Source organism: Cibotium barometz, chromosome 20 (genome assembly GCF_041138505.1).
Source record: "Cibotium barometz isolate CiBa-2024 chromosome 20, ASM4113850v1, whole genome shotgun sequence".
Classification (NCBI taxonomy): domain Eukaryota; kingdom Viridiplantae; phylum Streptophyta; class Polypodiopsida; order Cyatheales; family Cibotiaceae; genus Cibotium; species Cibotium barometz.
The window spans coordinates 36,021,571-36,144,342 of record NC_141065.1 but is presented as its reverse complement, the minus strand read 5'-3'; the positions used below and the strand labels follow the sequence as shown (position 1 = coordinate 36,144,342).

Genomic DNA, 122,772 nt, shown 5'->3' with positions numbered 1-122,772 from the left:
ATATGGGTAGATGCGAGTGGATGAGATGTGATGAGGATAAATGAGGAAAGATGTGATGAGATGTGAATATGGGTAGATGCGAGTGGATGAGATGTGATGAGGATAAATGAGGAAAGATGTGATGAGATGGAAAATGATGTGATTAGAAGAGAATGGGAATACTTATGAATTGGATGTGTATTAAGTAATGTGGATTGATGTGGAACAATGTGGAAAGACGAGAGTTCGTTATAGAAACTGTATTTATGACTTGTTTTTAAATTACTGGTTTATGTCAATAATGTTGGGGAATTTTTTTGACTGTCTTGTGAATGAGGTCGTGGAGTCCTAACTCTTAAAGTTGCAACAGCTGACGGAGAGTCAACAGAGGACGTCTCGCGTAGCAAGGTCAGCCGAGGTCTTGACCAGCCTCTCGGTTCGATTTAAATGGTGAGCTTCCAATACGGTGGATGAGGGACCAAGGAAGCGGCCTATGAGTGAAGCGCTAGGAGACCTGCGAAGGATCCTAGAGGGTGCTAACCATACGGTGCTCGGGCTCTGGGTCACCGAAGATACCCACACGTGCATCGGGGAAGATATTGGAACAAGGAGTAAGAGTTGTTTTTTGAATTCGAGCATGGATCTGGTTGATTGACCTTCCTAGTCCTCAACGGATGAGTCCATGGATCTTTTATATGGATCTGTTGGTTGATCTTGCTGATCTTCAACGGAGATTCCATTTTGATTTTTATAAGTGAATATATTGCCGGGTACTATGAGCTAGGAACTATCGAAAAGGCCCCTAAGTGGACAGGTGGTGAGCGTTCTAGTTGCCAATGATGCCATAGGTACACCGATGAAGGAATATTCGATTAGAAATTAGGATTCAACCGGATATTTTGGAGGATTATGATCAGTGACACTATGGTTTCATTAAATGATTGTTTTAAAGATAGCTGAATCTGTGAAAAAGGCAGTTTCATATTGGGTGTGTGTAAGTGGTGTGACTAGTTTTAAGTTTGCATGAATATCCAGCTAGGGGCCTAGAAACTCTTTTGGGGGAGGATTATGATCAGTGACACTATGGTTTCATTAAATGATTGTTTTAAAGACAGCTGAATCTGTGAAAAAGGCAATTTCATATTGGGTGTGTAAGTGGTGTGACTAGTTTTAAGTTTGCATGAATATCCGGCTAGGGGGCCTAGGAACTCTTTTCCTTGGTACCCGGGGCAAAACCTAACCAAATTCCTAATTGGATCCCATTACTACAGTGGTTGGGCGATTGGCTAACCCATGGGACTGGATGGGGTTAGGCTGGACTGATGGATCCCTAAAATGAGACTCAATTCTGTTATGGTACGATAGATGAAGTAAATCCCGGATAAAAATTGTTCTATGGAAAAGAATCAATGGCTGTGCCTCTCAATGAGGAAAAAAGCGTTGGTCTCTATGATCTAAGTGCAAGTATCTTCCTTGATTTGACCGAGTGTCTTTACAAGTTCAGTCGGATCAGTTTGGTTAGTAATGACCTTGACTACGTAAGAGTAAAAATATCCTGGAGGAATCGCCCGTGCTTTCCGGGTGAGGGAAGTTTTTCCCGTTTCGGTTTTGGAAGTACCAAGGGATTAGTCTCTTGTCTGGATATCCGTGGACAAGTCCCCGAGTGAGGGACCCTGCCCCGCGCAAGAAGTGCTACTTCCACTGCTAGCACCCCAGAATTCGTTACGCGGAGGGGATAGGGATCTTCCAATTGGTATCAGAGTGAATTGGCTAAAGTGGATTAATCGAGAATCCAAAAATGTCAAAAATTTATGAAGTAACAATAAAAAGTTAGAAATGTGTGATGAAATTCATACAAATTGATATTCAGACTGAAATTCATAAATTAGTAATTGGGTCTTCATATGGAAGTACCGCAATTACATGGAATCCCTGACTTGCTTGAGGCCTAGACATGATCTTATTTACCTTATAATTCCAAGGACCGTGACTACCCATATATACCAAGGGTATAACTGCAGCTTTTTATTGGCAGTATATACGAATAAATCTAAGACCTTGAAATTATAAGCGAAAATGCTATCCAGATGATGAATTCGAATGTGGTTGATATGATTTTAAAACTCTGGTTGAGAACTGATGAGTTGATTTGGATTCTGATTGAAAAATGATGATTCTTGAATTTTGGTTGAAAAGCGATAAGCTGAGCAAAACCACAATGAGGATGAATGGGATAAGTCCTTGTGATGATGTTCGTAACTGGAATGACGATAATGACTTCAACAAATCACTATGAGATTAGTAGATTGTGCTGATAGATTGCTACTGTTAACACTTGACCCAGTGGATCAAGTTAAGGGTGACAAATTAAAAATCTGTATAATTGAAATTCCCATGGAGGACTGTTCAGATGGAAATTTCGGTCTAATGGACCATTATTGTGTTAAAGATATGAATGATATGATCTGAATGAATTGTTATCTGATGATGAGTTCTATATAAGGGATCTTTATACCAGGATTCTGTTGGGTTGACCAGACTATAAGGAATCCCAGAATCAGTTGGATCTTAAGGGAAAGAGTTATCCTCTAGTTTGCAAGATGAGGACATCTCGCGTTTTTTAAGTGGGGTAGGATGTAAGATTCCTCCCTCCAGCTTTTGAGGTGTACAGGTGTAAGAACCTTCCCTTCTGATCTTATAATTATTCCCCTCTCTAAAATAAAAGAAAGATCCTGCTTTACCCTGTTTTGGCCTGGAGAGAGAAAATGTCTAGAGGGAGGTAATCCAAAATTGAGATATTTTTTGATATAAAAATCCTCCTAGTGTCTAAAATGGTTTCCCTTGAAACAGAAATCCAAAAAGAACTTTCCAATGTGCAATTGGAATTAATTGAAAAAAGGTATAAAAATCCTCCTAGTGTCTAAAATGGTTTCCCTTGAAACAGAAATTCAAAAAGAACTTTCCAATGTGCAATTGGAATTAATTGAAAAAAGATATAAAAATCCTCCTAGTGTCTAAAATGGTTTTCCTTGAAACAGAAATTCAAAAAGAACTTTCCAATGTGCAATTGGAATTAATTGATTTGGATTCTGATTGAAAAATGATGATTCTTGAATTTTGGTTGAAAAGCGATAAGCTGAGCAAAACCACAATGAGGATGAATGGGACAAGTCCTTGTGATGATGTTCGTAACTGGAATGACGATAATGACTTCAACAAATCACTATGAGATTAGTAGATTGTGCTGACAGATTGCTACTGTTAACACTTGACCCAGTGGATCAAGTTAAGGGTGACAAATTAAAAATCTGTATAATTGAAATTCCCATGGAGGACTGTTCAGATGAAAATTTCGGTCTAATGGACCATTATTGTGTTAAAGATATGAATGATATGATCTGAATGAATTGTTATCTGATGATGAGTTCTATATAAGGGATCTTTATACCAGGATTCTGTTGGGTTGACCAGACTATAAGGAATCCCAGAATCAGTTGGATCTTAAGGGAAAGAGTTGTCCTCTAGTTTGCAAGATGAGGACATCTCGCGTTTTTTAAGTGGGGTAGGATGTAAGATTCCTCCCTCCAGCTTTTGAGGTGTACAGGTGTAAGAACCTTCCCTTCTGATCTTATATTATTCCCCTCTCTAAAATAAAAGAAAGATCCTGCTTTACCCTGTTTTGGCCTGGAGAGAGAAAATGTCTAGAGGGAGGTAATCCAAAATTGAGATATTTTTTGATATAAAAATCCTCCTAGTGTCTAAAATGGTTTCCCTTGAAACAGAAATTCAAAAAGAACTTTCCAATGTGCAATTGGAATTAATTGAAAAAAGGTATAAAAATCCTCCTAGTGTCTAAAATGGTTTCCCTTGAAACAGAAATTCAAAAAGAACTTTCCAATGTGCAATTGGAATTAATTGAAAAAAGATATAAAAATTCTCCTAGTGTCTAAAATGGTTTTCCTTGAAACAGAAATTCAAAAAGAACTTTCCAATGTGCAATTGGAATTAATTGATTTGGATTCTGATTGAAAAATGATGATTCTTGAATTTTGGTTGAAAAGCGATAAGCTGAGCAAAACCACAATGAGGATGAATGGGACAAGTCCTTGTGATGATGTTCGTAACTGGAATGACGATAATGACTTCAACAAATCACTATGAGATTAGTAGATTGTGCTGACAGATTGCTACTGTTAACACTTGACCCAGTGGATCAAGTTAAGGGTGACAAATTAAAAATCTGTATAATTGAAATTCCCATGGAGGACTGTTCAGATGGAAATTTCGGTCTAATGGACCATTATTGTGTTAAAGATATGAATGATATGATCTGAATGAATTGTTATCTGATGATGAGTTCTATATAAGGGATCTTTATACTAGGATCCTGTTGGGTTGACCAGACTATAAGGAATCCCAGAATCAGTTGGATCTTAAGGGAAAGAGTTGTCCTCTAGTTTGCAAGATGAGGACATCTCGCGTTTTTTAAGTGGGGTAGGATGTAAGATTCCTCCCTCCAACTTTTGAGGTGTACAGGTGTAAGAACCTTCCCTTCTGATCTTATAATTATTCCCCTCTCTAAAATAAAAGAAAGATCCTGCTTTACCCTGTTTTGGCCTGGAGAGAGAAAATGTCTAGAGGGAGGTAATCCAAAATTGAGATATTTTTTGATATAAAAATCCTCCTAGTGTCTAAAATGGTTTCCCTTGAAACAGAAATTTAAAAAGAACTTTCCAATGTGCAATTGGAATTGATTGAAAAAAGGTATAAAAATCCTCCTAGTGTCTAAAATGGTTTCCCTTGAAACAGAAATTCAAAAAGAACTTTCCAATATGCAATTGGAATTAATTGAAAAAAGATATAAAAATCCTCCTAGTGTCTAAAATGGTTTTCCTTGAAACAGAAATTCAAAAAGAACTTTCCAATGTGCAATTGGAATTAATTGATTTGGATTCTGATTGAAAAATGATGATTCTTGAATTTTGGTTGAAAAGCGATAGGCTGAGCAAAACCACAATGAGGATGAATGGGACAAGTCCTTGTGATGATGTTCGTAACTGGAATGACGATAATGACTTCAACAAATCACTATGAGATTAGTAGATTGTGCTGATAGATTGCTATTGTTAACACTTGACCCAGTGGATCAAGTTAAGGGTGACAAATTAAAAATCTGTATAATTGAAATTCCCATGGAGGACTGTTCAGATGGAAATTTCGGTCTAATGGACCATTATTGTGTTAAAGATATGAATGATATGATCTGAATGAATTGTTATCTGATGATGAGTTCTATATAAGGGATCTTTATACCAGGATTCTGTTGGGTTGACCAGACTATAAGGAATCCCAGAATCAGTTGGATCTTAAGGGAAAGAGTTGTCCTCTAGTTTGCAAGATGAGGACATCTCGCGTTTTTTAAGTGGGGTAGGATGTAAGATTCCTCCCTCCAGCTTTTGAGGTGTACAGGTGTAAGAACCTTCCCTTCTGATCTTATAATTATTCCCCTCTCTAAAATAAAAGAAAGATCCTGCTTTACCCTGTTTTGGCCTGGAGAGAGAAAATGTCTAGAGGGAGGTAATCCAAAATTGAGATATTTTTTGATATAAAAATCCTCCTAGTGTCTAAAATTGTTTCCCTTGAAACAGAAATTCAAAAAGAACTTTCCAATGTGCAATTGGAATTAATTGAAAAAAGGTATAAAGAACCTTAGTCTAAGGGTCTAGGTTTTGAGAAGTTTTTAAATTATGGTCCAATTAAGGTTCCTATGGGCCAATAGGATCAATCCAAGTGTGGGGAGGAGATAAATCCAATTTATAAAAGAAAAATACCCGAAAATGAGTAAATGCCCACATAAGATGAAGAGTTGACTGAGCACAAGGTTTATTAGTAAAAACTATGAATATTACTAAAAAAATGAGATATTTTGGGTATAATGATACATTTTTGACACCTTGGTAAGAAGAAGGTGGCTCTTTAAGGAGGCACCTATTTCACATGTGTGGAGGAGTTTTAAACTCAAAAATAATAAGATATTTTTATCTCTCCTCTCTCTTGGATCAAACCAAATCAAAAGGGAGCCAAACTAGGTAGAAATTCCTACATATTGGAATTATTGGATATTTTATTTAAATTCAAAGATGAATTTTAGATAAATTTATTTTATCTATGAGAAATATTTAAATGGTAAAAGAGGAATTCCTATGACATTTGGAATTCAATCATTTAGATGGGAAAACAGAAATTCCTAGCATATTGAAATTATTGGATATTTTATTTAAATTCAAAGATAAATTTTAGATAAATTTATTTTATCTATGAGAAATATTTAAATGGTAAAAGAGGAATTCCTATGACATTTGGAATTCAATCATTTAGATGGAAAAAGAGAAATTCCTAGCATATTGAAATTATTGCATATTTTATTTAAATTCGAAGATGAATTTTAGATAAATTTATTTTATCTATGAGAAATATTTAAATGGTAAAAGAGGAATTCCTATGACATTTGGAATTCAATCATTTAGATGGGAAAAGAGAAATTCCTAGCATATTGGAATAATGGATATTTTATTTTAGATAAATTTATTTTATCTATGAGAAATATTTAAATGATAAAAGAGAAATTCCTATGACATTTGGAATTCAATCATTTAGATGGGAAAAGAGAAATTCCTAGCATATTGAAATAATGGATATTTTATTTTAGATGAATTATTTTATGAGAAATATTTGATGATAAAAGAGGAATTCCCATGACATTGGAATGCAAATAATCAAATGCAAAAAGAGGAATTCCCATGATATTTGAAGTCCAAGAAATTAAATGGGAAAAGAAGAGAAATTTTTTGTATAATTCAATTTATGATTATTTATCAAAAGTGTAAATATGGGTAGAATTGATTTTTGTAAATCCCATGAATTCTTCTACTCCAAAAGAGGAATACTGAATATAATTCAATTGAGAAAGAATATGGAAATAGTCGTCGAGAAAAAGAACCTTTATCTAGGCCAAGTAATTGGCAGAAATTTAGAAAAAGTCCCATTATCGGTATCAAGGTAGTAAAAACTACTAAATGGGAAGAGAATGTGAAATGGATGTGATAAGATGTAAATGGGATTTGATAAGATGTAATTGGGATGTGATAAGATGTAAATGGGATGTGATAGGATGTGAATGGATATGATAAGATGTAAATGGGATGCGATAGGATGTGAATGGATGTGATAAGATGTAAATGGGATGTGATAAGATGTGATGTAATGAAAATGGATGAGGATGTGAATGATGAGATGAGAATGAGATGAGAGGATATGTGAAAGGGTGAGATGGGAAGTACATGGATGTGGATGTGGATGTATATGTGAAAGAATGGATGTGCATGTGTATGTGAAAGAATGGATGTAGATGTGTATGTGAAAGAATGTGATGGGATGTAAATGAATGTGGATGTGTATGTGAAAGAATGGATGTGGATGTGAAAGAATGGATGTGGATGTGTTTGTGAAAGAATGGATGTGGATGTATATGTGAAAGAATGGATGTGGATGTGAATGAGATGTGATGTGATGTAAGGGGATGTGGATGTGAATGTCATGTAGATGTGGTGTGATGTAAAGAGATGTGATGTGATGTTAAATGTATGTGGATGTGAAGTGATAAATGTGAATGTATGGATAGATGTAGTCGTACATGTGAATGATTGGATGGATGTGGATGAATGAGATATGTGTATGAATGAGATATGATGTGGATGTGACGTGGATGGGATGAATGAAATATGATGTGGATAGATGTGATGTGATGTAATGTGGATAGAATGTATGTGATGGGATGGTAATGAGAATGAATGTGATGTGATGGATGTGATGTAAATGAATGTAATGGATGTGAATGGATGAATGGGATGTGATGTGAATAGATGTGATGAGATGTGATGTGAATCAGATAGATGTGAATGAATGGATGAGATGTAATGTGATGTGAATGGATGGATGGGATGTGATGTGAATAGATGTGATGAGATGTGATGTGAATAGATGTGATGAGATGTGATGTGAATCAGATAGATGTGAATGAATGGATGAGATGTAATGTGATGTGAATCGGGATGTGAATGAATGAGAGATGACATGTGAATCAGATAGATGTGAATGAATGGATGAGATGTAATGCTATGTGAATCGGGATGTGAAGGAATGAGATGTGATGTCGTGTGAATCGAGATGTAAATGAATGATATGGGATGTGAATGGATGATATGTGATGTGAATGAATGTGATGTGATGTGAAACAGGATAGATGTGAATGAATGAGATGTGATGTGAATGGATGAGGTGTGATAAGATGTGAATATGGGTAGATGTGAATATGGGTAGATGCGAGTGGATGAGATGTGATGAGGATAAATGAGGAAAGATGTGATGAGATGGAAAGATGCGATGAGGATAAATGAGGAAAGATGTGATGAGATGGAAAATGATGTGATTGGAAGAGAATGGGAATACTTATGAATTGGATGTGGATTGATGTGGAACAATGTGGAAAGACGAGAGTTCGTTATAGAAACTGTATTTATGACCTGTTTTTAAATGACTGTTTTATGTCAATAATGTTGGGGAAGCATTTTGACCGTCTTGTGAATGAGGTCGTGGAGACCTAATTGTTAAAGTTGCAACAACTGACGGAGAGTCAACGGAGGACGTCTTGCATAGCAAGGTCTCGGCTGAGGTCTTGACCAGCCTCCAGTACGGTGGATGAGAGTCCAAGGAAGCGGCCTATGAGTGAAGCGCTCGATTTAAATGGTGAGCTTCCAGTACGGTGGATGAGAGACCAAGGAAGCGGCCTATGAGGAGTGAAGCGCTAGGTGACCTTCGAAGGATCCTAGAGGGTGCTAACCATACGGTGCTTGAACAACCTCATGGTTATTTCCTGCGTCCTTAACTACTATCTGAACATTTCCCCCATGACATCCCAAGGAGTTGATTAGCTCCTCTACTTTACCCAATGCCTCTTTTGATTGCTAAGTTGGTTTCATGTGGTGAAGGCGTAGTCGATGTGAAGCTTGAGCAAGCGATTAAATATTCACATAGATGCATGCAAGGTGCAAAAGTGCACGTTGTCAAGTGGAAAAGAAATTATTGGATTCCATCTTTTGTCCTTTGTTGCACGATTTGGCTCTTCAAGCATGGGGCATTGCAAGATGCCTCCATCCCATTCTCTATCTTTGACTTGGTTGTGCTAATCCTTGAAATCTTCGCTCATATCCTCGTCCTTAACCTCGGCAGCTTGTGCCCGTTTCTTCCCTTTCTGGTTACCCTTTTTTTTGTAGCCCCTTATGTAGAATGGGAAAGGATATAGAGAGTTTTCCCCTTGCTTGCACCCCAACATACACTTAATAGTTTTTAAGTCCCCACCCAAGTGCCAATCCACATCAAATGTCCCTATACCCTGAACATCAAGCTTCTCACCTGCAATTTGAGCCTTAATGACCTCACTGATGAAAGGAATCCTACTAAACATCCATGCAAGAACTTCATGGGTCTCTTTGGGCACTTCAAATGCACCCAACCACCATATCTCTTTCTCTAATTGAACACTGAAAGATGGTGCTCTCAATTGGACATCTAGCCTTGTGACCTTAGCATTGTGCATGGAATCATTCATCAGTGTTATGCTGAGTCGCTCTAACCGATGGCCCTTTGCTATTTGACATTCGTCAAGCTTTAGTATAAAAGTGACTTTGCTCCCAAGTACTATAAAACAACATAATGTAGACATAAGAAAAACTCATTTATTAACAGTTTCATGATGGTAAATTAAACAAGAAAAAGCATAAACTTAGTTATCAACAATTTCATGGTGGTAAAGTAAACAAGCAAAAGCATAAACTAATGTACTTACCCCCTTGAGGTAATTTGTAGAAGGAAATCATTGCTTGTTGTAGCTTTTTCAAATCAACAAATATATTGTTGAACCTTGTGTATGCAAAACCTTTGTCCTCAATCACTCACCATGGGAGATTTTTTTCCCGCATGCTTGTTTCTTTTGACCCCCTTTCTTCTTCAGACTAGGAATTACCATTATGTCTTCTACATATTGGTATGAGCCTAATTTCACTATAATATCGGCATCACTAACCTTCTTTGAAAATCTTACCACTTGAGGAGCTGGAAATAGATTTTCAATAATTCCATTCTTCCGCAGGGCATCCCTAAGGAGTTGATGTATGGCTTCATAGCCCCTTGTGGTAATACCAGCTTCATCATAAGCACTCTGAATATCAATATCTGATACAAAGTTAGAAAATGTTTTCAATACCTCATTAGTGACTGCCTCTCGAATCAACTTTGATTTTGGTGCACGAATAATAGATAGCACATCTTCTTTGTTAAGTAAACTACCAGTAATGTTATGCGATCCTCATTGGAGGTACTACCACATGCAGCAAGTAGAAAATTTCTAAAACAGAAAAACAACAAATGGACAAATTAAGTCGAGATGGCATTTTGGCTATTTGCAGTAGTGAAACCAAAGTGAAAGTTTTTATGAAATAACATACCTGGTTGCCATTACTCTTCTCTTACGGGCGCCGCCTTTAGGTGCAAGTGTCTCTATTGAGGAGAGGCCCCTTTTACGCTCTCTTGGGCCAAGAGGGGTACTCTTCAAATTAGATATGCTATCTTTCAGCTTAGAAATCTCTACATCCTTTTTTGATATCAATTCCTTGAGCTCCCCTACCAACTGATCTAAATCTTGAGATTTATGCTGAAAAATGATATATGGTGGAGTTCAAAGCATGAAAGTGCTTGCAAAGCTCTTGTAACTTGCCGTTTTCTTGTGTCGATAATCTTTTGCAGTAACCCAATAAACCATGCTCCCCTCTTTCCATAAATTAGTGATGAGACTTAGTGAAGATAAGAGAAGAGGACTGAATAGAGATGATTAGGAGAGAAATGGAGAGAAAAATGAGTGTTTTGGAGAGAAATTAGCCCCAAAGTGTAGGACAGGGAGAGAGAGATACCAAGCTTTCCATGGATGCTACAGTAGTGAAGAAGAGTAGTGCAGAAAATTAGGGGGGAAACTAGGTGGATAATTTCAAAGTGGTGAAAAAGAGAAGATTTTGGGGAAAAGTAGAGGGAAAGTGAGATTTTGGGGAAAAGTGGAGGGAAAGTGAGATTTTGGGTAAATGAGAAGGTAAATGAGGCAAAAAATAGGATTTTTTGTATGTATATAGGTTGGGGGCAAGTTTGAGGCTTAAAACAAGGAAAAGGGAAAAAAAGAAGTCATATTTTGGGTCAACCTTACCCATGGGATTGCTGATGTGGAAAGTAGAGAAGTTATGAGGATTTCGGGAAAAAAGTGGAGGGAAAGTGAGATTTTGGGGAAAAGTGAAAGGAAAGTGAGATTTTGGGGAAATAATGAGGGAAAATGAGGCTAAAAATGGGTTTTATGTATATATATAGGTTAGGGGCAAGTTTAAGGCTCATAAAAAGAAAAAAATGAAAAAAAAGTCTTTTTTGGGTCCACCTTACCCACGAGATTGCTGAGGTGGAAAGAAGAGGAGTTATGAGGCCTTGCCCACTACTTTCAAAAAGGTAGAGAGAGAAAGTGAAGAGGAGTAGGGGTCCCCCTACTTTTAGAGGTGGAAAGTCTATGAAGGGCCCCAAAATCTAGGCCTATTCATTGCACTTGTCTCCTTAAGCATCCACATTTTTAGCTTTAATCCCTTAAGATTAGAAATCCTTACAAGGCCCTCCAATAGTCCAAAAAAACTCCTAATGCCTGCTTACCCTCAATTCACGTGTAGTAGGATTATAGCATCTATATCCCTTTTCCTCAAGGGAATACCCAATAAACACACATTTTTTTTACCTTTGGATCCAGCTTAGTACGCAACTCATCTGGCACATGCACATATGCAATATATCCAAAAACTTTAAAGTGAGATAAATTAGGTTTCTTGTCAATAAACTTCTCCTCTGGCATTACATCATGTATGGCTGTAGTACAAGTCTTGTTCATGATATCATAATATAAACTACTGTAGACACAGCCTCAATCCAATAGCTATGCGACATATTCTTCTCTACCATCAATGCTCGTGCTATCTCTGCAATGTGCCTCTTTTTCCACTCAACAACTCCATTTTTCTCCAGAGTGTATCTACATGTAAATTGTCTCTAAATGCCATTCTTTCACAAGAATTTAGAGAACTCATTGGAGAAGTATTCTCCCCCTCTAAGCACTTCACATGCTTTCCTGTCTGTTTTTCAGCCATCACTCTAAAATTTTGAAAAGGAGTGAACACTTCACTCTTCTCCTTCATGAAATACACCCATACTTTCCTCGTGTGGTCATCAATGAATGTTACATATGCAGCCACCCATAGACATAGTCTTCGTAGTAGGACCCCATACATCTGAATGCACAACATCTAGTACATTTCTGCTCACATTTCTGTCATGTGGAAAGACATGCTTTGTTTTCTTTCCAAATTGACATGCTTAACATACTTTTTGCATACCTTCAACCTTAAACTTAGAAAGCCCTGTCACAATTTCTTTAGTTTGCATAGACTTCATTCTTTGCACATTTACATGCCCAATTCTCTTATGCCAAATGTCTATATCTGCAACAACTTCTGAACCGTTTACAAACATTGCAGCACTCACTTCATGCATATTTACATTCAATGTAAACATTTTTCCCACTCTATTGCCTTTTGCAACCAACCTGCACTTATCTTTAAAGTCTTCTACATAATAGCCATCAAGGTTAAACTGGACCTGCAAACCCTGCTCAATCATTTGGCCAATTAAAACTAGATTCTGTGTAATGTTCGGAACATGAAGTACATCTGCAAGGTACTTCACCTTACCATCCTCTAGACAATGGCACATCTCCAACATGTGTAATCGGATAAGCAGTGTCATCCCCTATTTCAACAAAACCTGGTCTTTCAAGACTCTTCATTTCCTTGAACCACTCACCATGACTTGTCATGTGGTTTGAAGCACCTGAATCAACATACCATACATCATCCTTACATGCTGCTACATCATTTCCAGACATAGCATTAACTACATGTTGCATAACAAACAACCTCTCATTATCCTCATTATTTCTGCTAGAGGATGCATAGTTATTTTGCTACACTTTTCCATTTCGCATGTCTGTTTCTTATAGTAATCTACATTGCACATGTCTAGGCTTACCATAGTAAAAACAGTCTCGTGTATCATTATGCTGCCTTTGCCAATTACGACGACCTCATTGACTCCCCTTGCCTCTAAACTAGCCTCTTCCACCTGTGTATTGTTGTTGCCAATCCTGGAACTGTTGTTGTACTGACTATAATTCTGATTACCTGTTCAGCCCCCCACCTTGGCCACGTCCATGACCTCTACCTCGTCCTCTACCTGCACTTGTGTAGAAGGCCTGCTGCACTTGTGTAGAAGGCCTGCTGCTCTGAACTCTTTTTGTTTTGTGAAGACTGTTGATCTTCACCCAAATTCTTCTCTTCAATGATCAGCATGACACCAAATCTGTGAAGTTGGGAATGTTCTCCCAAGTCTGAATAGACATCTTGAACACCTTATATTGTGGCCCGAGACCATGTAGACACAATTCCACCTTATCATCATCATTAACACAAACACCAATTGATGCAAGGGATTCCACAATGCTCTTGATCTTTAAGGCATAATCATTCACAAACATATTTTTCTTCTCCACAGTATGAAGCTCATTCTTCAACTGAATCTTTCGTGCCTTGGTGTTAGTTTCATACAGCTTCACTAAGGTGTCCCAAGCCTCCTTAGGTGACTTGGCATTCTGTATATGCCCAATCATAGTGTCCTATATGCTGATAGAAAGACAATACATGACTTTCCTTGCTCCTTGATTCCAATCCTTGAATTCCAAGAGACAATATAGTTTCCCTATAGCTCTGCTCCCGCGAAGAAAGCTTCTCAATTGGAGTTTGTTTGCCGGTGCCTCCCGAAGAGCTCCCAACAAGGGTGTAGTAGCCAACACAAAGGGGGAAGAGTAGATGAAGCTCTTACTCTCGTACCGCTTCTTATGCTTCTCTTACTTACCACTCAGTCCTTAGCATGAACTAGGCTATAATATTTCTTTTAGATGCAAAAATGGTGGGAATTACTCTTTTGGAATAACATAAAAACAAACTTTCTTTTTCACAAAATTCTGGTAAATTTTACCATAACCTCCTTTGTATGGCTGACCATTTCTCATTTTTATCTTTCTACAATTAACTTAATTAACCCAATTTAGAATTATAAGACTCTAATCTATACAATTTTCTAAATTCAAGAGAGTAAATAATAAGAAGAGTTTAATTAATCACTTAGTTAATCTTTTTAGGATTAAGAAAGGTTGGAATGTAAAGAAGAGAAGGGGGTGGCCTTTTCATCAAAGGCATAGCATTTGAATTTAATTCAATCATCTGCAATTCATAAAATTCAAGAAAACCATAGATTTTTCATTAAAATTTATAAACAAAGTAAGAAAATTAGCTTACATGGAGCTTGTAAGCTCTCCTTTGGCTTGAGGGATTGAGGGTTCTACTATTGTTTGAAGCAATAGTGGCCACCAATTCACTTTGGAGAGGATTAGGCCAAAAACAATTGAATTATTAAAAAAGTCAATATAGATGGCTCAGGACATGAGTAGAGTAACAGTGCAAAAACACCATTAAGATTTTACAAAGGGGGAGGCTTCTATTTATAGGAAAAAGTGAGCCTCTAACCAAGCAAACTGATTCTAGGATTTTCCAGATCAGTTTGTCAATTTTTAACCATTTTTGGGTCAGTTCAGCTTACTTTTTGAATCTAGTTTTGAAATAGGAGAGGAGAGAGATGAAAATATCTCATTTTATTGATGATTAAGAATTGGGGGTAATGATGAGAAAAAGGTGCCTACTTCATGAGGGGAGATCCCCACACTGTGTCAAAATTCAGTTTTTTTAATTTTCTTTGGTCCTTAGTCCACTCTTCATCTTATGTGAGCATTTACTCATTTTTGGGGGGTTTTTCTTTTATTCTTCAATTTATCTCATCCCTACACTTGGATTGATCCTATTGGCCCATAGGAACCTTAATTGGACCATAATCTAAATTTTTTAAAAAAATCTGGACCCTTAGGCTAAGGTCCTTTATACCTATTTTCAATTAATTCCAATTGCACATTGAAAAGTTCTTTTTGAATTTTTGTTTCAAGGAAAACCATTTTAGACACTAGGAGGATTTTTATATCCAAAAATATCTTAATTTTAAATTACCTCTCTCTAGATATTTTCTCTCTCTAGGCCAAAATAGGATCTTTCTTTTATTTCAAAGAGGGGAATAGTTATAAGATCAGAAGGGGAGATTCTTACACCTGCACACCTCAAAAGCTAGAGGGAGGAATCTTACATTCTATCCCACTTAAAAAACGCGAGATGTCCTCATCTCGCAAACTAGAGGACAACTCTTTCCCTTAAGATCCAATTGATTCTGGGGTTCCTTATAGTCTGGTCAACCCAACAGAATCCTGGGATAAAGATCCCTTATATAGAACTCATCATCAGATATAACAATTCATTCAGATCATATCATTCATATCCTTAACACAATAATGGTCCATTAGACCGAAATTTCCATCTGAACAGTCCTCCATGGGAATTTCAATTATACAGATTTTTAATTTGTCATCCCTTAACTTGATCCACTAGGTCAAGTGTTAACAGTAGCAATCTGTCAACACAATATACTAATCTCATAGTGATTTTCTGAAGTCATTATCATCATTCCAGTTACGAACATCATCACACAGGAACTCGTCCCATTCATCCTCATTATGGTTTTACTCAGCTTATCGCTTTTCAACCAAAATTCAAGAATCATCATTTTTCACACATCTCATTCATTCACATCACATCTCATCACATCTATTCACATCACATCTCATCATATCCCATCCATCCACATCCCATATCATTCATTGACATCCCGATTTCCATGACATCACATCTCATCCATTCATTCACATCTATCTGATTCACATGTCATCACATCTCATTCATTCACATCACATCTCATCACATCTATTCACATCATATCTCATCACATCCCATCCATCCACATCCCATATCATTCATTTACATCCCGATTCATATGACATCACATAAAGGTAAACAGAAAGTGGTTGAGCCCCTTGATATGCCTGATATTTTTATAGGGTATTCCCTTGTTGATGGAGAGTCTAGTGGCTCGGAGATGAGCTGTGAGACCCCTCTGCCCCCCCTCCACCATTCTGGCGTAAGACAGTCCTTTAAGAAAACAGGGTTTCTATGCAAGTTTTCAGTTTGATTTTCTTTTGAATACAAGGAGTTTTTCTTGAATTAGTATCCTCAAAACTTCTTGATTGAAATCCTGAATTTCATACCAGAATTCCTCGAATTTTATAACCTTGATCCACAGATCAATTCGAAGGGTCTCAAACTTAGTTTCAGATTTGGCGGGAGTTTTGAGTGTATTTTTCTAAACTAGTCACTCCTTCTTTCCTCGAAACTGACGAAAGAGTTTGGTCTTGGTCATAATCTGATTTAAGGTTCGAGTCGGATAAGATTTTTCCTGAACTATCTTTCTCGAAAAGGTTTGATAATTCAGTTACTATTTTACTAAATTTCTTTCTTTGAATATTCACTTAACTGATTTTTAAATTAGTTACAAATTTCAATGAGGAATAAATTAATCATTTATCTGAATATTTCGATCTCGATAGATTTTCTGAAGTTTCTTTTTACAATTCATGTGAATATAAAACGATAGAAATTTCTCTCTTAGAGTATTCAATTATTCATTTGTCAAATACTCATAGAATTTTAAACATAAAATTTAAGAGAATTCTAATTTTGATATAAAAATTCTTTATGCATCTATTTATGCATAAAAATCAACTTCAATGGGAATAACACTTTTATATTTAAAAAATACTTTTATGCATCTATTTATGCATAAAATCAAATTTAATAAGAATAACACTTTTAAAATAAAAAGAATTTCTTTATGCATCTATTTATGCATAAAAATCAATTTTTATAAGAAGAACGCTTTTATAATAAAAAAATTCCTTTATGCATCTTTCTATGCATAAAAATCAAATTTAATAAGAATAACACTTTTGTAATTAAAAAAAATTCATTATGGATCTTTCTATGCATAGAAATCAAATTTAGTAAGAATAATACTTTTGTAATAAAAAAATTTCCTTTCTGCATCTTTCTATGCATAGAAATCAAATTTAATAAGAAAAACACTTTTGTAATAAAAAAAATTCCATTATGCATCTTTCTATGCATAGAAATCAAATTTAGTAAGAATAACACTTTTGTAATAAAAAAATTTTTCATTATGCATCTTTCTATGCATAGAAATCAAATTTAATAAGAATAACACTTTTGTAATTTTAAAAAAATTCTTTATGCATCTTTTTATGCATATAAATCAATTTTAATAATTAATATCAGTGATATCCATGCATATTCGTAGGTGAATATGTATATGGAGTAATTAGAATATTTCTTTTAGATGCAAAAATGGTGGGAATTACTCTTTTGGAATAACATAAAAACAAATCTTCTTTTTCACAAAATTCTGGAAAATTTTACCATAACCTCCTTTGTATGGCTGACCATTTCTCATTTTTATCTTTCTACAACTAACTAAATTAATCCAATTTAGAATTATAGAACTCTAATCTATATAATTTTCTAAATTCAAGAGAGTAACAATAAGAAGAGTTTAATTAATCACTTAGTTAATAGGATTAAGAAATGTTGGAATGTAAAGAAGAGAAGGGGTTGGCCTTTTCATCAAAGGCATAGCATTTGAATTTAATTCAATCATCTGCAATTCATAAAATTCAAGAAAACCATAGATTTTTTATTAAAATTTATAAACAAAGTAAGAAAATTAGCTTACATGGAGCTTGTAAGCTCTCCTTTGGCTTGAGGGATTGAGGGTTCTACTATTGTTTGAAGCAATAGTGGCCACCAATTCACTTTGGAGAGAATTAGGCCAAAAATAATTGAATTATTAAAAAATTCAATGTAGATGGCTCAGGACATAAGTAGAGTAACATTGCATAAACACCATTAAGCTTTTACAAAGGGAAAGGCTTCTATTTATAGGAAAAAGTGAGCCTCTAACCAAGCAAACTGATTCTAGAATTTTTTAGATCAGTTTGGTCAATTTTTGACCATTTTTTGGTCAGTTCAGCTTACTTTTTGGATCTAGTTTTGAAATAGGAGAGAGGAGAGATAAATTTTTTTTTTCATTTTATTGATTAAGAATTGGGGATAATGATGAGAAAAAGGTGCCTACTCCATGAGGAGAGATCCTCACACTGAGGTGTCAAATTTTAATTTTTTAATTCTTTTCTTTGGTCCTTAGTCCACTCTTCATCTTATGTGAGCATTTACTCATTTTTGGGGGGTTTTCTTTTATTCTTCAATTTATCTCCTCGGCTACACTTGGATTGATCCTATTGGTCCATAGGAACCTTAACTGGACCATAATCCAAAAATTTCTGAAAATCTGGACCCTTAGGCTAAAATTGCACATTGGAAAGTTTTTTTTGAATTTTTGTTTCAGGGGAAACCATTTTAGACACTAGGAGGATTTTTATATCCAAAAATATCTCAATTTTAAATTATCTCTCTCTAGACATTTTCTCCCTCCAGGCCAAAACAGGGTAAAACATGATCTTTCTTTTATTTCAGAGAGGAGAATAGTTATAAGATCAGAAGGGGAGGTTCTTACACCTGCACACCTCAAAAGCTGGAGGGAGGAATTCTTACAATGTGGGTCACTCATTATTTTACTCTTAAAAGTAAATATCTTTACATAATTCCAGATAAATGTCTAGAACAACTTTATAAATCTTTTTTAAAAAATTGATGTGGGTGATGATCCTTAAAATTAGCCACACATACCTTCTTGAATTTTTCATAAGCAATGCCACATTGTTAATGGTAATAATGTGTCCTAGTTGTTAGCTCTTGCACTTAAAGAAATCACATTTACTCTCTTTAGAAATAGGACTTCTTTTTTGAGAATATCGAACACAATTCACATGCTGCCATTCCAAGCTTCATAAGGATAATTTTCCTACAAGGGCTTGGTGGCACACATATGTTTAGCACATAAGTGGTACACATAATTACCTCCAACCAAAGAATGTGAGGTAAATCTCGGCCTTTGACCATGCAATGTGCCATCTCCATGAGAGATCTGTTCTTTCTCTCAGCCATACCATTTTGCTGAGGTGTGTATAAGGTAGTGTGCATTGATGTTTCAACCATATATACATGAAACTCTTTTGATATATACTCCCCTCCTCGATCTATAAGAAGGATGCCAACTTTACATGTGCAGATACATTTTTAGCTATAGAAACAAAGTATCTAAAGCATGTAAAAACCTCTGATTTTACTTTTAATGGATACACCCAGGTGTACAACAAACTACCAAAATTCAAGTGACCAAAGCGGGCATGCCATAGCTCCATGTCAGTCATAGCATGTGTCATAGTAACTGAATAAGCATTATGTGACAATCTCTCATATGTGTCTAACCCATAAAGCCCATGGCTTAGAGTACCACCTTTCATCGACAAATCTGACCATTAGACATGTCCTGGCAATGATGACAGAGACTGACAACAAGTTCTTTTTGATGCCTAGCATAAACAAAACTTCTGAGAGAGTGATTATCCCAATATTTGTAGCAATGAGAATAACCTTACCAACTCCTTTTACAAGTTTTTTGTGCATGTGACTATTCCTCCTTGAGAAGCAGTCTTAAGTGAGGAAAATAAATCGTGTTGAGAAATAATATGCTTGCTACCACCACTATCAAAGTACAAGACATCTTAATCTATCATTGACATGCATAGTCATGGACAGAAGGATCATAACTGCAGTGCACATGAATGCCCAATCATCATGTGTATAGTTAGCTACCTCTTTCTTTTCAGCACCTAGTGTTGATGTATCATCCATAGCCATGTCTGAATCTTTCTTCTTCTCCTTCTCCTTTTTCTGCATTCATTGATGTAATGGCCTAGCTTTCGACAGTAGTTGCATTTGCCTTTCTTCTTTGGCTTATCACCCCTCTTCTTGCCATCCTTTCCAGAAGACTCGAGTGAGTCTACCAGGCTCTGGCTTATAGTTGCCTTGAGAAAAGATTTTTCCTTTATATTTTTGACTAGCAGAGCAAATGCCTGACCTCCCACACATATACTAGACGATTTTACCTAGATTTATCTTCTTGTAAGAGCACTGTAATCAATTCATCAAAAGTAAGGGCATTGTGGTTACCCTTCATCATGATCCGCAAAGTGTAGATGCAAACTCTAGTATTAATCGTCGGTAGAGCTGTTAAGAAAATTAGATACCAAAGAAATGTCCAGATAGGTCTCATCAATATATGTTGTTCCTTGAGATCTTTAATCCTTGTGAGGAACTCATCCACTAAATTTTCTCTCATTCATATAATCGGACTCTAACTGCTTGCGCAAGTAGACCACTCATGCCCCCTTATACACTTGGAAAAGCACATCCCAAGCATGTTTCGTAATTTTACATGAGCGAATATGAGAATTAATGGTCATTTTCACTAAAAGTGCCACTTATGCATGTGCTTGTGCATCCCTGCCATCCCACCTGGTGGCTTGTTTTGCTATGGGAGATGCAGATGCCACAGTTACATCAGAACTTGTATCACCATCCAAAGTACCTATACTATGTTGTGCTGGCGACATGACATGCCTCTGTTAATAACAACATTCCAAAGCATTCCAAAGCCCTTTAGCGACCAATACATTTTGCATCACATAGGACCACAATGGATAGTTGATCCCGTCAAGCTTATCCTCTGTAAAAGCATCCAAAATACATTACTGCCTACAAATAACTAATCTCTAATACAAAATGCAAATATCCATTCTACTTATAGGTACTATCAATGTCCATGAATGCCAATAGATCACTGATGACGATGGATTCATACAGTGTATGAAAAATTACAGAATATAGAGTGTGAAAATGATACATAGCAAGAATGCAAAAATCAATGATAATGTTAACGATGTTGAAGTTGTTGAAGAGGAGCTCGTAGATGTGATGTCAAAGATGATGTCACTTTTTGCACACCAAATGATGTTGATATTGTGTAAAAAACCCAAAATCAAACAAAAACGGTTCGAACTAACACTCCCCTCGAATGCCTACGAAAACCTTACACCTCAAAACGCTCCGAAATGCGTAAAAACTCGGTTTAGAATAGCTAACAACACACTTTATGGTATACCTTCTCCACTTAAGAGCATAGCTCAATCTAAGACAATCAAAAGAGCAACTCGAGATGAAGATGATAAGGAGGTAAGAGCCACAAGAACCTACTCTGATACCAATACAACACACAAATACAAGCAGCAAGGAGAAAGAGATGAAAGCACAACACTCAAAGTAGATTGATGGGAATAAGTGAAATACAAGTAAAGTGACATGATAAGGTCACTTACACCTTCATAAAAGTGCATACACATACTCAAAGAAAAAAACCTCCTAAAGAGAGAAAATGTCTCGACTCATTATTAGCCTATGTCCACACACCACTACCACATAAATGCTACAATTAGTACCGCATCCCAATTGAAGATTATTTGGTGTAGCCCCAATCTAGTGCCCATTGAAGATTATTTGGTGTAGCCCCAATCTAGTGCCCATTGTAGTGTTGCTTATGTTGACCTTGTCTTCATCTTGTAGACATGCAGTATAACTATGACTATTATAATTTGATGTTGAATTACCTTCAAGGAGTCTTACCTTTTAGTTGTTTTTCAATGGATTTTCCTTTTTTTTAGTACCATTGAATCTCTATGCGAAATCTCCGTTGATGAAATGAGATATAACTGCTAGCTTTGAAGAATGATTTTAGTTATGGGTCAATGACTTATTTAAAGAAAACACTGAACATTTTTTTTGCTTATATCTGTCATTGATATACTGAGCTTCAAAGCAAAAGAAAAATTGTCAAAGTTATCCAACATTCCATTTGCTGGATACAAAGAGCCATCACCATACCACCTTCGATAAATGAGTTCAAACTTTAGTGTACTTTTTCCTAGCTACAATCTAGAGATCTCAAAATTTTTACATACAAAAGTACTACAAAAATATTATTAAAAACTAAGCCAATGCCCATCAATTAGCCAATTCATGTTGTAGGTAAAAAAGAAATTGATAGGGCCAGTGATCATCTACACCCACCAAACACCATTTTGGACAAGGCATGGCAACAAACTAGACTTAACACTTTCCAATATTATCTCGTGTATAGGCGTTGTGCCCATCAATCAAATCTGAGAGCGTAGATGTGCAAATGTTGGAGTTTTGTGCATAACCAACACCAAATTTGCTTGCAAAGCTTCCCTTCAAAATGCAGAAGTACTCGTGCATATCAAGTTTCCTACCTTTCAAAACCTCACTCCACATTTCAAGATTTGATGATTGTGAATATAATAAAGTTGTGTGCACTTGAAAGGGAGTTTCCAATGGCGACATCAAGCAACAGCACCTTAGGTAGGTTGAAAGAATTTGTAAGATCCACTTTGATAGAAGCCAAACTGAAGAAAAGGGATAAATGCAATGTCATAAAGATTAGACATATTGGTAATATTTCCAAAAATAAGGTGGTGGCTAGAAAACCTCCCTAGAAGTCCACAGGATATAAACGTGTAGAGTTACTACATTGTGTAATAAACTTGGGTCAGTCCTTGGGGGGGGGGGGGTCGGTGGTGACACGGCCCCCTGTCAGCAGAGGGTCACACACACACACACACACACACACACACACACAGCCATAACCCATGTGAACCAGCTTGCCCACACAGGATTGTCACCACTACCAAAACACGTGTGAACCAACTTGCCGCATTAACATTGAGAAGATCCTCTTGTGATCTACATTTGACAGCTGAAGGGATACTGCAACCCCTACATGAACCCATCTCAAGACGGTGAGGGTATTTTCTTGCAACAGGGCTCAGTAAAGCCTCCCTCTACAATCTCTTGCACCACAGTGGCATGGACAGCCTTTCCCAGGTAATAATTTATACCGATAGTCATATGCCAACTCTTCTCCAACGTCAATCTGGGAAAAAAAAAGCCAGTTTCTTGCTTAAACTTTAAAGCAGGCAATCACAGTTCTGAAAGTGAAGCAGCAGACAAACATTGTCAAAATGCAAGAAAGGTGATGCCAAATGTGGGTCCCATACCTAATCCAAGCATAAGAACCATCTTTCTAGAATGCAGGTTTTAACAGACGAGACTGCAATGAAGAATTAAACCAAACCCGCACATAATCAGACACCTAAACTACTGCATTGAGGCTCAGCACACCAGCAGCGATGAGATGCTTTCCTACTTGATAGTCTACATGTAAGGCCTACCACTAGTCATGTAAACAGTCAAAGCATTCTTAACCTATTCGCTCGGCATGGATGACATTTACGTCATGGGCATTAAAAACAGGCAGACAGCATTAGATCTCGGACGAACAGCATCAGGTGTCATTATACAAGGAGCCCCACACTCCCTTGCATAAATCATCCCCTTCCTAAAGAGTTCATCGAGCATCTTAGTGAGCATGTGTGCCTAAAAGCCTTTGGGTTTTCTAGATCATACAATTCAGCCTTCAAGCACCCCATGCTTCATCCCCTAGGCAGCATAGAAGATCCTCCCAACTTAAGCCAGCATACGTGCATATCCTCAGCAGAACTGGACTTGCATACATGGCTTCATAGAGTCTTCTACAGTGCTATTGTGTCAGCATATAGTTCAACCAGCGTACGGTCTTCCACGTCCTTGCATTTGCAGTCCGCTATCATCATTCACATCATTGTACAAGTTTTTCAAAGTAATACAAGCAAATACTCCTGCTTGAGAGGAGGGGGGGGGGGGGGGTGGGGGGCTTAAGTGGGTAATTGGGACCAAATCTAGTGTCGACTCTTATCTTCTCTCTTAAGTAAAGTGGATTGTATAAACTCACAGGTTTAAAGAAGGCTTTGTTGCATGTCACAACGGTCAACCTATTGCATGCTATGTTAGTATCAGAGCTTCAAGTGTGACCCAACTTAGCTACCCAAAAGTGAGAGCACCCCATGTCACAAGTAGGGAAGGGGACACCTGGAACGATAATACAGACCAACACTTCAAATACCAGACCAACACTTCAAATACCAGACAGCATGATAACACAGTGGAAGAACCATATAAAATACAAATACACCGCCCTGAGCCGGAATGGCCGGCCCCTCGTAGAAACTTCTTTATTCAGATAGAAGCTTTTACAATAAACCAAGGTGTGGGTGCATACAGCACCGGATTTTCCACAAAGCATCATCACAAATCTCTTGCCCAGATCTCAGTCTAGAGCCAAGATACAAACATAGCTCCAAAAAGCCATCCAATAAACTGTCTCAAAACAGTCCCATAATCAGCTCATAATCAGCTGTCCATAAAACAGCCCATAAATTGTACAAACATAGCTCCAAAAAGCCATCCGATAAACTCTCTCAAAACAGTCCCATAATCAGCTCATAATCAGCTGTCCATAAAACAGCCCGATACGGAGCCCAAAACAGCCCTGAATTCCATGCCAAATCAGCCCCAAAACTGAGCAATAAATCAGCCCCAAAGGAGCCTCAAATCATCCCCAAAAACAGTCCATACGTCAGCCCATAAACAAGTCGACCAGCCCCATCAAGCTCTGGGAGAAGGCGGCCAACCATGTGGCTGCTCTGGAAGCGGTCAACCAGCTCTAAGGCAGCACTGGAAGAAATCGACCACCTCTATAGGAGGCAAGGAACAAGTCAGCCAGTCCTGTAGGGGGTAAGGAGCAAGTCGGCCAGCCCTGTAGGAGGTAGGGAGCAAGTCAGCCAGCAAAGGAGAGAGAGAAAGCTCCAAAGAGATGCGCCTGCCTCAAAACTACCCCAAAGCCTTCTTTTATAAAGCCAAGTTGCTATATTTGCAGCACTTTTCCCTTTTTGCCCAAAATTGCTAAGCTTGCCCAAAAATATCAACTTTATGCTTTCCTTGGCTTGTACTCCAAGTTTTAGGCCAAAAATATCAACTTCTATAGTTTTCCTGGCTTGATACCCAAGTTTCATCTAGGCGCCTCCTTTTGTCCAGCTATCCATGCCCAAAATAATAATATGTCCAACCCGTCATTAATGATATGTGACTTATAAATATTATAAGTCACTTTGATGAATTAATCCCATGCTGCTCATGCTGTATGGCCATCTTTCAAGCCAAACCATGCCAGTAAAATGTTGTAGCTTTCTTCTGTGGAAAATCCGCGGTCACACCTTGGTTCCATTCAGAGTGTGAAACACTGGTCAAGACTGGTTAAGGGACCAAATGATGACACCCCATGGATGGTAAAATTGCGGTCAGGAAAAACCACATAGACCTACACAATGTCATGAGAGACTTCTTCAAAAAGCTTCAAAGAAGACATGGAAGGAGAGATCAACAAAGAAGATACCACCAAAGAAACACTTCCGCACTTCAGTGATGACTTCGTCCACGCAATTTTGGAGTAAAACAAATTGCTCAAGCTCCCAATTGAGGCTCAAGAAGAAGTAGCAAAAAAAGCCGAAGACAAAGCAAAAAAAGCCAAAGAGGAAGTGAAAAAAGCCAAGGAAACAATCAAAGAAAATGAAAAGCCTAAAGAACTTTCAGAGCATTCCTCATCATGGAACAACAAAGACAAAGAAGAAGCCAAAGTTCAAATGAGCTAAAGAACGAAGGGCCAAAGAAGCCTGACGTGATGATGAACGAAGGGCCGAGGATGCCCAACACAGGGGTGATGAAGGCCAACGACGGGCAGACTAAGCACCCCGAGAACACCAGCAAAGGCTTGAACGAGACGTTATGCAGCTCCAGCATCAGTAGTTAATAGCAACTATGCAAGCAAATATGTTGTCGATTCTCCCTACAATGGCACAACAAGGGCTAAGTTCCTCCACTGCCCCAACCACTGTCATCATTCGAGCTCAACCAAATTTTAGTTAAGTATGATAGTAAGTGTGATTGTGTCACAGTTTTGCAATTTATTCATCAATTTGTGGCATACTTTCCTTTGGCTAAGCTTTCAGATCCTCAAGAGAGCCCACCTCGGAGCACCTCACCTATCTGGCGAAGCAATTACATGGTGGCAACATTGGTCCAATCTACATGTACACCCGAGCATAGGGACTACTCGGTATATATGGGACACCTTTGTGTCCAATCTCAAAAAAAGGTTCCTTCCTCCCCAATACATGACCAACCTTGAGGATGAGTTTTACACTCTCTCCCAAAATGGATCTTGTTGAAAACAATACACCAATCTTTTTTTCCTTTTTTCTGTTTTTTTTCCGAGAAAAGATCCTTTCATTAGTTATATAAAAACGCCCGTAGGGCTACAAAAGATCCTCTCTGCTCATAAGAAAACCAGAGCAGAGAACAAAGCAAGGCAGCCAGGGAGACTCTCCCTAGGTGCTGAAAAATACAAGAATCAGTACAAAGAACTAAGAGGCTATATCATACAATAGGAGGAGGGAAAAGCCAAACAGGTGGCCTGTAGTGCCAACGGGGGGACCCCACGTGTAGGGTATAGAAGGGGCCGCTGCGCCAAGTGGTGTGAAAGGCTTGGCGCCGCAAGATCGCCTCATCCGAGTCGCCCCGGGCGGATGCGGTCGTACTGTCCTCGCAGGGTGTGGATGAGCTCCTGCCAGATCCCTCGAACAGTCTCTGCTGGTGGCTCCAGTCTCCCCTCAAAGGCCCTGAAACACTGGGCCCTCCAGGTGAACCATATGGTGAGGTTGCTGAGGAGCTCCCATCGTAGATCCCTCTCCTGTGTCCAGCCGGCGGACGAGAAGTCCGGTGAAGGAACAAGGCGAGGCTGGCCCCTAATGAATCTGATGGCCTGGCTGTCTTGCTCCGTCTCATAGCCCATAGCAGGCCCTGACGAAGTCGACCAAGCAGCGGCACCCCACGTATACATCCCCTCTGGAGCGAGGGGGACTAGAATGCGCAGCATCCGCAGCCAAATCTGCTGCGCCTGAGGGCAGTCCCATAGGCAATGTCTCTGTGTCTCCATAGGGTGGCCGCATCGGACGCAGGCCGCCGGAAGACCGCTGTAGACAAGCCAGGTGCCAACTGCAGAACCCCTGTGGGCGACCAGCCACTGGAAAGTCGAGATCCTGCGTGCCTGTCGACTAGCCCAGAGCCTGGTCCAAAAGTCCTCCAGGAACTCCGGCGAGAGTCCCTGAAGCCGCCAGTGCCCCGATGCAGCTGGAGAGACCATCCTCCTCGCCGTCAAAATATGTCGCCCCAACCGAACAGTATACTGGAAAAAGGTGATCTCTGTGGCCTCAAGGGATGCATAAGGATCATGCCACTCGTGCTCGCCAGGGTCCCACTGGAGCCGGGCCAAGGGGCGCGCTGCATATGCCCATATACACCAATCAGAGTCCACATCTACAGGGTCTGGGTCAATATGCCACTTCCGAGAAGCGGCGGCCACCACCCGTATCCTCTGAAAGATGCACACTGCAACCAAAGGCGACTCCACCTCCACTCTCTGAAGTCTGCCCTCATCCTCGATCTCATAGTAGAGGCATCTGCCATCCTCAGTGCAAGCTCTGACAGCAATCAGGATCTCCAACTGAGTAAAGGCTCCCATCCACCGTGGGGCCACGGGCTCGAGAGGCGTGAACCACTCCGCTGTGAGTACCTCTTGAATGTCATCCCTCATAATCAACCCCCCTCTGAAGTGACCCAGCCTCTCCACCTGGATCTCCTCTTGGAGACTGCAGAAGGCCTGCCAGTCTCCAAAACTGCGTGCTGGGCCTGCCGCCAGTGGTCCCCAGGCTAGACGGGACCGAGAACCGAGCATATGACCCTGCTCTGTGCGAACCGCTGGGCTCCAGATGAGCGGCTGTCTGGCCCGCTCCTCATCACAAGAAGGAGGTCTCTGAGAGAGCCCCGGTCTCAGCAGCTCCCAAGCTCTCAGGATGCTCAAGGCAAATCTGTCCTCCCATCCTCTACTAAGGCCTGTCCTCCTCATCTCTGTGAAGATCCATCGTATCTCTGGTGCCCAAGTGCCCCCTGCTGGGGGAGCTCGAGCCTGCAGCCACTGCAAAAGAAACTCTTTCCAAGGCTCAGCGCCTGGAAGCAGCCCCCGAACAATAAGCTTCCCCAATAAGGCTCTACTCTGATCGACTGGATCTATAATGCCCAAGCCTCCCTGGGCCAACAGAAGTGTGATAACTGCCCAAGCAACCTTTGCCCTGGCTGGCTGACCATCCCGCCCAGACCAAAGAAAGTTCCTGATCAGCCTCTGTACCTGGCTGATACAAGAGCTCGAGAAGATCCAGCAAGACGTAATGTACCACATGGTCGCTAAAAGCACCTGATTTGCCACCACCACCCTCCCAGCCAAGGATAGCCGAGCTGTACTCCAATACAAAAGCTTCCTCCGAATGCTCAGAAGAAGCGGGGCAATCTACTGCTCAGGTGACAAATCTAGTCCAATCTGGCATCCCAAATATCGCACTGCTGTGCCAGGAGGAATCCATCTAAAACCCGGGTCTGGGCTCCATGCCGGAGTGGGAGCGCTACTGATCCAAAAGGCCACTGTCTTGCGCCAATTGATCAATGCTCCCGAAGCTGCACTAAAAACCTGGAGCGACTGCTCTGCCCGCTGAAGATTGGCCTCCTGGCCAAGCAAAAATAAACCCGTGTCATCAGCAAACTCAGCATCGAGCACGTCCTCCCCCCTGACTGGGAGCTGGAGTCCTCTCAAACCAACCTCCTCTGCCGTTAGATACATGCTCATAGCCTCCGCAAAGAAGAGAAAAAGAAACGGGGCGAGAGGACACCCCTAACGGACTGATCTGGTCAACTCAAAACTCGGCCCCCTTCCTCCTGCAATCAGCACCTGGCTATGAGTTGTGGAATATAGAGCCGCCACCCCTCGAATCCAACCTGGCTCAAAGCCCAGGCGAAGCATAGTGCCCTCTAAGAAACCCCAATCGACTCTATCGTATGCCTTCTCAAAATCGAGAAGCATCACGACCAAGTCCTCACCAAGAAATCTAGCTCGGGCCGTCGCCTCCCAGAAGGTGAAAATGTTGTCAAGGATACTACGCTCCTTGACGAATCCTGTCTGGGTAGCATGAATCAACTCCCCCAGGAAGGGCTGGATCCTCAAACTCAAGGCCTTTGCCAAGACCTTGTAGACAGTATTGAGGATCGTAATAGGCCTCCAATGCCGAATATCATCTGATACTCCCTCCCCCTTGGGGATAAGAAAGATCAAGCCCTCTATAAAGCTCTGTGGCATCACCCCAGTGTCCAAAACATACTGAAAGCCCCTGCGGAGGCCTGGCCCCAAAAGGTCCCAATAGCGCATAAAAAAGGCAGGCGTCAATCCGTCCTCCCCTGGGCAACTATGGCGCGGAAGGACCCTCAAGGCCTCACCTCTGCACATGGGCCCACACAGTCTGTCTGCAAGCATCCCGAGCCTCAATGGCTGGCTCCGCTGAGAGCAGGTCTCTATAGAACCCAGTGGCTATGGCTATGATCTCCTCTGGCTCAGTAGCTACCGAGCCGTCCGGCCTCCCAAGCTGGTGGACTCCTGCTCGAGCATGGCGGGGCCCAGTAATCTCAAAAAACTCCCCAGTCACTCTATCACCAAGCTGCGTCCACTGAGAGGCTTGGCGACGATAGTAAAACTCATGTCTCTGCTCCTCTGCCTCTCTAACCTCCTGGCGTGCCTGGCTCAGCTGGGACGCCACCCACTCACATGTAGGCTGCTGCTCCTGAAGGCGCTGAAGCGAAGCAAGGCTACGTCTCAGCCGACGCTCCCTCTTGCGGGCCTCTCCCAGCCGTGTCAAGGCTGCAACGTGCAAAAAAGAGCTGAGCTCGATGAGTCCCTGGGCACACTGGCCTGCTGCATCCTGGTCAGAGCTTTGACTATCATGCCATATCCTCTCAATGTCCTCAACGAGACTAGGATCTGTAAGTACCCTCTCTGGGATCCTCAACTGCAAGCTAGTCTCCCGTGTCCTCTCCTCAAGAGTCAAAATAACTGGCGCATGGTCTGAAAAAGAGGTGCCAGCGAGAATGCCAACGGAGCCCCCTCACTCCCTTAACCTGTCGCCCACATAAAAGCGATCAATCTGTGATAGATTAGTCCCTCCCTGCCGGCGATCCGACCGAGAGAAACTAAGACTGTCCTAAGAGCGGGAGAAGACCTCATGCTGCCATGCATCAGTGATCCTCAGTGTCATGCAAAATCGCTCCCAAGCTGCAAGCTCCGTACCGTGCACTGTAACATGACTGCCTCCCACCCTATCGGCCGGGTCCTCAAGCATGTTGAAGTCTCCCCCGACACACCAATGTGCGGCCTCTGGCAATGCATCCGTAACCTGGGTCCAGAACTCTGCTCTGGCACTAGCATGGTTGGGCGCATAGACATTGAGCACGCCAAAGAGCTCATCATGCGTCCTCAGAATGACATACTGTGCTCTACCAGGCACACTGATCCCGCGATCCACAATGGCCTGCCGCCGCCATACATCCGCAATGACCATACATACTCCTCCCTGCCCACCCAAAGGGCCAAATCCTGCAGACCAAAAGGTGTCCCATCTACCAGGCATCACCGAACCATATCTCCGGATCCTGCTCTCACCCAAATGGTGCTCCTGCATCAACAGAATATCAATACTGCCCCCAACCAGGCATCTCTGAAGCTCCTGCCTCAAGCAACCACGACAACGTATATAATGTGCGCTGCCAAGGCCCTGTACATTCCATGAGATGATCCTCATGGATGACCTGCTGAGGTGGATGCTGTCTCAGCCGTACGGCGCGCCTTCGCAAGCGGCTTGGATGGAGAATAGTCCCCATCCGAGCGTCTACGAATCTGTCCACCCGGTGTACTGCAAGAATCTCGGATCATGCGCCAGTGGTGGCTGTGTCCCATGGCGACTGCCTCCCGCTCAGACAAAGCACCCTCGTGTATACATACATATCCAGGGTCGCGTGCTAAGTCTGCCACAATGCAAACGACCAAATGTCGAATCCCTGAGGCATCCACACTCCCGGGATCAATGAAAAAATGAGCCAACTCCCATAGTCGGCCTATCACATCTCTCACCTCCAGATCGCTCACATGGTGAGAAAACTCAACTGCCTGAGTCTTCAAAGTGCTAAGAGCGAGCTCCAGGGTCCACTCCCAGTCGCAAGGGCCACAGAGAGGGAATGAGAAGGCCACCGCTGAATCAAGTGCCTCCTCCCCGCGGGCCGGAGGTATCACTACATGAACTCGGATGGGTGCTGGCTCATGGGGGCCCTCTGCTCCAAAAAGCCGTGTGAAGGAGTAATCAAAAGCCTCCGAGCGCTGTCTAGTGTCGAGACGACTCAGCCGACTGCGGATAGAGGATATCCGTGAAGCCCGAATCGGCATGGTAAGTCTCCTCTGCGGTGCTTAGAGCCCTCCGGACTGCAGGTGAACGCCAGGGGACTGCCAGGGCCTCCCGAGGAGCTGAGGCGAGCGGGGGGGGGGGGAGGAGGGGGGGGAGAGGGGGGTGGGGAAGGAGCCGCTGCCGAAACCGGAACGGGGACGGGAGGAGGCGAAGGAGGAAGCGAGGCGGGAGGGGGGGGAGGGGGCGAAGGAGGGGGTGCTGGCATCTCCTGGTCCTCAATCGCGGCGCTGGGGTCTCCTCTTGGAGGGGAGCAAAGCTGTTCCTCACGGGAACCCAGTGATGCTGAGTCTGTGGCTGCTGCTGCATCGGTCTCTGGGCGTGCTGCTGGGGCTATCTCCCTCGGCGGCGCCCCTGTCCAGGCTGCCACTCCGAGGTCTCTGTGGGCTGAGGGCGGGGGTTGGGATAATGCGGCAAAGAATAAAAATCTCCTAGAGGGGGGGGGGCGGGAGCAACACGAAAGGAGAGGCGCGGGGAGAGAGAGGGCTGACGAGGGGAGGGGGGCGCGATGGCGAGCTGAAGGGGGGCGGGCGCTTCAGCGCGAGAGAGGGCGAGAAGGCGAGATGAAGGGGGGGGCGCGATGGCGAGATGAAGGGGGGGCGCATAAGCGATGGCAGGCAGGGGGGGGGAGGGCGCGAGGGAGAGAAGGCGAGGGGCGAGCAGGCAGCGCGAGCAGGGGTGAAGGCGGGAGCTTCAGCGAGTGACCGGGGAGAGAAGGACATCGACCGGAAGAAAGGACTTTTATTAAGTATAAGGGAAACAAATCCTCATCCCAAAATATAACAATACACCAATCTATCCATGTGACAATGGGGATAAGGGCATATGGTCCAAAGGTCACCTTAACCTTAGTAGACTATGGTTTAGAGTATCTAATAGAATCTTATGAGCATATGCTAGGCGCCTAGAGCAAGTGGAAGGAGATCTCTCTTGCACACCAATCTAGGATTTTGGGTCCTCCCTTAAAGATATTATTAGGGTTTTGCTTAGGGATTAATCACACCCTAATCCATTGTACTCCAGCCTATATAAGAGGCTCTCATCTAATGCAAGGGTACACAACCTCCATTATCCCATCTCTTGTGTCATTATGCTGCCCATTTAGTTATGATGTGATTAGCATTAATCTTCATCTTATCTAGTTTGTCTTATGCAATTATCATGGTTATAATCATGGTCTCTCTCCATCCAACCTAATTCCAACATGGTATCAAGAGCTAGGTTATCATCCTAATCTTATATTAGCTATTTCTAATCACCTTCTTCCAAAGTAGGATTAGTCTTCTCTAATTTAGCTATGGAAACCTTCTTGTGGAAATCACTTCCACGTCCTCTCGCTAGTGGAGGGTAGAATCTACTCCACAGTCTCAACCAAAGACCCCATTGCCTCTCCAGGCTTCTTCCCAACTCAAAGGCGAAGAGGCGGATGCCTTCAATGGCTACAATGGAGCTCGCAACCGCTAGAAACCTGCAGTGAAACCGGCAGCAACAATTTTGGGGAAAAAGAGAAATTCAACTCTCACAGGCTGGCATTGCGTAAATTCAGTCACCCCTGAGGGTTTTCAACCGCTGCGAAGCGAGTGGTGGTCTCAGAATTTCAAAATATCAACTGTAGAACACGGGCCGGCTCTGTGCACCTTCGAAAAGCTTCTTCACTTAAGCAGAGATTAATCTCTGTTTATTATGGCTAATCCAGAGTTTTTTTTGGCTGAAACTCTTTTTAATGCATTGCTAATGCCTGTGGTTTAACCCCTTGGTCTCATGGTTGGTGGAAGCACGTCAATTTTATCCACCAATATTCTGCATACTGGATGTCCCAAAACAGTGAATTTTTTCACTAAATTACTATCATTGAAGGATTACTCTTTGATTAACCTTGTTAATCATGCCCTCATCACATGAATCTTTAGTCAGAGGGGACGGAGGGGACGGACCCTTGGAACGGGGGGACGCCATCCCGGGAACACTGGGGGACGGGGACGGATGGGGACGGACGGACATCCCCAACTGGGCGTCCCTCACAAGGGACAGCGTTCCGGGGACGGATCTAGGAGGGGACGGTTGTAAGGGACGGCTGCATGGGAACACCGTAGGTTACTGTTTGGGCAATGGTCACATTTTTTACCTTTTTTTTGGCCGTTTGAAAGGGGCTTTTCATGGGCCTTTAGCCTTGGCCCATAGGCCTTGAGCCTTTGAGGCTTTGGGCCTTGGCCTCTCTCTTGCCTCCCTCCCTATAAGAAGACACACACTCCCTCTCACACTTCAAGCATTAGCTTCACACACACACACTCTCTCTCTCCCTCAAGTGGCAAGCCTCAAGGGCCAAGGTCTCAAGTTTCAAGCTCTCACACAAGCAAGCTCTAGCCTCTCAAGACACTCTCTCTCCCTCACACACACTCTCTCAAGCTTCACACACACACACACACACACCCTCACACTCAACTTCTCAAGTTCTCCCTCAACTTTCAAGGCTCAAGCCTCACTCACGCTCTCTCTCTCTCTCTCAAGCTATCAAGTGACAAGGAGGCATCCATCATCCATGGCATCCTCCTCATGGTAGTGGCTCTTCAAGTTCCAACTACCCGTAGAAGGACGACGGGATGGACATGGTGGGATGAGGTCAATCACACCCCATCCCCTCATGGAGGTGGTGCACACTGCACAGCCATGGACATGCAAGCTTTGCCCGTATAGGCAAGTGGGTGATACTGACAAACTAATTTTTAAGTGCCGTCCCCGTTCCCGTCCCTTGTGACTATGCATGAATCCTCCAATGTAAAACATTTGAAGCCAAAGAAGAAAAGGAAGAAGTCAAAAACAACAAAACCCACAGCTAAAAAGCCATGGTACTATCATCTTCCAAAAAGTCAGGGTTTTTCATAGTTTTTGTCTTCCAACATGCATCTCTATGGTGATGGGGGTCTTTAGTTTCTAGCTTTGCATCTCAAATCAGTGTAAGGATTTAGACACTGCCCTTTGGTTTCTAGTGCCAAGAGGTAAGACCTACCCAACATAATGGCTAGTACATCTAAAGTAGATAAGTTTGAAGGATACAGCTTTCATACATGGCAGACAAAGATTAAGTTCACTCTCATGAGAAAAGGGCTATGGGGTGTAGTAAATGGGAAGGAAAAAATGCCAAACACCAGGGATGAGAAAGCTTTATGGATTGGCAAGGATGAGAAGGCTTTGGCCATCATAGCCTTGGAAGTTGGGACTAAGTGATACTTCTATCCATACATAGATGGAATGGACTCATCCAATGAGGTTTGAAACACCTTAGACTCTCTTTTTGGAGCTCAATCAAAGAACTCTAAAATCAACCTCCTAATTAAAATTTTTGATCTAAAATTGAATTCAAGAGAGTCACTCCCGACTCATTTGAACTACATGAAAAGTATTCTCACACAGCTGGCTGGGATCAAGAAGACTATCGAAGAAGATGTAATCATAGCCATCCTCTTGAAAAGTTTACCTCAATAGGAGTATGGTAACATAGTTACCACTCTCACTAACTTGCCATTACCAAAGCTTATGGATGTGAAAGCATCCCTCTTAGACGAAGATGCAAAAGTTAAGCAGAGGCAAGGTAATACAGATGGTGCCTTTTTCAACAAAGGCAGCTACAATAAGTCCAGCAAAGGATTCTCCAAAGGATCAAATCCAAAGAAAGACTTCCCCAAGAAGTCATGCAACTTTTGTGGAAAGCCAGGGCATGAAGAAAAAGACTTTCTTTAGAAACAAGGCTCAAAAAGCTCTACTTACATGAACAATTGACAGCTCATGCGAAGACGAAAAGGACGACAATGAAGGAGCCTCAGTAGAGGCTAACTACATTCGACGGTGATTGGGCCTTTTAGACCATCTAGGGCCTGCCTACCGGTAGTCACCTCTCTATCCTAAGCGAAATGTAAACATAACTAGAATCCTAGCATCTGTCATTAACTTCTAGCATTGTAAACCACCATGAGTAAGACCTACAGGCACTTGGATGGTCATCATAACCAAAGTTGTAAACAGTAACTAGATCTAGCATTGTCATCTTAGTAGCCATGGATATTTTGGATGTTAAACAATACACCAATCTATCCATGTGACAATGGGGATAAGGGCATATGGTCCAAAGGTCACCTTAACCTTAGTAGACTATGGTTTAGAGTATCTAATAGAATCTTATGAGCATATGCTAGGCGCCTAGAGCAAGTGGAAGGAGATCTCTCTTGCACACCAATCTAGGATTTGGGGTCCTCCCTTAAAGATATTATTAGGGTTTTGCTTAGGGATTAATCACACCCTAATCCATTGTACTCCAACCTATATAAGAGGCTCTCATCTAATGCAAGGGTACACAACCTCCATTATCCCATCTCTTGTGTCATTATGCTGTTAATGATGTGATTAGCATTAATATTCATCTTATCTAGTTTGTTTTATGCAATTATCATGGTTATAATCATGGTGTCTCTCCATCCACCCTAATTCCAACAGGTCTCTAGTACTGACATACTCTAACAAAGTTATCATGTCAGCAAAACAGTTGGGGATATCCGCGGAGGACAAGTTGAAACACTTCATTAGGGAATTGCATATGAACATTAGGTTCACCATGCGTAACTTTGAGACAGTCGTATGACAAGGATCTTACTCTGGCTCTCAGAATCAAGAGATGATGCTGAAGGGAGGTAAGCCCAAGCAGATCTAGCCTAGCTCCAAACACCACAGGGGTCATCCACCATCGAGTAGTCATCATCCGAGACGGAGAAGGGAGCTTAGAATAGCAAGGATACAAAGAAAGATTCCAAGCGCACCTCAAGAGGCAAGAAATATAAGGAACGACACCTGAGGAAAAGGCCAAGGGGGGCATTACCAGTGGATATCCAACCAGACGAGCAAACACGGTACAAGAAGGAGAATCGATATTTCTTTTGCCACACCGTGGGGCATGGTAAGAAAGATTGTACCAAGTGGCAGGTTGCACAAGCCTCCAAGACAAAGGCCTCCACAGTAGCCACAGCTACAGCTTCATCCACACCTCCACTATCGGCCACTAATGCCGTACAACTCTAAACTCAATGCCAACTGTAGTATTTGAGGATAAGCAAGAGGGTGAGGTTGAGGGGAAAAAGAAAGTCCTTATCCATACTTATGGCACAGTGAAGGGGCAACGATTTATTGTCCTCTTCGATATGGGCAGCTTTGAGGATGTCATTTCTCCTCAATTGGCTGACAAGATGAGTTGTACACTTTTACCCCATCATCAGGACGTAGATAGGTTCACATGTGGTCTTCAAAGTTCACACTCATATTTCCCATAAGGCTCAGCGGTTTGAATCCAAGGTTCAAAAGGCCACATTTCAGCGCGACTTCATTGTCTCACCTCTTTTGGGGTGTGATATGATTCTCGCATTCGGTGGTTTAGGGAGTACGCACCCATTCCTGATTGGAGGCAGGACACTTTTACAATTGTTGATGATGTTCTTGAGTCTATCCTGATTCGTGGGGATAGGAGCAGTCACAGAATCCCACTCATCTTCCATATCCAAGCCCAAAGAGCCATCAAAAAAGGGGTCGAATGTAGCTTTGATATGTTTGTACCACAAGTTTGTTGTTCAACCAACAACTCCTTTGAAGCAAAGGATGGAATCTCTCCTCGCATAGTATCTGGATATTATGTTAAAGGATGATCTCCCGCCCTAGCTCCCACCCAGTCGTCCTGAGGATCATCGCATTGAGTTGCTCTCCGCAACCAGTAAATTCTCCGCATTGGCGGGCGAACTCCAGCCTTCATTCTCGCCCTTTGCTGCATCTATTTATACAAAAAAAGAAAGACAAGTCCACATGATTATACGTGGACTACAGGGCACTCAATAAGCTCACAGTTAAAAATAGGTTCCCAATGTTCAAGATTGAGTATATACTTAAGCGACTTAATGGTGCTAAGTCCTTTTCAAAGATAGATCTCAAACGTGGCTATCACCAGGTTCGGATCTTTACGGCTGACATTCCAAAAACAGCCTTTACAATTGAACGAGGCCACTACGAGTTTGTGGTGATGCCATTTGGACTCACGAATGCACCTGTGATGTTCAACAAGATGATGTCTCGGGTCTTTGTGGAGCTCATAGGAAAGTGTGTGTTCATCTTTTTAGATAATATACTCATCTTTTTCGTCACTATAGAGCAGCATGAGTGTGGTATTGAAAAGGCCTTGCAATTATTGGCGGGACAAGGACCTCTTTATCAATGCAAAGAAGAGTGATTTTGGAGTAGTGGAAATCCACTATCTCGGATATGTCATCATTGCAAACGGGATTAGCCTTGACCTTAAATAGGTACGGGCAATTCTCAAATACGAATCCCCAGGAGATCCGCTCTTTTGTAGGTCTTTGCTATCAAGCAAGCAATCCCCACATGGACAAATTTTCCGACCTTGCAGCACCTCTTACAGACTTACTCAAGGGCATGAAGACATGTCGTCAAAAGGTGTCTGTTATGGGCAAAGCCTCGAGGCATTCCATGCAACGAAGAACATTGCCTCCGAGTCTCCAGTTCTCAAGTTGGCTTCATGGAATGATCCTTTTGAGGTAATTATTGATGTTAGTAATTTAGCCATAGGAGCGGTCCTCCAGCAAAAAGAGCGCTCAGTGACTTTTTATAGCTGGAAATTGAATGACACACAAAAGAACTATTCAATATATGACAAAGAGTCATTGGGGGTGATGGAGGCTCTTAAGCATTTCCTTTATGGGAGGGAATTCACAGTTAAGACAGATCATCAGGCACTTAAATGGATGCAAATCATGCTTAGTGCCCAATGGAGTGACAATCAAGGCAATTGGAGTCATATTTTTCGGCAATTTGGAGGTATGATTAAATAGATCCCTCGCAAAAATACCCCCGGTACAATTTGTAGGAGTCCACTATGCTCGAGATACAGGGAAAGGGTTTAGACAATATGAAGGCACAATACGAGGATTCTTTGAAATTCAGGACTATATAGATTGGCCCTTCAATCAGAACTGAGTCACCATACCATCCAAGATGGCTGCTTGTTCTACGAGAATCGGCTATGCATAATAAGGGAAAGGCGACAAGCACTTCTTCACAATGCCCATGACCCTCTTGTCAAAGGCCATCATCGTATCAACACTACATTGGTGAAGTTGAAGCGTTTATTTTATTGGCCAAAGATTGTTACTTAGGCTGAGAGAAGAAACACAGAGCTTCCGCTCACTGACAGCCTCCCTCCCAGCTTCCTCTCAGACTTCTCGCATCGGCTGTAGGATAGTTTTTGTGGAAGATTACCCTATTCCTTTGGCTGCTTTCCCATACTCCCTTTGGGATTGCCCGAAGGCACAGCAGGTTTGGTGGAGGATCCTCCGTTTGCTCACTTCCAAACACAGCATTCTCTGCTTCATTACGTGGGGCACATTTTCTTGGGCACAGAGGTGGGCGCAGCTCTACTCTACAAAGAGGATCGCACAAGTCTCGCCCTTCGTCCCTGTCTCCTCCATCCTAATGCCCCAGTGGACCACAAAGACGTGTGTGAGCCAGAGATGGAAGCCTATCAACATCATCGCCGTCTGGCACATTTCGGCACGTGCAATGCAACAAGGCCGTTGATAGATCTGTCACCCGTCGGCGAAGTCTATTTGCTTCAATTTCAGGGACATCGTCCACACCCTTCATCAGCAATGGGAGCGACTCACATTGCCCATGAAGGATGAGTGGTGTTTTGGGGGTGGGTGGGGTGTGGTGTGGTGTGGTGCGGTGGGGGACACGTTTGGCAATATAGGCCCCCTGTGTGGCTGTTTCCTCCCCCTCCCCAATGTAGCCTCCGTCCAAGAGCGGCCAGCCAGAGAGGAAGCTCCCCCCTCCTTGTGTTCTTTGTTTTTCAGACCTCTTCATGAGGGTCCATTGTACCTTGTTTTCTCTCTTGAGGATTGTAGTCTACATTACACTCCTTGTGTTCTCTTATGAGGGTCCATTGTACCTTGTTTCTTCTCTTGAGGATTGTAATCTACATTGCACAGGCCTTTTTTAAGCCTAATAATGGATCAGAAAAAAGGAGTATCCTTCCTGATCACCCCATGCTTCTGTATAGTCTGTCGACCTTAGTGCTCAGTTTTTACATGAATGTAGGAATCGGGATAAACCACCATGCTAAGTTTCTATCATTTCAACATATGCATAGCTACCTATACACATTTGTGTCAATATTAGAGAGCACATTAATGACATCACTTACATCCCGAGTCGCATATAGACCAATGTGGGCAAGTTGACAATCCATGCTCTCCACTAACACTTGATAATTCACCAGATTTGGAGAGCAGCTGAAAAAAGGGAAAAAATGCATGAACACAGTTCAAACTAACAATTCGGGTGCATGATCTACCTCCAGATCTTTGCCATGGCCATTACTTTCTGTGCATAAGCCACTAAGAGTGCCATTACCTGTGGTTGATAAATCTAGCGACATTGCCAAACTTTGTTGCATCGATAACAAATGGTTTGGGCCTTCCCCGACGTCCGATGTCAATATGGGCATCGATGTCATACAAATAGCTGCATCCTTCCTTGTCATACCTTGTTTTAAACAAACCCATCATTAGAATTTTTCACGATAGTACACAATCATCTGAAAAGGAATTTTACCTAGAAAAGGGAGTTTTTCAGTCTTATAGTTGTTCCATGATTCATTGAGTAGCTCTAAAGTTTCACGCTCTTTGACAAAGCTAGAACCTATGTCATGGAGGCCATAAAGAAGCCAAGGGTACTCCTGTCTTCAGATTTTATCATCAATTTTGTCTATATAGAAGCAACTGGCAAGCCTCTCTTCGTCCTCTTATGCCTCACTGGCATGGAGGAGTAGGACATTTTAGAATTTATCTATGTTGTTTTCATGAGAATGAAGGGGGAGATTCATGCTTCCATTTCCTTCTCTGAAGAAAGATAAGCACACTCTTTCCTTTGAATCCCAATTGAAATTTGAATATTATCAATCAATCAATTGTGTGAACATGATCTACCCTATTTACAGCTGCATCAGAGCAAACTGTGTGAAACTACCATCCACTAGTGCTGAAATTTGAAGCCCATTTTGGGCTTTGAGGCTTCAAATAACCCTCGAAAATTTACCAAAGGTTGCAACTGTTAGCTCACAATGGAGCTGAACTCTGAAGAACACAAGGGTGTAGAGCTAGCTTAAAGGGGAGAGAGATGAAGTCTTTTGCAAGTACAAATGAGCACCCTAAACAATGGATGTGGTTGCTTATATATTAGCTAACCCTAAGGTGCCCGTTCACACCTAGATGGCCATGGGGAAAAACCTGGTGGGAAAAAAGTGCCCATTGCATCAATACATGGCCTCACTATGGTACTACCATAAATATCTAGCAAACCTCCCTATATTACAAATGTGAGGTTTACAAAGATTGCAGATTAGTCTCTGAAAGGGATGAGGCCCAAAGCTTTGTGGAAGGCCTCAAAACTTTTCACATCATAACGCTTTAGTGAAAAGATCTGCCACTTGTGTACTGCAATAGACCACATTGATCTCACTTGCACGGAGTCTCCCTCTGACATGCGCTTGGTCTTGGTATGAAAGACAGGATTCTTTGCTACTGCCATTGCACTCTGACTATAAATGAGAATTGGAGTAGGGGTGTCTGTTGAGACAAAGATCCTCCATCAATCTTCTCAACCATACACATTCAACTGTCACAGTGAATGTTGCTTTGTATTCTACTTCACGAGACGAGATTGCCACAGTCGGTTGCTTCTTGCTTAGCCAGGAGATGCATGAGTGTCCAAGGAAGAAGCAATTTCCAGATATGGATTGTCGTATATCATACTCACCTACCCAGTCTGAATCAAAGAAGGCCTGCAATTGTAAATCACCCCCCTTGGCATTGAACAATCCAAGGTCTTGAGTGCCTTGTAAGTATCTAAAGACTGCCAATGCTTCGTGCCTGGGTAATGCATAAACTTTGAAAGCTATGAGACACCAAACCGAATGTTTGGTCATCAGTTGCACAAATATATAAGGCATTCAACAGCTTGATCATAAATGGTTATGTCGAATGGTTCTCCGCCATCTTGCAGACTGCGCTTTGCAGATTGGTTTGCAACTTTCCATATTGAACCTTTTGAGCAGTGCATTGGCATACTTAGACTGCTTAATGACTATACCATCATCTTGTTGTATAAACTGCATACCCAAGTGGTAGTGCAAAAGGGCAAGATCTGGCGTCTCAAAATTTGAGGCGAGGTCAACTTTGAAAGCTGTAATCAAATCCTCATTGGTTCCTGTCAACAGCATGTCATCAACATAGAGAATGATGACGAGCAAATCTTGCTTGTCCTTTTTGACATATAGAGTACTTTTGTAGGACTATTTTGCCTTGTCCAGTCAAATAGGCATTAATCTTCTGGTACCAAGCCCTGGAGGTTGATTTCAAACCATATAAAGATTTCTTAAGCTTGCATACCTTTTGTACTTGACCTGGTTGGTTGACTCACATAAACTCCCCTCTGCTGTTATTTTGATGCCAATTGGTGTACTTTCCATCCATGGTGGGTTGCCAAAGCAGTAACAAATCTGATAGTGGTCATACGAGAACTGGGGCAAAAGCTTTTTTCTTTTTTGGGGGGAAAAGATCCTTCTATTAGTTACTAAAAAAACAGCCACGAAGGGCTATCAACAACCACGAAGGGCTATATATAAACTTGCCTGATGTACAAGGCGGGAATCAAGTAATCAAAGGAGGGGAAAGAGACGCTTCTCCTCCGGCCAGCCGCTCTATGAGGAGAAAGCAATCTCATACAGGGGGAGGGGGGAGGAACAACCACACCAGTGGTCTGTAATGCCAAGTAGGGTCACCACCTCTATCAGTGAGAAACGTGCTAGGCCGCCAAAGCCTCAAGAAAGCTTCCCGCCGCTTCCACATGCGGTCGGATCACCCTGTGCAACTTCTCCCACTGGACGCAGAGGGTATGTATGATATCGAGCCAAATGCTCCTAATAGACTCTGTTGGCGGAGTGTGGTTGCCCTCAATGGCTTCGTTGCATCGAGCCCGCCATATATGCCAAGCTGCAATGTTGCTGTAAATCTCCCATCTCTAGCATGAACCTGGTCGCCAGTGATCTGTAGGTGGGGCAGTGACTCATACCGCTGAAATGCAGTGGTGAGAGACCTGAAAAGCTAACCCCCCACCATACTCCTCGTAAGCCCTGCCTCTATGGCCCAAGAGACGGTGCCCCATGTGATGATCCAGGTCGAGGCCCTGTCCATAGTGAAGATGTGGGGAATCTGCCGCGAAACCTGATGTACCTTCAGACAATCCCAAAGACAATGTCGCTGAGACTCCTGGGGGTAGCCACACCTCGGGCAAGCAGCTAGCCGACCTCCAAGTGCCGACCGCCAAGCTCCTGTGTGCCAACAGCCAAAGAAAGAGGGTGATCTTTCTAGGCCGAAAACTGTCCCAGAGCCTCTTCCCTTCCAAAAATCTGAGAGGAAATGTTGTGAGAGGCCCTGTGCGACCCAGTGAGCTGATGCACTCGGGGTGCCATCACCCTCTGGCATCTGGATCCTCTGGCCTAGCCGCGCTGTATATGAAAGAAAGGGGCATCAAGAGTCTCCTCCCGATCAACGGCGGGTCATGCCAAGTCCACTCCCCTGGGTCCCACTAAACGCGCGTGAGAGGTCGGCACTCCCATATCCATAGTCACCAGAATCTCTCCCTGGCCACCTTGGCCGGTGGTAGGTCTATGTGCCACTCTCGTGCCTGAAATCCAATCACCCTCACTGTGTAAGGTGAGGCCCACTGAAATCCTCTAAAAGGAGCTCGGATCTCTCTAACCTGCCATGTGATCCAGTAGAAAAGGTGAGCAGACCACTACCCTCATCCGCTCCATGGACAGCCACAAGAATATCATGCCTAGTAAACACGCCGAGCCATACTAGGGGAATCGGGTCTAGGATAGTAGTCAGCCACTCCTACGGAATAGCTAAGTCGATGTCAATGCTGAGCATGTCTCTACCCCGGATCCTTGTCAGGTCTCTCTCCTACACCTCCTGGGGTAACTATCTGTGTGCAATCCAGTCTCCAAGGGACCTGGCAGCTCTTGTGCTCAACGCTCCCCATGATACATGAGACCGGGCCCCCAACATGTGGCCACTGCGTAAACAAATCAAGGGGTTCCAGACCAAAGGCTGCCGAAGCCGCTCCTCTGAGGCTATCGGAGCAATCTATCTAAGGGCCGGCTTGAGGTGATCCCAAGCTCGAAGTAAATTGGCTGCAAATCTGTCCTCTAAAGCTAGGCTAAAACTGCGGGCCCGCATCTCTGTGAAGATCCATTTGGTACTCTAAGGCCAAGGGCCCCCTAGACTCGGGGTGCGGGCTGAAATCCGAGCCAAGAGGAATTCCTTCCAAGGCTCACCACTGGGAAGGAGTCCTCTAACAATCAGCTTGCCCAGTAGAGCACAACTCTGAATAGCAAGGTCGATGATGCCAAGCTCCCCTCTGCCACCACCACTCTACCTACTAAGGAGAGCCTCGCGGAACTCCAATATAAAAGCTTCTTCCGAATACTCAGAAGAAGAGGGGCGAGCTGTTGCTCAGGAGTGATATCAATGCCCACTTGCATCCAAGATAACGAACAGGAGTGCCCCACGAGATCCACTAGAAAGCCTCAACTAGGCGCCAAGTCGGGCGGGTGCAGGGCCTACCCAAAAAACCACAACTTGTGCCAGTTGATCTGTGCTCCAAATGCGCGACAAAAGATCTCGATCACCTCCGCGAATCTCTGGAGATTCCCCACATCCCCCGAGAGGTAAGCTATTGTGTCATTTGCAAACACTGAATCAAGCAGCTCCTCCCGAGTGCAAAGGGGGAGACACAATCCGTGAAGCCCGGTCCCCTGGGCTAAGAGAAAACAACTCATGGCCTCGGCGACAAATAGGAAGAGGTAAGGTGCCAGGGGACAGCCCTGCCGTACCGAGCGAGAAAGGGGGGATCTGTCGCCATGGGCTCCCTGAATGAGAGCCTCGTTGTGCGAGGCTGAGTAAAGTCCTGACGCCCCACGATGCCACTCCACAGGGAATCCCATCCCGCTCATTGTGCCCTCAAGAAAGCTCCAACCACCCTATCATAGGCTTTCTAAAAGTCTAAGAGAAGCACTATGAGGTCCTACTGCCGCATCCTGGCCGAAGCGCTCGCCTCCCAGAAAGCGAAGATGTGTAGTAGAATGCTCCGACTCTGAACAAATCCTGTCTGAGTGTCATGAATCAAGTCGGGGAGGAACGGCTGAAGTCGCCTGCTGATGGCCTTGGCCAAGATCTTATAGACGGTCCTCCCTAGAAGAGTGATGGGTCTCCACTGTCAGATCTCCAATCTGTCACCATCCTCCTTGGGAATCAAGTGTATCAAGCCCTCTCATCCTGGCCGACGCACTCGCCTCCCAGAAAGTGAAGATGTTGTGTAGAATTCCGACCTTGAACAAATCCTGTCTGAGTGCCATGAATCAAGTCGGGGAGGAACGGCTTAAGTCGCCTGCTGATGGCCTTGGCCAAGATCTTATAGGCGGTCCCTAGAAGAGTGATGGGTCTCCACTGTCGGATCTCCAATCTGTCACCATCCTCCTTGGGAATCAAGTGTATCAAGCCCTCTGAGAGCCTCCCTGGCGACATGGCACCTATGAGCATAATCTCATTGAAGGTAACTCGAAGGTCGCCTTCCATGAGGTCCCAATGACGAAGAAAGAAAGAGACTGGAAGCCCGTCCGCCCCCAGGCATTTGCCCCTAGGAAGTGTCGTCAATGCCTCTGCCAGCTCCTCAGCAATAAATGGAGTCAATAAGAAGGACCGAAGAGGGGGGAACCACCTCTCTCATGTGCCCCCAAACTCTCTCGCGCGCGTCCATCACCTGTGAGGATAATGGGGCACATGAGAGAGGTGGTTCCCCCCTCTTCGGTCCATCACCTGTGGGGATAATGGGGCACCAGTGAGAAGAAACCGGAAGAAATCCGTGGCGATGACTCTCACATGGGGGGGATCAGAAACAATAGCTCCATCCTGGCCACGCAACCAGCAAATGCGGTCTCTCCTCCTGTGGGGGCTGGCTATCTCGAAGAAATCCCCTGTGACTCTATCGTTGGCCTAGGTCCAGAAGGAAGCTCTGGCATGATACTTGAACTCCACCCTCCTCTCCTCTATGGATCTAATCTCCGTGCGGGTGGCAGCTATCTGACTCTCAATCTACAGGCTATCTGGGGAACTCTCTTGAAACTGCTGTAAAGAAGCCATACCCCTCCTCAGACTCCTCTCCTGCTCCCGAAATCCCTCCAATCTGCTCTGGGCTGCCTCCTATAAGAAACTACTAATCTCCTCCAGGCCCACATCCACTATGCACGCAGCAGAGCCTAAAATAAAGTCCAGTCCCGGCCATATCTGCTCTATCCTGCTGCAAATCTCAGGGTCCTGAATGAGGCTGTCCGGAATCCTAGAGCTCACATGCTTGTCCTGTCTCCAGGGGTCCTCCAAGGACAGAATAACTGGGGCATGATTTGAAAAAGTGGTGCCTGCCAAGATACCGATCGCGCCCCCACGGCCACAAGCCCACTCATCAACATAAAACCTGTCTAGTCTGGAGAGGTTGGGGCCGGTGCTCCTCCTATCCGATCGCAAGAAGCTAAGGCTCCCATGGCTGCGCCCAAACATGCCAAGGGTCCTGTCCCTTAAGTGCCAGTATCATCTCCTCCCAGGCAGAGTACTCTACTCCTACGACTATGGCCGTGCCTCCCCCAAGTCTGACCTCTGCTGCCTCTATCTTGTTAAAATCTCCACCCATGCACCAAAAGTCTGCCTGGGGAAGGGCCTGCCAGACTGTGCTCCAAAAGAGGGCTCTACCTAAGCGACGTTTGGGACACACAGGCTTTTCCAAGTCAGGACCAATACAACAAATGAGTACAATATCAAACAAAATATGCCGATGACGAGGTCGGTGGTGGAGTCGACGTCAAGGCACAAGATCTCTGATGCCTGAGCTCACCACTAGGAAGACCCATGAGTCTTACACTGGGCTAGTACCACTGTCCAAAGTCTGAATAAAATCCTGAACCTCACAGATATCCAAGAGACCTTCAATACCCAATCTAGAAAGAGAATCTTGAAAAGTAGGGCTAACACCAAGGTAGTGGTTATGTAGCCCTGAAAAGCAATTCCCCTATGCTGAAATTTTCGGAGAGGCTGCTGCTCAAGAACAAGTGGCAATGGCGGCAGCTCGGTTGGCGGAGAATGGATTTTCTGGGCGGCGGATTTTTTTTGGGCGGTGGCGGCAGAGGTGGCGGTTTCAGCCGACGGAGGTGTCTCTGGGGCAGGTGCGGTGGCGGTGGCTACTCAGCCGGCGGCGGAGGCTCCGAGGCGGCGGCGCTGCTAAGGTGGCACTTAGCAAAAATGGAGGAGCAGGAGGAGGTGGAGCTTTCTTGCTCTCCCAAGGTGAATTCTTCCACGATGGCCCTCCACAAGTGATGACGATGATGACGAAGCTTTCTTGCTCTCACAAGGTGAATTCTTCCACAATGGCCCTCCACAAGTGATGATGATGATCTCTTCAAGAGGGTACAAGCTTCCTATATAATTGGGGGGGGGGGGGTGCGTTCCCTTGTTTTTCGCCATGCCTAGCTTTTGCTTTGCCTTTTTGCTTTTCTCTTGTAAATATTTTAATAATAGTCAAAAATAGCCAAAGTTCTTGATTTGTGCTTTTGTAGCTTCAGGGCCTTGCTTTTTGGCCTTGGAGCTGCTTTTTGAAAAAGTGGCTTTTAGCTTTTTGATCCAGTTCAATGTCCTCATTCCAATGGTGCCCTCGGCTCTCGGTCAACAGAGTTTGACTTTTTGCTTTTTTCTTGCTTTTTGACCAAAACTGGTGCTTTTTCCAGCTTTAGGAACCCTATTCCCATGTGTCCATCAACCTATCCATGTGTCCGGGCATGAGTTCCATCATGTGAAAAGAGCTCGGAGGGCCAAATAGTTACATTCCCTCCCTCTTATATCACAGTTGTCCTCGACTGTGGGATACAAATATTCCATATGTTTTTGGTACTAACCCCATCTGGTGCTCTTGTGCATCTGGTCTTTCCTAATAAATGTGGTGCCTTCTGCTCATCTAGTAGCATCTTTATGCCTTTTCCTTGACCGCTGTCCTTGTTCTTGATGGTTCATCTTTTGATATTGTACCCCGAACCTGCCCCCTACACTGTCTAGAGGAGATGGAAGTCCCATCTAACATGGACCCACTCTTTTTGGTCTCTACATTGATGAGATCTCGAGCTTCATTGACCGATTAGGCAAGGCTGGTCCCACACTGGCAGGCATTTTGATCCCCCTACTACTTTATGGAGATGACATCGTCGTCCTTTTAGATTCACCCGAGGGGCTTCAGAGAGTTGGATACCTTACAGGACTTCTGCACTCAACAAGACCTCTCTGTTAACCTTGGTAAAACCAAGATAATGGTCTTCAATACCTCCCGCCCCTTCACATCCAGATTGAGCTTCACATACGGAGGGGATCCTGTGGAGATTGTCTCATCCTATGTCTGCCTTGGTGTCACTTTCAGTGGCCCACGCTTCACCATGCTTTCCGCAGCACATGCCAGAGTGACACAGGGATATGCAACCTTGAGCTTACTTGAGCAACAGTGCTTCCAGGCACATTTCCACGAGCTCTGGACGGAGGGTTGGCTTTTGACACCCTCAAACCAGCCTTGATGTATGGGGCAGCCTTCTGGGGGCCAAATTTATAAGATGAGGATTGGCAACAAGTTGAGAGGCCCCAGGTCATGATGTTCTCCCATATGCTCTGAAGCAAACCATCAATCCCACACCAAATTATCCAAGCAGAGTTTGTTGCAGCCCCGATGGTGGTGGATGCACTCTTCCAGACGGTCACATACCTCCATCGCATTAGTCACACGGATCCCTGTAGGTACCAGAGGCTTCCCTTGAAGTCCTCGAGATAGCTAGCACTCGAGGGCCGCCCTGGAGTATGCTATGCCTTAGTTTGCACTTGGTTCTCAGTATATGGACTCCGCATGGACCGCCTCCCACCCCTTCAGTACAGTTTGGACTCCCATTTTCTCCAGCTCTCTCATGAGCACACCAATCGGCTTATCCAATTAGATCTTCTCAGCCTCTACACCCATTGCACATGGATTACACCTTTGGAGCTCCCAACGAAGATGCACTTCTACAGAGATCACTTCCTCACGCTCACTAAGGATGGATTCATCCAACAGCGGCGCTTCCTTAGTGTTCACACGTCCCATGCCATGCGGATTGCGATTGGCCAATTACGGGTTTCATCCCACCACCTCAAAGTGAAGACACAGAGTTGAGCGTGTCTTCAAAGCCGTGGAGCTCATACGGAGACCCAACGAGGAGAGGATCTGCCGAATATGCCACACAGAGGTTGAGACAAAGGAGCATTACATATGTTATGGCCCAATATACTATGAGATCCGTGGGAGGTTTCACTATCTCATTCATGAGGGATTTGGTCCACTCTCCAAGATCACCGACTTCCCGGACCAACGTTGCCTAGGGCTCTTCCTGCTTGAGCTCCGTAGACACAGGGACACTTTCTTGGGAGAGCTTCGGCCCCAGCCACCCCGACCCCTCCCTTGCCAGTCAACCATCACTATCTTCTTCCGGACCTAGGAGGTGGAGGACACCGATCCTGTGGACCCACCTCGAGCTGTTCCAGACCCACCTCACCCAAGAGGAGTTACCTCGCACCAGGCCTCCGCATTTCAGTGTGCCAGATGCCCCTAGACCCCTAGACGTTGGCCACAATCCCCTCATCAGCTCCAGATCCAGGATATGCTCCACTGCCATAATCAAGCTACCTTTCCACGTGGCGTAGCTGAGAGAGACCTCTTGGCCATACTCATTAGCTCCATTCTTGATATTTTGCAGAGTGGTATACCATCTATTGGGGACTGATGCTCCTCTCATGTTCCATGTTCCTGGTATTCCATGATGATATTCCATGGACAGTTTTGTATCACCCCACTGAGATTGTTTTGTTTCTATTTTACTTTCCGTTCCATGATGAGATATGCAATGGAAATTATTGCATCACTTTGGTCTCATAGGTCCATTGGGTCTTTAGTAGACACTTATATCTTTCTTTCTTTCTCTCCGCGGCACATTCTGTACGGCCAGCCCTGCACCCACCTGCTGTAGAGCTGTACGACAGCAGGTGTACAGTCACCTGTATGGCCAGCTCTGCTGCCTTCTACCGTCGACAAGAACCTGAACAGCACATGCAAACTGGTGTACAGCCTGTACCTACTGCTGTACGGCCAGTTTTCCCATGTCCCAGCTGCTAGCGATTCCATTGGTGGACGTATTGAAGAAGAACCTGCTGCTGCTGCTGCTGTGTGGACAGCCACCCCTCATGCTTGAAGAGTGCCCAGGAAGACCTTGTCATGGACTTATTGTAGAACCTGCTGCTGCTGCTGCTGTGGACAGCCACCCCTCATGCTTGAAGAGTGCCCAGGAAGACCTTGTCTTGGACTTGGGCAATGGTCTCTCCTTGCATAGTGGCTTGGGGGCAGAGGGCTCTTTCCTCTTGTTTAGTGGCTTGGGCTTGGAGCATCTATTTTATTGGGTTTTCATATTGTTCTTGGAAATCTGGTGCTTGGCAGCACCCTCGCTCTTGTATCTCCAATTTCTCTACTAGAATAAAGTTATTCCAGAAGGGGGAAAGAGGGGGGAGGTGGCGTTCCGGCCCTAGTGTGGTGTACTGTCTAATTTGTGTTAAGTGGAGGGTTAATTGTTGTCCTAAAATTAGTCTTTTTTATGGTTAATTAATCATGACTTTGGGCTCTCAAATCCGCACATTACAGACACATCCCCACCCTCCCTTTGCCAAAAGACCCCCTCCATCCCTTTCCTTTCCTCTTCTAAAACCTTTGGCTCGAGCTAGAAGAGGAAAAAAAGTACCACAATTTACAAATGGCCCAGTTGCCTACATGGTTAGCTTTGTCTCCCACCACACAAGAAACATAATTTTAGGTGCTGGGATGTACCTCTCGCCTCTTTTGTTTGCCTCGCAATCATCAAGAACTTCACCAATGTATTCACAAACAAATGTTCCACGAGCAATGCGCTGAGCAGCCCTCACTGCCCATCCCTGGAATCAGCATGCAAAAAACTGTTTGTTGGCATTCCCCCAAAAAAAAAAAAAAAATTGCTCATTTATAACCTCAATCTCAAAAAGCATATTGATTTGCAGCCAATGGGCGTGTAGCCCAGCAGTGAGGGTTTGTGACCCAGGGAGGAGAGGTCCCAAGTTCAAATCCCCACAGGCACCCATTAGTATTGTGGCCAGATTTGAACCACAAGTTCTTACACCTTCAGGCAGAAAGAGGCAGAAAGACCAAGCTGAATCCAGGCAAGTACAGACCTTGCAACTGCCAAATTATCTACTCATCGGAGAAAAAAAATAACAACATTGATTTGCAGAGATGGATAAAGGAGCTCGTGTAACCTTGTGCCTAGTCTTGTAAACTTCCAATTTCACTTGCACACCCTTCTGTAAGACTCGGTTTTGGCAATCCTCATTACAACTGCATATAGAATTGCATTCATAGACCAGATAGCCTTCCTGTATCAGAATACACTAACTTCTTTAGTCATTGGATTACAATCCGACGGCATTGTTCTGGAGATCAAGAGTAGACCAAACATCGTTACCGTGGATCAGAAAACCTTCCACTCACCTCCAAAATAATGCAGCCTTGACTATCATAAGGGAACCTCCCAGCCATGGGTCGTCCATAAATGTCCTGTGCATCGGTATTGTCATTGTCGAACAGATAAACATGCTCGCACTTTGCAGGCAAACAGTGATGTCCTTGGCAGCTACATCCCAAGCGCGAGCTCTGCATAGGTTAAGAGCATTCTTAATCAGTTGTCAATCTTGGTTAATGCAGAGATAATACTGTATTATAGTATTTGCATACCTCCGTGTCGAGGCCCAAGGAAGGATCCAGTGTCCTTTTTGTAACATAATAAAAATGTGCCCAAGGCATGAGTGACTCCGAATGGCTGCTCGGATTATCAACACACACGGGACAATTGCATGCCCCCATGGCATCTCTATCTACCACACATGGAATAGGTACCCTCTCCCGCCCAAAGCTTAGATCCTCACAAAGTACAGTTTTATTGCCATGATTTTCTCCTACACCTGAGAATGCAGTGAGCACTACATGGCTTTCATCCAATACAATGTCTTTGCTTTCAAGAATAGCTTTGTAATCTAATAAAGCTTGGTTAAACTGTGGTAGTAGAGGGAAACAACTGATATTTGAGGAGGTTTCAACTTTAGGTTTTGTATCAGTTGAGGAGAAGGAAACCTCCTTGCAGCTATTGGGACAAACATATCCCTCATGATAAAACTGCAGCCTTACGTTTGCCTCACTGCAAAGTTTGGCTGCTTTCAGAGCCAAGCGATCGGGCAACACTACGTACTTTTTCAGCAGAACACTATAGAGCTTATTTTTGCAACAGGCAGACCTTGCAACAGCAAGAATGTCATTGCTACTTGGGCAGCCTTCAAGCTTTGGGCCACTGTAGCCTTCTATCTCTGCAATGGTTGGGTCTTCAGGCCCCACATTCTGCTGGGTGGTGGCAGTGTGCACTTCAGCTTTGACCTGTCCACCTGGAGCTCTACGCACATCGAGTTTCTGAAGCTTTTTCTTTTCCTTCTCAGCCCCTATGATTGAATTCAGCTCCTCAAGCGGCCCTGTTATTAATGTATCTTCCTTGACATTCTTCAATCGCATAGCTTGCACAGGCTTGTGTTCAGCTTGATGATGCCGTCCCAAGTCCGGAAGAAGGCGAAATTTAAGGCCACAAATTTTGCACTTGTACTTAAGCTCATCTGTAGTGTCAAAAGATTTTCTTAAGTTTTCTACAAGAGAGGTGTGCCCATGGTCTCCATGAGCAATCTCTCTATGTTGTTGAAGCGCAGTATACGTAGCAAACCTTTGATCACAATTGGAGCACTTGCCTGCTTCAACAATTTCCAATCCTGATGGTTGCCATTGATCAGAAGCAGACCCCAAAGCTGCACAAGGATCTGTCACAGGCCAGAAGGCACATAGCTGATCAGGATGAGAGCAAATCACATGCTGCCAGAGGTCTTCAAAATTCATAAACTGTCCACTGCAGATGATACAGAGCGCCAGAAGTGAAGACTTGGTTTGAGATGAGATGCCAGGATGGTGTGCGTTTCGGTGCCTATACAGCCCTTTCTTATTTGTAAAGGAAAGATTACAATACTGGCAAGTGTACCCTCTGAAATACTGCTGTGCTTCTTTCTTGTGGCAACCTCGCCAATGCTGACCTAAAACAATCAGCTCAACAAATTCTTGGGCACAAAGTTTGCATCTGAACCTTGGAATGTGTCCGGTAGATGTTGAACTGACCTGTTTTAACAACTCCACATTGGAGAGGTGTTCTATGGACTTTTCTCCTCCTGGAATTGTCATAGAGCAACTAACATGGTCTACAGGGCTGGCAAAGAACGGGACCAGAGACTTCTGCACATCCACGACATCTTCCTGCTCGAAGTACTTTTTCAAGTTCTCCATTTCTGCAGTTATTAAATCATACAATGACTCTGATGCTTTTAGATTTCCAGCAACTTCCGAAAGAACCCAGTCAATAATTCTCTGCCAGGCTTTTGGACGCTGGCTGTTTCGAGCTCCATCATCTGCCAAGCGGGCCCTCATATACTCATGAACCAGGTCTTTCAATCGTGATATATTCCTTTCATCTTCACCATTTGGAGTTTTTGCAGAAGCATCCTTTGAATAAGATTTTTGCTGACCTTTTGCCCCGTACCCAAGTGAGCCAGGCAGGTGTTTCTCGCAGTGTGAGCATCCCGGTTTTGCACGGTGTGAACACTGGCTGCCGCTCCCTCGACACCAGCCGATGCACCGAGTCCAGTTAGCAGTTCGAGCTGCCATCCTGGATGCGGATTTCGAGGCCTCCTGTACCTTTAAATCATTTGAACTAGGCTGACCTGTGCGAGTCTGTTCAAGTTTCCTCTTGTTGCGGTTGGAAACACCATGTCGCTCAGGTGTACCTAGGTTGGACTCTGATACAGAATTTCCAAGAGCCATCCTTTTGCCAGGGTCTGTAGAGTCTTGCAGCATATGTTTCAAACAAAACACTGAACCATCCCTTGCTTTGTGAGTGCACCTTCTGCCATACTTTGTCATTCCACCACAGATCATTGCATTTGAATCGTCCCCCCCTGCATTCGGCATCGCGTGTTTACCTTTCTTTTGTTCCTCAATACGACCTGCTGGGTCATGCTTGCAACAGTACAAAGCTCCATCACTGGTATACTTGTTGCACTGCCTGCCCTTTTTATCAGAGAAAGCCGAGCAACGAGCCGATTTGGTTTGTGTCTTGTTTTCAACCTGTGCAACAGCAGCTCCACTATTTGACTTCAAACCTAAGTTTCGAGGGTTATCGACCACTGCTGACAAGGATAAAACATAGGTGTTTCTCCCGATTCCAAGTTGTTGCGTTGAAGTGCCTTCCCATGGTTCGGGTGAGTTGGACATTAATTCTTGTTCCTCTGATTTCAATCGCTTGCAACCTTGTTCAGAGTCTAGATTACCTGCATCAATTGACCTGGCATGCCCATCACTCCCCTCAGGAGTACAATCTGTTGCGTCAAAGGTTCTCCGATGGCCAGTAACACTAACAGAAGAATACCGTGGCTTTGATTGATTGGGATTGTCGCGATGGGCATCCTCCTTCCATGTTTTCCACTCCGAATCCAAGTTTGTTTGCTCCAACTCATCCCAAAGCTTGCCTACTTCATCCCAACATACTGCATTTTTCAACTCCTATTGTCAACAAAACAACCATGCATCACATAACACTTTGAGTATGTCACGGATTTTTCTCAATTTATTATGCAAAAAAAAGACCCTTTAGAGTTCTTACCTTCACAAGCTTCTCCATAGATCCTGCTGTCTCTACAGTCTCACATTGGTGTTTCCATTCATCAATGCAGCTAAGCATCCTAGCCTCTTTCAGAAAGGTTGATAAAATCATCTGGAAGAAAAACTCCAGACAGTCAAGTTCTCATTCGTCAAGTGAAACAAGAGAAGGGTTCTCAAAAGGCTTGCCTTTGTTTTTAAAGAAACATAATTGAATGACATTTAACAATCTACTTCACTGTTGATAATTTTATATTAATAATCATAACAATGACTTGAATAAGAAGACATGTCAATAAATTATTTATTTATTTATTAGCTAACATAAACTCATCCATGAAAAATTAATTACAATCTTATAACGTGAGAGAAATTGTTAACACGTAGATTAATCAATAAAATACAGAGTCTTTACTTGAAATTTTTTATATGAATCTTTCATTTTATTTGTGCACGTGCGTGCGTGTGCGCGTGAGAGTGCGTGCGTAAGAGAGAGAGTTACATTAAACGCCTCCTAAAGACCCAATGGGTCTGAGACGTTTAGAGAGATGTATTAAATGTCTACGAAAGACCCATAAGGTCTATGAGACTGAAATGAGTACATATGATCCATGAATAACTAGCATGAAAAATGAACATCTACGAAATAAAACGTGCCCACGTAGTATACAAAAAAGAGAGTCAAAGCTCACCTTGAGAGAGAGAAAGAAAGAAAGAAAGAAAGAAAGATATATTAACGTCTACGAGAGGCCAAAGTCGGCCTATGAGACAAAAAATAATACAACTGTGTTCTTCTGGTGATCGGAAGAAAAGAAAAAGAAAGAAAAGAAAAAGTGTGCATGTGTAAGAGAGAGTATATTAACATCTACAAAAGACCCAAAGGGTCTATGAGACCATAAGTGATACAATGATACCATGGATATACTGAGCCATGAAAAAATAAAGAAAAAACAACTATCACTATGTATACAGATGTGTTGTCAGCATGTGACCCTGTACGGGAGAAACTAGCCATGATCAACTATAATGATGCCCTCCTCAGCTGCTGATGGCTGAGAAAGAAAGTTATATTTACGTCTTACAAAGGCCAAATGGGCCTATGAGACAAAAGATGATTACAAGTATCCATGGAATATCATCATCATGGAAAACTGAAACTGGAAACATAGTAACTGAAGCTGAGAGAGAGAAAAATGATATGAAATGATGTATTAACGTCTCTAAGAGGCCATAATGGCCTATGAGACCAAAACTGAGAGTACATCTGAAGTTGGTGTCTCATCAAAGAGAACAACCAAATGAAATTGAAAAGTACAATAAACTATCTTACAGTTATAAGAATTGTAAGTAAGACTCCTAGATGATACTAAGTATAAAATATTGTAAAATGTATATCAAGTAGATCCATATATGCTGATCACTTGAAGTGCTTCCCTCTCCTGAGATCAAATATCTCCACCATGGGGCTATCTAGAATGGAGAGGTCGTAGAAGCGAGGTAGGCACCTCCAATGCCGAGCAATAATGGCTCTGATCTGGCGATGGTGAGGATGCCATGGTCGGGATCCTGGTGGGCGTGGCTGACGAGCGGCACGACATAAGACGACTGCTCTATCAATGGTGACTCCCTGGGAGCGTGGCTGGTGTCCTGATGGCCCAATGGAGGAGGTATCAGGAGGTGTGTGGGCTGGGCTGCTGGCACTGGTGCTAAAGAAATTTATTACGATCCTCTGTCTAGGTACATCATGGCTCGGTCTCCTGTCTGCCAAGAGAGTCTCTCTGTGTCTGCTGAGCAGCTCAAGTAGGAACAATCCCACGCATCTCTGATCCTCAAACTCCATGACCCTGCGTATCATAATAGATTGTACATCGGCAAATGTAGTGCTCCTCTGTCTCTACCTCCTAGTAGCATAGCTAACAAATGCGGTTATCTGAGATCTGATGCACATATCGCCCTGTCTCAATCCGCAGCTGGTATGATGAGGTCCAGACCTGTCCAATGGCACAACGCATCCCATGTGATAGGTGTACATCCATGTATGCCGGGCGGGTGATAAAACCATCTAGTGAGAGGTGGTTACAAAATGGCTCTTGTAATGAGCCATTTTCGTGCCTAAGGGCTCAAGGGGACTAGTCCATGTCCTCTCTATGTCCACTCTGACGATATCCATCCTAATCACGTGGTTCTGCTCTAAGCGAGTGAGATCCAAAAATGGGCAATCCAAGCTGTACTGAAAGGGTGGGAGTGTCTCTATCCACAAACCATGTAGGTCAAACCATGATCTCATCTGAACATACCAGCAATGAGTATCTTCATCCTCTGCCAACTGTATGGATGAGGTCAATGCCAATCGTGAGTACCTCTGCTGAGGGAGCTCCCATAGCCGCTGTAAAAAGGTAACTGTTTGGAATAGGGCCTCGATCACTACTGGTGCGGCACCCAACTTAGCCCGAACAATCTCATGTGGTACCGATGATTTGCTCCGAATCATGCGGGCAATCATCATAATCAATGGTCTCTCCATATGCCTCCATCCCTCATCCGTCCCTCTCTAAGATCTATGATGTATGCTGGGCTCCCAAATTGGAGCTCCGTATAGGAGGGTCGGTGTGACAAGTGTATCAAATAGCCACAATTTGGTGCGCGGCTCCTGAAACTGTATGTGTGCACACTGCCTCTCAAGTACCCCCAAGGCTACATGCCCTCGAGCTAATCTAGCTACTGCTGCCTCCTTCAAGGAGAAACGCGATCCTGTGAAAGTAACTCCCAAATAGACATATGACCTAACGTACTCAACCGCCTCCCCTTGGAAAGTGAATTGATACTCTGATCTCGTTACCCATGCCTGTGTGGTGTTTGTTAAACACCATAACCTTGGTTTTCCCAAGGTTCACTGTCAAATCTCTATCTGCACAGAATGCCTGTAATGCATCCAAATGTCTCTGTAATCCCTCTGGAGAGTCTGAGATTAGAACAATATCATCTGCATATAACAAGATGGGTATCAACACCCCTGCCAGGCATGCCCCTGGGCCTCCCAATCTGTCTACATAATCGGATACCACATCCATGTACAGCCCAAAGAGGGTGGGTGATAGCAGGCATTCCTGCTTCACCCCTATCGTGCTGATCACCATATCGGATAGTCCACCTGGAGCTCGGACTCTGCCTATCACAAACTCATACAAAGCATGTATCCCCCACTGGATATCCTCAGGTACCTCAATGTCTTGCAATCTGTGCATAAGCCTGGCACCTGATACGGTATCGAAGGCTTTGCGTAAGTCCACAAAGCAACAATATATCCTTCTCTTCTGTGCCTTGCCCTCTTCAATAAGTGCCCGAAGTGTAAGTATGTGATCCAAGGTAGTAAATCCTCTCCTGAAGTCGGCTTGTCCCTGTCCTCGGTGACCATGCCTCTTTGCCCAACGGCTCAGCTCTGACTCCAATATAGAGCCATAGTTTGGCCAAGTAATGACCAATCATGATCATCCTGTAGTCGCCTGGTACCATGAGGTCCCCACTCTTAAAGAGTGGTACAATGGTATGCTCTGTCCAGCTTGCCAGGAAACCCTCACAAATGGCACGATTAAACACATGTACAATCAGCGGAGCCACAGAGAGAGAGAGAGAGAGAGAGAGAGAGAGAGAGAGAGTCTTTATGTGCTTTTTCTATAAGCCAAAGGTAAAAATAAAAATTGCTTAGACCTACCTTCAATAAACTACGTCAAATGCGTACGTACATAAGCATACATGCATACAAGTTGCTCAAGGCCATGTTAAAGTCACAAAATACTACTCCCCTGTCGTCTTCACTAACAACAAAAGCAAGCATATGTTTGAATAGACAGTTCAAAAAACACAATTCAGATAGACACGAATGTCCTTTCACTTAGACCTACATTTTATAAATTAGAAAACTACATCAAATACATACATGCATACATACTACACACATTTAAATATACATACATATAAATTGCTCAAGGACATGTTAGAGTCTTACAAAATGCTATTTTCCTGTTGTCTTGACTAACCAACAAAAGCAAGCATGCATTTGAATAGATAGTTTGAAAAACACAATTCAGATAGACATGAATGTCCCTTGACTTCCAAACTGAAATCCTCACATAAAGCATGCTTACACTTTTAAGTTTCATCAACATGGCTCCGAGTTCTTGGTAAGTGCCAGCTTTTGCCGCATCCTTTGCAAAGTCCTTCCAAAAGCTTACATCCCGGGCACAGTCCACCACAGCCTACGCAAACAGATAAATCAGCTATTCATAAGGTTTGGCATTCAAAATTTCTGGCGTCATGCAATGACCAAAGGAAGAGAGCTTGAAAAAAATCATTAAAAAATAATTAAGCTTTGAACCTGTACTGGAAGCCGGTCACTAATATCCAGCATTGCTGTCGTAATTTTTCGTAGCATGTACCGTCTTGCTGCATTTAAATCAGCAACCAAATTCCGTCCACTTTCATGCGAGCCCAAAGCCAATGGCTCAGGGTTTTCAGAAATGGGGCAAACCAGCTGCCAATCAGTCCACACAAAAGACCGACTATTCGGGAAAAACACCACAATGTACGACTTTCTTCCATATGTTGGCATAGCTTTTGCAGTTTGGGCAGGGCAGTCTTCCAGGCTGCATTGTATACCTGCCTGCCACCTCCCCCGCCACTGCAATCACAAAATTATCAAAAAAGCATCAGCGCGAGGACACAAGCAAGTAAGGAATGGCTAGCCAGCCTAGGAGGCCAGATGGCGTAGAGATGGCACAGATAGATGTGGCATAATGCCACAGTGGCTACATGCTTGACTTGGCCATATGGTCCACACATGGAGTTAGTAGACTTTATCCTTGGACACCTGTTGTGAGATTGTGGGCCCAAATGGGCACCCAGATGGTTCCGGATGGGCCCATACATTGTGGCCAGCAGACCAAAGTCCTGTGTAATTGGCATAATTGGCTGGTAGCTAACATTCTAGCCCATCCACTTACCAAAAAGAGAGCATAAACCAGCCATACGCAATCTTGTGATGTAGGAGCATCTAACACTAACAAAACAGGCGAACCAAGCCACATTAAAAACACACTTGTTTAGCCTAGCCACCTTGGCCACAATAAACAATCCATAAATACCTTTAAAATATTCTTAATTTTCCAGTCCACATGTTTTGCTAAGCCCTCACCTTACTCCTCTCTGATCAACCTCCCGACATACTCTCCGCCTTCTTTCTCCTTCAGCTTTCGTGTGTAATGTGACACACCTTCCCCAAGCAGCGTTCTATAAATAGGGCAGCTTTCTGGCGTTTGGACGTCAGGTGTGAGTTCTTGAAGATTCCCTAGCATTTTTTCCCCAAAAAAAAGATCCATCCATTAGTTGAAAATCAAGGAACCATGCAACGGACCCGCCATAAATGCCCTGCAGTAATGTTGTTGATGATCTCCCATCTCTGACAGGCACCTAGAGAGACGAGGTCTTTGAAGACAGGTCGGAGACAGGAATTGCATTTATCCTACAATAAGACAGTTGCAGAGCCTGCCCTCTCGCTGCCTCCTCGTAGAAGAGGGCAGGGCCACCCTCTTATCACCCAGGCTGCTGCTACCCAAGTGAATGTGTAGAGCGACTGCAGAATCCTCTGCCAAACCTGTTGTGTTTTGGGACAGTCCCAAAGGCAGTGCCGCTGCGACTCCAGAGGGTCGTTTTGCAACACACACACTGTGCCAGCACAGCCATCCTCTAATGGCCAACCAAGTGCCGACAGTGAGGCTGCGGTGGGCTAACTGCCAAAGGAAGAGTGTTAAGCCCAACGGAGCGTGCAGTGACATATTAAACCACGTGTACAAGAGATAGAGATAGAGATGAGAAGGGCGAGAGAGAGAGAGAGAGAGAGATGGAAAATAGGAGTTTCACACAGTACACCACGCTGAGCGGGGAACATGCCCCACTCCCTCTTTTTAGGAATTTATTTCAGGAACAATCCACGGGCTTTATCAAGCCAAGATCAATACAACAAATGAATACAATATCAAACAAAAGTGCCGATGTCAAGATGGGGCCGAGTCGGTGTCGAGGCACAAGATAGCTGATGCCAAGCTCACCACGAGGATGACCCACAAGAGACTTAAATCCAATGTTTGAATCAGACTGATGTTCCCAAGTATCCACAAAGCTCTCTACACTTCAGTCCGGACAAAGGCAATTCCAAGAGGCTTCACACCAATATGATAAATAAGTGTCTCCACAAAGTAATCCCCTTCTTCTTAGGGGTTCAAAGAAACTGGCAGCGGTGGTACTCTTAAATGGTGTTGGCACTGGTGGCTGGCACTGACACCAGTGTCTTCAGAAGGCAACAAACAGTATACAAAGGCTGTTTACTGGGCAGAGGTAGAACAACGGCGCTCAGGATGGAGGTGATGCTCAAACAATGGCAGAAAAGCGGTGGTCAGAGCACTGGCAGTAATGCAGGCAGAAGCAACGCAGGCGGCTGTTTGCTGACTGGGCAGCAAGCAGCATCTGATGGCACCGGCGCACAGGTGATGCACAGGGCTAATACGAGCACTCCAGGCTATGCACAGAGCAGAGACAGGTGAGGTGGCGCAGATGATCGCTGCAGTGCAGATGGCGGCGCAAGCCGCTGGCTGAGATGGGTGATGTGTGGAGAGAAGAAGTTGATGATGAATTCTCACAAGATCTCTTTCAAGAATCACCACGAGTATTTTTCCATGCCTCCCCTATAGGATAGAAGCTCCTTATATACTTGATGGGGGACCATGCTTTTGCCACACTTTGCTTTTGCTTTTCTTTTAAATATTATTTTAATAATAGTCAAAGTTCTTAATTGTGCTTTTACAATCTTTGGGGCCTTACTTTTTGGCCCTGGAGCAGCTTTTTGAAAAAGCGGCTCTTTTAGCTTTTTGATCCAATTCGATGTCCTCTTTCCACGAGTGCCCTCCGCCTTTTGGTCAAAAAATTTTGACTTTTGCTTTTTCCTGCTTTTTGACCAAGACGGGTGCTTTTTCCAATGCCAGCATTACGAACCCTGTTTTCATGTGTCCATTATCCTACCCATGTGTCCGGTCATGAGTTCTTTCATGTGAAAAGAGCTTGGAGGACCAAATAGTTACATTCCCTCCCTCTTACATCACAGTTGTCCTCAACTGTGGCATGCATATGATCATGGTACTAGCCCCATCGAGTGGTCTTGTGCATCTGGTCTTTCCTCATATATGTGGTGCCTTCTGCTCCTCTGGCAACATCTTTATGCCTTTCTCTGACCGATGTACTTGTTCATGATGGTACATGTTCTTCATAGCCTGTCATATTTGTTAGATATAATAAATGGAAACTCACCTTCTGCAAAAACTAGACATAAGCTAGTCAACAAACAAGTATGCATCATTCGCGCGTGCACGGTATTCCAGGTAGTCTGGAGCCCAGTGGACTATCACGTGCCGTAAATCCAAGCATTGTCCACACATCAAAAACAGCACACAAAGTCAAAGAAATTCAATATGCAATGCACAAGTAATGATCCTCCTGTTCATGGATTGTCCTATCTGGTTTCATCAAAACTGTCTTGAGCCATCGGGTCACTAGGACCGCCCGAGAGCTAGTGACCGCCCGAGAGTTCATCAATAGTCACCTGGGCCATCTGGTCACATTGACCGCCCGACTATGAAATCCAATACATTTATCTGGGCCATCTGGTCGCAATGACCACCCGACTGCGAAATCCAATACAGTCATCTGGGCCATCTGGTCGCAATGACCACCCAACTACGAAATCCAATACAATCGTATGGGCCATCTGGTCGCAATGACCGCCCGACTGCGAATGTCCAATATATATGGGATCGTTGTCGTCCAATGGGTCTTTTGGCATCGTTGCCTCCCATATACAAATCTTGCTCCTTCGGGTTTTGGGCATCGTTGCTACCCAAACTAGAGCATATCCAATCAAGACCATTACATAAGCAAGATAATGATCGATTCCAGTTCAATAAAAATATATACAATGAAGAGGGCTAGAGATACAATCCCTCCCTCTTACGTTTCAAGCTTGTACTTCAAATACATATGGACCAACTGCTTCTTCATAAGCTCGAAGAATATCTGGGTTGTCCTTGAAGTACTCTTCTGGCATCCAGTTCGCATCCATAGACAAATAGTTCTTAAACTTCAAGAGGAATTTCCTGACCACTGTGCTTCCTCTTTTTCTCACGGAACGGAACACAATCTGTTCCAGCTGTAGGATTTCTTATTGCTCTTCCACTTCTGGTGAATCCTCCAATACAGGCTCCTCTGGGGGTAGTCCTGTATATGGCTTCAATAAACTGACATGGAAGGTATTATGTATCCTCCAATGATCTGGAAGGTCCAAACGATAACATACATCGTTGATCTTCTTGGTAACCTAAAAAGGTCCATAATATCTAGAAGCAAGCTTGGGTTCCTTGAGCTCCTTAACTTTTGACTTTCTTAAGTCTTGCTTTTTCAAATCGCAATAACACCCAATCCCCTTCTTCAAAAGTGACCTTCCTTTTGTGCTTATCTGCAGCTTTCTTTTGCTTGGCTTGAGATGTCTCAATAGCCTTCCGAACTTGTGCAAAGGCCACATGGAAGATCTCTTCCTTGGTCTTCAAAATAGGTAACAACAATGGTTTGCCATGAAATTGGGCCAAATAGCTAGCCCATCTTATATGCTTTTCTGATATCTTAGGTTAAGACATAAAATACCTAAGACTTTTGATCTGTCTTGATAACAAATTCAACACCCATAAGATAGTGCTTCCAAATCTTTAAAACGTGAATGATAGCCATCAATTCTTTCTCGTAGGTAGGTGCGGTCTTTCCGGCTCCTTGAAGTCTTCGACTCTCATAGACCACAGCATGGCCCTCTTGGTTCAAGACTGCTCCAATGCAATCTCCTAAAGAATCACACTCTACCATGAATAGTTTTGATAAATCAGGAATAATCAATACCGGTCCTTGCTAGCATAACACTTCAATGCTTCAAAGGATTCTTTTTCAGCTTTGGCCCACCGAAATCCCACGGCTTTCTTTGTCAAATCATGTAGTGGACTTGTTACCACAGCAAACCACTTGATGAACTTCTTGTAATAAGAGCATAAGCCAAGGAAACTTCGAACTACATGCACACTAGTCAACTCTGGCCATTCCACGATAGCCTCGACTTTATCTGGGTCCATCTTGACCCCTTCCTTATACACTATATGGCCCAAGTAGTGAATCTCTAACAAAAAGAACTCACTCTTCTTGCCATTCACATACAACTTGTGCTTCCACAATTCCTAAAATACCATATCCAAGTTCTTTCGAGGCTCTTCTTCGTTCTTTGAATGCACAATAATGTCATCAAAGAAAGTAGCTGCTGTGCAAACTTTCTATGTGCTCAAAATATTCTTTCCATCATTCAGTTGAAGGTAGCCGAGACATTGGTAAGACCAAAAGGAATCACCAAATACTCATAGAGTCCAAAGGTAGTCTTGAATGCGGTTTTGTGAATGTCCTCTAGAACAATCCTGACTTGATGGTAACCACTCTTCAAGTCGATCTTGCTAAAGATAGTGGCTCCGTCCAATCTATCCAGGATATCATCAATCCTAGAAATAGGAAACCTGTTCTTTACAATGATCTTGTTAAGAGTCCTGTAACCAATACACATACGCCAAGAATCATCCTTTTTCTGAACCAATAAGACAAGGGAGCCAAAAGGTGATGAGCTAGGTCGAATCAAACCCTTTTCCAAAAGCTCGGTCACTTGCTTCATAATCTCCTCTTGTTAAGCCTGACTCACTCGATAAGGAGGTCTGTTAGGAGGTGAGCTTCCTGGCATGATGTCAATCTTATGATCTTCCGGTCTCTTTGGAGGTAGCTCTCCTAGAAGAGTATATGCAAAACAATCTTCATACTTCTTTAGGAAATCTTTCCTTTCATGATCAAGAGTTGAGAGTGACTCATCACTCTCAAATTCCTTAGGATCTCTTACAAGTCCGAGGAAATAGATTGCTTTATTTCTTTAGGAACTTGTACATGACTAATGAGTGGAATAGAATTCCCCTCAACTCCTACATCAAAAGTCACATTCTTGCCTTTAAAAGGAAACCTAATCTTATTTCCAACCCGTCGGGTCTATCTTCTTATGCCAAGGTATACCCAAAATCACATCACGATGTCCAACTTTGCCAACAACAAAGTTCTCATGATCCACATAGTCTCCAATATGTAAGTGAAGCTTTCCCAAAATAGGAGTCACCTCGGCTAACATTCCTTCAAAAGCAGCACTTGCTATAATAGGAGTTCTGAACCTATCCAAAGGGAGGTTCATGGCTTCAACCACTCGTGGATGGATGTAGTGGTGGGTAGCACCACTATCGAAGTGAATAAGTACTGGTTGGTTTGCCACTTTGCCCCAAGCTTTGAAAAGTTGCCTCTTCTCGGGTGGTGTGTCATCTTGATGTTGGAGCTCTTTAGGTAATGCATTACTTTGGGGCAGTTTGGCTTCTTGATTTGGTTTATCAGGACATTTTGCAGCCATGTGTCCTTTCTTTCCACATAAGAAACATTTACCTTCTTTAACATACTCCTCGAGTTGCTTGCGGATAGCTTCTTTTGGTACAATGGGGGTTTATCCTCAATTCTTGTTCTTCTTTTCTTGAGACTCATTCCTTGCTTGATATCCTCCTTTGAACTTCTTTTTTTGGGACGAATCTCAATTCTCATTCTTTGATTTGCCCACCATCCCAAGCCACCTTTGTTCCCGTCTTACTTGCCTTCACGAATCTAAATGCTTTTCTTGACATGCAGTATGGCTTGTGGGTGAGATTGATCATCTCCACCACGAAGCGCATACGCTTCTACCAGTCCTCATCTGGCGTTCTTGTAATTTTAAACTCTTTTGCCTTACCTTCCAGAGGGCCTAACTCTTTTATTAGGTCTTTTTCATCCGCTAGCTTGACCTCGCCTTCCCCTTCAACTGGTAGTTTGAAGACTTCGGCCACATAGAGGGGATTGAACACCCCCTTCTCACTCGATGGGAGTGTGATGGTGTTTGATTTGTGCACCTGCTCTAGTTGCTCCGCGGCTTTGTAGTTCTGCTGAAGTTCCTTCCAAGGCAGCTCAGCAAACTCCTTCAAACCCATCCTCTCCAACCATTGAGTATACTTATCCACCTCCTTGTACACAGTGGAGGATAGGGGCTTGAATTCCAGCACCATGTTTTTTGCTTCACGTATGCTAGGGTAAGCAACAGAAGGCAGGGAAAAGAGCAGAGTTTAGCAGAGAGAGGGTTAAGTGCGAAGGATAGCAGAGAATTTTCGAAAGGTGATTTGGAAACTAAGCCTTTGATGGAGAGGCATTCGGTCGTTGTCGTGAGGTGCACCTTTCCCAAGGGTGGCCTTAACTGATCCATATTTTCATGATTGCCCTAGATCCTCCTCGCTATCCGACCATAAGTGCCTATTGCACTATTTACAAGGTCATTAATGGCCGGGCCGAGAATAGGCGATGGTGATGTGACAAGTTTCCCTTCACATCTTTGCACCTTTTTTTGGGGCAGCAACCTCAACTTTCCCGCTTGCACCATGCTGTTGCTACCACCTGGCTCCTCGGTATCTGTACATACTATTATCATGTTTACGTATGAAAGTCTATTTTTGGGCTATTTCCTTTACCACTTTTAATTTCTTCGAAATCTTGTCCTGCTTCCTGCTCCTGGATAGACTCAGATTTTGGTTCCTAAAATATCTCCAGATCGGGGTCCTGATTTCCTTCTGGACACCCTTTTCCTTCATTTGGCATCTTTCCATAATAGTGCTTCAGCCTGTACCCATTTACCAACTTCTAGAGTTTTTCACCATCTAGACTCACTAGTTCAAAAGTTCCCGTCCCCAGTTTCCAGTCCCGTCCATCTCATTTTCAATTTTCCTAGGTGGGCTCCCATTCTTGATGAGAACAGCAAGACAACATCTTCTTCGTCAAAGATCTTAAACTTTGCGTTCCTTTCCACTTGCAGCTTCCTTCTCTTTTATACAATTTTTGCTGTCCAAGCGCTATGCAGTCTCCTTTCATCTAGCTTAAAGAGTTGCTCGATCTTGTGCACCTTTGATCTTCCGAAGAGAGCCTTTCTGCTGCTGCTATCTTGAGACTCTATGTAAGGAACTCCATGGGCACTACTGCTTCTAGTCCATACACCATGCTGAAGGGTGTAAGTCCTGTTGCATTCTTATAAGCTATTCAGACCATAATGCTGAGTGCATCTGTGTCCCAGTGAGGTCTCAGTCGTTCCTGTTCTCATTTATTGTCTTGATCAGGATTCCCTTCAGGATCTTATTGGTGGACTATTGGCTTATGGCGGCGAGTAGTAGACTGTTGACTTCTTGTGTATTATCATGTGCTTTTCTATAAGCTTCCTGATCACTTCATTGATGAAGTGGCTCCCTTGGTCGTTGAATATCTCTATTGGTCAGCATCCGAATCCTATCATTATAGTTTCATAAAGAAACTTCGCTACAGATGACGCCTTGTAGTCTCTAAGGGCCTTGGCCTCCACCCATTTTGTAGAGTAATCTGCGGCCATCCAAAATCACATCACAATGTCCAACTTTGCCAACAACAAAGTTCTCATGATCCACATAGTCTCCAATCTGTAAGTGAAGCTTTCCCAAAATAGGAGTCACCTCGGCTGACACTCCTTCAAAAGCGACACCTGCTGTAATAGGAGTTCTGAACCTATCCAGAGGGAGGTTCATGGCTTCAACCACTCGTGGATGGAGTGGTAGGTAGCACCACTATCGAAGTGAATAAGTACTGGTTGGTTTGCCACTTTGCCCCAAGCTTTGAAAAGTTGCCTCTTCTCTGGTAGTGTCTCATCTTGATGTTGGAGCTCTTTAGGTAATGCATTACTTTGGAGCGGTTTGGCTTCTTGATTTGGTTTATCAGGACATTTTGCAGCCATGTGTCCTTTCTTTCCACATAGGAAACATTTACCTTCTTTAACATACTCCTCGAGTTGCTTGCGAGCTTCTTTTGGTACAATGGGGGTTTATCCTCAATTCTTGTTCTTCTTTTCTTTTGGCTCGTTCCTTGCTTGAGATCCTCCTTTGAACTTCTTTTTTTGGGATGAATCTCAATTCTCATTCTTCGATTTACCCACCATCCAAGACATTTTCTTTGATTTCTATAGGAATGTTTTGCATGCTAATTTCCCGTATAGACATTTTCTTCTAGAAGATCATTTTATATCTAGACACTACTATATAGTAATTTTTTGCATGCTTATTTCCCATATAGGAATGTTTTCCTACGTAGACATTACTATATAGTGATTTCACATATAGGAATGTTGTGCATACGGATTTCCCATATAGACATTTTCTTCTAGAAGATCATTTTCGATAGACATTACTATATAGTAATTTTTTGCATGCTTATTTCCCATATAGGAATGTTTTCCTATGTAGATTACTATATATTGATTTGTTGATTTGCTATATAGCAACGTTTTTCTATTACTATATAGTATTTGTTGCAACTAATTTTCTATATTGTAAATTGTTAATATAGCAAATAATTTCCTAGATAGTAGATATTTTTTTCCAAATTCTCTATATAGTAATCTCATAGATAGACATCTCATAGATAGACAATCTAGTAAGTGTCTCACATTTCTTAGTTTTCACTTTTACTATTTAGTAATTTATTTTTTCCCCCTTTTTTTCCCATAGGAACTTGTTAAAAGTTCCTTCCAAGTTATACATAAATCTTTTAACATTTGATTTATCTAAAAGAAAAACATTGCACACGCTAAAAGGGAAATGGAAACTTGACAAAGTCAATTATATATATATATATATATATATATATATATATATATATATATATATATATATATATTAGTGGATTGTGCTTACAAATTGCTATTGTTAACACTTGACCGAGTGGATCAAGTTAAGGGATGTCAAATTAAAAATCTGTATAATTGAAAATTCCCATGGAGGACTGATCAGATGGAAATTTCGATCTAATGGACCATTATTGTGATAAGGATTTGAATGATATGCTCTAATTTGCCTCAAGAAACCCTACTTTCTTGAACATTGGCCAACATCATTGATTGTTTCCTACCCATTGGCAACAAGAATGGGGGGAATATGGTTCACGTGTGTTAATGTTGCCACCACATGTGCCTATTGTCAAACCCTAGTGCAAGAATTGGGGGTTTTGACACATTGAGGCTAAGTTTTTGGGATTGAGGGGTTTATATATATATATATATATATATATTTATATTTATATATTTATATTTATATTTATATTTATATTTATATTTATATTTATATTTATATTATATTATATTATATTATATTATATTATATTATATTATATTCAGGCTACTGCTGAATTAATTAATTAGTGCAGGCACTAATTAATTAATGTGCTCTAAGATTCATATGTGCTTCTGCGTTATCCCAAAATGTATTATTTTCTCTTTCAAAATCATGAGAGGCGGAAGTGTCTTCTCTTATTCTCTCTCCCATGGAGGCAAATGCCTCAAGACACATTGTTTCTTGCCCTCGTTATATAACCTTACTAACCACCTCAATCAGAAGCCTATACAGGACTTTGTTACCACTCTCAGGTTGCTCATGAAAGGCAATGCAAATGCCTTTTCTTTTGATGAGCTTGTCTCCTTGATCTTGCAAAAGGAGCAAAACACGACAAACAGGTCTAGCATGAAGATCAGAGATCAGACTTTTGTTGCCCAAGGCAAAGCATCTAGTGCTAGTGGCTATAAACCAAAAGGTGGATCAACTACCTCTTCCAGCAAAGATGTAGATAAGAGTGACAACGAGAAGCCCAAGAAAAAGGGAAAATGCAATTATTGTCGCAAAATAGGTCACTATATCAATGAATGTAGGAAGAGGCTTGCTAAAGAGAAAGAAGAAAGACTCTGCTATGTCTATGGCTGATGCATCAACACCTAGTTCTCAAAAGAAGGAATCTGCTAACTATGCTCATGACAAATGGGCATTCCAAGTTCAATGTATCTATGATCCTTCTTTACATGCGCATGCATGTCAGTGGCAGATTCTCATGTATGGTATTTTGATAGTGGTGCTAGCACGCGCATAACATCCAACACCATTTGTTTACTGTGTTCATGCCTTTTGGCTTGACGAACGCCCTAGCCAGATTCAACAACCGCATGATGATGCAGGTGTTCCGGGAATTGATTGGAAAGTGTGTTCATATTTCTGGACGACATACTAGTATTTTCAGCAGCATGACATTGATATGGAGAAAATCTTGAAGTTGCTGGAAAGCAATGAGCTCTACGTCAATGAGAAGAAGTCGAAATTTTATTTGTTCGAGGTTCATTACCTTGGATATATAAATAGTGCAAAAGGCATTCAGCTTGATCCGGCCAAGGTGGCCGAGATTGTCAATTGGGAAGTACCTCAGATTGCTTATGACATCACATCCTTTGTGGGTATATGCCAAGCATACTCCACCCACATAGACAAGTTTTCTGACCTCTCAGTGGACCTCACTGATCTGAAGGGTATCAAGACAAAAAGGCAACGGATTCAAATGACTCCACGAGCGTTGGAGGCATTCAAGAACCTCAAGGTGGCTTTGTCAGAAACGCCTTGTCTAGCACTTGCCTCATGGGACGAGCCGTTCCAGGTGATCACCGATGCGAGTAATATCGCAATTGGAGGTATATTACAACAGATTGGTCATCCAGTAGCTTACATGTCTCATAAGTTACTGCTCGTAGAAAAGAATTACTCGGTCTACGATCGGGAACTCCTCGCCGTTATACAAGCCTTGAAACATTGGAAACATTATCTTTATGGCTGTGACTTCGAGGTTCGCACTGACCATCAGGCATTACGCTGGATTCACGCAATGCCAAGTGCACAGTGGAGTGACCGACAGCACCGTTGGAGCCAGATATTCCAATAATTTGGTGGTATGATTGAGTACCTTCCAGGAAAGGCCAATCCAGTGGCCAATACTTTGAGCCGGAAGAGACAGGTGACGATTCAGACCACTAGACTTGACCTTGTTGGTACGGGACTAGATGACATGAAGCACACGTACGTGGATTCCGTGAAATTCGGTACACAGTTGGAACAGGCATTGGATGCCACAGGACCATGCCACTTTTTGATACACGATGGTTGGCTTTTCTACAAAGGCCGACTGTGTCATGAAATCATTTAGGGCAGCTCTTGTCCATGATGCCCATGACGCCATTACTAGTGGTCATAGGGGCATGAATTCGACTTTGGAGAAGTTAGAATGGCAATATTATTGGCCGAAGATGCGGCGAGATGTGTTTTCATATATACAACACTGTGATATTTGTCAAAAGATGAAAGCTCCTCTTGGGAAGAAGATAGGGTTGTTACAGCCCTTGCCAATTCCTTAGGGACCTTTCCAAGATATTTCGATGGATTTTGTCACGAATCTGCCTCCCAGTCCGGGTAAGCGTAATACTCAGTGCTTGACTATAGTTGATAGATTTAGCAAATTTGTTATGCTTATTCCATGCCTGTTTTGAATGATTCTTTTTCTTCAGCTATTGGTAGGACTCCATATGAGACAGCGTTTGGAAGACCATTCCAGTCGCTATTGACCAGAACCTCATCTTCAGTGCTGCCTGAAGCGAATAGATTGACAAAGTCTTACCAAGAGATTTTGGAGTCAGTAAAAGACAAGTTGGCTAAAGCGTAGAAGGCCTACACTCGACAGGCCAACAAAGATCAAAGGGATATGAAGTTTTCGGAAGGTTATTGGGTTTATCTTCGGATTATGAAGCAAAGGCTGAAACAGGTGGGCAAGCGATGCCCAAAGTTGTCATTCAAGAGCTTCAGACCTTTTCCCATCCAGAGAAAGATTAACGAGGTTTCAATGAAGTTGAAGCTACCTCCGAGTTGGACTATACATGATGTATTCCATATCAGTTAGTAAAACCATATGCAGGTCCGATCCCTTTAGAAGTGAAAGACGAAGCGGAACCAGATATCATTGATGAAGCTAAACGGATGGTTCCAGAACAGATCCTTTTGCACCGCTTCAAGCATGGCTCACGCCGAAAGCAAAGACAATTCCTCACAAAGTTTCAGGACCGAGGGACCCACGAAGCGGTATGGCTTGACAAAGAGTTCTCCGACTACTATCCGGCTTTATTGACGGATTATTTGGAGGCTATGCAACTTCCATCAAGTTAAGCAGAAAGGGATGTCACGTGCATCCCGCACTTGGATGCCACGTAGACATATCTGAACAGGAAGGTGCAAGACCTGGGGTGGAAAACTGGTCCCAGAGTCAGCCAGGGTTCCACTCCATTCGTCCGAGGTCAAGTGTGCATTGTCCTACACATGAAACAGTGCCAGTCCGCACTGTGAGTCTCCCTTTGGAATGATGTTAGTTGCTCTGTGTAACACGCGGAAGCTCTGGGGATCTTCTTTCAAACCTAAACACTCCTGGAATCTGCCTTATTCTTGCCCTAGGGCTGTCCTACAGCCCCTCCATGGCTGGTGGGTTCAGCCTCGGCCTTCCTGGCCCTCATGGGGGTGGTTCTACACCATTCCCATGCCTACACTAAGATCCGGGGTAGCCCTATGGGCTGGCCCCTTGTCCTAAACACTAACTACTCAGTGATCTGGCATCCGGTACCATACCAGATACACAGAATCACTGACATCATTCTAGAGGGAGACTCACAACGCGGACTGGCACTGTTTCATGTGCAGGACAGTGCACACCTGACCTTGGACTCATGTGCAGGACAATGCACACCTGACCTCGGACGACTGAGATGGATCCCTGGCTGACTCATCCCGAACTGGGCTCACATGGGACCAGTTCACCATCCCAAGTCATGCACCTTCTGTACAAAAATGTCTACATGGCATCCAAGTGCAGGATGCACGTGACACCCCTTCTGCTTAACTAGACGGAAGCTGCATAGCCTCCAAATAATCCGTCAATAATGCCGGATAGTCTTCGAAAAACTGTTTGTCAAGCCATACCGCTTCATGGGTTCCTCGGTCCTGAAACTTCGTGAGGAACTGTCGTAGTCTTCAGCCGGAGCCATGCTTGAAACGGTGCAAAAGGATCTGTTCTTTGGAACAATAACTTCTGCTTCATCCACAATGTCTAGTTCCGCTTCGTCTTTGACCTCTGAAGGGGGTGGACCTGCATATGGCTTTAACCAACTGACATGAAATACATCGTGCATAGTCCAACTCGGAGGTAGCTTTAATTGCATAGACACCTCATTAATCTTTTTCCTTATGGGAAAAGGTCCGAAGCTCCTGAAAGACAACTTTGGGGATCGCTTGCCCACCTGCTTCAATCTTTGCTTCATAATCCGAAGATAAACCCAATCCCCTTCTGAAAACTTCATATCCCTTCGGTCTTTATTGGCCTGTCGAGTGTAGACCTCTTGCACTTTAGCCAATCTGTCTTTTACTGACAGATTGGCTCTAAGATCTCCTGGTAAGACTCCGTCACTCTGTTCGCCTCCGGTAGTACTGAAGACGAAGTCCTGGTTAACGACGACTGGAAAGGTCTTCCAAACGCTGCCTCATATGGAGTCCTGCCAATAGCTGAAGAAAAAGAGTCATTCAAAACAGCTTGAACTAAAGGCAAATACGATTCCCACTTACCTTGCTGATCGTGGACATAACACTTCAGCACATCAAAGGCCAACTGGTTGTATATCTCTGTCTGGCCATCCGTCTGTGGGTGGAATGCACTGAAAAAATTCAACTTAGTACCAAAATTATCAAACAATGCCCTCCAAAAATGACAGGTAAACTTGGCATCTCGGTCTGACACTATGGTTCTAGGAATCCAGCCAATCGGGTACCAATGCCGAATGAACAACTGGGCAACATCCTCGGCGGTCACATTGGCCCTGCAAGGAATAAGCATAACAAATTTGCTAAACCTATCAACAATAGTTAAGCACTGCGTATTACGCTTACTCGGACTGGGAGGCAGATTCGTGACAAAGTCCATGGAAATGTCTTGGAAAGGACCCTCAGGAATTGGCAAGGGCTGTAACAACCCTGTCTTCTTTCCACGAGGAGCTTTCACCTTTTGACAAATGTCACAGCGTTGTACATATGTAAACACATCATGCCTCATCTTTGGCCAATAGTATTGCCGTTCTAATTTCTCCAGAGTCGAATTCATGCCCCTATGACCACCTGTAATGGCGTCATGGGCATCATGGAGAAGAGCTGCCCTAAATGACTTCATGACACATAGTCGGCCTTTGTAGAAAAGCCAACCATCGCGTATCAGAAAATGACATGATCCTGTGGCATCCAATGCCTGTTCCCACTGTGTACCGAATTCCTCGGAATCCACGTACGTGTGCTTCATGTCCTCTAGTCCTGTACCAACAAGATCAAGTCTAGTGGTCTGAATCGTAGACACTTGTCCCTTCCTGCTCAAAGCATCAGCCACTGGATTGGCCTTTCCTGGAAGGTACTCAATCATACCACCGAGCTGCTAGAATATCTGACTCCAACGGTGTTGTCGATCACTCCACTGTGCACTTGGCATCGTCTGAATCCAGCGTAATGCCTGATGGTCAGTGCGAACCTCAAAGTCACGGCCATACAGAAAATGTTTCCAATGTTTCAAGGCCTGTATAACTCCTAGGAGTTCACGATCATAGACTGAGTAGTTCTTCTCGGCGGGCAGTAACTTACGAGACATGTAAGCTACTGGATGACCATTCTGTTGCAATACACCTCCAATTGCGATGTTACTCGCATCGGTGATCACCTGAAATGGGTCGTCCCACGAGGCAAGTGCTAAACAAGGCGCTTCTGACAAAGCCACCTTGACGTTCTGGAATGCCTCCAACCCTCGTGGAGTTATTCGAATCTTTTGCCTTCTTGTCTTCACTCCCTTTAGCAGATTGGTGAGATTTGCCGAGAGGTCAGAAAACTTGTCGATGTGGGTGGAATATACCTGGCATATACCCACAAATGATCTAATGTCATAGGCTGTCTGAGGTACTTCCCAGTTGACAATCTCGGCCACTTTAGCCGGATCAAGTCGAATGCCTTCAGCACTAATTACATATCCCAAGTAATGCACCTAGAACAGATAAAATTCTGACTTCTTTTCATTGACATAGAGCTCGTTGCTTTCCAACAACTTAAGGACTTTCTCCACATCAATGTCATGCTGCTCAACCGTAGCTGAAAATATGAGTATGTCGTCCAGAAATATGAACACACACTTTCCAATCAAATCCCGGAAAACACGCATCATCATGCGGTTAAATGTAGCTGGGGCGTTCGTCAAGCCAAATGGCATGACCACAAATTCATAGTGGGCCCGTTCCGTACGGAAGGCTGTCTTGGGGATGTCCCCCTCCACAATCCGCACCTGGTGGTACCCACTCTTTAAATCCAGTTTCGAGAACACCTTTGCTCCATTCAGCCTCTCGAGAATATAGTCAATTCGAGGCATCGGGAATCTGCTCTTGATAGTCAGCTTGTTGAGTGCACGATAATCGACACACAAACGGGAAGACCCATCCTTTTTCTTGACAAATAAGATCGGTGCTGCAAATGGCGATACGCTGGGGCGGATGAAGCCAACTTGCAACAATTCTTGGAGTTGGCGGTCCAACTCCGATTCCATTGCCTTGGAAAGGCGATACGAAAACTTGCTCGGGGGTTCCGAGCCTGGGAGGAGATCAATCCTACGGTCCTCCGGTCTGGACGGGCGGGAGCCCATTGCCTTGGAAAGGCGATACGGAAACTTGCTCGGGGGTTCCGAGCCTGGGAGGAGATCAATCCTGCGGTCCTCCGGTCTGGACGGAGGGGAGCTGGGGAGGGAGGCTGTCCCGAAGAAAAATCTTCTGGAACTTTTCATGGAGAACCGAGTACTTCTCAGAAGCATTGGCCACCGTCTGGGCTGTCTGGATGTAAATCATCGCACACTGTACGCCTTTCCTGATTGCTCACTTAGCCTACAAGTGGCTTATGAGCGGAAAGTTCAGAATTCCTGGCTCACACTTAATGGTCACCGGGGCGTGTGACACATTCCGATTGATCTGGAACGTGTGCTTGTCCCACTTGACATCAGGAAAAAACTTGTGAAACCATTGAATACCCAAAATTATGTCTGTTCAACTCCTGCTGATCCACCATTGTGTCCTTGCTGCCTTGCAGACTCTGACAAATGGATCCTCTTGATCTTTGAATGATGATTCTAATGAATGCCTAATGATCCTATTTATAGGAAAAAGGAATGAATTCGTAATCAAGTCGGTTTTGCCTATTTTTCCCACAAAACATTGTCCAAACAGTCATATTTTGTGTCCAAACTATGCCCAAAAGGTGTCCCAACCATTGGGCCATGTTTTGGGCACTTCCGGGAGCTTGTAGGGTTGCAAAATCTGCTCTAAATCTGCCCCTAAATCTACCCATATATTTGCTAATGAGAATATACATGTCTATGAGCATTGGGATGAACAGATGCACATGACATCCCCTTTTGCTAAGCTTGGAGCACTGGGGTAATCCATACACCTTTGCTTCGATTTCGTTCTGATCCAATTGAAGATTGCACTTCATATCCATCGGCTCAATCCCCAAGCTCTCTAACTTGGTCTTCAAGTTCTCTCGCTTGGTCTTTAGATCTTCTCAAAACTCCTCTGAAATTGTCGAGATGACCTCATCCTTCTCCAAATAGGATTTGGAGAGATCCACCTCCTTGGGAACTATCGGGTTGACCTCATCCTCCTCCAAATAGGATTTGGAAAGATCCACTTGCGCGAGCTATGGTTCTGGTTTTGGTTTGGCTTCTGGCTCTGGCTTTGGCTTTGGTTCTGGTTTTGGCATGTGCATCTCGAGTAATGGCACCTCCTCGGAAACACCTCTTTCTGTGATCACGTCTCCCGAGAACTCGTCTTAGAAGCTCTCTTTTCGTTGGGTAAACGCTCTCGGTCATGGGCTACTTTACAACCCTAGGTGATTCCTTCTTGGCCTTTGTTGATGCTGCCATGAATTGTGCCCATGTCTCCTTGAGTTGTGTCCATCTTTGCTCGTATAGAAGTGGGTCTTGATGCACCTCTTCTTGAAGCTCTTCTATGAGTTGTTGCCTAAACCTGGCCCCAACGATGATTTGTTCATACTGAGCATAGCGTTCTCCGACGACTCTGCAAAGTCGTGAGAAAGTCATCGTCCATTGCCTCTGAACTCATGATATTATTTTACTATTTTTTCTGTTGTAATCAGCCCAAAAACCCTAACTCTAGAGTTCTACATGCTTTCTAAACTCCCTAGGATCATGCTAGGCTGAAAACTAGACTTTCTAGCACTATACTATGCTGAAAATGAGCAAAAAGCTGATGCAAAAACGCAGATTTAACGCAAAAACGCAAACCCTAATCTTGCTCGTAAACCCTAAAACACAAACCCTAATTCAGCATGCACCAAACATAAGCTAAGGACTGTCCTAGGATGACCTAAGCTCTGATACCAATGTAACACGCGGAAGCTCTGGGGGTCTTCTTTCAGCCCTAAACACTCCTGGAATCTGTCTTATTCTTGCCCTAGGGCTGTCCTACAGCCCCTCCATGGCTGGTGGGTTCAGCCTGGGCCTTCCTGGCCCTCATGGGGGTGGTTCTACACCATTTCCATGCCCACACTAAGATCCGGGGTAGCCCTATGGGCTGGCCCCTTGTCCTAAACACTAACTACTCAGTGATCTGGCATCCGGTACCATACCGGATACACAGAATCACTGACATCATTCTAGAGGGAGACTCACAGCGCGGACTGGCACTGTTTCATGTGCAGGACAGTGCACACTTGACCTTGGACTCATGTGCAGGACAATGCACACCTGACCTCGGACGACTGAGATGGATCCCTGGCTAACTCGTCCCGGACTGGGCTCACATGGGACCAGTTCACCATCCCAGGTCCTTCACCTTCTGTACAGAAATGTCTACGTGGCATCCAAGTGCGGGATGCACGTGACACTTTGTGTGTTTGGTCTGTGACCAGATGCCAGACATCTGTGTAGGTTGCACGTAGAAGGGGGCATCCCTTAGGGCTACCCCAAAAAGGGGTATTATATCCCATGTTTGGGCAGAGGGGCCAGACAAGTCCCAGGATTTGCCCACCAGCCCAAGGAGGGGCTGGGCAGGCTGTCGGCCAGCCCAAGAGAGCTTGGCCAGGCAGCCGACTAGCCTTTGGGCCAATCCAGCCAATCAGCTAGCCCATAGGGCAGCCAGGACTGTAGGCGGCCAGCACATAGGGGCTGCCCAAACAGCCTGAATAGCAGCCCAGCCAGGCGGCCAGGGCAATAGGTGTGAAACGATGGCAATATAAGCATTTAATGCTTATTAAACAGGTCGTGGGTCTCTTTTCAGCAAACCGACCTTGATAAAACAGCCGACCAGCATCTTTAGGGGGTATAAATACCCAAGGCATAATTCAGTCCAATCATCTCATAATTCACAAGGTGCTGAAGCTACTCAAGGGCTAGGACAGCCAAGGAAGAAGCTAACGCAAGGGTGAAGGACTGAAGGTCAAGGGCAGAGATCTATCTCAGCCAAGAAGGTTCAGGTTTAGTCTTTTATTTCAGATTTTACATCATTCTAATAAAAGCAAATACACCATCCGTGGTGGGGGCCCTACAGAGGGTATTCGGGACCCAATACTGTGTCCCCTTCTCCCTCTCTCTCTCTCTCTATTTTCTGCACATCTATATTCAGTTTTGTGCATTATTCTCATCGTGAAAAGTGTGCTGATTTCTGAGCATTGAAGTTACCAATCTCCCCCAAAGCTTCTGCATGTAACATTGGTATCAAAGCATCAGGCTCAGCAAGGCTAAACACTAATTCAATCCCATATGAAGATGTACAGGTCCAAGGTACAGGAAAGTGCACAAGTATGAGGCCCAAGGCAAGGAACACAAGACCGGGAAGAGCTCCCAAGAGGTTGGTTGGTGGTGTTCCACAAAGCCCAAAGGGGATGTGTCACCAGGAGGTGAAACTTTTTGCAGTTGTTTTCCTTATTTACATTTCTTTATAAATATATATTTTTCTTTTCTTTCTCTTTGGTTGCTGTTGCTTTCCCCCGGGATCTCTTGGAAGGGCTTGGACCATTGCAATGTCAGAATGGGTCAACCAGTGGGACTTTGGACCAGTGGTTGGCTAAGCCTAAGAATTGCACTGAAAGATGAATGACAGTGTCCAGGACATGGCCACTGAATGAGGGTATAGGCCAGTTTACACTAGTAAGGGCCACCACCAAAATGTGAATGTATCTTGAATTCTAAGCAAATTCTGAAGTGACCATAGTGGTCAAAGATGGTCAGGAGACCAGAAGGAATGCAGATATCATCCCTAAAATCTAGGGAACTGCTATTTTTGGCAGTGTCGGAATTGAAAAGTGTTCGCGTCAGTTTGTGCGGAATGTCAAGGGGACCAAAAGCTGACAAAGGACTGTTGTGAGAATGTGAACCAGTCAGGAGATTTTTAGCCTGGAAGATTGCATGTGGAAAAGGCTTAAAAATGAGTTGCCTCCTTGAACAGGAACCGGTGTAGTTAGTTCCTACACCAAAGCAGGGACGGAAGAGGGTAATAACCTCTTCTGATTTTCTTTGACCCTGGTGCTCGAGCCAACTTTATTTCACCGGCATTGGCAGCCAAGTTGGGAATTCGTGCTGAAGAGATGGGACTAGTTGGACAGGCTGATTTGGCATGCCCTGGGCATTCAGTTCCTGTCACTCCTATACTTGGCAAACTTCACATGCATATACAGAGTTGTGGACACAGAGGAGTTTCTTATCATGCCCTTGGAAGGATGTGATGTCCTGTTGGGAATTCCATGGTGTCATAGGAAACATGCAGTGTTGGATGCTTTCAACAGGAAAATCACAATTGTACATAGGGACAAGACTCATGTTTTGGATGTGAAGCTAAAAGGAGAGTCTGTCCCAGTTATTTCTGCTTCTGCTATAACTTCAGTAATGAAAAATCATCTTTCTGCGTACTTGGTTTTTGCAAAGCAAATGAATGAAGTTGAAACTAATTTGTCTACACTAGACGAAGGTAGAAAAGCTTTCTTGGATATGTTCAAAGATTGTTTTTCAGAATCTTTACCAGGAGAGTTACCCCCTGAGAGGCCAGAGGATCATGCCATAGATCTTATTCCAGGGTCTGGTCCGCCCAATAGGCCACCGTACAGGGTTAGTGCAGCCCAGCAGAAAGAGATTATGACACAGGTTAATGAGCTGTTAGAGAAGGGACTAATTCAGCCCAGTAGTTCCCCGTTTTGTTCACCTGTGTTACTAGTACAAAAGAAAGACGGTTCATGGCGAATGTGTATTGACTACAGAGCCTTGAACAAGAACACGATCAAGAATAGATTTCCGATTCCGCGCATAGATGATATTCTTGACCGTTTGCAAGGAGCAGAAATGTTTAGCAGGATAGATTTGACGAGTGGGTACCATCAGATTAGAATCAGACCCGAGGATGTGCACAAGACCGCATTTCGCACTACATTTGGTCTCTATGAGTTCTTAGTCATGCCTTTTGGATTGACAAATGCTCCTGCCACATTTAACAGAATGATGGACAGAATTTTCCGTCCTTACAGAAGCTTTGTGGGCACATTCTTTGATGACATGATAGTCTATTCAAAGAGTGAAGAGGAGCACAGAGACCATCTGACAGCAGTCTTTAATGAGCTGAAACACAACAGATTGCTCATTAATGGCAAGAAGAGTGAATTCTTTCTGAAAGAAATTCACTTCCTTGGGCACATTGTATCAAAGGATGGTGTCACAATGGATCCTGCTAAGATTGAAGCAATCGTTTCATGGCCAGATTTACAGACTGTGCATGATGTTCGCAGTTTTCTTGGCCTATGCTCTTACTACCGCAGATTTGTAAGGCATTTTGCAGAGATTACTTCACCGTTACATGCGCTTGAAAAGAAGGCCATTAAATGGCAATGGACAGATAAAGAGAAATCAGCATTTAGATGCCTTGAACAGAAAATGACTACAGATCTTGTGTTGACATTGCCAGATTTGTCTAAATCATTTGTTGTGCAGTGTGATGCATGTGGGAACAGCATTGGTGCTGTCTTGATGCAGAATGGCCGAGTCGTGGCATATGAGAGTAGAATACTCTCTGACACTGAGAAGAACTATCAGATTTATGAGAAAGAGCTGCTAGCTGTGATCCATGCACTTACCAGTTGGAAACACTATTTGCTTGGTGCTGATTTTGTTGTGCAAACGGATCATCAGACGCTCAGATACTTTCTCACACAGGCAAAGTTGTCAGAGAAACACATGCGCTGGGCAAATTTTTTGTCAATGTTCCATTTTCAGATAGTGCATGTGGAAGGCAAGAAGAATGTGGTTGCAGATGCATTGTCTCGCAAACCACAAGTGTCAGCTGTTTCTATTTCTTATCACTAGGAATTGGATGATATGAAAGAGCAGTATGCCAGTGATGAAGATTTTTCCAGAATCTATGAGCAGCTAATGAATAATCAACATCATGATCACTATGTTCTGAAAGACGGCTTTCTCATGATGCATGGAAAGCTATGTGTGACTAAGCAGTTAAGGCCAAAAGTAATGCTAGAAAGTCATGCTCCACCGTATGCTGGACATCGAGGCATTGATGCTACAGTGAAAGCGGTTGAGACTTTCTTTTATTGGCCAGCTTTGAGACGTGATCTTGATGCTTATGTCAGATCTTGCCTAGTATGCCAGAAGGTCAAGTTTGATAGACAGAAGGCACCTGGGTTATTGCAACCACTGCCTATTCCAGAGAGACCATGGGAAAGTATTGTCATGGACTTCATTTTTGATCTTCCAAGGACAACGACAGGGAATGATGGAATCTGGACTATAATATGTAGATTCAGTAAGCAGGCACACTTCATTCCTGTTAGAAAGAAGATAAAGCCCGAGTACATGGTTAAGATTTTCATGCAGAATATCTTTAAATACCATGGTATGCCACAGTCTATTGTCAGTGACAGAGACCCAAGGATGACTAGCTTGTTTTGGAAAGCATTGTTTGAGAATATGGGCACGACCTTGAAATTCTCATCTTCTTTTCATCCTCAAACTGATAGGCAGTTTGAAGAGGCTAACTCTACTGTCTTAGACCTGCTGAAATGTTATGTGTCAGAACATAAGGCAGCTTGGGAGCATTATTTGCCATTAGTAGAGTATGCTTACAACAATACAGTGCATTCCTCTATTGGCAAGGCACCTTTTGAAATTGTTGAAGGTGGCAAGAAAGTACCTCCCATTCTGCAGACAAAGGATAAGATATTTGAAGCAGATCGGTATGTTGAGGGATGGCAAGAAGCGTATAAGAAGGTCAAATATGCCTTGGAAAAGTCACAAGCTAAGCAGAAAAGAGCTGCTGACATGCATCGTCGAGAGCTCTTGTTTAAAGAGAATGACTGGGTCTTATTGCGTTTTGAAAAGGCACGACTGAGAAAAAGAAAGGGCAAGGAACGTCTGTTTCCTAAGCTGAGTATGCGATATTATGGTCCTTTCCAAGTCTCAGAGAAGATAAGTGATGTAGCGTACAGGCTGAAATTGCCAGAAACCTGGAAGATACATAATGCATTTCATGTGAGCCTTTTGAGGCCTTTTATTGGCAATGTGCCAGAAGATATGGTGCCAGAGGAACAGCACGAAGTGGAGGAATTGGATGAAATTCTGGTTCCTGAGCAGATTCTGGCCCATAAAGACAGAAAAGTGAAAGGACAAGTTGCAAGAAGATACTTGGTGAAATTCAGAAATTATTCACCAATGGATGCTAAATGGATGGATGAGGTTGAACTGGCTGATTCACCTCAGTTGATGCAACTTTACAAGGAAGCCTTCTTGTTAGAACCTGCAGTGGTTTAATATGCTTTTTGAAGCTGAATTCTAAATGACCTGTACATTTGTATTATATGTTTGGCAATGTACAGTTTTGTAATTTGTTGTCAATGACTTAATCAATGAATGAACTTTCAGTGCTTTGAAGTTGTATCTGTTACGCTTCAAATGAATGATTTACATGTTGTGACACTAATAGTACAAGATATATACTATCGCCCTGTGTTGCATCCGGAAACATGTATTTGAAAGGCTTGAACCTGCGATGGCACAAATGGTAGTGGGGAATTCCTATCATCGCCCCGTGTCATCCGTTGGCAGGAGATACATGCGATGACACTAATCACCTGGGGAATCTGGTGATCGTCCTGTGTCATCCGTTTGCATGTGGACTTGCAATCGAGGTCGCTTGCTTCTTTCAAGAGGGAGATATGTCACCAGGAGGTGAAACTTTTTGCAGTTGTTTTTCTTATTTACATTTCTTTATAAATATATATTTTTCTTTTCTTTCTCTTTGGTTGCTGTTGCTTTCCCCCGTGATCTCTTGGAAGGGCTTGGACCATTGCAATGTCAGAATGGGTCAACCAGTGGGACTTTGGACCAGTGGTTGGCTAAGCCTAAGAATTGCACTGAAAGATGAATGACAGTGTCCAGGACATGGCCACTGAATGAGGGTATAGGCCAGTTTACACTAGTAAGGGCCGCCACCGAAATGTGAATGTATCTTGAATTCTAAGCAAATTCTGAAGTGACCATAGTGGTCAAAGATGGTCAGGAGACCAGAAGGAATGCAGATGACATAATCCCTAAAATCTAGGGAACTGCTATTTTTGGCAGTGTCGGAATTGAAAAGTGTTCGCGTCAGTTTGTGCGGAATGTTAAGGGGACCAAAAGCTGACAAAGGACTGTTGTGAGAATGTGAACCAGTCAGGAGATTTTTAGCCTGGAAGATTGCATGTGGAAAAGGCTTAAAAATGTGCCAAGTGTTAAATTTATGTGCATTTTCCTCATTGAGAAGAGGGAAGCGTGGGAATTTGGGCTAAATGAGGCTCATTTGCAGCCATCATGGTGGATTGTTGCAGGAAAACCAGCATTTGTGGTGCACTCCCTTGCCCTACAACTCATGAATTGAGGGTTGAGCTTGCTCCCCACAGCCTCTCTCTCTCTTTCTCTCTCTTGCAGACTATGGAAATGCTCTCATCAGATAAAATCAGGTACAGTTGTGTGAATTTCATGCTTATATGCAAAGGCTAGTTGCCTCCTTGAACAGGAACCGGTGTAGTTAGTTCCTACACCAAAGCAGGGACGGAAGAGGGTAATAACCTCTTCAATACAATGCTGTTTCAGCACTGTTTAGGTGCTGTTTTTGGGCTGTTATGTTGCCCAGTTGATGCCAAAATGCAGTAGGACTGTGCTTAAGTCCTCCAGGACAGTACAAGGGTTATTTTGGGCTGAAAACAGAGCTGAAAACAGGTCTGTGCAGAAAATTACAGCAAGCTGAATTGTGATGTTTTGGACTCCATTGGGTAGCCTGATGCCTATGGAAGTGAGCCTGTCAGTTGGGACTCATTCTGAGATGTTATGGAACAGTTTTAGTGCAGTTATGCTGGCAAATTTCTCCCAGAATTTGTAAAACTCAGCTGATGCAAGTAGAGTGCTTTGTTGCACTTGTGCTTTGTAATTTCCAACCTTTTAACAATAAAGAAATACCGCAAGGGGCGCCGGACTTCGGGGCCAATGTGTTGTTGAGCGAGGGAGCGAGGATTCTGTGATTGTGTGTCTGAGTAAGTCCAGGTTATTTGTGAATGAATTACCCCTTTATGTGTCCATAGACCGGTTTTAGGATGGCAGTCCTGTGAGCCAGGAAAGGCTTTCGGGCAATCGTTCCAAGGGAGGATGATCCTCCAAGGGATGGAGTGAGAGTGCCAGACTCATTTCTCAGGAATGAAGACCAAGACAATGTGCAGAGACAAGGTAGGAACGGAATGGGGACTAGATGGAACAGATGCATAGATCTTTTTCAGAGTTGAGTGGATTTGGAGACCAGGTCGGGCATTCAGTGAAAAGGTTGCCAGAGTCGGAAGGATGAAAGAGGGACTCCGGGAATAGAATGGGATGATGACAGTCATCCAAGAAGCAGATTGGAATCCCGTCATCAAGTTTAGCAGAGGGGGATGTCATGTGCACACACATGTACATGCTAATCTCAAGGCTAATCCTAGAGGCAACATGATAAAGACTCACTAGAACCAAATATTTTGAAGCATTGAAGTGCAGGTTTAGGCAAGGGATCGACTGGAGTGGACACAAGGACCTGTCGGCTGCATGGAAAACAAGATATGGCTGTGTCGGCTGCATCAGACAGATCGGGATCTGCATTATCGATGTTTGTGTCCAAGCGGCTGGCCGACCAGCAATCGGCCAGAGCTCTAGCTCTCCAAGGCCTATAAAAGGCATGTTTGTTCATTGTTTCATTCATTCAACTCCCTTTTGAGTTGTAATATGCGGAAGCTTCGGAGAAGGATCGGTACTTCAAAACTCAGAAAACAGCACTCTTTTCGCGACGGAATTAACGCACAAACTGTAAGACAATGTGCAGAAAATAGAGAGAGAAGGGGAAGATGGAGAGGACACAGTATTGGGTCCCAATTACCCTCTGTAGGGCCCCCACCACGGATGGTGTATTTGCTTTATTAGAATGATGTAAAACTGAAACAAATACAAAGTACTTGACCTGTTCTTGGCTGGAAAACCTGCCCTTGACCTTCAGTCCTTCACCCCTTAGCTTTAGCAAACCCTTGGCTGTCCTGGCCCTTGAATGCTTGAGGCTCTTGGTGAATTGTGAGATGCTATGAATGAAATATGACTTGGGCTTTTATACTTCCCAAATCATGCAGTCGGCTGGCTCTCATGAAGCTCCACGACTGAATTTAATAATAAATTGGGTTCACACTTTTATAAAAGTGTTTTCACACTTGACAAGTACTGTCCAGCCTGCGCATATGATCTGGGACAGCAGCCTGCTGCTGGGCACCATGCGTAGAGGTGTAGGGCTGCCCCCCCACACCTGGCCGCCTACTGTTAGGGGTTCTACCCTCTGTCGGCTGCCTGTCCAGAGGGTCTGGAGCTGGCCGACTGCCCCTCCAGCCCTTGCCTTGGCTGGTGGGCATAGTCTTGGGCCCTCCTGGCCCCTTGGGGGTGGTTCTATGCCTCCCCCATGCCCATACTAATTATGCCAATGCAAACACCTACACTGGGGTAGCCCTATGGGCTGGCCCCATCTCTACATGCAACCTACATGCCTACAGAGGCCTGGCATCCAGTTGCAAACCAGATACTCAGCACATCTGACATCATTCCAGAGGGAGACTCACAGCGCGGACTGGCACTGCTTCATGTGCAGGACAATGCACACCTGACCTTGGACTCATGTGCAGGACAATGCACACCTGACCTCGGACGACTGAGATGGATCCCTGGCTGACTCGTCCCGGACTGGGCTCACATGGGACCAGTTCACCATCCCAGGTCCTACACCTTCTGTACAGAATGTCCACGTGGCATCCAAGTGCGGGATGCACGTGACATCCCCTTCTGCTTAACTTGACGGAAGCTGCATAGCCTCCAAATAATCCGTCAATAAAGCCGGATAGTCTTCGAAAAATTCTTTGTCGAGCCATACCGCTTCATGAGTTCCTCGGTCCTGAAACTTCGTGAGGAACTGTCGTAGTCTTCGGCCTGAGCCATGCTTGAAACGGTGCAGAAGGATCTGTTCTGGAACCATTACCTCTGCTTCATCAATAATGTCTGGTTCCGCTTCGTCTTTGACCTCTGAAGGGGGTGGACCTGCATATGGCTTTAACCAACTGACATGAAATACATCGTGCATAGTCCAACTCGGAGGTAGCTTTAACTGCATAGACACCTCATTAATCTTTTTCCGGATGGGGAATGGTCCGAAGCTCCTGAAAGACAACTTTGGGCATCACTTGCCCACCTGCTTTAATCTTTGCTTCATAATCCGAAGATATACCCAATCTCCTTCCGAAAACTTCATGTCCCTTCGGTCTTTATTGGCCTGTCGAGTGTAGGCCTCTTGCGCTTTAGCCAATCTATCTTTAACGGACTCTAGGATCTCCTGGTAAGACTCCGTCACTCTGTTCGCCTCCGGTACTGAAGACGAAGTCCTGGTTAACAACGACTGGAAAGGCCTTCCAAACGCTGCCTCATATGGAGTCCTGCCAATAGCTGAAGAAAAAGAGTCATTCAGAACAGCTTGAACTAAAGGCAAAAACGATTCCCACTTACCTTGCTGATCGTGGACGTAACACTTCAGCACATCAAAGGCCAACTGGTTGTATATCTCTGTCTGGCCATCTGTCTGTGGGTGGAATGCACTGGAAAAATTCAACTTAGTACCAAAATTATCAAACAATGCCCTCCAAAAATGACTGGTAAACTTGGCATCTCGGTCTGACACTATGGTCCTAGGAATCCCACCAATCGGGTACCAATGCCGAATGAATAGCTGGGCAACATCCTCGGCGGTCACATTGGCCCTGCAAGGAATAAGCATCACAAATTTGCTGAACCTGTCAACAATAGTCAAACACTGTGTATTACGCTTACTCGGACTGGGAGGCAGATTTGTGACAAAGTCCATCGAAATGTCTTGGAAAGGACCCTCAGGAATTGGCAAAGGCTGTAACAACCCTATCTTCTTTCCACGAGGAGCTTTCACCTTTTGACAAATGTCACAGCGTTGTACATAAGTAAACATATCACGCCTCATCTTTGGCCAATAGTATTGCCGTTCTAACTTCTCCAGAGTCGAATTCATGCCCCTATGACCACCTGTAATGGCGTCATGGGCATCATGGAGAAGAGCTGCCCGGAATGATTTCATGACACAAAGTCGGCCTTTGTAGTAAAGCCAACCATCGCGTATCAGAAAATGGCATGGTCCTGTGGCATCCAATGCCTGTTCCCACTGCGTACCGAATTCCTCGGAATCCGCGTACGTGTGCTTCATGTCTTCTAGTCCTGTACCAACAAGGTCTAGTCTAGTGGTCTGAATCGCAGATACTTGTCCCTTCCTGCTCAAAGCATCGGCCACTGGATTGGCCTTTCCTGGAAGGTACTCAATCATGCCACCAAACTGCTGGAATATCTGACTCCAGCGGTGCTGTCGATCACTCCACTGTGCACTGGGCATTGTCTGAATCCAGCGCAATGCCTGATGGTCAGTGCGAACCTCGAAGTCACGGCCATACAAGAAATGTTTCCAATGTTTCAAGGCCTGAATGACTGCTAGGAGTTCACGATCGTAGACTGAGTAATTCTTTTCGGCGGGCAGTAACTTACGAGACATGTAAGCTACTGGATGACCATTCTGTTGCAATACACCGCCAATTGCGATGTTACTCGCATCGGTGATCACCTGAAATGGTTCGTCCCACGAGGCAAGGGCTAAACAAGGCGCTTCTGACAAAGCCACCTTGAGGTTCTGGAATGCCTCCAACGCTCGTGGAGTCATTCGAATCTTTTGCCTCCTTGTTTTCACTCCCTTTAGCAGATCGGTGAGGTCTGCCGAGAGATCAGAAAACTTATCAATGTGGGTGGAATATGCCTGGCATATACCCACAAATGATCTAATGTCATAAGCAGTCTGAGGTACTTCCCAGTTCACAATCTCGGCCACTTTAGCCGGATCAAGTCGAATGCCGTCGGCACTGATTATATATCCCAAGTAATGTACCTGGAACAGATAAAATTCTGACTTCTTTTCATTGATATAGAGCTCGTTGCTTTCCAGCAACTTAAGGACTTTCTCCACATCAATGTCATGCTGCTCAACTGTAGCTGAAAATATGAGTATGTCGTCCAAAAAGATGAACACACACACTCCAATCAACTCCCGGAAAATACGCATCATCATGCGGTTAAATGTAGCTGGGGCGTTCGTCAATCCAAATGGCATAACCACAAATTCATAGTGGGCCCGTTCTGTACGGAAAGCTGTCTTGGGGATGTCCCCCTCAACAATCCGAACCTGGTGGTACCCACTCTTTAAATCCAATTTAGAGAACACCTTAGCTCCATTCAGCCTCTCGAGAATATAGTCAATTCGAGGCATCGGGAATCTGCTCTTGATAGTCAGCTTGTTGAGTGCACGATAATCGACACACAACCGAGAAGACCCATCTTTCTTCTTGACAAATAAGATCGGTGCTGCAAACGGCGACACGCTGGGGCGGATGAAGCCAGCTTGCAACAATTCTTGGAGTTGGCGGTCCAACTCCGATTCCATTGCCTTAGAAAGGCGATACGGAAACTTGCTCGGGGGTTCCGAGCCTGGGAGGAGGTCAATCTTGTGATCCTCCGGTCTGGACGGGGGAAGCTGGGGAGGGAGACTGTCCCGAAGAAAAATCTTCTGGAACTTTTCGTGGAGAGCCGAGTACTTCTCGGAAGCACTGGCCACCGTCTGGGCGGTCTGGATGTAAATCATCGCACACTGTGCGCCTTTCCTGACTGCTCGCTTAGCCTGCAAGTGGCTTATGAGCGGAAAGTTTGGAATACCTGGCTCACACTTAATGGTCACAGGGGTGTTTGACACATTCCGATCAATCTGGAACGTGTGCTTGTCCCACTTGACATCAGGAAGGAACTTGTGAAACCACTGGATACCCAAAATTATGTCTGCTCCTACCAGAGGGGCAACCATAAAGTCACGCACAAACTCTATGCCCTGAATGACTAACTTAGCACCTAGAGCTTCATACTTGACGCTCGTTGTCATACCTGTGCTAAATCCCTCAACTTGTTTGTCCACCGGAGTCAGCTCGAAACGGGCACGCCTAGCGGCCTCTTCCGTGATCACATCCTCCGTACTGCCGCTGTCAAACAAGACAACGACTCTCTGGCCACCTATGTAGCCAAAGGACTTGAGCAATTCGTTGCGCTCATACTCCTGGTCATGGGCGCCCTTCTGCTTATCTTCGAGCTCCCGGCTAATAATTGCTCCAACTGAAGCACCGGGGGTTGAAGAACTAGGGGTAGCCGCTGGGGTCTGTGTGGGAGCTGTGCTCACCACGGAAGCTGTGGAGGCGGCGGCGGGCTTTGGAGGCTTCTTCGGACAATCCCGAGAAGTATGTCCTTTTGTGTGACAAAAGTAACATCTACCCTCCTTCCTGTACTGAGCAAGCTCCTCAGCACTCAACTTGCCACCTGTCTTGCCTGCCTCCGCTTTCTGGTCTGGAGTAAGCTTAGACGCATTGTTCGAGTTCTTGGAGCCAGAGGCTCCCGGGCTCTGTCCTGGGGAAGACCCCGTCTGGTTCTGGCTTTTGCCCCCCGAGGTGTTAGCCTTGGGGGAAGCCGGCTGGGAAGTCTTGGGCTTGCCACCATTGTGTTTCATTTCTGCACTCTGCGCAAGCGAGAGTGCGTCCTCAAAGGTGGCTGGTCTAAACATACGCACCTCCCATTGGATGTGCGTGTCCAGGCCATACAAAAACTGCCCTTTCTTGTCCGCATCAGATAAGCCTAATTGTAGACACAAGGTCGAAATTCTATTGGCAAACTGAAGGACTGGTTGCGCATTCTGACGCGCACCCCTGAACTCGTCTTCGAGTCGCTCAAGGTAGTGGGGCGGTAAAAACCGCTGCTTAAGGTCACGGACGAACTCGTCCCACCCATAAGCTGCCATACCTGATCTGGTGTGGGCGTGAGCCCACTGAGTCCACCAAGGAATGGCCTCACCTTCCAAATACCAACTGGCTAAGATCACTTTGGCAATATCTGATTTCCTAACTGCGGCAAAGTAAGCTTCAAATTGATGTAACCATGAATACAGAGTAGTGGGATCGAGTTTACCATTATACTTACTGAAGTTCATTTTCTCGGGAAAATGATTCGAGGGCGCCGCCGGTGTCAATCTGGCGTCCAAAGCTTGGAGGTAACGCTCGCGTTCCACTCGTCGCATGGCTTCGTCTTCTCGTTGTCGAATCTCCAATGCCCGTATCTGCCTCTCAAGCAAGGAGCTTGACTGCGGCTGTGACCCCTCGAGAGGGTCCCTGTGACGAGGATCTGGTATCTGGGGTACGGAAGGAGAGGGAGGAGGAGATGGAAAACGCGACACTGGAGAGCGAGAACGCTCCTCCAGAGCCAAAATCCGTGCCTTCTGCTCGTCCAACTTGGTTGTCTGGTCTGCGATTGCTCGCATCATCTGCTGGAACATGTCTTGTACACTCAAGCCGGGTGCCCTAGCTGGGCTGCCTGGTGCACTCTGGTCCCATGGTTCTGGTTCTCTCTCGTCGCCAAAGCTCGCCATAGCGGGAATCTGCAATTCCTTTCCGGAACGCAATCTGACCATCCACTGTCTGTGTGGGAGACTTCCGGAGGCTTCCGGAGGCTAAAAACCAACCGTCCTTCGAGGGACAGGAGTCACTCCGAAAGGGGTAGTCCACCGGCGTCTAAAAACCAACCACACGAGCGAAAAATTTTCTGGTTTTCTTTGCTGAATCTTCGTCCTTGAAGTAGGCTCTGATACCACTGTAATATGCGGAAGCTTCGGAGAAGGATCGGTACTTCAAAACTCAGAAAACAGCACTCTTTTCGCGACGGAATTAACGCACAAACTGTAAGACAATGTGCAGAAAATAGAGAGAGAAGGGGAAGATGGAGAGGACACAGTATTGGGTCCCAATTACCCTCTGTAGGGCCCCCACCACGGATGGTGTATTTGCTTTATTAGAATGATGTAAAACTGAAACAAATACAAAGTACTTGACCTGTTCTTGGCTGGAAAACCTGCCCTTGACCTTCAGTCCTTCACCCCTTAGCTTTAGCAAACCCTTGGCTGTCCTGGCCCTTGAATGCTTGAGGCTCTTGGTGAATTGTGAGATGCTATGAATGAAATATGACTTGGGCTTTTATACTTCCCAAATCATGCAGTCGGCTGGCTCTCATGAAGCTCCACGACTGAATTTAATAATAAATTGGGTTCACACTTTTATAAAAGTGTTTTCACACTTGACAAGTACTGTCCAGCCTGCGCATATGATCTGGGACAGCAGCCTGCTGCTGGGCACCATGCGTAGAGGTGTAGGGCTGCCCCCCCACACCTGGCCGCCTACTGTTAGGGGTTCTACCCTCTGTCGGCTGCCTGTCCAGAGGGTCTGGAGCTGGCCGACTGCCCCTCCAGCCCTTGCCTTGGCTGGTGGGCATAGTCTTGGGCCCTCCTGGCCCCTTGGGGGTGGTTCTATGCCTCCCCCATGCCCATACTAATTATGCCAATGCAAACACCTACACTGGGGTAGCCCTATGGGCTGGCCCCATCTCTACATGCAACCTACATGCCTACAGAGGCCTGGCATCCAGTTGCAAACCAGATACTCAGCACATCTGACATCATTCCAGAGGGAGACTCACAGCGCGGACTGGCACTGCTTCATGTGCAGGACAATGCACACCTGACCTTGGACTCATGTGCAGGACAATGCACACCTGACCTCGGACGACTGAGATGGATCCCTGGCTGACTCGTCCCGGACTGGGCTCACATGGGACCAGTTCACCATCCCAGGTCCTGCACCTTCTGTACAGAATGTCCACGTGGCATCCAAGTGCGGGATGCACGTGACATGAGTTGGGTCATAGAACTAGGACTTGGTTAAGTATTTTACCTTTTCATGGGAGGCAGCCTATGGCTGCAAGATAGATGTACCTATTTGTACCATATGAAATACTGAATTTCCAGCTCTCTCTCTCTCTCTACTCTCCCTTCTGTTTGCATTTTTGCATCAGCATGTTCTAGATGGTGTTTAGGGCTAAAAGAAGCATCTCAAAGCTTCCGCATGTACCAAGTACGATTGAAGGGAAACCAATGAAGATACTCTTCGATACACGCTCTAGCCATAATGTGGTTAGTTCTCAAATTGTCAAGAATTTAAAGTTGAAGACTCAACCATCGCCATATCAGTACACAATTGAGCTAGCAGATGGCAAAGGAGCAGAGATTTGGGACCAACAGGTTGTAGGCCTTCGTCTCCCCATTCAATCCTACTTTGTGGAGCTCGACTTTGATATTACTTGACTAGCACGTTTTAATGTTGTGCTAGGGAAAGAATGGCATGCAGAAAAGAAGTCTCTCATCGACTTTGCATAGACTAATGACTAACCTTCGCCACCCTTTTATAGGCTCTTGGCCGGTCATCGGGCGTCCACACTTGGGCGCCCGCCCGTCCATACCTGGGTGCCCGCCCGTTAGTCTATCCCTAACTCGGCTCGCCAATCAACCTGCCTAGCTCCAAGCTTCCCCAAACCTCGAAGCTAGTCTTGTGTGCGTGTAGCACACGGTAGATACACACTGTGCACATGACATACTCCCCTTCCTCTAAGAGCTCACTCCTAAGCTCACTCCTAAGCTCACTAAAAAGCCAGGGTAATCTCTCTGAAGAGTAGTCAATGTCTCCCATGTAGCGTCCTCCTCAACACGATCCTTCCACTTGATCTTGTATTCCGTGATAAGAGTATTACGCAATCGTCTTTTACGAAATCCAAGAATCTTTTCAGGTTCGTGTGGAACAAATGTCATGTCCTCGACATCTATGATTTCTTGAGGAGTAACTAACTGGTCAGTTCCACCCAGTACGTCCTTAAGTCTAGTGACATGAAATACAAGATGAACTTTCACATGAGAAGACAAATCCAATTCATATGCGACTGAACCAATCCAATTCCACCCAGTACGTCCTTAAGTCTACTGACATGAAATACAAGATGAACTTTCACATGAGAAGACAAATCCAATTCATATGCGACTGAACCAATCCGTCATGTAATACGAAATGGTCCACAATATCTAGGGGATAATTTCGGAGATCGGCCTGTCCGTAAAGTCTCGGAATCTTTCGGAACTCGCAAATACACCATCGCTCTTTCAGAGAACTCTCGGTGAACGATGTCTATTAGAATAAAATCTGTCTCTGTCTTGAGCACTTCTAATAGATTCTTTCGTAACTTGTAACATTTCTTGCATATCTTGCAAAAAATTACGTGCTGCATCATGCTGAAGTCCTGAGAATCCCACTGTAACAACAGGTGATCTAGGTTGAAAACCATACATAAGCATGAAAGGACTAAAACCTGTACTCGTATGCTTAGTGCTGTTATATGCAAATTCTAACATAGGAAGATAATCCTCCCATGAACTCTGTCTTTTGGATACATATGCTCGAAGCATATCCTCCAAAATCTGATACACTTGAGAACATGATCTTCTACATACCCTTTCATCTTTGGCCAATAAAAAGTGTGTTTCACCAACGATAATATCCTGTGTACCCCAAGGTGTCTAGCAGAAGGGGCGTCGTGACACTTCTTAAGAATCTTAGACCTAATGTCCGGGATCTGTGGTACACAAATTTTGTCATTACGGAATAGTAAACCATTCCGAATCATCCACTGACCTCCTGCAGCCTGAATGGTAGACTGCTCAATGTCTTGGTCAATCAATGAGCTCCCGTCTTGGATCTTCCGCCAAAATGGACCAAAATAACTATCAATCCTGCAAACCCCTCTCAATGACTGAAATTAATCAGTAGAAATCTCGATGAACGACAAAGTATTCACCTCTAATTCGACTAAGCGCATCTGCGACACTATTCATGGACTCTTTTCTATAACGAATTTCAAAATCAAAATCTTGCATTAATTCAGTCCATCGAGCTTTCCTTCCTCTCAAATCATTTGCATCACACACATACTTGATTGACTGATGATCAGCCAATACCAGTACGTAAATCTATCTTCGTGAAATATTTCGCTCCGGCTAATCGGTCAATCAGGTCATTTGATCTAGGAAGAGGATGACGGTTCTTAATTGTCAGCTTGTTCAATCTCTTGTAATCTATACACATTCTCTAAGTGTTGTCCTTCTTTCTCCTAAGCAACACAGGTGCACCCCAAGGTGATTTACTTGGATGGATCTAGCCCATCCTCAAATAATCTATGAGTTGTTTGGCCAACTCATCTTCCTCAGCTTGGCTCATCATGTAAGGTGGAATACTAACAGGGTGAGCACCAGGGACCAGGTCAATACAATGATCTACTGCCCTTTCAGGTGGTAAGCCCGATGGCAGTTCCTTAGAAAATACATCAAAAAAATCAAGTATCTTCTTTAATTCTTTGCTTTCAAACACACTTAATTCATTGACATCCATAGTAGTATGAGAAATGAAGAAAGTGGAATCAAGACACAATGGAAAGCAATATACAAAGAAGAATCCATTATATTACCAAAATCAACTATATGTACAAGAGGTCCCTAAGAGGGATGTATACCATCACCTAAGATACAATACTGGGTGTTCCTATATTCAAAAGAAAAAGTATGACTAGACCAATCTATCTGGACTTGAAGAGTCTTAAACCACTCAATTCCAAATAACAAGTCTACATGCTCTAGATGCATAATATAGCATTCCAGAGTATCCTCGTAGTCCTAAATCCGGATCGGTAGCGTCTCCACCTTTCGATCCCATACTTGCCGACCCGCAGGTAGGCGTACCTCATAGGTATGATCGCTAGGTGTTGTGTCAAGACCCAATTTCTGCATAAGTTTGTAATTAACAAAATTGTGTGAGCTACCAGGGTCTAGAAGAATGTGGATTCTATGGCCATTCACTTCTCCATAAACTCGGAGAAGATCATACAAGCCAAAAACTTTAGAGTTGAACAACAATCAGAACATGAACTAGGGCGAGAAAGTACAGTAACTGACGTACCTATTAAAGACAACTTGTTAGCTACCTTTGGCTTGGGTCCTGCGTTGGTCTTTGAACCCTTTTGCTTCGGGCACTCGTTACGCATATGTCCTTTTTCTTCGCAGATGAAACAACGTCCCTCCTTCTTGAGCTTCAAAGCCTTAAGGAGACATTTTTTCTTTGCTAAGGTCGAAGTTGAATTCTTCGAAGGTTGGTCCGAAGACTTTTCTTCTGTCATGCTAGCCATCGGTGCGGAGAACTTCCTTTTGTGCTTGTTCTCCTGCTCGATCGCCGGTTTAGACTTGGAAGAGACCATTGTATCATCATAGATACAAGCGGAATGAATAGCCTCGTTCAAAGTTTTGCATTTGTTGTTTTTAACCTGTAAACGGTATGGGTCAGATAAACCGGCTACAAAGAAACCCAAGAGAGTTGTGGAATCCATCTTCGTAGTTTTCATCTGCAAGTTCCTAAATTGGAGATAGACCTCATAAGTGAGGTTCTGCGAGGTCATGGTCAAAGTAGCAAACCGGGCAACAACATCATAGTCATCCTCTTTCTTGAGAAGGGTAGTGGTCAACAAAGAGATGGAGTTCTATAAAGCCTGCATCTGCGCGGCGATTTGTGCTTGACATTCCGAGGAAGAAGCTTCGAGAGCAACTTTAAACTCTTGGAAATCTGATTTTGAAACAAAATCGTCGAAAAGATCGCCATCGGTGGCTTCCGTAGCTGGCACGTCTTCACGTTCGAGAATGGGCTCCAACTCGGATTTTTGGGTCGACATCTTGAAGAGGGCAAGATGAGAGAAAAGTATTATCTTGCACAAAGAAGAGTGCTAGAGAGCTTGAGAGCTTGAGAGATGTGTGGCAAGAAGCCCGCTTAAGGAGAATTTATAGGCTTCCCCAAGTAAGCTTTTGCTTTTGTGTTTTTTTTTTTGTTATATATATATATATATATATATATATATATATATATATATTCTGTTTTTCTTATAATAATAAGAAACGCTTTACAAAGCAATAGAAGCAATATGTGGGTTTTTTTTAAACCCTCTCTAAGGTTCAACAAAAAACGAAAGCAAAGATAAACGTGGGATTTTTTTTCTCTCTCTAAAAAAACAAAAGCTAAAAACTCCACGCCACGCGTTTGCTGTTCGCTTTTTTGTTGCGCCCGATTTCCTGCCACCCGTACGCCTGTTTACATGTGCCTGCAATCGGCTGTGCGCATACATGTGCGCCTACGCCTGGGCGCCTACGTCTGGTTATGCGTGCATACCTGACCGACTGCAACATATCTGGCCGCCTGCCGAGTACACGTACCTCGTCGCCTACGCTTTTACGTGCCAACCTAAGCTCTTACGGACCTGGCCCACGCTGCACTTGACTGCACAAGAGCAGTCACCTGCTTGCGTGTACATCCATAGAACTGCGACTAGATACAGATTCGCGTGGCTTTTTTTTTTTATGCACATAAGGCATGCTTGTACTACCCCTTCAGCATATAGAGATGCATCTTGCCTTAGCACTCCATCCACATCCCCACCGCCCTTTAGATTGTTTGTATATGGGCTCCACCGATCCATGATGATTCATGGTTGTATCCAGACACATGCACACTTTTTCTTTTCTTTCTTTTCCTTTTCTTTCGATGACCGGAAGAACACAGTTGTATTATTTTTTGACTCATAGGCCGACTTTGGCCTCTCGTAGACATTAATATATCTCTCTTTCTTTCTTTCTTTCTTTCTCTCTCTCTCTCTCTTACAAACAACAGCCGGCTGGCTTTTTCGTTCTCTCTCCCCCATATTCATGTATTCATGTATCCATGTACTCATGTACCCCATTTTGACTAGTAGCATTAGCTTCCCCCCTACTGATGTATTGTGGAGCTATCTCTTTTCTTTTCCAAAGAGTGTATCAGATGTCACATGGTTGTAACTTTGGTCTCATAGGTCACTTTGGCCTTTTGAAGACATTAATATAGCATTTCATTTCATTTCATGTCTCTCTCAACTGTTCATACAGTTGCAAGAAACACATCTAGCCCTTCTTCTTTACAAAGCAAACAACCCATACAAGACCAAACCTACATCACGGGTTCCTATGATGCAAAAGCAACATGCTGAAAATTGAAAAGAGTATAAACAGAAAAACAGCAATCTTCTCGAACTCATACCTTTCCTTAGACCTCATCTTCTCTACCTACCGACTTACTCATTCTCGAGGCTTGCTCTGATACCATTGTCAAATCCCCATAGGATCTCCTCGTAGAACGCTCCTGGTACAAGACTCGAAACCTGCAAACAAAACCAAGCAAACGTGAAGGGGGTGCAGGCCTGACTCACCTCCCAACCATGACAGCCGCCCACAAGTCTTGGCTGTCCCCACCGAGCCATGAGTTGAGCTAACTAGATGGACATACCAACCAATCTCTACCTCGTGGCGTCCCGTACCGCCACGAAGCTACCCTCGCGGGCCTCGAGACTACTGCCGGCCTCGGCTGCATGAAGCAGGTGCACATCTGCACTAGATCCAGGCTCCTGACCATAGAGCTCTCACAAAGACACGCAAGACTCTATACGACTAATGACTAACCTTGGCCACCCTTTATAGGCTCTTGGCCGGTCATCGGGCGTCCACACTTAGGCGCCCGCCCGTCCATACCTGGGTGCCCGCCCGTTAGTCTATCCCTAACTCAACTCGCCAATCAGCCTGCCTAGCTCCAAGCTTTCCCAAACCTCGAAGCTAGTCTTGTGTGCATGTAGCACACGGTAGATACACACTGTGCACATGACATTGAGCATAGCCCTTAAACACAAATCTGGCCTTGAGCTTGTCCATCGACCCATCAGACGTATACTTGGTCTTGTAGACCCACTTGACACCAATGACTGACCGTTTTGACGGCCTCGGGAGTCGGAGCCAACTCTCAAGTGTTATTCTTCTCTATAGCTTCAAGTTCCACTTGCATGGCTTTCCTCCAAGTCTCCTGGAAAAGAGCTTCCTTAACTAAAGGAGGCTCTTTGTCCCGAATGATACGAGACATCAATGCATAATTTACCTGTAAAAGCTCATCTGACTGACGAACGCAAGAACTAGAATGTCCCTGCCTAGTACCAACATCTGGCAAGTCATCCACCATATGGTCCCGGAAAGCCCTTAGCATATCCACATTCAAGTAGCCATAACGAAACTGGCACAAATCACCTAGCTGAGTACCTATCAAAGAAGAGAGTGCTGAGAGTTTGTAAATCCCATTCTCCACTCCGCCTTCCCAAACAACTTGGCCTGTTTCTTTGTCCCAGAGAGCAACAAAATGCTCCACCCGTATGCTAGTCTTGCAAACCTCATGCACTAACAAAAGATGAAAACCAAGAGATGGGACATAAGAACCTGGGAGGAATGCTTCCCCCCTCTACCATCAAGAATGATCTCCAACTTGACCTCACTGTGAATCGGGATAGTGGACTTGTAAGGATGTGACCTGTTTGCCTTCGAAGATCCTGTAATAACTCTCGGGAAGGAGTCATGTGCCTAGAAGCACCACTGTCTAGAATCCACACCCGAGTATCCCTAGCGGTGAGACCAACTGCCTCCCTGCTCGAAGAAGATGAAGCTCCAGTGTCCATAATCCTCAAGTGCACAAAAGCTAGAGTCTTTGCAGCTGCAACTGCAGCAACTCAAGAATCAGCACCTTTCTAGGTACTCCGCTGAGGACACTTCCTCCAATAGTGACCCTTCTAGCCACAATGGTCACAGGTCCGGTCGGCCTTCAAAGCATCACGCTCTCAGTCGGGCTTCTTCTCAAAAGACTTTGCCGGTGAAGACTTTCCTTTGCCCTTGTTGTTGTTGTTGTTGCGGCCTTTCGACCGCTGGCCAGGCAAGGCCTCAGAACCTCCACCCTATGGAGGGTTCGTAAACCGCTCTTCCTGGTCCAAAACCATCAGCACAAGCTCCTCCCATGTAATGGTGTTGAGCCTCCCACTCGTGATCAAAGAAGAATAGAAAGCTCAGTACTAAGGGGTAAGATGAGACAGCAAAGTGATGACCATATCCTCTGAAGATATCTCCTTCCCAGCCTTAAGAACCTCCTGCTGAAAGAGCCTAGAGTTTGTTGCTGTGCTCGCGCATCGTCGAAGACTTTCCAAGATTCATCACTCGCATTTGCACTTCCAAGGAAATTCTCTTCATGGGTGATATCCTCTTGTACAAAGAAGCCAAATCCCTTGGGCCAGCGTCGTGTGTTTGATGTGGTTGATCACTTGGGGTGTGCAATTAAGGAAGATGAAAGAACGCACACACGCATTGACAAGATCCCAAAACTGTGCCTGAGCCTCCCGCTCTTTCCTAGTAGAAAGTGAAAGCTCCTTCTCCTCCAACTCTGGCCGTGGAACTCCAACCACAATGAAATCAGCCAATTCATAAGACTCTAAGACAGACTCCATCATTACGTTCCCATATAAATCCACACTGTCCATCCCGTGCCCGTGCCCACCTGCTTGTTGTCCAAAGGGAAAAACACAGGGTCGTAGCAGTTGCTTCTTTTGCATTTGGGTCTCACCACCTTCGCTCCAAGGAGGGATGTTGGAATTATCAAAGTCTTAGTAGTGTGAAAGGTTTATTGAGTCTTTTGGTATGAATACTCTAGGTGTGAACCACCTCTTAGTAAGGGTTCGAAGATAAGGCCTTAGTGCCTATAAATACATTGTACATGGTGTGAGTATTATCATTCATAATACAATCATTGTGTTCATGTGCAATATCTCTCTCACTTGAGTTCAATTGCATCTCTCTCTTCCATATCCATGTCTATGCTTCCACACTCTATGGCTTGAGGTCCATCTCCTCTTCCCCTCAAACCTCATCTCCTACTCACATCAACATCATGATGATCTTGTATGAACCTCCATAGCCCGTGGACCTTCCGATTTCTTACAATTGCGTTCCAATTACCCACTAAAGGGCCCTACAAGAAAGAGTATTTGCTTGTATTACTTTGAAGAACTTTGTACAATGATGTGAATGATGACTGTGGACTGCCAAACGCAAGGAAGAGGAAGACTGCACACAGGGTGAACCATATGCTAACCCAATAGACTCTATGAAGCCACTTATGCAAGTCCCAGAACTACTGAGGATATGCAGATATAGTGGCTGAAGATGAGAGGATCTTCTATTCTGCCTAGGGAATGAAGCACAAGGTGCTTGAAGGCTGATTGTATACTCTAGGAAAAACTGAAGGCTTTTAGGCACACATATTCACTATCTACTTGATGAACTTCTCTGCAATGAGATGATTTATGCAATGGATCGTGGGGCGCCATATATGAGATATATGTTGCAGTCCGCTGAGATCTACTGCTATCGCCCTGTTTTAACAAGCCACGACCTGATAATAAGCATTAAATGCTGCTACCTTTCACACATGTGAGTTGGCTGCCATAAGTGCTGGCCAACTGCTGTTTTAAGGGTTGCTTAAGCTGGCCGACTGAGCATTAGGTCTTGCCTATGGTGTTTGGTACCCTAAACAAGGCATAAGACATGCCTTGGCTATCCCATGGACTGGCCCATGTACTATACCTCTACATGCCTTTATATGCTTGGTTTAATGCATTCTAATGGACTGACTTAACCATGCCTAGCCTCCGATGGCTTATATACTTGTTCTCCAAGTGGGTTAAGGGATTGACCCTGACACCAAAGGCTGAGAGACTTGAGAGACTGACCTACGTAGCTCATGCCCAACATGTCCGAGACCGGGGCTCACAATGGGGCCACGGCATACGACAAAGATTCCTAAAAATGGTACTAATGATGTAAAATGTTACATTGAAGTCACATAGCACCACACTGCAGGGTGCATGTGACAACCCCCATATGCTAGTCAGTCTGCCCTTATAGCTGTCGGCCTGCTCACGACTAATGACATCTGCATTTAACGAGGCGCCTTTCATACGTGTGAGCTTCTGCTACTGGCCAACAAGGATTCTGGGCTTGACACAAAGCTGTCCCAAGTGTTTAAGGGCTGGCCTAAGGTGTAGGTGGCTCTTGGACAGCCCCTCCATGGCCGTCCCTGGAGACAAACTCCTACAGAGTCCATCTCCTCACCTAACCTAATGCACGTGCATCCGGTTGGAAGCCTAATAAATGCCCGGTACACCTCAACATCATTCCAGACGGTGACAGCCGTGCAAGACATGCACTAACCTCATGTGCATGACATGCACAACTAACCATGACCCTACATAGTGGATCCTTGGCTGGATGAGGGCTCACAAAGGGCCAGTTAATACTCTAAGACTTGCACCTAATGTACAAGTATGGCCACATGGCATCCAAGTGTGGGATGCACGTGACATAAAATATATGAGTTAAATCAAAACCCATAAGCTCGGGGATCGAGTCCAAAGCCGGTGACACTCCTCTAGATTGTGGGCTGCCAGAGGCGTGCCGATGCAGCCAATTTTGGCAGCAAGTTGGTCTCTCTTGTCAGCCAGCATTTGCTCAGATGCAACTTGGCTTGACCAGAAAGACCTTGTTCAGTAGAGATTAGGGTTTTCTCCCAGTTTGAGCCAATTTGGCACAGGCTTTGTAAATAGAGCTATCCTTAGCAATATAATATAGGTATCTGTCTTGCTTGTGTTTCTTGTCCAAGTCTTCCACTCTTCTTTAATCTCCATTAAACACTTGCATTTGAGAAGGATTGCCTTTACATATACATTCCCCAAGCACAATTGGTGATTGACTCACCCTTTGTTGAACTTGGGCTGCTTCAACATCTGGGACCACTCGTCTTTCATGGTAGACCAATGCCTCTGTCCAGAATTAGAGCCATGACGGGCTGGGAAATTGGAATCGAGAGAACTAGAAGATCTAGGGGAACTAGAAAAAAAAGGGGGTACTGAGAGGGGGAATGCCCTTGATGTCTCCCAACTTACAACCCAAGTCTGTGTGAACCTCTGTCAACAGATGAACACTGGCTGCCCTGGCTCAAGCCTATGCTTAACCCAACCAAGAGACCTGGACATGCCACCCAACATTAAACAAAAACTGTATCGGACGCCGATATTTGGTACATGGTAAAGCCTCAAGCTAGGACAATATCCAATAAACTGCATGTGTAGCTGGTGTGCAGTGTAGCATACATCTTCATCCATAAAAAGTAATAACTTGAACAAGGCTCTAGAAATTTGCTCATACTAAGAGCATCCATTAACACTTTCAAGCAAATACTCGATCTTAATACGGCACTGCAACCAAAAAAGCAACCACAGCAAGTGATGACGAATTCCAATCAAAAAGATTCCACATGTCAAGTGCATCTGAAGTGCAATAGTATGTAGAATATCAAAGCTGTAGTCACGATGTTCCGTTCTTTCAAGAATCTATGGATGACATGGTGCCAAGACATACATCTTTACCATCAGGCTAATGGTTCCTCTAAGATATATATGAGTCTAAGTAGAACCGCATCCTTGGTAGCATCAAGTCTTTTAGGCATATACAAATGAGCATTCTCAAGACCAAGCCTAAGCCGTTTTGACCCTGAACATACACCGGCCCGCCGGGGGGAGGGGGGGGGGGGGCTTTTGAGGGCAGAAAAACCTAATGATCCACAAAGCAACCATTATTTTTGGGCTCCATTATACAAAGACGATTTAGCATTTTGCCAATTTAGCATTTTGCAAAGGAAAAATTTGCAAGTGGGTTTTAATTGTAACAAAACAAAATTAAACTTCATCAAGACTCTTTCATATCTAAATATAAAAGTTCAGGGGGGTAAAATTGCTAGAGCACCTACACAAGATTTGTCATAGGTTCTAATCCTAACATCTTAATTACTGCCTATGCATTATCTAAGAATGCATGCATATACATCTGTCATAATACATGTATTACATATATATGCCTTGAACACACACACATGTATAAGTACATACATACATATTTGCATTCATGAACCGTTATATATGGATGTGTGTGTGTGTGTGTGTGTGTGTGTGTGTGTGCAAACCAGCGGTTTGGAAAGGGGGTTCAATAAACATAAATATGATCTTTTGTAGCCTACCCATTTCCAAAGGGGACAAAGCTAAATAGTTCATGATGTAAGAAAGGGGATTTTCACGAATATATATTTATGTTATACCTTTGTGTGTATTAAGATACATAGGAACCATTGATATTTTTGTTTTATTTATAATAACACCTAACGTGAAAGTGCTTGTATAAAAGGGGGTTCAAAGTACCTTGATCCATAAAGGCACTCTCCCTTCTTCCATGCCCCGTGGCATGGTGGGGGAGTCCTGGGTAGCAAAGAACGAAGAATCAGCTCCTGTGCCAGAAGAGAGCTGGCGTTCTTCAATTTTGATGGAATTGCAAAGGTTTTGGGCGGCCACATCCACCTCTGACGCTGCTGCACTTTGTCCACCACCCTGTGAGGCCTCCAGCTCCACAGCTTCCATGGCCTCGCTGTCCAGAAATCTCATGTGGGTTTCCATGGCAGAAAAATCCTGAATTTCTTCTCTCTCTTCACTGCCTCCAAACTCCATAGCTCCATTGATGGGCAGCAAGTTCCCTCTCAGATCCGTATCCAAAACCATGTCTTCTATAGAGGACATCGCCTCTGAATCCCTCAGCAGACCCATCTCCCAATTCTTCCCCCCTTCCTCATCGCCCATGTCTATGTTGCCCTCCTCGCCTGAGCTTTCCACCATGTGATGTTAATGGTGAAAACTCTGCACCTGCAATGTGAGATTTTCGATCAACCCACATCTGGAATTTGCATGCTAGAGAACCCATTTAATGCGTCCTAGAGAACCCAATTGGGAGAAAGGAGGGATTTGTATCATAAAACGTAAAAAAGCAAAAAAAAAAAAGCAAAGGTTGCATGGAGAGATCATGTTAGGAACTTACATAAGGGGGAAAAAAAACGCTTCAAATTGTGACTAGGGTAATCATTGAATTTCGTCGGTTTCCAAGATGGGCTTTGAGAGAGAGAAAGTGCAGGATTTGGTTTACACTGCAAGAGAAGGGCAAGTAATAAAATTATGTCTATGGAGTCTTGATGATGGATGCAAGCCTGCGCGTTGGCTATGGTTGTGAGAGAGGTGTTCAAGGTTAGAGGATGGAAGGGGAAACCCAATTTGTTTTTTATTATTATTTTTTCCTCGTTTTTTAAAAACCTAAATTATATTATTTTTTCGCGAAATAAAAAGGTGTGTGTAGCCTTTTCTTTTAAGGGACCCTTCACACCTTCGCGCTATAAAACTTCACCTTGTCTTGAAGTTTTTATTTAGATACAACCAACCACTTGGATGCTTACACACGTGTCCCACCCGTTATTTTTTATAACCTTAGGAAAAGGCTAAGGTATTTTTGACTTTTGTATTTCGAAAATCATAATCTCCATGCCAAATGTCCCCTATACATGCATGTGGGTCCATCTCTCTCTCTCTCTCACATTCATTTTCATGTGTCATTTTCATGTGTGTGTGTGTGTGCGAGAGAGAGAGACACTCATTTTCATGTGTGTGTGTGTGTTTGAGAGAGAGACGAGATGAGAGAGTGCTTCTAGTGGAGAGAGACACACACATACACAGCTTCTAGTGGATACACACAAGAGAGAGAGAGAGAGAGAGAGATTTTGGTCAATAGAGAGGTTATCAATAGGGGGAAAGTGAGGAGGCCAACTCTCTCTCTCTCTCTCTCTCTCTCTCTCTCTCTCTCTGTGTGTTTAATCACCAATAGTACCTCATGGATCATCAGAATTCCTAGCCAATTGAGGACGAAACCCTAGGCCTTTGATGGGATATTTCGTACCTATGCAAATCACAACATCTTGCACTTGCTTCACATTATTCCCCTCCCAAGAGGATGGAGACTATCTACTAATCTCTCCCTCTCCGTGTCATAATGATAGTGCAGCTCAATGTGATTTGTGTGAGCATGAAACACTTGGCTCCTCACAACGTACTCTGGCTACTATCAATGAAGATGGAGGTTGGGGACTACTGTCCAACACCAAGATCTGCCAAAAGGTGTCTAGCCATCCACTATAAAAGTTACCATGTACTCAGCTTCACAACTCGAAGTGGCCACTATTATCTTTTGATTTCCTCTCCGTAGTAGCTAGGTTTGTTAGTTTATTTATTTTTGATCTTTCAAATACTTTGTTTTTGTCTTTGTCCTTCTTCACTATTATTTCTTTCTCAAATCTCTCAATTCGTAAGTTCAGATTTTTCTGACCTTATGAAGGTATATGAATCACCAAGATGAAAGCAAGTAGACACTCATGTGTCATAACATCTTGCCTAATCAAGTAGACACTCACGTATCATAACATCCTGCTCAATCATAACATCCTGCCCAATCAAAATCACTGAAAGCATGTAGTTGGATATCACCCCCCTTAGCATAGAATAGGCCAAGGGGTTGAATGCCCTATAAGTATCTAACCACTCACTCAACAACCTACCAATACTTACTTCCAGGACTGTACATAAATATACCAATGCTTACTTTTGGGATTGTATATTTCCTTCCCAGACCCCTACTTGGGGTTTGGAATGAGTCAATGAGGTATGGTGCAGGGTCACTAAACTTAGAGGAGATCTCTAACTGGTGACCGATAACTATGCTTACCATAGCATACAAAATATATGCAAAAGCTCTAGCCACATGACTTTCCGGTCACCTGGAGGAGTGGATAAGACTTGAGCAGAAAGGATTCATTATTGGGAGATATATACTTGGTGCTATCATAGGTCTATGTGGGAGGGAGTGGAACATGCCCAACAGACTCAACAAGATTTTATTTTCTTCAAAATTGACTTTGATAAAACCTATGACAGACTAGTGTGCAGTCCCTCGAGGATATGGGGTTGGTTCCCAACTTTATAAAAATGGTGCAAGTGTTGCTTGGCAACACCGTGGCCAGAGTTACAATAAATGGTAATCTCATTGAATCATTTGCGTTGAATAGATCTATTAGACAGGGATGCCCTCTAGCTCCCTTGCTATTTGCTATAGCTATTGACGCACTTGGGTGGCTGGTTTAGAATGTTAATGGAAAAGGGGCACACACAGGGCATCCATTGGGAGATATATACTTGATGCTATCAGAGGTCTATGTGGGAGGGAGTGGAACATGCCCAACAGACTCAACAAGATTTTATTTTCTTCAAAATTGACTTTGATAAAACCTAGACTAGTGTGCAGTCCCTCGAGGATATGGGGTTGGTTCCCAACTTTATAAAAATGGTGCAAGTGTTGTTTGGCAACACCGTGGCCAGAGTTACAATAAATGGTAATCTCATTGAATCATTTGCGTTGAATAGATCTATTAGACAGGGATGCCCTCTAGCTCCCTTGCTATTTGCTATAGCTATTGACGCACTTGGGTGGCTGGTTTAGAATGTTAATGGAAAAGGGGCACACACAGGGCATCCACCTCCCAGATAATAAAGGGCAAACATGTCTACAACAATTTGCAGATGATACTAATGGTCTTATACACAATGACCATAGACCTATTCATGCATTTTGGGAATGTCTCAAATTGTTCTGTCTGGCATCAGGGTCTATCCATTAACCACTCTAAAATTGGAATCAGAACAATGATGTCAAAGCTACCGTAGTGGCTCTTAGATCAAGGTTGCAAGGTCATAAAAGAGGGGCAAATCTTCAGACTTCTTGGGATCCCGATGGGTTTTGGGGTTTCTATGCATCAAAGGTGGCTATGGATTTTAGACAAAATGCAAAGCAAGTTTAAACGATGGCTTGGTATGTAACAGAGTTTTGTAGGAAGAATAGTGGTTCTCAAGCACATCCTTTTCCCTTCTGCCATCTACTTTCTCTCTTGCTACTACTGGCGCCCTTCAAATGTAGATCTTAAACAGCTAGAGAAAATATGCAGGAATTGTCTCTGTTCTGGAAATGCAGACAAATCAAAGATCCCCAAAGTGGCATGGAATGTATGTGCAAGACCCAAAAGAAATGGTGGGTTGGGCATACCAAACATAATTGATGTTACAGATCGGATGGCTGCTAAATGGATAGTTAGAAGTTTTCTAGCTCCGCAAGAAGACTGGGAAGTCCTTCTCAATCAAAATTTGGATAATTCCAGGCGTGCTCATTTCCATCAATGGAAAAAGCTCCCAAAAATGATGCTCTTCTTCAGTTTGATGAAAATCAAACTGAAGGGAAACCCTCTTGTCAAATCTATATGGCAGGCCTGGAATAGATGTAAGCTTGAACTCAAATTGCATTGCAAAATCAAGAAATATGCACATATTCTACACTTGGATTCCATCCTGGTTCTCCACGGAAGTAGAAAATAATATCTCAACAAACTTATACAAACATGCACATAAATTGCACAAAAGGGGACCAGAACATGGGATGATGTATGGTGCCAGACTAATCACAAATGGAGGTCTACTAACGATCTCAGAGCTAGGTACTGAAGGGTCCTCTAACACATAAAGCTTTCTCTTAGAAAACCAAACACAATCTCATGCCAATTCCACCCCTCCCATATCAAGGCCCTCTGTGCGCTTTTGTCGCACAGGTCGTAGCTGGGGACTTACCGAACACCGTATGCGAGCCACGAATGGCTGCAAGCATACAACCAGGAAAGCAAGCTCAAACAGAATGCAATGGTGTGTCACTCACCGCTCTAACCGCCGCCGTGAAGGATTCCCGCGTTGCAGCAGTGAAGGAGGAGCCGTCGTTCGCCGCTCTACTGCCTCGCCGCTACACAGTGCTCGATCGCTCTCTCACTCTCTCTCTCTCTCTCTCTCTCACACGCACGAGAAGGAAACCAAGAAGATAAGGCAAGAGCACTCTTGTATTCACAACACATGTGAGGATTTTAGGGTTACATTTGACTCTTATAGGTGACTTGGCCGTTCACACTTGGGCGCCCATACCTGGCCGGTCGATCCTAACCCTTATCCTACTGATATTCAAGGTGCGCCTCTCATCGGCGATCACCCAATCCCTTCATCCTTAACATATGGTGCCGACAAGCCCGGCCCATGACTCAGAATATTTAAATTAATGACGTAAAACATAGTACGTCTCAATGTCCGTCATAGGTTAACATGCCCCCCTTCCTGATGTAGATTCCGTCCCGGAAGCTATGGTATGGTAAGCTCGATAGGGTTGTTGTGGTAGACCGTCTGCAAAACAGGGAAGTAGAGTGAAAGTATGCTGGAATTCAAAAGATATAAAGTGTATAAATTCAAGCCTGTTAGATTACAATGGATGTTGCTATGAGAACTTAGTTTAAGGGGTCACATGAATGAGCTAGTGTAGCAAATTAACAGGAGTTTAAAATTATTGAAAGTAAATCAAGAGTTAGCAAGGTGTCAAAGGTTAATCAAGGTTTATAACTGGCCTAAGTCAAGGAAAATAACCAAGCTTAATAAATAAACAGATGACCACACTGTGTCTACTCTAAGAACAAGTTAATACCACGAGTCTAGGGACACAAGAAACATTAGAGTTACAGGAGCCTTTTGCCTTTTTTTTAAAAAAAATGCATGTGACAATTTTTACACACAATGGCGACCTTCCTAAGGCAAAACTAACATCGATCCTAGTACTATGTTTAACACAAGGCATTATCCAGGAATCTATTAGTTCACCTTAGGCAAGACTACCCCCTACCAACCAAGGCATCGGTCTGGAGTAGAATACTCCTCGCCTACCAAGTATCAATAAGGCGATAGGCCAACATTAAAGCACATCATAGACTTGTATTGCCATTTATTGTAGGTTTTTTTTTAAAAAAAATCTATTTCTTTTGATCTTCGCTCCTGAACTATAATTTGTCTTGCATCCTTTCGACAAAGGGTAATAGCTATGTTCTAGAGGTCAACACACACATGGCCAGGTGTCAAACATTAAGATGGTTTGATCCTAGACCTAAGACAATCGTATTCCAAGGTTAACTAAAGACGTCATGCTGCCTAGGAATATTTCCAATAAAGTTAAGCTCATTAATGATTTACACTAGCATGCAAGCAACTTCAAAAACTAAGTAGTACGTTGACAATTTCCATGTGGTCATGCATTATAGTTTATGCAATTAATTGAACAGTAAAAACGAAAGAGAGTGGGTATGGAAGAATTACACCTGTATTTTGGAGATCTTCTTGATTCGATGAGAGAAATGCCCGCAATTTGATTAGATATTTATATATGAGCATTGCGGCTATTTCAGGACTTGAAAGCGAACCCACCTCAAACTTTTCCACCTGTACAACCAACTAACAAGCACTATACCTCGAGAGGCACATCAGTGTGAAAAATTAAAGACTTGTTTAAGGAATCCAAACTAGAAAAAACTTGAAAACACTAACCTACCTACCAGTCACCACACTACTACTGAGAATACGGTAAGAGGATGTTGTAGAGTCCTGGCTCTAGCCCTAAGGCTAAACCTCTATCCGCATCATCCAAATAAATAAAGTCAACCTCAGTAGTGCCATGAGTTTCATCCGTCCATTCATCATTGTCAGATATTTCCTTTTCATTTTCCCATCCACATAAACTCATCAAGAATGTAACCATGCGAGGATAGTCATCTTGTGGAAAAGGAAAGCATTGGGCTATCGGGGATATGTCCTCTACGGAGTAGGGGTCAGTCATGGTCAATAGGCGAATAAGCCATTCTAATTCCTCAACATTTTCCTCTCTGGCTAGTACATCTATATGATCCCATTCAATTTCAATTACAAGATAGCACATGTGAAATATCTGAGAAAGGTACAGATGATACCTCTCACCAAAGGTAGGAGTGGATGAAGTGTATGATGATCGTGCATCTGCCATATCTGCAAACACAGATATAGCATCATTAGGTTTATGACAGGTCAATCTAGTTCTTGATTGTATACAGATATTTCTCCTCTTTTTGTGCTCTTGCTCTTTTTACTATTTTTTGTTTTTCTTTTCTTTGTTTTTCTTTTTATTTTTTTTAAATGTATAAAGCTATATATATACATCCCCTTGAATTTGGCAATTACATGGTCAGGGGAGAAGGTTAGGGAGGAAGCAATAGAATGTTGAGTGTGAGTACATGCTCCCCCTTTCCTTGGGTAGATCATATTTTCTGTAATGATGTTGCAGCTTCTTGGAACCAATTTGTCCAGCCGGTCATAGGTTGTGATGTGGGCAGATAGCTTTTTATGACCCTTGTGGCCACATCCAATTGCAGAGATGGTAGTGTACACTCCCATTGACGAATGGAGGAAATGGTTTCCGACGATACTTTTACAAAGGGAGACATAGACTCATTGGTCTCTTGTTGGGTGTTGACAAGAGTAGGAGTAGAGCATGAAGAAACTTCTATATCAATGTGTGTTTGGCATGAAGAGCTAGAAGCTTCATGTGACTCCCCCCTTCCTGAGCTAGGTGGTATTGATTGATATCGTTTGGGAATCCAAACTAGCTCTGGAAGAAGTGGTGCGGAGCACTCTGTTACCTTTCCCTTACCATGGTCTTGAATTGTTGTTGGGGTGGCAACATTTGGTTTGCAAGGTTTTACAGGTGATGTAGAGGGATTCAACTTATGTTTAGGGACCCAAATCTGGTCATTCCCCTCGTAGTACCCTTGGGCTACTAATAATTTTTTAGGGATCCATCGTGATGTTACATTGCCCTTTCTCGGGTGGGTAGCTGCTTTCCTTTTACGAGGCTTCTTGGTGTGGTTGAACGAGATTGAGCAGGGGAAGTAACTGTTAACGAAGCTTTTGGGACCCATTTGTATGTATTTTTTGGCATAGTAAGCGGAGCTTTAGAGACCACCCTGCATGTTTCCACTCTTGGCGTTGAAGCGTTAGAGGGATGGCAAACAATCAAAGATGGTTTTGCCACTGGACTTGGTGATTTTTCGTTATCCATCATTTTGTCCAGAGTCGATGGCTTAGGAGCAGGATTTTGAGCGGTCATACTGAGTGTTGGTTCTTGCGTTGTGACTCGTCTGGTTGCCCAATCGATATTGCACTTGGTGGCCAACATCCATTTGCGCCCTAAGTTTACAGTGCCTTCCATGGTACCAGCAGGCATAACCAAAAAGCTTTGAATTACGGTCCCCTTGTCATAGGCAATCGGAGTGTGCAGAATTCCTGAGACAGGGGTTTTCTTCTTGTTGATTCCTTGAACTTGGATAGCACTCTTGGATAAAGGTGGTTTTCCAAGTTGACACCACACGCCATATGATAGCAAATTGTGTTGAGCTCCTGTATCCAATAGTGCATTATACAGCACCTCTCCGTAAGGACTCTGTAGCTCAATTGGGTATCTTAGAGGCAGGTCAGATTCCAGTGAATCCTTCTCTGTCTCCTCGAAAAATACTTGCGTAATTCCCAAGTTGGTTTCTAATTGGCGCCTAGCACGCTGTTGTCCCCAATTATCCGCTAACTTCCGATGAGCGTCAATAGCTCCTACATAACTAAGCCATTCTGCAGTGGATCTCTCCTTGTTTATTGCAGTTCATACATTAGCTCGATAGCGTTGTCGCTTATGTCTCGTTTTCTTCTTACCAAGTTTTTGATTTTTGTTTTTGTCAGATTCAAACTCACTTGGTCGATCTTCACTTATGTCCCCCTCACTTTCGGCGGATGAACTGCAGGAGGTCACTGTCCTAGGCCTTGAGCACCTTTCTTCCACATTTGGGTGAATATTTGATTCATCCCCCCCATCAGGCTCAGAGTCAGTTTGTTCTTGAGATTCATACTCAGAGTTGCATTGGTTAGAGTCTTTGCTGCTTTCAGTGTCAGTGGAGTTTGGCACTTTCTCGCCACCATCAGGAGTCAAGTGCATAACACCTATCATGTTTATTGGCACTTTATCGCCATCAGGAGTCAAGTGCATAACACCTATCATATTGGCACTAATGGTGGCATATCTTACCCCTCAGGTGTTACCCAACTTGTGCCTCTATTTCCCCATGTGTCTATGGTTGCCGCTAGGTGTACCCAATCCACATTATCCGACTCAGTCATACCCGGTAGGACATCCATATAAGGAGAATCTTTCCCATCATTAGTCTCTTTTTTGCATGTATAGCAATATCTTAATGGGGCGGAGTGAACAGTGGTATCCGATCGATTATCGATGATAACCTTGCTTCCTAAAGGATGCGCTTGACCATTCTCAAGATCAACTCGAATGACAGAGTCCTGGAATTGTAGGTAGACATGCTTTTTCGACCAGTCATGTACCATTTGTGCTTCCCTCATGAAAGGACGTCCTAAGATCATTTGATATGACATAGGATGCTTAGAGAAATCCATTACAATGAAGGTATGTTTTACCTTGTATCCCAGGACCTTGATCTTAAGGTCCCTTAACATTCCAATAGGTTTAGCTATGGTTCCGTTTGCCATCTTAACCACTATGTTTGTGACTTCAAGGTGAGGTCTTCCCATAGATTCCCAACAATTTAGTCACAATGCTCACGCCAGCACCACCATCAAGGATTCCCTTTAGAGTTAATCCCTTGGTAGTAATGGGGAGGGTTGCATTAGATTCGTCACCTTCAAAGTACTGTCCCAACTTGTTAACAGGTATTTCAACGACCGAATCTTCATCTAGGTTGGATTGTAGATCCCAATGTTCTCCTTCATCTTGAAGCGTGTCGGGTCTATCCATATTTGCAAATTGTGGTAGCCCCGCCTTTAGTTCTCCATTGAGAAATGCCCGAAGAGCTAAGAATAGCTCAGGATCTCCGTATAACTTGGATATGATCATGGTTCTAATTTCAGAGGACATGAAATCCATTAGCTTGGACACATTCAACGGTACTTTTCGAGACATCGCCCCTTGACTAGGGACTGGTGAAGATGGAATCACTTCCTCTTCGATAGGGTCAGGCATTCCCTCACTAAACATTCTTTCAAGCAAAAAGGGTGTTTGCCCACTTCCTGATGTCCTATCCTCACTTTCTTCCCGAATGATACTAGGTATAGCTAACGGTTTATGGTTCCTGTGAGGCTGAACTTGTGTAGGAAACACTGTGTCTGGAATTTTGATTTTTCTCGAGTTTGGCTCCAGTTCTCTTTGTGTTTCTTCCACCAAACCCCTTAAGTGTTGCACTTGTTCAATCTCCTCAACTGGTTTTGGGTAAGTTCCAATCTTTTTCTTGAGGGTTTTTGGCCCACGTGGCTTGTCTTGGGGAGTCTCAGTCAGTTTGGGTGGTCAAGAGGGCATTAACTGACTTGGTTGTGGGGCCGAGGAAGTTTCCTTCTGTTTCCCCTTATTTAGGTACTCGCTTGATTCTCCTTCATTGAGCTCCCGAGTGGGTTCCTCCCTTAAGGTAGTGGCTTTGGTCTCCATGGTTTCTATTGAATCGGAATCATCTTCAGGATCATTCATATACACGGGGTCCCTATGTTAGTCTTTGAACTAGGCTTGGAGCTCGTGGCATTAAGCGATCTCTTCCGCCGTGTTTTCTTTTTCTTTGCCTGAGCGATTAATGCAGTATCCCTCTCTTCAAGAATGTAGTTTTGATTTTGAAGCATTGATCGTGTAACTACATTCGCGGGTACAACGTGTGTGGTTCCTTGTGCCTCATTGGTGACCTCAACCAAATTCAATGGCGTAATCTTGGGTGCATTAGGATTATGTGGACATTGAGCAATCAAATGATCTATGCCACAACGATTACATGTAAGTACCGGCATTCCCGATGTGCTCCCTTGATTTGGTTGCATCTGAGTAGCGATCTTCTATAGCCTATTAGGACACTCCGCTACACGATGCAGTCCACCACAATCGTAGCATTGAAGAGGTGGTCTCCTCGCCAAGGTATTAAGGTTTTGCCCTCTTGTGGCGAGAGCAGCCGCTTGATATACAGGCTTGACTTGCCCGAAATGATCCTCCATGTAGTACTGGGGAATCATTTCAAACGTATCAATCCCATATGGAGCAGTGGGGTCTATCTCCTCTTCATAATCCCCACACGCACTATGTGACTCACAACCCATCTAGTTTATAGGGGTAATCCTTGGATGTGGAGGTTGTGGTCCTAGCACTGGCGGTGGTAACGGCACAGACTGGACTACATTCGGATTCCTTGGAACTATGTGCTGTGACGGTTGCTCGGCAGGTTGTGCAGGCATTAGCGCGGGTACTTGAGGTGTGTTTGACCAGGCTTGTGGTGCCTGATTTGCCAACATTCGCTTAAGTACTAGGCAATCTTTAGATTGATGGCCATACTTACCACATGCATTGCAATTTCCATTGAATTTGACTCTGAATGTGGGACATTCACTCGTGCTATGTGGTCCTAAGCAAACCGAACACCATTGTTGCTCTCTTCTTGGGTACATATGGCTATTTTGAGGAGCTCGATTACCCCTAAAGTATTCTTGGAGAGCCTTAGTAAGGTCGGTCACAGACATTTCGGATATCTTGGGCTCCTTGGCAATAGGTTTTGCTGTCATTGGCTCGTGCCCAGATACTTGCGAACTAACGGATTTTGTCTCCGAAGACACCTTTTTACCTGCAATCATCAAGTTGTCTTCTAACTGGATTGCATTGGCAGTGACTGCTTCCCACGTTGTAAGACCTCTAATGACTAGGCCATTGTATATGTCCTCGTGGCGCAATCCTCGGATGAATCTATCGAGCAGTTGGTTGTTATTGAAGCGCTCATCGGGAGTGCAGCGAGAATTTAGATGCTTCAATCGACTTATAAAGTCTCTCACTGACTCCCCTTCCTCGCGTTCAGCTTTTTGGAGTTGAGATGCTACTCCCCAAAGCACACCCTCACGTATGTATTCTTTCAAGAACAATCTCTTGAGAGTGGGGTAGTGAGTGCGCTCTTCAACCCTTAAGGTTCGATACCAATCTCCGGCCTTCCCACTCAAAGTTAAGCCTAAGGCTTTACATTTATGCAGCTCATTGTGCTCTTCCAAGGAATCACACGTGTGTTCAAAGACTTCAATGTGCTTCCTAACATCTTCGTTACCACTGAAGTTTTGAGTGAGCTTAGCCACTTGTACTGCCTTGCTTCTAGGTTCTCTCTTAGGCATGCCCCGCATGTTTTCCGTAATAGATCGTCCGATCGTCTGAGCAAACGCTGCGAGATCACCTAGGTGAGCAGGCATAGCTGGTGGAGGCACTTCTGGGATAGCCTGGCTGATAGGAGTTGGCGTTGGTCTGGGTATGTTTGCAAAAATCGTAGGTATGATATGTGACTAGGCCTAGCTCCTCTTGGATAAGGGTGATGATAAGGTAGTTGTGGAGCATACGCCATTGGCATACTAAGAGGCGTAGGAGCTACATTAGCATGAGTAGCGATAGGTACATAGGGTCGACAGGCACTGGCACGCACTGTTGTAGGTATTGTTCCACTAGGTAGCGGTGTCGTACTAACTACAGTGGTAACAGGTGTGCTTTCTGTCATGCTCATCATTGGGGTAGGCATTGTGGATTCCCTTATCGAAAGTTGAGCCAAGGTTGGAAAGCTAAAGTTACTGCTCGTGGGCTCAACCTGCATTGAGACTCCAGGCGAAACAACATACGAAGGGTCTATGGGTCTCACCGAGGGAGTCTCCAATTGTGATAGGGTTGGTTGTTTGGCCTTGCCCGTATCCAAAAACCTCATAGGGCCAGTGGAAACTAGGTTCACTCCCCTATTTTGCCTCTCAATTTGGATAATTCTATGAATAACCTCACATATCATTTGTTGTTGCTCCTCTAGATTAGTGGCACTAGATGTAGATCGTAGGACTTCTAACCAACCTACATGGTATGTGTAACCTGTGTATAGGTCAGTTAGAGTCTCTGTGTGTAGATCATATTCCCAATTTTCATTGAGAAATATCCCATCCAGACTTGGTGTGCCAAACGGTTCTCTTGAAGTGGACGCAATGTCACTTCTTATGGATTGGCTTCTAGGGACCTCTACTTTAGGAGGCGCGTCGGAAGGTGGTAGCTCAGTAGGGCCCTCATTAAACGAAGTGGGTAGGATATCCACATGGACACTCTTTGGGAGAGTAGGGTCCACATGAGATGTGAATGGCGAATCCACTACCCCTCCTTCTTCATTTACTTCGCTTGTCGCATGTTCCGAACATGTAGCTCTACTAAAGGTCTCTATTAGACGACTAAACATGCTAGATCCGGGTTGTGGGGCCCAAACTGGCATGTTTTGGCTTGTCTCCTCAGGGTTCTTGGTAGGGTGCCCTTCCATGGCTTCTGAGTCAGAGGACGAGTCACTATCCACTATTCGTGGATCTTGGGTTGCACTTCCTTGGGTCCCAGCGGAAGGCCAAGATGCTAACGTGGAGGGATGGTGTGAGCCTGCGTAAACCGAAACGCTTTCTAGTGGCTCAGACTCCAGCACCCGACCAGAGCGTAGATGCATGTGACGTGGGTACCCTACGTGCGTTGGTAACTACCCTTGAAGCCCACACAAGTGGTTTCTTGGGTATTTTGCACCATGTTTTTACTTGTTTTTAGATTGTTTTTAACCCGTTTTTAATCCCCTTACTTATGGTCGAACCTGAACTAGGGCGTGTGATAGCTCGAAACGAGCGTATCGTTCAAAGGGTCCTAGCGTGCTTTACAGCACCGTGTTTGCCTATCCGGAGCTCTCGTGGTCCTCAAAACAGTCCGTTTCCCTATGGGGGAAGGGGCAAAAGCCTATTTGCTTGTGGAGGAAAGGGCGAAGGCTTTATCCCACATGCTCACTTTACTCCTTGGGGGGTGGGCTACATATAGGGCACAACTCCCCATAAGCTCTCACTTGAAAGAAAGCTATGGAGGCTCACTCTCCTATATATATATCAAAAGACCGAGACCGAGGCCGGGGTTGGGGTCAATTGGGGGTTTTTCTTTTCAAAATTTTTTTCTCCAATTAAAAAATCTTTCCTCTCCACACGTTTGGTTTTTTTCTTTGAAAATAAAATAAATTTTTTTTTCACAATTAGTTTTTTTTTGGGATAAGTTTTCTAGTGTTTCTTTCTAGGTTTTAGACTTTGCCGCGGCGCAGTTCGCACACAGCACAGGTCTGGGGATTCAGAAATCCCCCCTCACACGCAGAAAACCAGAGAGCAGAACGCACGCAAAGCGGAAAAATAACAAAAAAAACAAAATTACAGAACACAAATTGCGAAAAACAGATTGCAGAACACGTAAACACCTCAACAACAAACACACAGTCGCTTTCCTACAGTGTAAATTAAACTTCACGCAGCAGCCCGAGCTGCAAACTAGAGCTTGGTGTAGGGCATCTCCTCGGCAGCGGCGCCAAAAATGTGCGCTTTTGCCGCACAGGTCGTAGCTGGGGACTTGCTGAACACCGTATGCGAGCCACGAATGGTTGCAAGCATACAACCAGGAAAGCAAGCTCAAACAGAATGCAAAGGTGTGTCACTCACCGCTCTAACCGCTGCCGTGAAGGATTCCCGCGTCGCAGCAGTGAAGGAGGAGCCGTCGTCGCCGCTCTACCGCCTCGTCGCTACACAGTGCTCGATCGCTCTCTCACTCTCTCTCTCTCTCTCTCTCTCTCACACACACACACACGCAGGAGAAGGAAACCAAGAAGATAAGGCAAGAGCACTCTTGTATTCACAACACATGAGAATGAGGATTTTAGGGTTACATTTGACTCTTATAGGTGACTTGGTCGTTCACACTTGGGCGCCCATACCTGGCCAGCCGATCCTAACCCTTATCCTATTGATATTCAAGGTGCGCCTCTCATCGACGATCACCCAATCCCTTCATCCTTAATATATGGTGCCGACAAGCCCGGCCCATGACTCAGAATATTTAAATTAATGACGTAAAACATAGTACGTCTCAATGTCCGTCACATAGGTTAACACCCTCCTCTTCACTGCAAACCCAATAACAGATGGAATCTCGTATGGGAGAGGAAAAAAATGAGATTTTAAATTTTTAAAAATTTGGTCACCAACCAAAGAAATCCTGCCTGCTCTGGCTAATTATGCATAAAGCAATATGGACTAATGAGCAAGCACATCAAATAAGAAATGGGGATGGAATTTGTCCATGATGTAAAAGGGAAGCGGAGACGATAGCTCACTTGTTCATAGGGGGTCCCTAGAATACAAAAGCTATGTAGTTTTTGACCAATGTGTCCCTTGTCTAGAATTGGGATCTCACATGGCAAGAAATTCTGTTAGGACAACAAATTAAATACTCAGCAAAATTATGGAATGTTATCCATGCTGAATACTAACTGGGATGTTTGGATACATAGAAATAATTTCTAGTTTAAACGTGAAAATACCAAATTACTTCATGGTCTGAGAGTTGAGTCGTATTTGTAGATGAAGGTACTCCACAAAGCAAGCCTCAAAGTGTGTGAAGCACAATACACAAAGAATGCCATGGAAGAAATGTTGCAGATGGAAAAGGCCAAAGAGGAGTTTCAAGAAAGAATTAGCCAAATTCAGAAGGAGCGTTTGGAACAAGATGGACAGATGGCTAGAGAAGAAGTGGAGATATGCGCAATGACTCTAAGATGAAAAACTATATCCATAACCTCACTTCACTGAGGAATGAGCTTGCCTAAAGGGAAAAAATGCTTCTTGAATAAAAAGCATTTTTTGTACTCGAATCTAGTTTACCCTTTTTAATGTAACTTTGAACTTAAAAAAAAAAAACGAAACCTATCATAGAAAAATCACAAGCACAGAGTTTGATGAATCAAACATCTAGAAGAATATTTAGAACTGGAACTACCACGTTTGGGTCTATTTGATTTTATGAGTACCTACATGTGGACCTTGGATCCTTCTAGCCTTTATTTGATTCCATGAACTAGAACTACCACCTTTAGGTATATTTCATTTCATGTGAGCACCTAAATGTGGACCTTGGATCCTTCTACCATTCATTTGATTCCATGTCAATGCGCCTTTATGCTTACCGGCTCACTTTTTTGACCTTGAAGAAGCAATAAAACTTGTGTGAATAAGCTATGGATTCAATCTCCTTGGAATAAAAAGGTTAGGGGGGTGAATAGAAGAATCACCCACGAACCTTAGAAGAAGCTGAAGTATAAAAATGAAACCTTGAAAACCTTAAATGAAATAAATCTTTGGTTTAACTGAGAAAAAGCCTTAAAATGAGTCATAGGGCTCTAAAAAAGGCATGAATGAAGAGATTAAAGAGCCCATGTGATAAGGTTATGAGGGTGAGGAAAACTAGATCATTTATTTTTTGAATAAGGTTATGAGGGAGAGTAAAGAGCCCATGTGAATAAGGTTATGAGGGTGAGGAAAACTAGGGCATTTAATTTTTGCTTTAAAAAAATAGCTCTCACTCAGGCTTCATGTAACTTTTTTCCTACAGCAATGTGTTCTTGAAATATTTTTCTACAATTTTTGAAGCTCAAGTTCTCCCTTTTTTGTATTAATCTATGGATTGAACCCTTCAGTTGCTTATTACTAATCACCTAATGCATAATCTAGGCTCTTGATTAGGCCTTGTTTAGTTCTCCCTTTTTTGTATTAATCTATGGATTGAACCCTTCAGTTGCTTATTACTAACCACCTAATGCATAATCTAGGCTCTTGATTAGGCCTTGTTTAGTTTTCCTCTTCTCCATGCTAGGCCTTGAGTTCTTTGCTTGTTATAAGCCTCCTTTTGGTATAGATTAAGGCCTTGAGATATTTGCTTGTTATAAGCCTCCTTTTGGTATAGATTAAGGCCTTGAGATATTTGCTTGTTATAAGCCTTCTTTTGGTAGAGATTAAGGCTTAATTGAGTTACCTAATGCTTGTATTTGAGTGCTTGCATATATGAAGAGCCTTGAGTTCTTTGCTTATTATAAACCTTCTTTGTTGTGTGCTTGTTATAAGCCCTCTTTTTTGGTAGAGATTAAGGGTTAATGGAGTTTCCTAATGCTTATATTTTAGTGCTTGCATATATGAAGAGCCTCTCTTGTGAATGGAAGCTTTCATCTTTTCCTAAGAGTATGGGTGTCTCACTTTCCGATCAAGACCTAGCACTTCAGTGGTTGTGTGGACCACCTAGACAGTATCACAAAATCTTGCCTCTTTTCTTAACTGTATGGGTGTTGCTTTCCAGTTAAGACCCAACACTTAGTGGCTATGGACCATCTAGTTGGCATCTTCTAGCCAAGCTATTCGCTTGTGCCCAACGTCATAAGTGGGCAAAACAAGCCTAACACCTTCTGTATAAGAAATAAGGGTATTTAGGAGGTTAGTCGAGATGAGCTAGAGATCAGTCTAGAAGGTTTTGGAATAGGAGGCATGAGAGCTCATAAAGTGCTTGTTATAAAACGAAATACCATTGGCTCATGTGATGAGTCCGTTTACAAGTGAATCCCTAAGCTGGCGTGTTCATCGACAGAGCAACACAACATGCCCATTGGGACATTGCGTGTCAATGATAAAAAACCCTTTCCTTGACTTTGCAAACTTTATTTTTTTAATAGCCTTTAAAAAAAATCCAAATCCATTCCAAGTCTAGAAGCACTCAAGTTTGGTCCCATCCTTTGTCACTTGGGTCAAGCGGTGCATTTATGCTGCCAACAGTTACAAATTATATCTTTGTTCTTGTTTTGGGATCATAATCTCTTACTTGTGTCTAACTAGGGTGTGTCCAAGATATTCTTTCTCATTTGCCTCATGTGCTCCACTTTTATTACCTTAGCATTAGGAAAATCAAGCTGTGCCCTATGCATGGCTAACACACAACCATCTTGGCAGCAAAAGCATGTCAAGGCTATATACTCTTGAGCAATGAAATCATCATAATAAATCTATTGTTCTAGCTCCTTAGATCTTCTCCTCCTCTCACTCCTACTCAAGGCAGACCCATATAAAGGCATTCTGGATACTTCTAAGTGGGGGGAGGTGCTCCATTTGTTCTCTTATGTCCCCTTTTGCCATCTTACTCCGTTGGTTACTGGCACTATAATTTTTTCCCTCCTCTGCATGGGCTTATGCCTTATCACTTGGAGCAAATAGTTGGGACATTGCATCGCACCCCCAAACCAATCTAGAATTGGTTGTCTAAGTTTCCAAGGGTGAAGTCACTATTGAGATTGACTCTATCCAGCTTGGTTCTTGAGGCTACGATGTTGGCAAATTTTCTTATTGCTTCATGAATTCCCAAATCTCCAGCCAGCTAGAGGGTTACATTGATCGTGCATGGCATAATCTACTAGATATTGGCATTCTTTCTTCATAGTTATTTGAGAGTCCTTCGTGGTTTTGTAAAGCTTAGTCAATATGTAGACCTTATCTTGTGTCGGCACCTTCCTCGCATTTTTCTCCCTTCTAGCCCAACTTTGGAAGTCTAGGAGGATGGCATCCTTGTCATCTAGCTCTTTCATGTGCTTTTCTGTTATTAGCCGAATCTCCTCATGTCTTCGCTAGCTTAGCCTTGGTGGAGGTGAGGGTTGCATCATTAAGCTTATCCACCGAGTCTCTCTTTAGCTCCTTTCTAGGCCTAGAATCTATTGAGCCGAGCTGGAATTTGTGGCTTCACTAGCAGAATTGCTTGTACTTTTATATATGCTTCTTCCTAAAATGGTGGTATCCCACCAAGAATCGATGGCAATCCTTCTTGTCTATAAGATATTGTCCAATACACAGGAGAGCATTGCACATGCCCTGACTACTGTGACATCCCTTGTGCTAACCGCCATAACCATCACACCAAATTTCAAAAAATAGGTCAAAAATACCTTTTAAGGCCCATGCAATCAAACTAGCATGATTACTAAAGTGTTTAGGGTGCTATTACCTAATACTAAAACATGAAACTTTGATAGAATAATTCAGAAAGAGCGATTTCTTAACTTTCTAAACATTCTAGGAAACGACAAAGATAACAATACTGCACACTTATCTAATCACACAAACATAAGATAATAATATGAAATCAATAATCAAAACTCATGAATACATCAGAGATAAGACAAATAGTGAAGATCTGATAGATCAAGAGGCACTTCCCAACTACCTATCACATGACAATACATATCTTGAGGATGATTTAGATTGTGTCCTTTGAAATAATAAGTCATCCACCATAAGTCAAGAAGTAATTACTAAGGCTAAATTAGGCTTTTACATTCACACTATGGACCGACCTTTGTATGTTATAGTAGGAGAGTACTTTCCCTTACAATAAGTACTCTTATTTCTTTATGTTATGTTTGTAGAGAAGAGAAGAGAATATAATAAAATTTATCCATCCATCTCTCTTGTGTGCTTGTTTACTCTTGTGTGTGTGTGTGTGTGTGTGTGTGTGTGTGTGTGTGATTATAAGGAGATCAAGCTCATCTTCTCCCCCACATTCTTCTGATGGTATAAGAGTCCAGGTTCATGTGAAGAGCTCAAGAGAAGCAAGAGGCAAATAAAGGAAGCTGTACATGGGTATGGGTAACTTCATCTCTTTCCCTTTGACTTGG

General features: G+C 43.8%; 1 protein-coding gene across 4 annotated transcripts; it reads right to left on the bottom strand.

Moving 5' to 3' along the window:
- Positions 1-22,673: 22,673 nt before the first annotated feature.
- Positions 22,674-104,485, bottom strand: SUVR5 (histone-lysine N-methyltransferase SUVR5). Of its 4 annotated transcripts, XM_086814793.1 has the most exons (12): positions 104,250-104,485; positions 103,583-104,077; positions 58,998-59,300; positions 58,768-58,878; positions 54,627-54,737; positions 51,620-54,526; positions 51,377-51,538; positions 51,145-51,261; positions 50,684-50,787; positions 40,046-40,177; positions 39,837-39,924; positions 22,674-23,199 (listed from the first exon to the last, which is right to left on the bottom strand). In XM_086814793.1, the coding sequence occupies exons 2-12, from the start codon at positions 104,048-104,050 to the stop codon at positions 23,092-23,094; spliced, it is 4,611 nt and encodes a 1,536-aa protein (XP_086670919.1). In that variant the 5' UTR covers positions 104,051-104,077; positions 104,250-104,485; the 3' UTR covers positions 22,674-23,091. The 4 variants fall into 4 exon arrangements, with proteins under 4 accessions (XP_086670919.1, XP_086670920.1, XP_086670921.1 ...); XM_086814794.1 differs by lacking the exon at positions 104,250-104,485 and having other exon boundaries at positions 103,583-104,236; XM_086814795.1 differs by lacking the exons at positions 39,837-39,924; positions 40,046-40,177.
- Positions 104,486-122,772: the final 18,287 nt, after the last annotated feature.

Bases quoted from the DNA above. Each gene is read 5' to 3' on its own strand.
- SUVR5 (XM_086814793.1), bottom strand. From the start codon at position 104,050: ATGGTGGAAAGCTCAGGCGAGGAGGGCAACATAGACATGGGCGATGAG. The intron at 51,539-51,619 runs GTATGCAAATAC...TAACCTATGCAG, and splicing joins CCTTGGGCCTCGACACGGAG to AGCTCGCGCTTGGGATGTAG. The intron at 39,925-40,045 runs GTAATGGCACTC...CCCTTTTTTCAG, and splicing joins GCTAGATTTATCAACCACAG to CTGCTCTCCAAATCTGGTGA.